This window comes from Cryptomeria japonica, chromosome 9 (assembly GCF_030272615.1).
Source record: "Cryptomeria japonica chromosome 9, Sugi_1.0, whole genome shotgun sequence".
NCBI lineage: Eukaryota > Viridiplantae > Streptophyta > Pinopsida > Cupressales > Cupressaceae > Cryptomeria > Cryptomeria japonica.
This window is the reverse complement of record NC_081413.1, coordinates 493,814,704-493,958,882: the sequence shown is the minus strand read 5'-3', so window position 1 is coordinate 493,958,882 and position 144,179 is coordinate 493,814,704. Positions and strand designations below refer to the sequence as shown.

At 36.4% G+C, this 144,179-nt stretch overlaps 2 protein-coding genes and 1 non-coding gene across 5 annotated transcripts; 2 read left to right on the top strand and 1 right to left on the bottom strand.

The window, feature by feature from the left end:
* Positions 1–41,967: 41,967 nt before the first annotated feature.
* LOC131079712 (U5 spliceosomal RNA) lies at positions 41,968–42,086 on the top strand. The gene has a single exon (XR_009114020.2). It is a non-coding gene; the product is annotated as a U5 spliceosomal RNA (small nuclear RNA).
* Positions 42,087–58,952: 16,866 nt separating this feature from the next.
* Positions 58,953–122,129, bottom strand: LOC131079680 (lipid phosphate phosphatase 2). 3 transcript variants are annotated; one of them, XM_059211188.1, is made up of 10 exons: positions 121,837–122,129; positions 121,217–121,269; positions 94,002–94,072; positions 93,836–93,929; positions 81,514–81,601; positions 80,974–81,083; positions 60,337–60,430; positions 59,853–60,041; positions 59,678–59,737; positions 58,953–59,558 (listed from the first exon to the last, which is right to left on the bottom strand). In XM_059211188.1, the coding sequence occupies exons 3-10, from the start codon at positions 94,061–94,063 to the stop codon at positions 59,431–59,433; spliced, it is 825 nt and encodes a 274-aa protein (XP_059067171.1). In that variant the 5' UTR covers positions 94,064–94,072; positions 121,217–121,269; positions 121,837–122,129; the 3' UTR covers positions 58,953–59,430. The 3 variants fall into 3 exon arrangements, with proteins under 3 accessions (XP_059067171.1, XP_057873678.2, XP_057873679.2); XM_058017695.2 differs by having other exon boundaries at positions 93,836–94,072; positions 121,837–122,125; XM_058017696.2 differs by having other exon boundaries at positions 93,836–94,072; positions 121,942–122,125.
* A 12,354-nt stretch (positions 122,130–134,483) lies between these two features.
* LOC131858462 (uncharacterized) lies at positions 134,484–135,425 on the top strand. The gene has a single exon (XM_059211702.1). It carries the CDS (start codon positions 134,484–134,486, stop codon positions 135,423–135,425), a length of 942 nt encoding a protein of 313 aa, XP_059067685.1.
* The last annotated feature ends 8,754 nt before the right edge of the window (positions 135,426–144,179 follow it).

The following is a 144,179-nucleotide window of genomic DNA, read 5'->3' as shown; positions in this document are numbered from 1 at the left end:
CCTCTTTTTTAATACCACATTGTTGCAATTGCAATATGTCAGACTTGACTTTGGTGAATAAATATTTGATGATGTCAAAATCTATAGGATTCAAGCTAATAAGCTCCTTATCCAACTAAAATCCCCTTAAAGTATCCTTCTTCCTAAATAAGAACTCTAGTTGAGTCCAAATTTGATTGAGTGTGGTGCAATTTTCAATATGAAAAAGAAGATTTGGAGATATAGAAAAGCCTTATCACACCTATTAAACCACTTTCTCTTTTCACCAACACATGCAAGCTCAAGTTATGTACCCATGGTCACTTTGTAGAACCCCTATTTCCTTATATTAATGTTCATATTTTTTTACAACTAGGGTAGTTGAATGGAATGAGAGGAGTAACATGATTTGGATAAATGATATATCAATCAAAAAAATATAGAAAAGAACTAATATAACAATATAGACCCTCTCTCCCAAACCGGTGGTGGACCTTGACATTGATGAAGATGCAATCGAGACTGGGATCGAGGAATCAACTCCTAGTGGAGTGACAAAGAGAACTAGGGCAAGCTTGAAGAAAGTTGTTGTGGTGTCTTCTAAGGAAATCCCTAATCTTAGGGATAATATTAAAGAATTCTATGGGATTAGTAGTAACTTGGCTAATACCCTAAAAAAAATAAAACAGTTCCTTTTATGTGCTTTGTCTGGTTTGGCTAGTTGTCGTTGGTTTTTTGGGGCCTTTTCGCAGGTTTTTTCTAGTAGCTATGCTAGTTTTTCTGATGTATGTTCCTTCTAGTTTCTTAATGCTATTCTCTCTTAAGGATCTTTTGTAAAGGGTTTCAGGGCCCCTTCAAAACCTATTTTTTCCTTAATCAAAAACAATATAGACCCTCTCAATGAAAAAAATTCCCCTTGTTCTCAAAAAAGTCACTTTGCATATTTCCCCATAAAGGAATTATAAAACATGATCTAAAATCTGATGAAAATAACAAGTGTGTGGTAAATATTCTAAAAAAAATAGGAGCAATATCTATGTAGAAGACTAAACTATCTTTTCAATGTTGCAAGAATCGCAAAAAAATAGTTTGAATGTGAAAGTTATGGCCCTCCAAACACAAACATATAGACTTGACTTCAAAGGTCTACAGAATTTATCAAGAGAAAAATCTACCAAATTACCTCCACCACTGGATTGGTCTTAGAACTACCTTTCCAAAAATATCTCATTTGTTAAAAAAAAGAGATCCTATGCCCAAGATATGCCTAATTTAGTAAAAAAAATCCAATTTGGCCTCAAGAGCAAGCAACGAGCTAAAAAAGAAGCCCCTGGTCCTATGACAAACCATGGAGTTGGTTGTATTTTCTATCAACTGAGACCTAACCCTTTTCAATGATATGATAGAGACAAATGAGACTGCAAGTTGGGGCAACATGGAGTGGGGCTAATTGGCAACATTTTGGAGGCTACAGGATGACGCAATGACATGCAGATAGTTGAGTAAAGGTAGCAATCGAGTGGTAGTGGCTTAGGCATGGAAAAGGGGAATATTTCCAAGAATGTTCCTTGACACAATCCTCGCATGTGTAGTACATCAGCACCTGAAAATGGGCATTGGAGTTTTTCAATTGGTCATTTCAAAAAATACTCCAATGACAAAAAAAAACTAAATTTGTCACTACACTTGTGCATTAATGGTGCTTACACATAGGAGATGACAACTATATGGTATACAAATTTGTATGGCTGTAAAAAATCATGCCCTCGAAAAACGTTGTCTCAAATTCAACACGGATTTTTGCCAAACGAAAGACTATCTTAAAGTTTTCAACCGTTGTGGATGTGATGGTATTGTTTGTTTGCCTAAGATGCCCTAATTTTTCACTCAACCCTAGTATTTATATTATATCTTATGCCCTCACAAAAGTGTCCAAAAATTCAATTGTTCAAATTTTGATGAAATGATAGTAGATCTTAGGTTTTGGAATGCTCTGAACATAATGGCAATGTCTATTTTAGCCCAAAGTACACCAAAAATTTTCTCAAGATTAGATCCATTGAAATTTGAATAAAAACATGCAAATATAAAGCTCTAATACCAAGTTGGAGTCATTGATTCAACCCCACAAGCCCAACAATCACCTCCAACCAAAACGTCTCTTATAAATGGAAATCAAACAAGATAGATTTTGCTCAACAATGTGAAGATTTTATTGATGCAAAAAAGATTATAAATTACAATGTAAGAATGAATCCTTATAGAAAAGATAATGCAACCTAGATCTAAACCTTAGAGGAAGAATAAACTAGCTAATGTCAAGTGTTCATATCATAAAGAATGAGACAACATAAGTTATTATTAGCTTAGTCTAATAAAAGAAATTGTACTTTTAAGTTTAGCTTTAAGTGAATAAAGTAATAAGGACCTAATTAGATAATTAAATAGATATCTTAATTACTCTAACAATAGACTATTTTGTACCATAGGGAAAAGTAGGCTTAACAGCTAGCATTGGGCCTCCAGGGTCCCAACTATAACTTGAGAGCATAGGTTGGAACAAAGAGAAACATAATGTAACCAAAAGTACAATTAGACTTTTGGTTCTATTGCACTTTCCATTCCATGTAGCAAGGTTATTAATTTTTTTTGGCTTATTTAAAAATATATAGCATCTCTTATTCACTTTTATAAAAAAAAATTATAAAATATAGAGCGAAAATGTGAATTGTGAAGTTCCCTGCCATCAAAAATGCTCTAATGCAGAGTGATGAGGAAGGAGAGTGGCGGGTAGTTCTGGGAAGAAAAGATAAGAGGCATTGTAACTCTCTAAGGCTCTCTTTGGCTACCAATGTTGCAAGCCTAAACAATAAGGGCGAACCTCTTTTGAGCGGTACCAAATATGCTAGTTTCCCATCATCTATCCCCAACTCATCTAGCATCGTCGATAGCTCTATGAGGAATGTTTGTGATTATAGAAAGATTATGAATGATAGATGGTTAAAATCAGTACATTATGGTTTTCTGCCACGATGGCCAAACCCTCATTGGCAGGCGCAAAGGCTACCACAGGGTAAACGCAGTAGCCCTAGGGTTTTCCCCAACCCTCACAGGAATTTTCCCTCTAATCAGGCACTTTAAAAAGATAAAATAGTTTCGCCTCTAGTAGTAGCCACTTTTGGCCAAGCTGTAATTCCTGATAAGCAACAGAATAAGAAAGGCATTAAATTACCTTTGGATCTCCTGCATGATTACTGTGACTTTTTTTATAATAAGGGTATTATTGCTTTCTAGAATAGGCAACATCATATCTTTGATGAAATGAAAGAATGGTGGAAAGATGAATTCTCTAATCAGGTAAGTATTACTAACCTAGGTTTTAACTGTTTTCTCATCACCTGTGCTAATTTGAATATTAAAAAAGAAATATTGCAGTGTGAAGTAAAATTGATAGAAGGATATGTCTTTCAATGTTTTGATTGGATGCCAAACTTTAATCCTAAAAATTTTCAACCTAAGAAAGTTGTGAAATGGATAAATATAGGTTCTTTACCAGTAGAATTCCATTTCCCTAAAATTATGGATTTTATAGGCTCACAATTAGGACTCTTTTTAGGAGTAGAAGGCTTGTAAGGATTTGGAAAAAGATATAAAGATCCTTATACATTTTGATTATGAAAACCCAAATTTGAACCCAATCGAGTTAATAACTGAGAAGGGTAGTTGGTGTATATCCCCCTCATTTTATGAGGGCTAAGTTAACACCTTTAATATCTTCCTCCGAAATCCGTAGGATTTTGAGCAGGCCTCTGATAACAATGCCTCTACTTCGAGCTCAGACAATAGGGGAAAATTGAATTTAAATTATGTAGAATGTCAGTCATCTCTAGGGCTCCCACAATGGTAGACAAGGCAGTCAAGAGTCGTACCAAGTCCCAGTAGAAGAGTAAGGGTCCAAGATGCCCCCAGACTGATAAAACTTCCTCTATGTGTCCAAATAGAATTCCCTCTTCACTGCTAGTTAAGACATCTCCAATAGTTGGTGAGAATTTCGGACATATAAATAGTGTGGCGGGGGTTTGTAGCATGAGAAAAAGTAACAATTCCTCTAAGAACAGGGATAAGAGGCAAGTGGTCTTTGAAAGCAAAGAAGAATTACAAAAACTATTGATAGGAGTAGAGGAATTCAAAGTCGATGTGTAGGAGCAACTAGATTTATTGGAACAACATATAGAGCTAGAACAGAAAGCAATAAATTGCCCAACTCTGGATGAGTTTGGAAATTTAGGTTTCGGGGCTGACTACCTCTTTGATCAATTCACTGCTTTGGAAGAGGATGTTGGAGAGGTAGAATTGGTAGGTGATCAACCTTTAGAGGATGATGATGGAGCATTAGGTGGTAGTAAGCTGGGGTTAGGCATTTTCTTGGGAGGCAAAACTAAACCAGATTGTGGTTCATCCTTGAAGAAGAGAGGTAGGAAATCTATAATTGAACTTAGAAATATGGGTGGAGAAGTTGTTGGGCAAGCAAAAATAACCTCAATTTTGAATGCAAGGAAGGGGAAGTACCTTCCCACCCGGCCATGAAGATCATAATGTGGAATGTTAGGGGCTTAAATGCCCCTAACAAGCAACACATTCTAAAGTGTTGCATCCTTGCCTCAAAAGCAGAATTAACCTTAGTCCAAGACACCAAGCTTAATCAATCTAAGATTGGAAATTTCCAAAGGAAATTAGGCTACCTAGAGTGCAATGTGATACCTGCGGAAGGAGCCTCAGGGGATCTGGGTGTCATCTGGCCCTCTGGGATCCTAGAAGGGTTATAATTAATAATATCTCTAGCAATAAGTTCTAGATGTGTCTCTCTATCAAACATCTTAGTTGCAACCTAAACTTTATCCTCTTCAATATTTATGGCCCTATACCTACACATGAGAAGATAATAGTTTGGAATGAAGTTGGTTGGTTGTTAACATCCCACCCGGGGTGGAATTACTTTTTAGGGTGGGACTTCAATGCTATTGCTGACCTCTCAGAAAAATTGGGGGGACTGAGAAGAGAACCCCAAGCTCTGGTAGATTTCAAGAATTGGATTAATTTTCATAATATGATAGACATCAATATTGATAATGGCTCCTTCACCTGGAATAATAGAAGGTAGGGTTTCAACAATATAGTGGAAAGGTTAGATAGGTTTCTCTTCAGAGGTAATATCCTAGAATTTCATTATCTTTTCAAGGCCTCCATCCTTACCATTTTAGGCTCAGACCATTTTCTGGTCCAATTAACCATTGAGGAGGACTTAAAACCTAAGAGATGCCCTTTTAAGTTTGAGAAAATGTGGATGAAGGATGAATATTTTTTGGAGAATGTAGAAAAATGGTGGAAAGAGGTGGATGTTTTGGGATTAAAGCTTTATTATTTTGTAACCAAAATTAAATATATTAAGAGAAAGCTTTTTCATTGGAACAAGGATAGGTTTGGTAATATCTTCACCTCTAAGGAGGACATAGAAACTGCCTTGGCCCTTCTGAATGATAAAGTCATTAAGGAAGGAATGGATCAAAATAGTTTCTTTATAGAAAAGGAGTTACTCCAGAAATATGAAGATGTTTTGACTAAGGAGGAAATCTGTTGGAGGAAAAAGTCCAGAGCTACTTGGATTTTTGAAGGAGATCAAAACACACAAAATTTTCATGCTACTACAAAGTCCAAAAATAGGATTAACAAAATAACCCATATTAGGGGTGTATCTGGGATTATCCTTAATGACCCAAGGGATATTGCTGCAAAAGTGGTGTCTTTCTTTCAAAGATTACTCAGTAAAGAGATGTTCTATGTTCTGACAGCTCAATCCAACCTTCTTAACAACATCCCCAAAATTATTAATGATAGTCAAAACCACCTTTTAAACCGGAAATTCACCAAATAGGAAATAGAAGAGGCCTTAATTCAGCTCCATCTGGATAAGGCCCCTGGCCCAGACGGATTTCCTGCATGCTTCTTTCAGGCTTGTTGGCACTTCATAGGTGATGAGTTGGTTGAAGCTTTAGATTCCTTAAAGAAATTAATAACACCTTCTTGGTTCTCATTCCCAAAATAGAGAATGTGGACAGTATGAGCAACCTTAGACCCATATCACTCTGCAACACTATCTATAAGGTCTTTTCAAAGGCACTAGCCAACTGACTCAAGCCTTTTCTCTCAAGTATCATATCAGAGGAGAAAACTAGTTTTGTTCTAGGTAGATCCATTGTTGATGGAGTCATCATAATACAGGAAGCTATCCACTTTGTCTAGCATAACCATCAAGCCTATATGCTCATGAAACTAGACATTAGGGAAGCATATGACATGGTAAATTGGAGATTCCTTTGTAAATTCTTAGAGGCCTTTGGTTTTAGTAGAGCTTGGATCGATTTAATGTTTGAGTGTATTTCAAGTCCCAAGGTCTCAATTTTAGTTAATGGAGCTCCTGAAGGTTTCTTTGAAATCTTGTGGGCTCTGAGACAAGGAGATCCATTATCTCCCTTCCTTTCCATCATCATGGCGGAAGCCCTAGGAAGGACAACACAAAAGGCTCAAGAGCTGGGGAATATTTTAGGGATAAAAGTCACCAGTAGTCTTCCTCCTGTCACCCATCAGTAATTTGCTAATGATACCTTATTGTTTGGGGAAAGCAGTCTCGTAGAAGCCAGAAATTTCAAGCTCATTTTAGATTGGTTCTCTAGAGCATATGGGAAAGTGGTCAATAAGGAGAAGTCAAACCTTCTTTTTTTAACACAGATGCTAAAGCAGAGAAAACCATTGCTAATATGTTATGTTTTCAGATAGGGTCTTTACCTTGTAAGTATTTAGGTCTTCCAGTGGATAAGGGGCAAAGATCTTCCAATCTCTGGGGACATATCTTATCCAATCTTGACCAAAAACTCTAAAATTGGAAAGGTAAGTGGTTGTCAGCAACAGGTAGAGTTATCATGTTACGATCTATACTCTTTGCCCTTCCCCAATATCAGATGACTTGTTTTCCTTTACAGATGGGTGTTAAAAAGAAGCTTGATCAAAAACTCAGAACCTTTTTTGGTAGGGGTTGGTAGATAAGAAGAAATTTGCATTAATAGCCTGGGAGAAGCTTTGTCATCACAAATATTACTTTAGTGGTGAATATTCACCAATGGCAAATTTTTCACGTTGGTGACCTGGGAAATGGTGAATATTTTGTACTGACTGGGGGTGGCCATGTCGCCAAAACATTATCAATTTCTGTCACAGTCATGATCTGATCGCCATATGTTTTATGCAATTAAATATTTCTATGCGATGATTTCGCCAATACAATATATGGTGGACAAACAGTAAATTTAATTTTTTCACCTACACTCTCTGAGGTTGCCTTAATAGATGACCTTAATTTACCTATAGGCATGTGAAGATTTGTTAGCCAAGGGGACCCAATTCTCCCGACATCTTGCTGACGCGTGTCTCCATTCACCCCAACTTTCGCCAACTATATTATATTCGCCAATTATTTGGACGACCTATAATCGTCTTGAAAATTACATAAGTCATATTTGGACGACCTATAATCACCTCAAAAATTACATGTCGTGTTATAGTTATGCGAGATTCGCCAAATATTTGTATACCATATAAAATTCCCATAGAATTCACCATATAAGGATTGCTATAAATACATCCAAAGATCAAATCTATCTCAACACAATCTGGTGGGTTCTAGGCTCTAAATTCTGATCAATAGTGAATTTTCAGACCAAGGAAAATCATTGTTGTTGACTACATTGGCGACTGCTAGTGACCTAAAGCCTAAAGGCGAGCAATCATTTTTTTGAAGTGGTATATTATACATTATAGTCTATTATTGCTTCTTCAACAAACTGATATTTTTTTGGTAGCCTGTATTTCATTGGAGATGTCGAACAGGAAGAGTGGTAGGAAACCTAAATGTGGGGAAGACCAAGAGAGGCCAACAAAAAGGAAAATGTTGTCTTCATACTTTGGCATTGGAAAAGATTGTGGTGAAAATCAGGAAGGTACATCATCACACATACAAGTACAAAATTCGCCACCTACACTGCATGTTGAAGATGGTGGCGAACCTGATATCTCAGATCAGGATGATCTTGAAGAAGATTATCTAGTAGATACCCAAGTTAGCCAGAATGATATAATCAACTTGGGTGATAATGCCATTGATGATAATGCACGGAAGGGGAAAAGAAAAGCCATATCAAAAAAGGGTAAACCACAATCAAAAAAGGATCGGGAGTGGGATATGTCAGTGAGGAATTTTCAAATTAATTAGGCATCAAAGTATCCATTCATTGAACCAGTGGAGAATCCAATTGAAGGCGAGCCTCCAATAGAATGCAGGTGTAAGATTTTCACTTGGACACATAACAAGGAAATTAGGTTGCAGCTAAAATTTGACACCATAGAAAAGCATATGGGTAAAGTTTATGAAAAACAAATGATAGACGAGGTTGAAAAATCAGTGATAAGATGGAAAACAAAGGAGGAATGTAAGCATGTGAGGAATGCCGAAGAGTATTATTTTTATGAGAAAATACAGACAAAGCCTGCTGAAGTTAAAGGTTCTATTGAAGCTATTTTTGGAAAAGCAATGTAAATAGAACAACTGGGAACAATTGTTCAGTTAAGCGTTGTTTTTTATATTTTGAGCAGAGGGCATGCTATGACAGATTTCCCATCAATTAGTGGTTTATTGCATTTTCTTTAGACGAAGTTATGGCAGTAGACAATACTTCATGGGTATCCATGCATGTTTATACTATAGAGAATCATACCCACCAACCTCATCCACTATCTATTGCTAAAATGAAGGAGAGTGCGACAACGGAACATTTATTTCAACTAGTAAAGAGAAGTTTAATTGAATATGGAGGTATGGATGACATGACGGTAGCCAAAAAATTGGTTTGTGTTGGAGCAGATGGAGCTTCAGTAATGCAAGGTTACAGGAACAATCTTTGTACAAAGATTGAAACTTCATTTGCACCGTACATTAATGCAATTCACTGCATGGCTCACTAAATGAATCTAGCTTTTGGAATTGTGAGCAAGTTTGCTTCAGTTAAAAAAATTAAAATTTTAATTAGAGAGCTCTACTCACACTTCTGTCGAAGTCCCAAGAGATTTATGGAATTTCAACACTTTGCTGATGGAATAACTGATGGGAACAAGCTTCTCAAGGATAATGATACCAGATGGATCTCTTTGGATGGTCCAGTGCATTGAGTGTTTTCAGAATATCCATCCTTGATTGGACTATTTCACACAACTCGCGACGAATCAGATCAACCAAAATTTCCTGAACTTCTTCACAGGTTAAGTAATTTAAAGACACTCTTAACTTTAGCAGCTCTTCTGCCCATGCTAGAGGAAATGAGGAATATTATGAAGGCTGCCCAAAAAAGAGCTCTTTATATTGCAGAATATGCTATGTTGCGTAAGATGACATGCATGACCCTCGACAATCTCTATCGAAATCAACCAATACTATCTGATGAAAAATTTGTTAAGTGGCAAACACTCATAGATTTGAACAATCCTAATAACTTTTTACAAATCGGTGTAGACAGGGAGGTATGTGCCAATGTATGGGGAGTTGAGATACCAATGCACTTCTATGCCATGGTCGACCCCGAGGAACCAAGAAAGCGCCCCAAGAAGCAACTAGCAAGAGTTACAAGGGAAGATTTCGACAAGATTGTTGAGACTGTAACTACAACTATGAAGAAAATTGCATATGATCTTTCCTCACAAATTAGAAGTAGATTCCCTCCCGACAACCTTCTCGAAGTGATGGGATGGTGTTAGGGATAAACTAGCCTAGTCTATGCTCTTGGATCCTTTCCTTGGATCACCTGGTGTTCTCTACACACCCTAGGGTCTCTAGGACTTCCTTTGCTTCAGGAATCCCCTAACCTTGCCCAATTCCACCCACCAATGAGTTGCAATGCTTCTCTTAAGGTCTCACCTACTCATGAGACTCAAAATCCCTTACTATGGCTAATAAGGGCTTGGCTTGTCCTACTGCTTCCTAGGTCCTAGCAAGGTTAGGATAGGTCTTAAACCATGTTTTACATCCATCCATGTGCCCCCAAGAAGTTACAACCTTCATCCTTCCTACCGATTTCACTATTTTGTGTTTTGCCTACAAAATAGGGCTACAAAGATTAGGACCAATTAGGCCTCCTACCTGGTCCTTTAGGGATCCCTCTCACAAACGATGCACAAACTACCCAAACTCCCAAAATTTACTACCATTAATTTGGCTAGGGCTCAATGATTTCTCTGGTTTTGGGCCTCCAAGTGGTTGTATAGTGCCTAGGGCAAATTTTGGGTTTTTTAAGGGTTTTGTGAGGGTTTTTATGGTCTGCCTGGGTCACAGTGGATGTTTTGTGTTTTATCCACCTTTTTTGGATTGGTGGAGGATCCTCACTCACACCAGGGGTGCTTCACACACTCCTCTACACCTCCTCCAAAGGGTGCACTCTCCTCTGACCAACCTTGCTCTTCAAGACCTCTGCAACTTGACCCTTCCTAGTCGGGCACTGTCCAGTCTCGCCTAGGATTGGATCTTTTGATGGCCTCCCTGCATTTGCAAGGGCTCTACTTGCATTGAACTATGGTACAAGGTCTTCACTCCCATTCCCTATGGTTTCATGGTGATTCCACAATGGGGAATGGAGTTATGATTCTATTTGCACAAACCAGTCCAAAACTGGACAGGGAGAAGGCAATTAACAAACTATTTACAAACACACACAACCTGCAAATAAAAACCTAATCTAATTGCTCACAATGAAAATATTTACACCATAGAAGACACTTCACATAGTTTTACATGCAAATCAATCCATTAACTTGCTCGGTTGCGTCATTCAAACTGACTGGTAACCAACAAACAGTCACAGTCAAGCTTTTCTTACTTGGGTCGTACAATGTCTAACATCCAACCCATTAACTTAGGGTTTGGAAGTACTTATACTACCCTCTCCTCAGTTAGTGTGCCAAAATTAGGGCTCTCCATGCTCAATAAGAGTCTTTGACCTTTTGGGTGGAAAAGTTGCTTGACAGCTTTTAAAAGTTGTCATGCAACTTTTGCATCTTTTGGGCAACTTTGCCATTGTTGCTTTTCATGACTCCTAGACCTATTTTGGGCTATCCTAAGGACATCAACATACCATTAATACCTATCACACATCCAAGGCACACTCAACCTCTCCTACACAAGAAATCACAACAAAAACACTAAGGACCTAAAACTAGGACCTAGACAAGAACAAATGAGCACATGGCTCTTATTACCGATACAATGGCTTCAAAAGAAGCATAACACCAACAAAAAAAAGAAGGAGGAAGATCTTGGAATGGTTCTCCTACACCACAAAGCCATGTCTATTGTATTTCCTCATTATTGGAGTCTCAACATTGCATCTGATTTTCAAAGTAAGCTATTGATTTTGATAAAACAATTTTGCATATCCAGAGAATTGAATGGAGTAACTATAAATGGAATATTAGACAAAACTCATCTTTGAGAGCAATCATCTCATTTTGCATACACTATGAGAGAACAATATGCCAAAATGGAGAACCCCCGCGAAGAGGGATCAATAACAAGGCTTTGGAAAACTATAGCTGAGAACCAAGCGTTGCATGATTCAATGCCAGAATATGTGAAGCTTTCTGATTTATGTCTTACCATGATATTGGGTCCGGTGGAAGATGAGAGAGTTTTTAGTGCTTTGGGGTTCCTTAAATCAAAGCTATGAAACAAACTAGACAAAAATTTGGAAAATTACGTGAGGCTCTATACATCTAGGTATGATGTCCACAATTTTCCTTACGATAGGGCACTGGAAATCTGGAGGTCCAAATGTGAAAGAAGAGGTTTGGCCAACACTTCAAACCAAAGTGCCAGTGGGACTATTGCCCCATGTACTGGACCTACTGGTAGCATTGAGATGCAGTTTGGCAAAGGTATGCAGACTCAGAGTGAAGAAACTCAAACCACAAACAAGAATCAAGAAAGCTCTGAATTTGATGAGGATGAATGGCAACTGTAAGAGATTGGTATTTATTAATCTTATTACTGTATCTCATCATTCATATTACAAAAGCATATTACTTTTTGCAATTAGAATTTAATATTGATTTGTAATTGTATTTTTCAACTTTCTATTTCCAGATTTAAAATAGCATAATAAAAAAAAACCATAATGTGTTTATTGATACAAAGATGTTTATTGTTTATTTATACATGTTTGAGTCTCAAATCTGTATGATACATTTTAGAACCATATGATACAATTCATCCAATAGTAATACACATGTTGAGAACTTAGATTTTCATTAATTCTTTAGCCATATGATACAATTCATTCAATAGTAATACACCAATCTGTGTGATTCTCCTTGCAAATTGCAAAAGTGAATACAAAGTTTCAGAACCCTTTGCAAATGACCCTAAATTCTCTTTTTATAGAAACAACAGAGCAACAAAAGCTCCTGTGTGATTCTCCAATGTCCATGCAAAAGTGAATACAAAGTTTCAGAACCCTTTGCAAATGACCCTGAATTCCCTTTTATAGAAACATTGGAGCAACAATAGCTTCGGGTCAAATTGCAAGTTTGCAACATGTGAAGACTAAACATCAAAATCACAAACTCAGCACAGATTTATATGGCCATCACAAGCCGTATTAGAAATTTAACATTTGCTACATGTTTGATGTCTCATGTTCAAAAAATAGAGTTCAAAATTAAATATTAATTCACGTCATGACAAATTAAACATAGATAATAAAGTGCCTAAAACCTACTAATCATAAATAGAGAAATGCATAAATGTTAAATCAAGGGAGAATTTGAGAATACAAATTTACTAGCTGAAGTTTTGCACTGTGCATCATAGATTCATAGGATGGATTAGCAAAATAGCAATAGTGAGTGCTGGTTTTTTCCTATTCATAAAATAGATTCATAGGCTGGATTAGAAAATAAGCAATAGTGAGTGCATCATAGATTCATAGGCTGGATTAGCAAAATAGCAAACAGAAAAAACATAAAACCTTGAAATTAAGAGTAAAAGAAGAAAATTGTGCAATACATACTATGATTCTTAAGATTTATGTGCCAGTTTTTGTAGGGTGCTCCACTCTTCGTCTGATGGAAGGTCAATATTCTGTAAACTAGGGAAAGTCTACTCTAACTTCGTCAACATTCCATATTTAGAAGATTTACTTGACATCGTTGTTTCATACAATACCAAATTTAGAGTTGTAAATGGTTGGATGAATTCCAGAAAGCTTTGGGGAGTTATGTCCTTTGGAAGCAAGTCTAAATCAGACTTCATTTTTATCTCCATGCTTTTTTTGTAAGCTTCTTCTCCAATGAATTTATTTGATGGGTCAATAGTATTAGGCAAACCAAGTTTAATCAAATTATTTTTCTTTTCTTGCAGCTTCAAGATCTTTTTTCCACAATTTTCCATAACTTTTGATGTTTCCCTTAGCATTTGGCATTTTGAATGATAGATGATGTCTTAACTGTGGCATCAATGCGGCTCTTAATTCCCTTGGATGCCAAGTAGTTGTCATTGGAACTGTAGACTACTTTTAGTATTTTTTTTTTCCATATCCTCTTTTGAATAAACATGTGTGCTCTTCTCAGATTTTCATATAAATTAGTCTCAGACTTTCGGTCAATTGAAACCATTCACACAACTTGTCACTCCTCTGCATTATTTGCCGCCAAATGTTTTCTTGTATATACTTCATTGTATTTTTCATATTATCCTTCAATCTATCCTCCAAAGTTTTTATTTTATCATTTGCATTATGCAGGTGTTCTTTCATTTGTGTACTTTTTTTTCTTTCTTCCTCTACTTCCTCTTGCAAATGTTTTTCTTTTTCCTTCCCATGATCCAATAGGTCCTGTAATTTTCTCATTTCAGTAGTATCAGACTCATAAGTTTTGTATAATTTTTGAAAACTGGCTCTTTCCTCATCAAATTTTTTACTGCTTTTAGCCAGTTTTTCTGTTAGGTCCTTCAATTCTGCATCCATCTTCTCCTACTCTGCAATTTCTACTGCAGAGCCCGAATTTTTTATCCTTTTCTGTAAATCATTGCACTTGCTATCTGCTACTTTCCTCCTTGATTTTTCGTTTTCCAGGTCTACCTGTAACTTTTCTATTTGTTTCTCCAATTTATTTTTTTCTCTCTCCACCTCTAGCAGTGAAGTGTAGACCACTTCATTAGTCCTTTTTGACACAATAATTTTGTCCACATTATGTACTTTCGAAAAATCCATTTGGAGGGTGCTAACTTGAAATTCAGAGGGATCTATCTGACTATGTGGTGGATTTTTATCTTTAGTTGGGGTCGGGGCCATAACAACCATGAACTCCATCATATCTTTCTGTGGGTCATATGTTGGAAATACCCTATTCCTTGCAGGTTGTTCGTTTAGAATTTCAGTCAGGGAAACCCTATGAAATGCTTTCTTTTTTTCTTTATTTTCTTTTGTTGTGTGTTCATATTTTTCATAGTAATCACGAAATTGAAAAATTGGGCTTGTTGAAGCAATTGAATGTTTGAAAGGTGATATAGGAATACCATAGGCTCCAGTTCCACTTATTCCTGTGGTTTTAACTAATGCTTGACTAGGATTACCAACAACAGTTCCTGATCCTATCCCACTCCCACTAACACTTTCATGTGTAGTTTTCATAATCTTTTGAGCTGTGTGATCTGAAATTGCAAATGATTGATTTGTAGTGTCAGTGACACTTGATATAGGATTCTCAATAGTATGAGATTGAGTATCTACCACTAGTGGCCTCTTGCTAGAGATTTTTTGTTGTTGCCCTTGTCCAACACCAAGACAACTAGTATCAGTAGTAGTCCCCACCAATCACAGTGGCACTTGACTGAACAATAATAGGAATACTATCCCAAGATTCCCCACCAGTGGTAGTGGCACTTGATTCACCACCAATGGGAATACCATGATGTGGTGGTGGTTGTGGATTTGAACATGAAACAAATGTAGGTGGACCCTGAGGGTAATGAGTAGTACCTATCAGTGATGAATCTGAAGAATCAAGTCCAATGACTGGTTTAATAGGACCTTTTGATTTTGAACCCGATGGAAGTTGTACCTAAAGTGGATACCAAATGCCCTCTCCTCTGGGACCTAGACCACCACCTTCAAAACCCATTTTTTTCCACAATGCTTGCCCCTTTGCTATATTTGTCTTTCATTGCCTCATTGACTGCACCTAATATTTTAGGGACTGTAGTAGTTGTTTGAGTGGGCTCAACCTCATACTGATCATCATCTTCACTCATGTCATGTGTTGTTGTGGGATGCTCCATATTCCACAATTTTCTAAACTCTCCATCCTCGTCGATGGTGTCAAATTCTGCACTTGTCTTTGGTTCACCGAGATTCCTCCTCATGGTCCAAAAATCATTTATTTTGGTTTGAGTCCAATAATTCTCTTTACATTCATGCAGAATTGATTTGGGAATAGTTTTGTTAGATGGATTAGCAGATTTTAGGTAGAAATTGTAGGAGCTCTTATTTTGGATGCCCTGGCCCTCCTCTATTGTCCTTTGTGTGTGCAAGGCCATAATTTGCGATGAAATTTCTTCTGTTGAAATGTTATTGTCAGCTGTAATTTTCTCCATCTCTTTTTTAACCTCATCCGAGGAGTCCATGTTTCTAAGCTTTTCTAGCAATGGTTTACTTTCATGTTGACATAACGCTAAAGAGTTCCCATTTTTCTTAAGCCTTGCTTGAACTACACCAATTGGATCATACTGCCAGAGACCCTCATCACCAAAGTTAAAAATTGTCAAAAAATCATGTGCTACATTGCATGCTTTTCTCTCAAATGTGAACCCTCCACATGAGAAAGGCAAGGAAGGAAATATGCTCTTCTTTTTCTGACCATGGAAGTGCCTATCTGTGCTCTCCAATTGTCGTACATACTCTAATGCAAATACCCTCTCTGTCACATGTATTGGAAGTCTGTATGGTTTTACTGCCAATCCGTAAAACCTTAACACAGTGAATTCTTCCATGAAGAACCAGTCAACCAATTCTATTTGACTTCCGAGTTGAATGCAATCTCTACAAGACATAGGCAACCTAGGCATTGGAGTGCTTGTAATTTCATTATACATTGGTGCCAAAAAGAAGTCTACAAAATGGTTGTAGTTCTTTTTGTTATCATGCATCCTTATCTTTGGTGTCCAATCATATATTGGACACTCTATCCTCTTCCCAGTCTTCTCATCAATCTTATAGCTCACAATTTGAAGCTTGTTGGTCTTGAATATTGCACGATACTTGGATAGAAGGAGATAGCACAAGTAGGATGAGAACCTAAATGTCTTACAGGAACCTTTTTTTATCATTAGTAATTGTTTTTGCATGGATTTTACAATGTGCTCAATAAAATTATATCTTACCGGCTGACCTACACAATGGATATTATTAATCATTTCAAGAAGGCTTGCACCCACTTCCCTATCATTTTCCAATCCCAGGAAAAAAGACAACAAGGAAATAGTATCCCCAACCCATGGAACAAAAATCTTAGAATCATAAGGAGGCTTATGATTATGATCCAACACAATACTAGTACCACTCTTTATTAAACCTTTGATAAATGAATCTTTGCGACTTGGATTGAGAATCTCATAATTCCCTGCCAGCTTTTCAAGGTCAATTTGGACGTTTGAGTTTTGGGCTTCAAATCCTAGGTTCAACAAACGAGCAAATTCTTCCTTGTTTATGGATAGAATTTCCTCTTTTGTATTTTTATTGACAATTTCTTTTTTATCTTCATCATAATTTTTGGCACAGACCATGACAAAATCAGGGCAAGGGAATACTTTAGGTAACACCATGCTTCCCAATCCAACATCCCACGATGCGATTTTATATGTTCTTTGTTGTAACATTGGGTTGAAAACAATAAATTTTGCCCTGCATGGATCTGTCACCTTACTAGACAATACATATATAATATCTATGATACATTTTTCACCATGGATAGCAGGGTCATAAATATCATGGTATTCATTATTGAAACCTGGTGTTTTAACCAATTCGGTTAAGTACATTTTTTTTTCTCTTGGCTTCTTGTTGAACTACTGCTTCCCGTTTTCCCCATCACTATTATAGTTAATAATTCAAAATAATGCTAGATAAAAACCTGAAAAATGCTAACCCTCAAATTGGACCACGAGATTACCAAAAGCAAAAAAGGCGGGATGTAGGTGTTCTAGATTTTACCCGGAATTTCTATTTCACTAGATTGGCGTAGACAGTCTCTATTGCAACTTGCATTCCTCAATCTAGTAGTTGTTTCTAAATCTCCCTCGATTTATAGGTTTGTCCATGAAATGAAATACAATTATGATTTACGAGTCTCTTATTTTGAAAACTCTAAAAAGTAGAAAAGTAATACCTAAAGGGCAAAATATCTAGAATCATGTTGTAATTTTATTAATTATTATTAATAACTATTCCATGTCGAAGGACAAAACATTCATTACTTCAGTATAAATTTTGAGGACATTAAATGTAAAATGTTCAATTCCGAGCAAAGTTCTCACAAATGTGTTCACTTCCCACATTCAGGCCGAAATCCACCCTAAATCGTTGATCTTAACTCATCCAATAGACGATGGCAATTGGCAAAATATCTAGAATCATGTTGTAATTTTATTAGTTTTTATTATTAACTATTTCATGCCAAAGGACAAAACATTCATTACTTCAGTATAAATTCTGAGGACATTAGACTTAATTATATTTAATTAAATTTAAAACGTTTCAATTCCGGGCAAAGTTCTCACAAATGTGTTCACTTCCCACATTTGGACCGAAATCCACCCTAAGCCATTGATCTTTGCTCATCCAATGAACGATTGTACCTGTTGTCAGATGTCGTGGGTCCCATGACTTCAGCCATTTTTCTGGAACGTCACCATACTCGTATCACTTTTCGGGTCTATTTTTTAAGTCTATTTAATCATTTAAACTTCCACCCGAAAAAGATCTTTATAGACTTAATTATATTTAATTAAATTTAAAATGTTAAATTCTGGGCGAAGTTCTCACAAATGTGTTCATTTCCCACATTTGGGCTGAAATCCACCCTAAGTCATTGATCTTTTCTCATCCAATGGACGATGGTACCTGTTGTCAGATGTTGTGGGTCCCATGACTTCTGCCATTTTTCTGGCACATCACCATACTTTGTCACTTTTTGGGTCTGTTTTTTAAGTCTATTTAATCATTTAAAAATTCCACCCGAAAAAGAGCTTTATAGACTTAATTATATTTATTTAAATTTTAAATTTTAAATTCTGAGCGAAGTTCTCACAAATGTGTTCACTTCCCACATTTGGGCCGAAATCCACCCTAAGTCATTGATCTTTGCTCATCTAACGGACGATGGTACCTGTTGTCAGATGTCGTGGGTCCCATGACTTCTGCCATTTTTCTGGCACGTCACCATACTTGTGTCACTTTTCGGGTTTGTTTTTTAAGTCTATTTAATCATTTTAAAATTCCTCCTGAAAAAGAGCTTTATAGACTTAAATTTTAATTATATTTAATTAAATTTAAAATGTTAAATTCTGGGCGAAGTTCTCACAAACGTGTTCACTTCCCACATTTGGGCCGAAATCCACCCTAAGTTGTTGATCTTTGATCATTCAATGGAGGATGGTACTTGTTGAGTGTTGTCAGATGTTGTCGGTCCCATAATAAGAGACATTTAAATTTTAAAGATGTGCAATAGTTTGAGATAACTATTAAATCTAATGTTAATATTATTTGTAAAATTATGAAATTGAAAAATAGTATAAAACATGAAACTTAGTTTCTAGAATAAAACAAATAACTAAATAAAAAATAAATTTTGAATTTTTGATATACAATTTGAAAGGTAAACGTTAAATATAAAAAAGAAAACATTCAATATTAAACCTAAAATATTAATTTAAAGTTTAACAAAATTCTTTACAAATATGTATACGATATATAATTTTTAAAAATAGCTTTAAAATATATATATATAAGTTCAACATAAATTTAGTGTATTAATTTAAAGTTTAACAAAATTCTTTAAAAATATGTTTACGATATATAATTTTAAAAAATAATTTAAAAATATATATAAAAGTTCAACATAAATTTAGTGTAATATAAATTTTAATTTAATAAATAAATAAAGACTAAATATATATATAAAAGTTCAATGTTCAACATAAATTTAGTTTAATATAGATTTTAATTTAATATAATTAAATTTAGTTTAATATAAGTAACTTGGAGTTTTAGTTCAAATCTTAACTATATATTTATAAAATTATAGTCAACCATAATCAATGTACAAATAATTAATGGAATGAACTGAATTTAGAGGAAGAAGCATTAAATATAGAGGAAGAAGGATTACATAAAAAAAATCACAGATTTATTTCCATTGTTTAATAAATAATTGAAATAACGTAGCTCATATACAAAAAGCATTTGAAAAACTTTAATTAATAAAAATGAAATAGAATTATAGAAAGAATTTTTAATATTTATATCCATAAGACTCTAAGAGGCAAACTGAAACAAACTGGAATTTGGAAAATTATCATTAATATTTATGCTTTGGAAATTTACAATTTTTACGTCTGAGACTTGAGTCCCTCAAAAATTTAAAAGCCAAAATGAGTGAGCCACTAACATTGAGCCTTCTTCCTCACTATCTTCATCTTCTGCAGAACCTGCCTGTTCCGGTTGAACTGGTACTGCAAAAACATTCATTTCACCAACTTCTGGTTTCACTGGTTCTGGTTCCAAAATCAGAATGTAAGGTTCATCTTCCTTCTTCTCCTCTCTGGTTTCTCCTGAAACTTCAGGACACTCATCCACTCGGACATCAACACTTTCAATTATTCTCTTTGTCCGGTTGTTGTAACATTTGTAGGCTTTTCTCTTGGTGGAGTAACCAAGAAATATGCCTTCATCACTCTTAGCATCAAACTTACCAACACAGTCACCTCTCTTGATAAAATATTTACTGCCAAAAACCTTAAAGTAACTGGCATTAGGTGATCTACCATACCAGTATTCATAAGGAGTTTTATCCTTACCTCTTTTAACCAATATCTGCTTCATAGTGTAGACAGTTGTGCTAACAGCTTCTCTCCAGAAAGTCTTCGCTACACCTCCTTGTATTAGCATCGTTCTAGCTGCTTCAACAATTGACCGATTGTTTCTCTCTACAATACCATTTTGCTGTGGTGTCCTAGGTGCAGAAAGTTGTCTCTTAATTCCATTGTCTTCACAATATTTAGTGAATTCCTCTGAAGCAAATTCACCACCTTGATCATTTCTTAAGCACTTTATCTTCTTACCACTTTCTTTTTCAGCTATGGCCCTGAATGCCTTAAACTTACTAAAGGCTTTTGTTTTGTCCTTCAAGAATGTGACCCACATCATTCTTGAGCAATCATCAGTGAAGATCATAAAATATCACCTTGAATACTTCTAGTCCTTATTGGTCCACGAAGGTCTATATGAACCAAATCTAACAAATGTTCTGCTGAGAAATATTTTCTCTTAAAAGTTGAGGATGCAATCTTCCCTAACTGACATTCCTTACATAGAAAATTCACCAGTTTTTCTAACTGAGGCAAACCTCTTACAGACTTGGACTTACTGACTTTGACAATGTTATCAAAGTTTACATGACAAAATCTCTGATGCCAAAGCCAACTATCATCTACTTTAGCAATTATTGACTTTAGGATTCAGGTGAAACAAGTTACCTTTTGTATGCTTGCCAGTTTCAATCTGTTCACCTTTGCTTCCATAGATTTTGCACATTCGGGTATGTGCAGGATCATGGTGTGCCAAAATAGGCCCTTGAGTGGCAATGAAATTTCAAAAAATCAAAGTTATGCAACTTGACATGAAAAATTGAATAATTTGTGAACATTATTTTTAAAATATGTAAGAAGAGAATATATAGAAAATTGAATGTAGTTTCTAAGCTACTAATTGTTTTTTGGAAGAAAAAAAATCCTATTTGATGAAAATTTCAAATTTCAATACAGTGGTACTAAAATTTAAGGAAAAAAATAAGAAGTAAACGTATGTCTGACCACCCTAATCACAATCAAAACATAATATTTTTTTATAATATTTATAATATAAGTATTAGACTCATGTTCGGATGTGACATATTATTTTTTTTAATTTTGTATAAAGTAAATAATTATTTATGATTTTTTTACTACAATTTTTCAGAAATTCAGAAACTCCTACGCCTGACCACCTTATCTTGGTCAAAACCTTATGAGATTTAATTTTTTTTTAATTTTTCCCTATAGTAGATGAAGCATAGGATGTGATGCATGTTTCGGATTCAAAAAATGTTATATCGTTTGAAAGTTATGAGTATTTTTCAATCAGTATATCAATCAAGACTATTGTCAGAATTCAATTAGAAAATAAACAATAATTATTTATTAAAGTCGAAATAAGACAAGCCTTATATTGTTGGAAAGTTGGGAACGTTCTTAAAAACCCCTTTTCATTTTATCAATTTTGGCTACAAAAAAAGTCGTCATCCATTAGTGTAAAGTTTGGAAAATCAAGGTGTTGGCATTATAACAGACAAGTTGAGATTGTTGGCATTTCAATAAGGATATTGAGAAGGTTGTTGATGATTATGGATATAACTGATTAAGGATGATTACTGTCTTAATATTATTATTTTGTCATTGATGTCAAGAAATTGATTTTCTAATTCAGTATGATGTTGCCATATCTTGAGAAGTATGATTTGATGAGTATAAAGATGTCAGTAAAAGACACAGAAAGAATATGATGAATAAGGGGAGAAATAAGTTATTCAATGGGCAACTAATACCGAGTTAGACAATGATGAGATCATGATGTTTAGATTGTTTTGATATCATACATATGTTATTGATTGTAAGGTTAATATTATACTATGTTACCGAGTAAGGAACCTAGTCGATAAACCCTAAGGTTATCGCTATCAGTTAATGAAGGTGAAATGTCTACTGAGTGAAGTTTAGTATTTACCGAGTTGCAACCGAGTAATAATAGAATGCATTGAATGAATAAAAGCATTATTTAATGAAGGAAGCTGATGAGCTGGCTATGATTAAATGATTGGTATGTCGTGAATGAAGTTTGTTAAAGAATCTATGGCAAAGGAAAATCGGCAAGAAGATCTATAGCTCATATTGAACCGCAATACCCTAGCACAAGTTCCAAGAAATGTATGCAAGTTCCAAGGTAGGGTAACATGTTTTCAAATCGGTGAATACATTGAACCTGGACAAAGTTTGAAGATCTGATGGCTATGATTGATCATGGGAAATGTGATCAAGGAGATTAAGCAGTTAGCTATTGTTTATAAATAAGGAACTATTGATAAACAATGTATGTGGGCAAGTGTATGCACAGGGATGCTACATTGTGATTATCGAGCACTGAAGCTTGAAGACCTATTTTGAATAACAGAGTATAGAGCCCAGCAGATGGACAAGATTAGTTCTATGTCTATATTGTATTGAGCAAATAAGAATCTGCTTTAGCATTTTAGATGTGAAGTTGCAGATAGATTTTTATTACTGTTATTTTGTGAAGCGACAGAAAATCTCTTAACCGGGTGGACTTAACAGTCTTATTTGTAAAACCCTCTAGCAAGGTGACATTCTGATTGAGTGTTTTGAAATCCTTTAACAAGGTCACTTCTAACAAGGTGAAGATCCTAACAGATATGAGGGAAATCCCTTAACCAAGTCACATCTAGCAATGTGTTTGTAATCTTTAACAAGATTTGCTTTTAACCGAGCATACTCTAGAAGAGTATATTTCTTAGTGGGTCCGAAATCCCACAGTGGTTTTTCCCTATTTGGGTTTCCACGTTAAATCTAGTGTTATGAGTGTTATGATGTTTATATGTTTCTGAGTTTACATGTTTAGCAGTTTTGGTTATATTACTGAAGTAAAGGTTACCGAGGTTGAATCTGATGTTTTTATGGAAGATTAAGTTTGTATGATTCACCCCCCCCCCCCCTCTCATCTTATTAGCTTGGCATCTGTACTTACATTAAGTATCAGAACTATCACAAGGAATACTGAAAAACACATTTTTTCAGTTGACTTTCCAGGCTTGTCACTTCCAAGCCAAATACCAAAGCATTCCCAAGCTGAAATTTGAAATTTGAAAATTTGACTACAAAAATTGGATATCTGATTTTAATCAATAAATTCTCTAGCTAGATTTACCCATAATTAATCTAATGTTTATTAATATATTAATATATTAATTTATAAATAAATTAGTATATGATATTAGGGAGAGGGAGAGGGAGGAGTGGGGAGAGAGAGAGAGAGAGAGAGAGGGAGGGAGGGGGGGAGGGATAGAGAGAGAGAGATGGGGAGGGGGAAGGGAGAGATGGGTAGGGGGAAGGGAGAGAGAGATAGAGAGATAGAGAGAGAGATAGAGATGGAGAGAATAGGAGAGAGAGAGAGAGAGAGTGATAAAGAGATTAGCGGAGAGGGAGAGAGAGAGTGATAAAGAGATTAGCGGAGAGGGAGAGAGGGAGAGAGAGAGAGAGAGAGAGATTAGGGGAGAGAGAGATAGATGGAGAGATTAGGGGAGAGGGATAGAGAGGGATTAGGGGAGAGAGAGAGATTAAGGGAGAGGGGGAGAGAGAGAGAGATTAAGACATCATAGGACCCAAAGCGACCCAATATGGTGTCATAACAGGTTGTATGGCATCTTAAGGGGTCATAAGGGTTCATGGGACACTATATGACCCCTAAGGACAACATACGACCCCTTATGACACCATATGGTGTCATTAGGGGTTATATGGTGTCCATAGGCATCATATGATATCCTAGGACACCATATGACCCCTTAAGACACCAAATTGTGTCGTTATGGGTCATATGTTGTCCTAAGGGGTCGTAAGACACCATATGACCCAAAGAGACCCAATATGGTGTCATTAGGGGTCATATGGTGTCCTAAGAGGTCATATGATGTCTTAAAGGGGTCATATGACACAATATGACCCACTAGGATACAATATGACCCATAACAACTAAATATGGTGTCTTAAGGGGTCATATGGTGTCCTAAGGGGTCATAGGACACCATATGACCCCTATGGACACCATAGGACCCCTTATGACACTATATGGTGTCGTAAGGGGTCATATGGTGTTCTAAGGGGTTGTAGGACATAATATGACCCCTTAGGACACAATATGACCCAAAGCGACCCAATATGGTGTCATAACAGGTCGTATGGTGTCCCAAGACACCATATGACCCCTATGGACACCATAGGACCCCTTAAGACACCAAATTGTGTCGTTAGGGGTCATATGGTGTCCCATGAACCCTTATGACCTCTTAGGACACCATATGACCCCTAATGACACCATATTGGGTCGCTTTGGGTCATATTGTGTCCTAAGGGGTCATATTGTGTCCTAAGACCCCTTAGGACACCATATGACCCCTAACAACATGATTTGGTGTCTTAAGGGGTCCTATGGTGTCGTTAGGGGTCATATGGTGTCTTGGGACACCATATGACCCCTAATGACACCATATTGGGTCACTTTGGGTCATATTGTGTCCTAAGGGGTCGTAAGACATAATATGGCCCCTTAGGACACAATATGACCCAAAGCAACCCAATATGGTGTCATTAGGGGTCATACGGTGTCCCAAGACACCATATGACCCCTATGGACACCATATGACCCCTGACGACACCATAGGACCCCTTAAGACACCAAATCATGTCATTGGGGGTCATATGGTGTCCTAAGGGGTCATAGGACACAATATGACCCAAAGCAACCCAATACGGTGTCATTATGGGTCATATGGTGTCCTAAGAGGTCATAAGGGTTCATGGGATATGACCCCTTAGGACACAATTTGGTGTCTTAAGGGGTTCTATGGATTCCCAAGACACCATATGACCCCTATGGACACCATATGACCCCTAACGACACCATCGGACCCCTTAAGACACCAAATCATGTCGTTAGGGGTCATATGGTGTCCTAAGGGGTCGTAGGACACAATATGACCCCTTAGGACACAATATGACCCAAAGTGACCCAATATGGTGTCATGACCCCTTAAGACACCAAATTGTGTCGTTAGGGGTCATATGGTGTCCCGTGAACCCTTATGACCTCTTAGGACACCATATGACCCTTAATGACACCATATTGGGTTGCTTTGGGTCATGTTGTGTCCTATGACCCCTTAGGACACCATATGACCCCTAACGACATGTTTTTGTGTCTTAAGGGGTCCTATGGTGTTGGTAGGGGTCATATAGTGTCCATAGGGGTCATATGGTATCTTGGGACACCATATGACCCCTAATGACACCATATTGGGTTGCTTTAGGTCATATTGTTTCCTAAGGGGTCGTAAGACACAATATGACCCCTTAGGACACAATATGACCCAAAGTGACCCAATATAGTGTCATTAGGGGTCATATGGTGTCCCAAGACACCATATGACCCCTATGGACACCATATGACCCCTAACGACACCATAGGACCCCTTAAGACACCAAATCGTGTCATTAGGGGTCATATGGTGTCCTAAGGGGTTGTAGGACATAATATGACCCCTTAGGGCACAATATGACCCAAAGTGACCCAATATGGTGTCATTAGGGGTCATATGGTGTCCTAAGAGGTCATAAGGGTTCATGGGACACCATATGACCCCTTAGGACACAATTTGGTGTCTTAAGGGGTCATACGGTATCCCAAGACACCATATGACCCCTATGGACACCATATGACCCCTATTGTATCCTACGACCCCTTAGGACACCATATAACCCCTAACAACATGATTTGGTGTCTTAAGGGTAACTATGGTGTCGTTAGGGGTTATATGGTGTCCATAGGGGTCATATGGTGTCTTGGGATAGCATATGACCCCTAATGACACCATATTGGGTTGCTTTGGGTCATATTGTGTCCTAAGGGGTCATATTCTCTCTCTCTCTCTCTCTCTCTCTCTCTCTCTCTCTCTCTCTCTCTCTCTCTCTCTCTCTCTCTCTCTCTCTCTCTCTCTCTCTCTCTCTCTCTAAAATATGACTAATAAAATCCGATATCGGATTTCTGCCATCGCCATTAATGTGGCAGTTCAGTAAATAAAAGGCAGCAACGAGAAAAATTTTGGGGACCACAAATTTATACATTAAAATCGGATATCCGTTTTTTGTACAAAAAAAAAAGAAAAAAAAGCCTTGTGGGCCATTTTTTGGATTCCAACGGCCCACAGTCATTTTCTGTCGAGGATCATGGGTTTTCAGATAGGTAGAGAGAATTTTTTGCTTTTGGGAGATTCTTAAAGTGAAAACTTACATTGTCAATCACATAGGAGCATATGTGTGGAGGGAAATGGGGAGTAGTAGTCGTCGGAAGTCTAAACACAAAATAAAACTTTCAAATGACCAAATTGAAGTGTATAGAGAAAAAGATAGAGAATATCATAGGAGGAGAAGACAAGGTCTGTTAAATATTGCTAATGTTACTTCAAGTGAAGAGGAAATTGAATTTGAAAATGTGCCACAAGTTATTGAAAATGAAAATGTAGATTTTGAAAGTGAAAATATTGAATATTTTGAATATGTTGAAAGTGATAATAAAATTGCTCAACATGTGGAAAATTTTGACATAGGAGGTGAAAATGTGGAAAACTTTAACATTGAAGGTGGAATTTCTCAACCAAGTGAACCATATGTAACACCTAATTACTTTAGAAATGAAGACCCTCTCATGGATGAAAGAAAAATTCCAAATCCAAGACCTTCAAGAACCCCAAAATGGTTATTTGAAATCGATGAGAACATTATTGTGAATCTTGAAGGCAAGAGATCAACAAGAACTATTCGGTTGTGGGCTACACAAATTTTCAACCAAAATTTTAGCAATAAGACATTGACCGAGCAATGCCAACTCTTTGTTCAATTGCTAAAGATGATAAAGATGAGACCATTGCTAAACAAATTGAAGATTCGTATGAACAAGAAGATGGAGAGAAATTCTATTATTGCAAAAAATCTATTTGACACTCTCAATTCTATTCGAAAGAATACCAAAGAAAGAGATAAGAGAGCTGCTCGAAGAGTGATTACAACCTCCTTAGTAAGCCATCAATTGAGGAAGTCTCGTCAAATGAGAAAAACTTGTGTTGATTTTAACATAAACCGTAAAACTTTAGATAGAGTACTTGCACGAAGACAAAGACTTGACAATCCACTTCAACAAGATACATGGGCATTTGGTGGGAGGCTTCCACATGTTGATAGCAATTTGACTGGCAATGTGAAGGAGGAGATTCAACAATTTTGGCACTCTAATTCTAGAGTGTCACCCAATGTAAAGGACGTTTTGAAATTAAGAATCAGCAACTGAGACCGCACACCACATCCCAAACATTTCTTGGAATCAAGCCAAACAATGTTGTACAAAAACTTTTGTGAATTACATCCAACTTTGCAAATATCACAAAGGGCCTTTGAATCTTTGAAACCATTTTATTGTGTTCCTCTTAAGATTTGCAATACTTGTTGTTGCAAGTACCATGTGGAGTTTTCTATGTACCATGAACTTTTATGTCATATTCGTTCTACGATGCATACTAATGAGATGTTGTAGGAGTGTGGTGCAATGCTATTTCTGAGATCATCAAGAGACTTGCAAGATCTATTTTTATGCCCTAGAGATGATGGCTGCTATTTCTATAGAAATGATTGCTTGAATGAGAAGTGCTCGGAATGTGGTGGGTTGTCAAAGTTTGTTTCATGTTTTCATAAGGGCAGTGAACACGAGTTTGGAAAGAATGGTGTTGAGAAAAAAAGATACGAGACAATGAAATATACTTTGAAGAGTTGAGGTGAAGGTTCTAGATGTGAATTAGTCTCAAGAGAAGTGAGTATTGCTGATTTTGTTTTGGATTTTAAGGAAAATATTTTCTACAAGTATGCAAGGCACACCCATAGGTCTCAGTGGCTGGATCAACAGTTCAGGATGTGTAAGAACTCTTTCCCGATTGGCACTATTGTATCGGTGGTTGATTTTGTAGAGAACTATACATTGCAACCACAGAATGAGGTACAGTTTCAGTACTACAATTCAGTCCAGATTGCTATTTTTGTTCACATTACATATATACATGCTCCTGATAGTACAGAAGAGGACAGGAAGATAATTAGGGAGTATCATTTTTATATGAGTGATGATAGATCACACTCCTCCGAGTATGTGCAACATTCTTTCAAGAATTTTTTTGAGTTCTTGCATGAGAAAGATATTGCAATTGACCGACATATAATATGGTCAGATAACTATACGGGTCAATTCAAGAATGCCCATATGTTTTATTGGTTGAGTAGAATTCATGTAGAGAGGCGTATACCTCATATTTGGTGTTTTTTTTAGGCAGGGCATGGGAAGGGAGAGCATGATGGAGCAGGTGCATGTTTGAAGAGAGCTCTAGTTAAGGAGCAATTGAGGATTTCAGGTGCAAATTTCTCTAATGCACGTTCTATTGTTGATTGGTGTAGTTCAGCATTGTCACATGGAGATACTCTTGATTCAGCAGTGAGCAGATTCTTTTGGTTGGTTGAGGAGGGAACAGTGGGAGATAGATTGGATTGTCAAACAATTAAAGATTCTTCAAAGATGCATTCATTTCTCAGCTCAGATGCAAGTACATGGACCATTTGGACACGAGCGTTGGCTTGTTTTTGTCAGAGTTGTGTTCGGTGTGATTGGCTTGTTTTTGTCAGAGTTGTGTTAGGTGGGATTGGTTGCCTTAATAAAACCCTGAGCGTTCGACCGAGGTGGGGGGCAAAATAGGACCATGCATAGGGTAATAATGAATTGTATCAAGTATTGTTCATTAAATGAATTGTATTATTCATTGAATGAATTGTATTGTATTGTTGATTAAATGAATTGTATTGTTCATAAACTGTATTGTTCATTAAATGAATTGTATTGTATTGTTCATTAAATGAATTATATTGTTCATTATACAAACAACACTTACGATGAAATGAAATGAATTGTATTGTTCATTAAATAACCATTATTAACCATTGTTTTTGTTTTTGTTTTTTTTTTGGTAACCCAGAGGTATCCCCACGTCTCATCCCAGCAACCAACCCCGCCTTACCTTGGACTTATGGGAGCCAAGTTGGGGTTAGAGGAGAGGCGAGACAAGGCGAGACTAGTCCTCTGGAGGCGGATGAGTCCGCCCGCAATCCCCAGTCGCTGGGATAACCTGGCAGGGAATCAAACCCAAGACCAATGGGGAGCAAACCCACGGCCCAAGCCAATTCACCTACCATGCAGGACTTATTATTATTAACCATTGTTAATTATTGGAATGAAGATTAAATATTTCCATGATAACACCACACACAGATGAGCAACAATTTATATGATTGAATATCAACTTTTGTATATATAAAAATGTCAAATGATTACAAATGTATGTCCATACACAAATATGGCATAAACGCCAACTCAAACAAAATGTATGTCTAAATACATGAATGTATGTCCATATACAAAATATACATGCCAACTAGACATTTAAGCATCCCAAAACTATCTATAACATCCTAAGCTGCTGATGGATCATCAAAATCGATCCTCTTCGACGCTCTTCTCGGCTCTGAAGGATCCTGCACAAGAAAAACAAACCACGATTAATATTAGTTATATTATATAATTCACATTCGAAAAGTTAAGATAAAAATGAACTATAATTGAACTATTCATGTTTACCTCATCTCCACGTTTTCTCTTTAGCTTTGCAGGACTCTTGATGTATGTCTTCGGTAGAGGAGGTATGTTTTGAATATTTTCATGCACAACCTACATATGTTCAGAAACATGACATTGATACAAGTTAGCATATAATTGTCACTAATAATAACAAATTATATCTACTAATCAAAAAATAAAATAAACACACATCTACTCAAGGAATCTCTTCTTCTTCTTCAAGTATACTGGGTGTAGTCATCAAGGATGTGAGGCCAATAATTCTCTGTATATATACACAAGTATATGAAACTATCAATCTATGTCTAAACATGTATAATCACTATAGGTTATTTAAACTATTCATTCAATCATATTTGCATTCAATTACCTTTCCCCTGTCTCCAACTACACTACCAGATCCTAAATCACACTGCCTCACACTCATGCTGCTTGTGCCCTACAAGAGTAAAATAAGATATACATGCAAGTTACTACATAATCTAATTAATACCAATATAAATGATGAGCATGTATGTACAATAAAATACAAACGACTAGGTGCAATAATATATGTATCGTCAAGCTATCGAGGCTAAATGAAATGGCCGACAAGGTGCCCTCCTGAATCTGTCTCAACTCCTCGGTCATCAACTGTTAAATAGACCATGTAAATAAAAATTAGTACTTAATATTATCTAGATTATAAATATTTTATTAAAATATAACATGCACTGTGAAAATACAATTTTTACCACTACGTCATCAATGTATGATGGCAGTGCCTCCTCGCCTCTAGCATGTGAGCACTCCCCAGGGTATCCTCCAGCCTGTGTAATAATATCTGGTGCATCATGCATCTCATGCACCTCATAATCTGCACTATCCACCGGAGGATCAACGGGTTATCCAACTAGACCCAATCATACGTACCCACACATGACACAACTATGGGGCACGCATATGTGTGGAGTCGAGGATGACGTGTCAATGCCACCGGATGCACCGCTACCATCAAGAGTAGGCTAAACTACTGACCCAGCCTGAGAAACCAAAAGGCTACTCAAAGAGTGAATAGCCGATATGGTCCATGAAGTCGCCTCACAAATGATATCAGGATGCTTCACTACAGGTGGGGGATCAACGGGAGGAGGGGGACATATGGGCCTTGGACTACTCTGACTGCCCCAGGTCTATTTTGGGACATACCTAAACCTACACCCTAGAAAGGTTGGATGTCAAAGTAGTTCACATGTTTGCGTAAAACAAACTCAGCATGCAATTTTTTTATGAAATAGAAGGGGATGTCAAGATTGTTGTTGGGTGGTTTGTCGAAAACCATCCACCAATGATCCCAAAAAAATTTCACAATCCCATCATTTGTGCACCATTTAATAGAAAGTTTTGTTTTTTGGCATCTACGGGTTGACCAGTGTAGGGATTGACAAACAATGAGGCGATATCATCTTTGGATATCTCGAGATCTTTGATATCCTTATACGACAAGCCATCTACATATTTTTCCCTCATAGAATCTCACCACAAAAGGGCGGCATTGTGGTCCTCAGTCATGGTTTCCATACTCTTTATGATCGATGTGAGAGGATCAAACATTGGGTTTAGACAAGGGATCCTACGAAATACTTCTGCAATCCCCCTCAATTCATTCAAATTTTGTGCAATCAAATCCTAAATTGAGGGGGGGTTTGGCAAATGAGGGTTTGGTTGTTTGATTAAGTAAAAGCAAGTATTTGAAAGGTACCCGAACCTTGTACAAACCAGGAAAACAGATCAGCTATAAAAAGTGCCTGGTCACTTCAAAAAGACAAAATGAACACATCAATAGGGATCAACTAACATAACATAACATTAAAAACCCAGAATAGATAGCAAAAGGAAAGCACATAGACAACAAAAAGACAGAACCTAGGACACCAACTGAAATCTAAATACTATTCATAATTTCCTTAGCGTGAATAACCATTTGTTTCATGTTGTTTGTTGAGGTCTTCAGATCCTCCAGCTCACGACCTTTGATGTTGCCCTTAATCTTTGTGTTGGCTCTGGTCCTCCTTTCATGACCCTTCTTGTCCAGCTGCTTTATCACCATCCTTCTCGACATTGTTCTCGAACCTGTTGATAAGGATGTTCATGTTGTCCACCAACGACTTGAGAATTTGGAAATTTTGGTCAACAATCTTCTTGACATTGTGTTCCAACCTGTCAATTCTGCTGCCAAAATCATTCATTTTGATTTCAATTTCCTTTCTATCTCCCATCTCATTGACCTTTTTTTCCGTAGCTATGATTTTTCCAACCATAGATTCAATAGCTTCCGCATTATGCAGAACAACAACCAATTCTTTAACATGTTCAGCCAAGGGCTTATCACCAACCATAACTCTAGCAATAGCCTGCGTATCTATTTTCAAACTATTGATATCCTTCACCATGGTCGCGATGGTCTCACAAAAGGCCTTAACAGTATCATTGTCACCACTGCCACTTATATCCCCTTTATCCTCCTTATGCAGACTTGTGGTATTCACGGCCTCAATGTTGTCCATAACCAGGTTGCCCTCCCCTTCTTTATCTTGACTCTCAACCTTCTTGTTTTCTTTAGCCTCCTCCTCAAAATCAATCAGAATATGGTTGATATCAGAATTAATACCCTTTTCAATATTCTTTCTCTGAACCTGTTTTCCAGTAGCTTTCCTTTCTTTTTTTTAACAATTTTTTTCTCAAAGGAGTTGGTTTCAGAATCTGACATACCTGATTCCACAATAATCCTTCTCTTCTTGGCCCTATTCCTCCCTTTTTTGCTAGTTTCTTTTGATTCTCCCTCGGTCTCCGATTCAAAGTTAAAACTGCTAGCTTCACTCTCCGTTGTCACATCTCTTGCATTTTTGCCCTTAATAGGCTTTTCAATGCACTTCCCCTTGAGCATTTTATAAACCAGGACCATAAGCCCCTGATGGAGGGCATGATCACCCTTAGGGTCCTTCTGGATCTCCTTTATAGTATGATCCATTGAGCATGCAAGGTAATTGGGAAGGCTAACCTTTTCCCCGTCACGGAAATTTTTGAGTAAAACAAAGTGATGCCTGTAGGCTCTGGTAAACCTACCATCTAAGGTAATGTATTCAATAGAAGCGAATAAGACAAACCTCCATGGCCTGCAAATTCTCTTTGGGGCATGGTAGGAGTTGTCGATTTTAATCATCTTTCTCCTCTCTTCATCCATAACAGGAAACTTGTCTGCTGCTTTATGAGGGTTTGGTTGTTGCAGTTGTGGTTGGTCAATGTTTTCATTGTTATCCCCCATTGTTAACCTAATTGAATGTAAACAATTAAATTTAGTTAACAAATTTAAATAATTAGGTATTTGATTTTTTTAAAAACCTAGTTTTCATGAAAAAAACCATATTTTCAATGAAAAATCAAATAAACATTAACAAAAAATACAAAAAATGAATGAAAATGATTGAAAACGATAAAATTCTTACCTTTCAATCCATTTTTTAACAATTTTTTGCCAAAACACCGGATATTGGGTGCACCGAATATCGAATTTTGATAAAACCGTGTAGCCTATGAGTTAAAAATGACTCACAGGCTGTCATTGTCGAAATATATTTGTCTCAGAAAATCGGATATCCGTTTTTTATACTTAATTTTTTTTAAATAACATATATAATATAATATATTATTATATTATATAATACGTATTGTATTATATTATAAAATATAATTATATATTATATATATTATAATATATAATATAATATTATATATTATATAATACGTATTATATAATATATAATATTATATTATATTATATATTATAATATATATAATATAATATAATATAATAATATATTATATAATACATATTATATAATATATTATTATATTATATAATACGTATTGTATTATATTGTAAAATATAATTATATATTATATAATATATAATATCATATAATAATATATTATATAATACATATTATATAATATATTATTATAATATAATATTATATAATATATATATATAATATAATATATTATTATATTATATAATATACTTATTAAATTAAAATTACAAATAAAAATCAGATATCCAATTTAATTGGATATCTGATTTGCATAGGTAATTACCAAGCCAATGTGTACCGACACCCAGGCCAAGCAAAAAGTCAACACGGATTTTCGCATTTTTAGGCGAGTGAAGAAGGCATTTTTTTCACATCGCCACTTTTTGGCCCCCCTTGATCCTGCACTAACCCATTCCATTCTTGAATTCCAATGGTAACCTCTGTCATTGAGTTGAGCAACACTCAACAGATTGTGCTTCAATCCTTCAACCCAGTAGACATCATCTACATTGCTCTTTCCATTAAGAGAAATGGTTCCCTTTCCTTTTACCATGCAGGGTGAGTCATTTCCAAATCTCACAACACCTCCATCAAATTCCTTCAAATTAAGAAATTTACTTCTGTCACCGGTTATGTGGTGTGAACAACCACTATCTATAATCCAATCATCAAAACTATCCATGCGAGAAACTAATGCCTTCTAATCAGATGTCTCATCTTTAATGGCAACAAAGACAATGTCTTCATTTGCATCTCCCTCAGATTCCTCATCATTGATTCCATCATCAAGTGCGATGAGGCAATTGCTTTTGCCTTTGCCTTTGTACTTCTTATACTTTTCCCATTTATGTTCATTGTCTCCATTTGGACAGTTAGCTGCAACATGTCCAATCTGGTTACATGAAAAACATTTCAAAGGTAATTTACCTTTGTACTTACTGGTACCTCTGGGTAACCGCTTGGCCAACAATGCTTCAATCTCAATTAGTCTGTCTTCATCATCAACTTCTCTGTTGGCTCTAGACTCCTAACGGTGACTGGCTTCTCTAGTTTTCCTCATAGGTGGATTAGAAACTGAATCCCTAAATGCAGACTTCGATTTCTAAGCACTTTTATCAAAACTATTTAATTCAAATGCAATAAGTTTACCAATGATGGAGTCAAGAGTTACTTTGTTTTATCAATAGACTTTAGTTCCTGAATGGCTGCAACTCAGATAGTGTAGACCGGTAGAAGGTTTCTCAACACCATATTAACCATTGTGGTATCCTCCACTTTACCACCAACACTTTTAATCTCACTGACTATCTCCTTGATCCTCTGACCATACTGTTGAATATTCTCACCTTCAGCCATCTACATGTCATCAAATTTACCTCTCAGACTCTCTTCTTTGGCAATCTTCACATGCTCATCACTGCTATAGATATCCTCAAGTTTCCTCCACACATCATAAGCAATCTCCAGACAATGGACATCAACATACTCTGAATCAGACAAAGAACTGATAATGGCCTCCAATGCTTGATTATTCTCTTGTTGCTCCTTCTTTTGATCATCAATCAGAATGCCACTAGGTAAGGTATATTTGGTAACAACTTGTTCCCAATATTGACTTCCTAGACTCTTGATATAGATCTTCATCCTATCACTCCATATTCTGTAGTTTTCCCTATTGAACGTCGGACCTTCATTCTTCATCATGTTCTCCTAGATCTTTACCTCAAGTTGTTAGGCTTAAACACTAGAGGACCTGAAATGCTCTGATACCAATTGATGATATGATGAATCAATAAGGATCTAGATAACTATTGAGAGGGGGGGGTGAATTAGTAGATAGAATAACATACAAAACTTTCACCAAACTCAAAACCCAACTCATAAATCAATCTCTGAACTACAAATTGTAACTGCATTGTTAAGTTAATTGGTTGACTAGCATATCAAAATAACAGATTTGAAACTCTCAAACCATTAAACCAAAACATCAAGCCACTTTACTAACAATAGTAAAAGCACATTTCATATTACTGTCGTTCATCATAACACATTTAAGTGGATTTATCAGTTAAGCAGATTAACCATATTAAAACATAAGCACAAAAACCATTCACCACTTGACACAATGATTTTTAACGTGGAAACCCAAATGGGAAAAACCACGATGGGGATGAATAACCACAAGTATTTTGAACTCTTCTGAAGTTGGCCCTGTTAGGAGCCAAGCCTTGTTAGAAGCTTTACAAAAATGTCCTATTAGGAACAGATCTTGTTAGGGACCACCCGGTTAAGGGATTGACTATAATGCCCTATTAAAAGAAATACTTTGTTAGGAGTAACCTCAATAGAGGATTTCAAATACAAGCTAATGGATCACCTGGTTAGAGGATTTAGAAAACACTAAGCCTATTAAAGCTTACTCGGTTAAGGGATTTAACTGTTGTAATTGTTAGAGAACAACAAGGTTTTATTGATATGGTAAATAACACTACTTTGCTTGATCAAATCATTTTCATGCTCCTATTTGCCTTCACACATACTGCAGATACTCCTTATGGTTTGGCAATCAATCACACTGACACTTAACCAAAATTACCAACACTACAACAAAACAACTCATCGACCTTATAGGCAAAACAATAGGTCGGTAACACATCATAAACCTAAGATCTCATAGAGATTACAAACAAATCGGTTCAAACATGACCGTTAGATTACATAGAAATCATTGCACATTGTACAAGACAACCTCAACCGCTCCTTGATCACCGCTTCATCGAATCCCGTAACTCATCACATGGTTTCCTCTTCATGCAATGCACTCGCTCATTCCCAAGATAAAACAGTTATCTCTACGTGCCAAAACAACTTTGAAACTCATCACATGCAACATGCATGTGTGGCATAATCATCTCTGATCACCATTTGATCATAGATCAATACAGCCGATTCACCAAGCTCCATCGGTTAAGGTTTGGCACATCGACAGGTAGGGTTGCCGATTGATCTCATTGCTTCTTATGTATTATCGGTTTCCTTCACTAGCTCAACTACTGGTTGCATTACAACTTCCACTACCGGTTGCAATTGACATCAATGACAACACAATAGTTCATCAATGCAATCATCATGCAAATGCCAACATTAATATCTTCAAAACTATCTATGATTTTGTGATGTAACTTTACCAAAATGCATATCTAGGTAACCAGAAGCTTCAGGAAGAATTTCACACCATTTCATGCTCAAACAAAAACTTACTATAAATAGTAACCTCATGTAAATGCAAAGTTGAGACACCATTTTTCCCAACAAAGTGGTGAGCTAAAATGTAAAGACCTCCTTATTATTAAAACATCAAAATACATAATTACAATAAATCTTTACAAATTTACAAATAATTAAGAAAAACATGTGTCATTTAATCCAATACTCTCAATATACAAAAGTAGCTTACATTATGTTCTATCTTGACACATTGTTTAATGCAATTTGACACAATATATGAATTATATGAGCCAAGAGATTTACAAAACATATGAAATTTACTTTAGTTACAAGAGACCATAAGGTCGATTTACAATGAATAAATAATACAAAGTTTAATATCATCCTGTCAGGAACTCCTAGCATCTATCTCCCATGCTTAATCCATGAGCGAGAACACTGTCGAAGCACTTTACTGCCCAACCGCGAAGCTTCCCCTAAGTTCTTCCTGACATGAAGAAGTCTAGCGACTCGAAACTAGCAGGGGATGGAATCTGGTGCAACATGAATACATCTAACTACGTATCACCTATGATTACGTAGTTCCAACAATAAATAAATTATTACTTTTACTATGATAGTTACCATTGTATATATTACAACATTTACACTAGTGCAAACACTAATAAAAGATCACCTTGAATGTATGACAGTGTGAGTAAAATAATTTCTCCTTTTAAGTAACTATATAAATGAAATATCTAAATAATAGATTAAAATGACCATCCAAGTGATTGACCGTGTGAAGGAAAAACTTGATAATATGACAAAAATCTAAAATGGCTAGAAGGGCTCCTTTCTCCTCATGAAACGATGGAGTATGAAAAACTAATATGCTGCTCCATTCTCCTCTAATAACTTGGTTTTTAGAAAATTTTGTAGCTGAGTAGAGTCGACTTACTTCATGCCCTCTCTAAGCTGCCATGGAATTGTAGATATACAAAGAAGTTGCATTATGCTAATATTTTTTCGAAGCATTGTGCCAACAGTTCATGTGCCTTGTCTGTTCTTACACATTTTGCACACATGTCTAGCAGGGTAGTTAAAGATACATCACCAAAATTCACCTATTACCTATCATGTGGTGGATGTCCATACCCCATTCCAAGTTCCCCATTTTTTCATAGGTCGAGACGAGCTGGCAAAGATTTTGGTGCTCGCTCTACACCTATAGATTAAAATTTCAATTGATTTTTATAAATTATTTTCAAAAGTCTACATTTTGTGCATATCCTACAACAGTATCATTCAATAGACCAAGGCATCCTGTTAAACTTTTCACAGGCTTTGTCTACACTTCCACATTTTTCTATCCATACCCTATTCGCAAGCGCCCATTTTGGCACAGGCTACATGCAAATCAAAATTGCCTAGTGGGAAACTTGTTTGTTGTAGTTGAAAATCTTACAGGTGGGGAAAAGCACTTTGAAAAGTTACTTTGTGCGGGATTAAAGCAAATGGAAATACATTAAAAACGACCCACATCTAATAATTTTCTGCAGCACGCATGAAGAAACAAGAACAAAGAGAGAAAATTTGGGGGGCCCACACTAAGCGTCAATGCTTAGTGTGTACTATTTAAGCCACGTCTTAGTGAAAACCCAATGTAATATAGCCTATTGGCTAATTATTTTCAAGAATATCTATCATATATGAAAGTTTAAATAAGCATCTAGAGAAGGATATATCTAAATATAATTTATATAAATTAATTATGCTGAGAGGCATCCCTACAGCGGTAGCGGGGGTGGAGATTGCCCATTCATGTACACACTAAAGATTATGTAGCTATTACAATCGCTTAATCTACATGCTTCAAAGTTGAAACTATTAGAATGAAGAATGTAACACATAGTAGTAGTGACATACGGTAATGGAAGATTAATTTGTTTGTTGTGAGTGTAAGTATTGATAATGGAACAATGGGGGAATTTTTAAAAGGAAAGAATAAATGGAATCCTCTTGACCGCTCCTCAAAAAAAATCCCATATACAAGCAATTCTCCATTCTCGGTTTGTGTTCATAGTGGAATACATTTAGGAAGCCTATCCCGAACCATCTCTTCTCATGGAGATGATCTCTACTGCAATATCATTTCTGGTTCCAGCAGCTTGAGCTTTGATATTGTATGAACAAAGCCCTTCTTTTGTACGGTTGACTTGTGATAGGAAAAGATTATTACTCGTGGCTCTGCTACAATGATTCATTTGAATATTTAAATAGCAGACAAGGTGAAACCTAGGTGCCAATGCTTAGAGGGTAAACCAATAGCCATTTTGTGTTGCTTTAGATCTAATGAAAGATTTGTTTTTGCATGCATTTTCTTGGAGGCTAGGAAGATGCAGGAGGCAATGACTCTATTTCGACAAGGCACCACCATGCAACTTCGTTAGGCACAGATGGGAGCAAAGTAGGCAGAGATTCATCCATGCTTGGATTGTGTTCTAGGAAAGGCCACGTTGGTAAATTTATTAGAAGATCAAATAAAGTATAACCAGGGTAGCTTGATAAAATTGTGGAAATTCTCAAATGCTTTTTCGTGTTCTAAAATAGTAGCTGAGAGAAGTTCCTAGATTCAAAGTTAGATTTGATGTACTTTTTATGATTTATTTTTTGGAAAAAGGGAGCACACAAGAGTGTCATTGTCATTAAACAGATATGATTTTATTGAAATACATGGGACCATAAGAATGTAATTGAACAGATATATTTACTAAAAATTTATTTAAACATTTAAAATTTTCTATATATTAGTATATGTTTTTCGAAGCGCAACCATGATGTTCTGTCGACAATTTGATTTGTGTTGTTTCAACATGGTATTTCATGGTTTAATTAAAAACATTGACATGATGCATTTTCATAACTATTTTTAACCACAAATGATCTTACTAGTTTTATTATGTAATATCCTTATGTTTCATTTTCTGATTACAGGCAACACATTAATCTGGGACATGCAACATTAGAAGTAAAATAGCTGCACTGATACAAAGAAATGGGTATGCTCGAAAAAAATTGTGCTCTTATTCCAATCCCCATTTAAAAAATTTGTGAATTTTTGAGGTGTGTGATCTCTAATTTTCATGTCATGTCCTTTAAAAACGATGATTCTCAAGTAGTTTTGAGTGATTTTATTTGTGGAAAGAAAAGTGTTAATAAAGCATACGAAAGGGGAAGGCTCAAGATTTGTTTCTAATATCATTATGGAGTGATTGTTTCTAATATCTCCTTGAGATTTTTGAAATTTCTAATATCTCGAGATTTTTTAAATTTCTAATATCATTTCTATTTTATTTAAGAAATGGTTGGTCACTTAATTCTTTAATTCTTATTCCAACCCAACATTAATCTTATTTATAACCTAATATTTAGGTACCATAACTCAAATCTAACCCTAATTGAACCCTAACAATAACCTAACCCTAAAATTAATCATAACCTTAATTAAGCCATATCTTGAACAACAACCTAAAATAAATTTCAAACACTGATAGAATTTGATGACGAGCAAAGGGTTGATGGACTACTAAAAGATGTATGACTGATTTGAATAGTTGCTATACTCACATAAGACCAAGAAAATGTCTACCCCAATGCTCTATTTTATAAAAGAATAGTTGTAGAACGTATTACACATAGGAGCTCAAAGATATTATAAGGTTCTCCATTTGAAATCTACATTTTTCCCTACAGATAAATGTCTCTTCCATATCACTTTGTTAAGTCTTATGAAACAAAAATGTGCCAATTATATATATGGCTCATGTCTTATTATATAAAATTTGAAAATTATAAGAAATTGAATTTTCATTAAAATCATTATATATGAACTATTGCAATCTTCTATAAATTTCACATGTATCAAACCCTTAGTTTATTTAGAGATATGTAACCTTGATTTTATTCATTTACATAGTTTTTGTTTAATTGAGGAAACACATAGATAATATTAATTTGACAAATACATACAAAATTGAGGCCTAAGCTATTCTGGCTCCAAAACAAACCTTTCGTAGAGTGTGATAGCGACATGTTAGTCAATCACAGCCGTTTATTACAAAATCGACGATGTACAATGCGCGACTAGTCAATCCGTACTATCGTTTTGAAACCAGAATAGACGAATCCCAAATTTGACTGTCACACTTCAACAAGTGTTGGTTGTCTTGCAATAATCTTCTCACTTTTATTTATTCTTTTATTTATGGAGTCAACTTTTTTTCTTTTATTTATGGAGTCAACGTTTTAACCATCGAAAAGATTAAAAAGGGAGGGCTCAGATCCACAGTATCAGCGTTCGTGAAGTCTGATTTACGGAGTCAACTTTAATCCTCCTGTTGTGTCTACCTTCCTCACTGCCCGTTCTTGATGATCATGCAAGCGATTCTGTATGTTGTTTGTCAATTTGTACAAAAGCACAAATGATGTGGGATCAAAGTAGTACAATCGTTCCATATTATTGGCTAAAATTAACTTATTCCTTTTACAAGATATCTCCCTTCTCCCCAAAATCTGAACTTTTGTTGAATATCCTCAAGTGGAACTGAATTTATGCTTCTCCCACTAACTGAAACACACCTTCAGAAGTTCAGTCTAACGCTATCCCCGCAGGAACTAAAAGATTGGTATTTTTCCAAACACAGACAAACTGGATGGATTCACCCGACGCATTCTGCAAGTAAAGAGAAGGAAAACGAAGACATTTGTGAGGAAATAGAATTGAATCGATAGGTTGAACACGCTCCTCCTTGTATTTGACTTGTTGTCAATCTCGCAGCTTTGAGAAATGCCATTTGCACTTTCTGACTTTTACTCCCACATTCGTTGGTTTGAGTATCACAAGTTGAATGGAGATGATATATAAAATCCATCGTGTTTAATGATAAATATCACGGAGCTGCGTGGCCAAGGCAAAGCGAACTATTCTTTCGCCTTTTACTAAAGAATACCGTGTCTTGGCCACTCAAAGCGGCATACGCCAATTTTTAGAGGCTTTCTCTACTACTTAGAGGAGGCCCATAACACCAAATGCAAAATAATTCAAGTTCTTTTATGAGATGTATTTCAACATTGTTGGAATTTGGAGGCCTTTCACGAAAATCAGATATGAGATAACATTGTTGTATTTCAAAATTAATTCAAGTTCTGTTATAGGTTAATAAAACTCTTATTGTTTTTCATTGATTCACTCTAATATGGTCTTCATTACAACCATAGGTTTACAATCGTGAAACAACCTTACTTTACTTTTAATGTGTATATCTTTAAGCTAAATAATACATATTAAATGTCTACAACCTCCTTGTTCTTCTTATTTCGAGTCATAGGTTAACAATCTTAGTTTGTTCCATTTCATAGTTATCCAAATTCTATGATAATTCAATCTTAGTTTGTTCCATTTCATAGTTATCCAAATTCTATGATAATTCAATTTTTCAAATCAGATATGAGATTTTTTAATCTCTTATTTATTGTAAAAAAACATGTCCAAGCATTAGTGTAAAACATTGGTTAACAAATAACATGTCCAAGCATTATTCTAAACAATAACATTATGCAAAGGGAAGTATACTTTTTTGTTCAAGCATCATTATCATCATACACAAACGTGAACATAGACAAAATATGCAAATACAAAACTAAAACAAAAAAAAAACAAAAAATTGATAGGAACACGAATAGAGACAAAAGATACACAAAAAGATCTAAAACTTGCAAAAAACCTTAATTTGCAAATACGTCGTACGAAGATACAAATACATAGGAAGAATAAACAAATGTGTAGAAAGACCCAACACTTGCAAAAAAAACAACCTACAAAAATGCGCCAATACACTGACAAATACGTGGCAAGAGGCTACAAATATGCAAAAATACTAGATAGATATGCTGAAACGGGGAAAAAATAGAAAAAATAGAAAATAAACTCTAAATGTAGAAAACAGAAATGTAAGATTAGAAACATTGAAAGAGGATGCAATAATGCATCGAGAACCCACAAAAATGTAGAAACACAAAACAATCTCAAATCCAACCCGCAACTTTTAAAAATGCTTCAAAAACTACACAAAAATGATTAGTGTGCAAGGAGTTTCAAAATGTTCATGTTGAATTTTGAATCTATTTGTAAATCCTATTAAGATCCAACCACTAACCCTAGATACACAAACTAATTCAATACAAAATCAGTGAAGAATTTATCAAACAAAGTATACCTTTTACATGTCCAATAGGCAAGTGTCTCCATTGTTCTCCTATCCTCCATGATGTTGTATTTGATGTTGGTTGCTCTTGGATTTGAGTTGAACTTGCACAAGAGCTCAAGGAAGAATGGATGTGGTTGTGATGATGTATGCTAGAATGACTTTGACAGAATGTAGTTATGCTCAGGCTATATGTTATGGAAAATGAGAGGAGGAAGCCTCTTTTATAGAGATCATCCTAAGAATGAAGGGTTTATATTAATAGGTGGAATTGTGAATGGCTAAGATCTCATAGATGGAAGAGAATCAATAGTATTGAAGGGTAGGTAAAGATGAAGGGAGGAGATTAAGAGGATAAATTGAAATTGACTTATTGACTTTGGGTATTCTTAAGTTTGGGCTCTATTGGATATTGACTTAGTAGAAACCAAGAATTCCAAAATAAGGCTCTAGGGGCTAAATTAATTTGGAAAATGTATAAGGAACCTCACAGGAGGTGGGTGAAAGTCATGTCATGTAAATATCTAGACTCTAAGGATCCTACTAGCATTTTTCAAAACCCTTAACCCACCTAAAGGCTCAAGAATCTAGAACTTCCTAGTCAGATGTAGGGATGTTCTTACCTTTGAATTGTCTTGGAATATAGGGAAAGGTGACCAAGCCTTATTTTGGGAAGACTCATGGGGTGGTTACCGGCCATCAATACATAAAATTCTGAATGACCAATATTTAAAAAATACTTTGGAGACAAAAGTTGGTAAATATGTGGCAGACTACATTGTCAGTCACCCAGAGGATCCAGTGCTTGGTTGGAGATGGAAATCTCCAGTCGAGTTGGGGTTACCAAAAGAGGGAGACAATAAACTAAAGCAAATTTTAGACCATTTAAAGATCACGCTCAGTAATAAAGATGATATTCTCATTTGGTCCATATCCACTATCGGAGAATATAAGGTCAAGGACAAGTATAATTTCCTATGTAATAGACTCTATCCTAACAAAATAGAGATACCTATTTCCTTGTGTTGGGATAAACTATGCTTTCCAAAGGAAGGTCTTTTCTTATGGGCAGCAATGCAGAAGAGAATTATGACTACGGATTGATTTAAGAAGTTAGGCTATGTTGGCCCTAGCAGATGTCCCCTATGCCTCAGTGCTGAAGAAACGATGGATCATCTATTACTCAGTTGCAATTTCACTACTATTTGTTGGTTGAGGTTAATCAACAAACTAAATTGGGTCACATCTCTCCCCAATCAGCTGGTAGAACTCTTGTTCGAATGGCCAACCTACCTTAGATCGAGTCTTTATGGTTTACTATGGATAATCTCTCCTTCGATCCTCTTATGGGAAATATGGAAGGAAAGGAATAGGAGAATATTTAAAGATAAGGTTATGCCACCTGATCAACTTTGGAACAAAGTTGAGGCATCTATTATCGAAGTAGCTAATTGCAAATTAAATAGTGGAAACTTCAATAATTTTCCTTTTACTCCAAGGGATGAAAAAATTAGGAAAAATTGGCTAGGTCTCATTATCCCCCTCTTTTATGGTTCTGGTGGTAACAAATATGCACAACTAAGGAAAATTTGCAAGTGATCTCTCCCGGCCAAAGGCTGGTTTAAACTCAACTTTGATGGGGCCTCGAGAGGCAACCCAGGCATTGTAGAGATAGGGGGTGTGATTCATTTGTGGGATGGATCGGTTGTAGCAAGGTTTTCAAAACCTGTAGGGATTTCCACAAATAATGAAGAAGACCTATAGTCACTTACCGAAGGTCTTCTACTCTGCAAAGACTTAGGTATCAAGAGGTTGGAAATTGAAGGGGACTCAACAATCACCATCAATGCTTTAAGAACAGGCAAGACTCTGAATTGGAAATTGAGCAAACTGGTTTTAAGAGCCTTGGAGCTATTAAAACATTTTAAGTATTTCACGGTTAATAACATCTACAAGGAAGGCAATCTGACAACAGATTCCTTGGCTAATCAAGGAGTTAGAACCATCAATGACTAATATATATACTTTATAGGTATAGTTGCTAGCTTTATATCGTGTTTATTGATTTATAATGGCTTTTATATTTGGATGTTTGTTCTTTCTTGCTCTTTATTTTATATATATATATATATATATATATATATATATATATATATATATATATATATATATATATATATATATATATATATATATATATATATATATATATATATATATATATATATATTGATACATTGCAGATAATGTATATATATAATGGCAAATTACAGATAATGGCAAATTTCCTAGAATGAACTATACATTTGAGAAATCGCTTTAATTACATCGAAGCTACTTGGAGTAGGGCATAGAAGACTTCGCCAAATCATAACCATAGCCTCCTAAGACTGATATGATCCAGCTACCTACACAAGAATATCTTCCCTCCAAACTATAGTTCACCACACACGGTTAGCAAGCCATACCATAATAAGTCAATATCCAATAGGGCCCAAACTTAAGAATACCTAAAGAACAAGTTGAAGATAAATCCAAAACAAACCAATGAGTGTCTAACAAGAAATAGCAAACCCTCCCACTCTACTAAGTCTGATTAATGATTTCCTAAGTATCTTAGCACTGGAAGCAAAACAAAGAGATCCTCGTTGACTTCATCATAGTCAAATTCTGCCATTAGAAGACTTGGAGAGATATGCCCAAAATAAAGTTGAACAAGTCTAAGATTATATAGACCTCCACAGACAAAATAGTTAGTCATGCAGAGTCAAGAGGAAAGGAGGAAAATGATGTGGTATCATTGATATACAGGAAAAGACTGCTGGAAATGAAAGGTCGAAGTCCAATTTCTTTAACAAGCCGTTTGAACAAGAGAAACCAAAAGTGCTAATCTGAAATAAAGGAAGAATAAACCATACTATGAAAAGGAAGGAGATACAGAATTAACGGGGGCAAAAGAAACTAGATTGGAAATGTGAAAACAAGGAAACAAAGATTATATATATATATATATATATATATATATATATATATATATATCGTGGTAACCGAAACTATAAAATTTAATATATATTTGTATCCATGAGAAGACAAGAATAAATAACTGAGCTAACAAACAGAAGACGAAGGCTAGAAAATAAAGCAAAGCAAATATTCCAAAGAAATTTCTAACCACCAATTCGTTAGGCAATATATCTTTGCTTGCCTTCTTTAGAGATTTATCTACAAGAACTAGGTCAGGTTAGCATAACAATATCACATATAACATCCATTAAAATATAAACATATCTTATCTTAATCACAGAGAAAAAAACATTATAATAGGTTCTAACTTCATAATGTTGTCAGCTCAATGACTAATAAAACAAGTCAAAGAATCTATTGTCAGATTGCCTCAACAATCACCATCAATGACTAATATATATACTTTATAGGTATAGTTGCTATCTTTCTATCGCGTTTATTGATTTATAATGGCTTTTAAATTTGGATGTTTGTTCTTTCTTGCTCTTTATATATATATATATATATATATATATATATATATATATATATATATATATATATATATATATATATATATATATATATATATATCCTTTAATCTGCACTAGTTTATTTTTTATTTTTTTTAATCCTTATATACTTTAGTATCAATTTGCCCTCTTTCTTTGTTACTTTAGTCCTTGCCAATGAATTTATGATATTAATTAACCCTCGTTATCTTAATGCAATTCGAGAAGCTCGATAGATATTCCATAGGTGAGGTCTTTTAGCACACTTTTATAAATGCTTAATTATACATATTTACCTCCATGGACTTTAATTAGTTGTGTTTGTTCTCGGTTATTATTTTGCGTGCACCTCTCTAACAGCCTCTCAATGATTGTCCCTAATACCGGGGTCGGTACAGCTTAGCTGGTAACGATTTGAGCTGACGGATCTTGGAGGAAGATATCTTCATTATTAATCTAAGCATATTCGCCCCGCACATCAATTCATTTGACACTCTATATTAAACTAGATGGGAAAGGACGATTACTCTGCAGGCTTTTCTTGTGAAGTGGTAGCATTTTTTATTGCGAATTTAGTTCACACAATTGTAGAAGCGGTGAATTTCTCTCAACTCGCTCTATTTAAGAGTAGGAAGGACTTTAGTTTTAGCGAAATGAGTATTCTTTGAGCCTTAACTAAGTCTTGGATAAGTGTCTGTCGTATAAATTGTAGTATGAATAAACCACTGAGGTTGAGAGGTTTGAAAAGACAAATGGCTTTCACTAGAGAAATTAAGGATGATAAGTTGAAAGGTATCCTTGCTTTTCCTCACGACTTGGTTATTAGGGTAGTTAGGAAAACCTTAGGGGAAGAATATATCATGAGTGAGTATAGGACTAGGTTTAACTCGGATATAGAAGCAATGTTTCTAGCGGTGGCCATGCAGTTTGAGCATGATAGAGAGGTGGTGAAAAAACTATGCTGCAATGTTTTTAAGGACCTTTTGGCAGAATTGGATAGGGTGGTAGTCAATGTGGCAGATGATCTTACCATGTTGAAGCCAAAGCATTATGATAGGTTTATGTGGAAGAATAAACCAGTGTCGAGATTTCCAATTTTTGAGGTGGAAGATGAGGATAATTTTGCAGTAAGGAGGTCGATCATGCAACGCAATCTCAACTTTCTGATGTGGCTTCTACATATTAAGCAGTCGGCTTGTAAGAAATGGTTTGCCAACTACTTAAAGGAGGAAGGAATTGAAGTTGTGTTAGGAGAGGAGATACCAAACACCTCCTTGTTAAGCCAGGGTGAACCCTCTGTTAATGTAGCAAGCGAGGAGGACAAGCCTCGGAAGAAGGGGATGATTGTTTCCCCAGATTTCTAGGGCTAGAGTTAGGTCTTTATAGTGGCTAGATACGAAAGTTTGTTGCATGTAGGAAACTAAGTTTAAACTAATGGACCAGACTCTCTTCATTTTTTGGACAGTATAGTTAATTAGGACAGACTTGTTTTATTAGTCATTGAGCTGACGACTATTGGCATTCTACACTCTAATGAGAATAGTTGATGTTGTCATTGATGGCAACCAACTAGCAACCAAATGGCAACAGGTTTCTACACATGCACCGACATCCAGATTACACTGAAAATGAAGTATATCGGCACTCAAGCCAACATGGGATAAAGTTTTGTTTATGTGAATTGTTTTGTAAATGTAATTAACTATTTGTAAGCCAACTTGGTATATTGTAAAGACTCATATATGTATGAGATCTCAAAGGTCATTTTGATATGGTAAAAATGGAGGAATGTAATGAATAGGAAATTATCGTATGAGGTGATATAGTGGATAGTGAAGGTTTTGGTTAATGATTGAGCTTAAACCAGTACTGAACCAGGCATTTGAAATGCTATTTTGAGTAGTACATTGGATTGTATTTAATTATCCATATTGTAGTCAATGAGAATCTTTTGAGCAATGCGCTCCAGGCAGTTGACCTTCCTGCATGGGAAGGCCCTTATTGTAAGTAGTATTTATTCATATTGGCCAGTGAGTAAATATTGTGGGTCACAAATCCCACCGAGGTTTTTCCCACATCGGGTTTCCTCGTTAAAATATCTTGTGTTATGATGTGCATTTATGTTGTCTCTGTTATTTCTATTTACTACACTATTTCTTGTTTACCGGTACATTGTTTTGGGTTGCAAAGTTATAAATAAGTTCAAATATTTATTTAACCGATTAGACATTGATTCCCCCCCCCCCCCCCCAGTGTCTTTGGGACTGTCATTGAATCTAACAATTGGTATCAGAGCTTGGTCCTATATTTGCAAAAGCCTAACAGCTTGAGGAAGATTCTGAAACCGGTGTCGATGGAGAATTTAAGAAAACAGTTGGAAGGAGCTCTTGAAGATTTTGATGCATAAAAATTGAAGAATATCAAACTTGAAGATGATCTGAGGACTGCTAAGGAATTCATTAAAGGACTTCAGGAGAACCTGGTTATAGCACAAAATAAGAGAAAAGAACTTCATGAGCAAATGCAGAAACATGACGATGAAAAAGAAACTCTTAGTGATATTGCAGACAAGTTGAGGCAAGAGAACACTAACATGAGAAATGAAATGCAAGACTTAACCATGAGGCTATGTAAGGATGTTGAAGACATAAAGAAGAATGAAGAAGACTTGACTACGAGAGTTAATGATGGAGGTAATGAAAATCTAAGACTTTGTCATGAAATTGATATGCTAAAGACAAATCTGATTCACATGCAACATGATAAAGATGAGCTTGTGAGACAAGTTGGAATTCTTGAAAATGAGTTGATCACTGCAAATGAACACAAAGACAAATTCAAGAAAAGTTCAGAAAGACTTGATGACATGTTGAAAAGACAAAAACATGATGGAGATACAATTGGACTTGGATTTGAACATGGAGAAAGTTTCGGGACTGCAAACAATCAAGATCACAGTAAACCGGTAAGACAACCTAATGCTTATAAATTTAATGGGAAATGTTTCAATTGCAACAAATTTGGTCATAGAGCAAATCACTGCAGATTTAGAAATAATCAAAATACAAACTTACCCACTGGTCAATGTTCCAAAAGCAATAAAGTTGGTCACAGTTCAGAAAATTGCAGAATGAATGTGAAATGCTATGTTTGTGGTAGATTTGGGCATTTATCTAATCAATGCAGAACACAAACTGGTCAAGGATATGGAAAAGCTATTTAGAGGAATAATGTAACTTGTTATGCATGTAACAAGATTGGGCATATTGCAAAATTTTGTAGAAGCAAGACTATACCGGCGAACAATAAAGGATCCAATGTGAAGGGAAAAGAAAAGGTAAATGAAATAAAGCAAGAATTTTCAAAACAATGGATTAAGAAGGGAGATCATAAAGTTGATGAATCTCTTTGCACCGGTAGAACAAAGTAACCCTCCATTGGTAGGAGATTCCTCATCTAACTAAGGAATAATCCTTAGGGGGTATTGCACCAAATTGAGAATCATGCATTCTACCCTCGGTTGATGGTAAGAAGACACATTTCTTCTTTACCGGCAGATATGTTAAGTTTTCACTTAACCGGCGAGCATTTAATGCGGTTTTTAAAGAACCTTTTTTGGCTATAAAGCACCGGAAAACCCTCATTTCGACTCACCAAGCATTCAAGCATTTAGAGAGTACGAAATTGAGCAAGGGCATTCTAAGGCGAAGCAACGAAGTGATTTTTCAAGCATTCAAATTTTGAGTAAGAGGTATTTATCTTTCAAAATGGCATATTCATCTTCTACACCTGAGTTTATTGCAAACCCTACTGTTGTAGAAAACGTTAAGCACCCTAGGCCCATATTTAAAATCATCCCTGAAATTGCCAAGCAAGATGATTCTATCGGAGCTTTTTTGAAAATTCCAAAGGGTGTCACTTTTGCTGAAGACCCTAGAATCTACATTCACTGCAACATAGAAAATCTAGGAACCAATGATTTGGAGAACATGTACAGTGGTGTCATTACTGATGAATAAGGTTTAATCAAACCGAAGCATAAGATAGTTGAAGACTTAGGATTCATTGAGATACTGAACATACCTGAATTTCCTAAGGAGGTAGTCCATCTAGTTCTGAGTAGAGTCCATGGAGAGTTCATGTGGCTTGACTCTGTTTTTAAAATCTCTAAGGAAGCAATCAAAGCAGTTACTGGTTTACCCTCAACCAGTAGTAGGCCCGACAAGACTAAGAACATACCTAACAAGGGAGTTATGGAGTTAACCAGAGCTACATCTGATAATAGATCTCTTAGGGTTCATGACATTACTGATCCTAATGTGAGATATGTGAGTATGGTACTTGGATATAGAGTAACTCATGCTAACAGATTGAATTCAGTTTCCAGCTTATGTATTCATAATGCATATGAGATGGTAAAGAACAATGCTAAGATTGATGTTTGTGAATGGCTTAAAGATGAATTAATAGACAACCTGAAAAAGATTAAGGGTGACAAGAAAGGGACATTTCATTTGGGCAACCTTCTTGTGTGTCTGATGCTTTACTTCACCAAAGAGATACCTGACACTGGTCATAAGGACTTTGGATATGACATCCCAATAGGAAAACAGGTTCTAGAAGCTTTCACCAGTATGGGCACTAACAGTGACAACATTATAACAGATTACTTCAAAAACTTTCAGACTAAAATGAGAGCTAGAGAAAGGTTACCCCAGAGCATAGTAGACAAGTATGACAAGCAAATCTGTTTTGTTATCAAACGAGATGAGACTTGGATGGAAGTAGTAAGCTCTAGAACTATTTGGGTTACTAAAATGGGTTATGAAGTTGACTTACACATTCTTGAAACATATGCTAAAACACTACTTGAAGCACCAAGGGAACCATCTGAAGAAATATTTGGTAATGCTGAAACTATTGCAAGTAATGTATCTATGCAAAAGGAAAGGAAGAAAAGAGACAAGTTTATCAAAGATGTGTCTAAGATGGCCAGTGTAATCAAGAAAAATGTCATTAATATCAGTGGTATATCAGCTAGTGAGGTTGAAGGACTGCAACCGGAAGCACATATTTCACCGATTGTTACTTCTTCTGATACTGACAGTGGGAAGGCAGTTGAGTTTAAAAGAGTGGAAAGGAAAAGGAAAACCCCACCGATACCTTCTCTTTCTCCTAAGAGAACCAAGACACTAAGGAAAAAGCAACAGGCGGTTAGGGAACCTAGGAAGAAACTTACACCAAAGAAGAAATAAACACCAGCTACCCCTACACTAGATGACCTATTGAATGAAGTAACACATGAAGGAAATTTGGTAAATGTAAATAAATGGTATCATTCTTTTAAAGATTCTGACAGAGAAACTATTGAAGAAAGCATTATTTTACATTTGGATATTTACAAGAAAGTTTTGATTGAGGTTGTGGATGTTTTGCCTAATGATCTTTATCTGAGACTTGAGGCTAAATGACTATCAATGATGGACCTGGATAAGAAATTGAAAGTTGAAGCACTTTTGGCAGTACATCCCGTAAATAGTAAAGAGGAAATTGATGAATTGATATTTGAGGCTAACCGGTCTGTATTTGTCAGTGGGCACCGACAAGTAAGCCTGATGGCTGGAAGGGTTAAGGAAATTGCAGATGAGACTACAGACAGCTGGGACACATTTTTTGTTGAGAAGGAAGAGAAAGAGGAAAGAAACAGACTGAAAGTGGACAAGACATTCAAGGTATATCAGAAAGATAAGGGAAAAGGTAAAGTTAGTGGTGTACCTGCTATAAAAGTAACAGATAACATCCCTCCACAGGACACCCCTCCATTAACTTCAGCATCACCGATACATACAGAAAATCAACCGGATAAGGCAACTATTGAAGTAACTCATGATGATACTAACCCGGAGTCTGAAATACTTTTCACCATGAATGTGGGTACACAGGATATAAACATTGTTGTGGATAAAGAGACTGCAGAGGTTAAGGCAAATGATGTTAAGGAAGGTAAGATCTCAGAGATACCGGCACACACTATTGACTCACAGAAGACTGAGATACCAGCTCAAGCAGAGCAACCGGAGACTGAGAAACCAATAGAGGATAAGATAACTAACACAAAGCAACCCGAATTAGAGAAACTGACAATTGAAGAGGCACTTATACAGACTGAAAAATCAAAAGCAGAGGTACAAACACAGACAAAGGAACTAGTAGAAAATGTAAGTAAAGTGGAAGCAACTGATGGAAATAAAGAGGAAATAGTGAAGGTAGCTGGACAAGTATCTGTTGAGAAGAAATCCATAGCATAACCAAGCACATCTACAAGTGAATTTAGACCTACTAACATAACAGAGGTTCTATTGGATTCTATCAAGAGGATAACAGATTGCAATGCCTTAGCATTTAAGGCTATTGATAACACATTACCTATCTTGAAAATGATTGCACCTACCTGTAAGACAGATCACATTAATGATTCTATAGGTAAATTGGACACATTGTCCAAATTCATTGCTGATAATGTCATAACTATAGATAAGGTGAATGAGGATACTATGAAGGAAAGAGTAGATAAACAGAAAGGATAATTCTTTGAGAAGACCATCAAAAACTGTAATGAGCATATGGATTCATTATTACCGGTACTCAACTCAACAATTTTGGAATATAAGGAACTATATAGAGAAGCATGTAAACCTCACTGTTTGATAGAGGATATAGATGAGGAAATCAAGAAGACAAAAAGAGATCGATGATATTGCAAACAATATGATAGGTTCTTCGGGACTTATCTTGGTTTTTTAGCAGGAAATGGCAATTTTTTAGGAGAAGTTAGAGAAACTTGAGAAAGAGAAAGCAAGGATAAGGTCAAAAGCTCGGGAACTCAAAAGTAAACTTGGTCCAAAATTGGACAGTCTCATTACTCAACGGGTTGAATTATCTAAGGCAACAGTTCAAGGAGAACGGTCACCAGAGAAACAAATGTAGTATCTAACCGGTATGATCCAGCAGACTAAGACCATTCTCTCCGACATCAACAAATTCATGCAGAGCCTAAATCTAGTTTTGGCAAACATTTTTCAAATTGTTACAGGCAATGAGGTAGCATTTTTGTATTCTTTGATTCTTTTTGACATCCTTTGTCATTGTGTCAAAAGGGGAGTAGTAGTATGGAGAAAAATAAGGAGTAGCATGGAGAAAATAAATGCACAGAGGAGATCACTTGCTCAGGGGGAGCACACTTCTTTTTTGGATAGTAGTTTTGGATTTTTCTAATGAGTGTTGCCATCAATGCCAAAGGGGAAGATTGTTGGCATTCTACACTCTAATGAGAATAGTTGATGTTGTCATTGATGGCAACCAACTGGCAACTAACTGGAAACCAACTGGCATCAGGTTTCTACACATGCACCGGCATCACAGATATCATACACCGGCAGGCATTGACACCGATAGGCACTTTCACCGACATCCAAATTACACCGGAAATGAAGTATACCGGCACTCAGGCTGACATGGGATAAAGTTTTCTTTATGTGAATTATTTTGTAAATGTAATTAACTATTTGTAAGCCGACTTGGTATATTGTATAGACTCTTTTATGTATGAGATCTCAAAGGTCATTTTGATATGGTAAAAATGGAAGAATGTAATGAATAGGAAATTATTGTATGAGGTGATATAGTGGACAATGAAGGTTTTGGTTAATGATTGAGCTTAAACCAGTACTGAACCAGGCATTTGAGATGCTATTTTGAGCAGTACATTGTATTGGAGTTAATTATCCATATTGTACTCAGTGAGACTCTTTTGAGCAGTGTGCTCCAGGTAGTTGGCCTTCCTACATGTGCAGGCCCCTATTGTAAGTAGTATTTGTTCATATTGGTCAGTGAGTAAATATTGTGGGTCACAAATCCCAACAAGGTTTTTCCCACACCGGGTTTCCTCGTTAAAATATCTTGTGTTATGGTGTGCATTTATGTTGTCTCTGTTATTTCTGTTTACTGCATTATTTCTCGTTTACCGGTACATTGTTTTGGGTTGCAAAGTTATAAATAAGTTCAAATTTGTATTTAACCGGTTAGACACGGATTCCCCCCCCCCCCAACTCTCATTGTCTTTGGGACTGTCATTGAATCTAACAACGACATTCTGAAGTTAGAACCTACTATAATGTTTTTTCTCTATGATTAAGATAAGATATGTTTATATTTTAATGGATGTTATATGCGATATTGTTATGCTAACCTGACCTGGTTCTTGCAGATAAATCTCTGAAGAAGGCAAGAAAAGATATATTGCCTAACGAAGTGGTGGTTAGAAATTTCTTTGGAATATTTGCTCTGCTTTCTTTTCTAGCCTTCATCTTCTGTTTGTTAGCTCAGTTATTTATTCTTGTCTTCTCATGGATACAAATATAAATATAAAATCTATGTTTCCTTGTTTTCACATTTTCAATCTAGTTTCTTTTGCCCCCGTTAATTTTGTAGCTCCTTCCTTTTCATGGCATAGTTTATCCTTCCTTTATTTCAGATTAGCACTTTTGGTTTCTCTCGTTCAAACGGCTTGTTAAAGAAATTGGACTTCGGCCTTTCATTTCCGGTAGTCTTTTCCTATATATCAATGATACTACGTCATTTTCCTCCTTTCCTCTTGACTCTGTGGAGGTCTATATAATCCTAGACTTGTTCAACTTTATTTTGGGTGTATCTCTCCAGGTCTTCTAATGGTAGAATTTGACTATGATGAAGTCAGCAAGGATCTCTTTGTTTTGCTTCCAGTGCTAAGATAGTTAGGAAATCATTAATCAAACTCAGTAGAGTGGGAGGGTTTGGTATTTCTTGTTAGACACTCGTTGGTTTGTTTTGGATTTATCTTCAACTTGTTCTTCAGGTATTCTTAAGTTTGGGCCCTATTGGATATTGACTTATTATGGTATGGCTTGCTAACCGTGTGTGGTGAACTATAGTTCGGAGGGCATATCTACTTGTGTAGGTAGTTGGATCATATCGGTCTTAGGAGGCCATGGTTCTAATTTGGCGAAGTCTTCTATGCCCTACTCCAAGTAGCTTCAATGTAATTAAAGTGATTTCTCAAATGTATAGTTCATTCTAGGCAATTTGCCATTATCTGTAATTTTTTGTTTGAATCGAGGAATAAATTTCCTTGGGCAAGACCAGAGGTTTTCTTAGCCCGGTTCTTTCCTATCGATGCCCACACTGAATCGGGTTGCGAATTTTGTAATTCTTTATTAATAAAATTATTCGGTCATTGGCCCATTATCTATCTAGCATCTCTTGACTTTTAAAATTTAGAGGTACTTCGAATTATAATTTAAACTTTTCATTTTACAATCCTTATTTTATTTTATTTTTTTGTGGTGTGTTAGGTCTCCTTGTTGGCAAGTATGGTTTGTGTCATTACTGTTTGTAGGGTCAGATTCAAAGCCCCTAATGATGAGTAAAAAGGTCCCATTTTTCACAAAAGGTGGCTAATGTGAAACCCACAATAAGAGATCAATGAAGATATGGAGGAAGGGTTGCACCATTATGAATGATGATTAGACGACTTAAAATGCATTGATTTAGTGATAAATATTTTTAATTTATGTTTTTTGTTGAATCGTTGATTTTGTTTATTTCTCAGGTGACACAATATTCATCAAATCTATTGATGCTTTGAGAAACACCAAAAATGTTGAATTTATTTATGAAGCTTTGGAGGCTATTTTGGTTGAAAAGGGTGAAGAGAATGTCATGCAAGTGGTTATAGATAATGCAACAAATTATGTTGTTGTAGGTAGACTATTGATGGATAGGCACCATCATTGTTTTGGACTCCATGTGTTGCTCATTGCCTCGACCTAATATTTGGGGATCTTGGCAACATTCCATGGATCAAAGAATATACAAAGAGAAAAAAATATTTGTAAATTCATATACAATCACACATGGGTCCTCAACCTAATGAAACAATTCATAGGACAAAAGGAGTTGGTTCATCCTGGAATAACTCGATTTGCAACCAATTTCATCACATTACAATTCTTGCTTTAGGCAAAGGGAGTTTTGAGGCACATGCTAGTTGGTGGGGAGTGAACTTCCTCATTGTATGCTAAGACCAATGCAAGGGTTGATGCGGCAAATTGGATTTTTGATGAGCAAAGATTTCACATACCAATTGTGAAGATGATATAGGTCAATCTAATTCTGGTTTATATTTTTATTCATATTTTTCTTGTATTTGCATATTTTTTTAGCACTTATGTGTTTTACAATAATTGCAATTTATAGAACCTTTAGTGGTTCTCCCAAGAGCTATATCGGACAACACATTCCCCCCACACATTGCACTTTGTTTTGGTTCCTGATGAAAGAAGGCATCAATAGGGCCACGGAGACCATTCAATCCATTTATGCTAGAGTTGAGGGTAAGTATTACTCCATTTGGGAAATAAATGGCAAACGATGGCACCTCCAACTTCACAAGCCCCTACACAAAGCTGCTTATTTCCTCAATTCAGCATCCTGATTCAAACTTGATTTCAAGGCAAATGAGGAGATTCTGAGTGGGCTCTACATAGTCATAGAACAAATGATGCCTAATTTTGATGTTGAAGCACAATGTCAAGAGATTGAGATCTTTAGACTTGTAAAAAAGATATTTTTGCTTGATATATGTGCAAGACAATTTAATATTACAGCCAAATAAAAATGTATTAAGAACATAATTTAAATTTAAAAATTAGAAAAGCAAATATTTTTGTATTATTACTATTATTAAATATTGAAACTTAAAGTTGGATAATGAGATTGATTCAATTTATTTTTCTCATCTTAGAGGAATTGGTGTGAAAGATTTGGTAATAAGGTACCAAATCTTCAGGAAATAGCAATTCAAGTATTGAGCCAACCATGTAGCGTTTCGGATTGTGAGCGTAATTGGAGAATGTTTGAACACACACTCCAAGAAGCACAATAGTCTATTAGTGTAGAGGTTGAATGATGTATCCTTTGTTCATTACAACATTCACCTTTGCCACAGAAAGATTTTGGGCACTGACTTATCCCCCATCACACTAGAGGACGTTGATCTAGAATATGATCGAATCACTAAAGTTGAGGATCCTATCTTTAATTATAAGGACCTCAATTGGGTTGGTCAAATGGATAGAGAGGTCGAGGCTGTAGAGAAGGATAAAGCATGAGCATACGCCTTGGATGTTGGTGTGGATGTGTCACTAAGATAGAGGCAAATGTCTTGGTTGCAAGATTAAACACACCGAAAACGTCATCAAGACCTATCATAGACACATGTAGGAGAGTTGAGTGATACAAGCTCCTTTGAGCCATACACTTCTAATTTTTTGTTTTGATATTTGTTTAGAACATTTTGATACCATAGATTTCATATTCCATGAGTTTTGTATACATTTGGCAATATTTATATGTGTAAATGTGTCATTTCTTTTAACTCAAATTTGTGTTTGTACTTATGTAATCGATATATACCTATGTGTATGATCAAAGTAGTTTCTATTTGATGATGTTTTTGTGTCTTTAAGGTTTATTTATTAAAGGATAACTCTTTGTCAACTCTATGCCGAGTTTGGGCACCGAAACCAAGTCCAAAATCTGAGTCCAAGTCTAAATCAGTTTGTCAAGTCTGAAGCGAATCCAAGTCTTGTAACACTACTTCAAGCCCATAAAAGTCAATGGAAAAACAACCCTCTTGTGAAAGACACCAATGTCTTATTTGATGGTCATTGTGATCATTGTTGTAGATTGAGAGCTTGGTGACTTGTTCAAACATCGAGCACTTTGATCATTGTTGCTAATAGACAGCTTGATCAGTTGTTTAAACATAAAGGTGAAATTGGATTAAGTCTCCCAAGCAATCAATATTTTTCTCAAATATTTTTCTCAAGTGTTCTGTATTCAATAGAAAGGACTGTTCACATGCATCGTCTCTCCTGTGTCAAACTGGACCCACATTTCAAGTATTCAACCAAGAAAAAATCTCCAAATAAAGATACCTACTTACAGATGAACTTCACAATTCAAATGGTAAATATATACACATAACCAGAAAGAAACCACTAGAAAAGATTTAACGCAGTTGCTTCCATATAGATGTATCAAAATGTTTACACAACAAAAATCTAAGAAACTTTATTTACAAAGCTATTTTATCTTCGAGTGACAATTTGCAGTGTACTACAGCATGAGAGTTTTCTGGAATCAATTGCTTGAATATTATTGTATCCAACATTTCCAGGCTCTTTGCAGGACATTGTTGTTTGCAGAGGTGAAGCCATGTGAACGTCCATTTGCCGCCACAGGAATTTATAAACTTCTACATGAGATGAATGTAAATGTATCACTAGGAAGATACAAGGGGTGAATGCCAAAACTGCAGGTATCAAAAAATCCAGCCCCGAGGTAACAATGTCTTTTCCTCCAAAGCAAATAAAAAATGATAATAGAGCACTATCTCAATCTGTTATAATATAATGTTACAGATGGCTTCAGGCATACATATTGCATATCGCCTGCTCAAAGGTAGAACAAACAGACAAAACTACTTATAAGTTGAGAGAAGACAGACATGGTATCTCATATATTCCTTCTCTCTCATGATTTAGTTTGATGGATGCTCAATCCTCCCCAGTTCCACATCTGTAACTGTTCCATTAACTGGGAGTGAACTTTGAGGAGGAGCATGTTGAATCTCCCCTGATGGAGGCTGAGGTGTATAAGGGTGCATACCTGCAGAAAGAACAGAATAACTTTGCTCAGAAGTTGAGATTTGTAAGTGAATAAAATGTTGCCAGTAAAACATAAAATAAACATTTGTGTGAGAAAAAAGGGTGAGGCATTTATCTCACAGTTTTCATCATAAAGTGGAGGGAAAAACTGTCTATAGCAGAATGTCGCCACTGATAAGCCTGTAGAAAAATTCACTTATTTGTCATCGTGAATTAGAATTACATGGAACATATTTTACACCTAGTATGAAAGAATCTGCGCCTGGTCCTTTTGTATATGAAACCTGAAACTCACCTAAAAATGCACCAGCAAAAACATCCTGCCAGTGGTGCTTATAGTCATTAACTCGTGAAAGACCAACATAAGTAGCCACAGCAAGAGGAACAAAAACAATTGTAATCTTGGCAATATGTCCTTTGCGGTCAAATATTCTGATCTTTCCAGCTAGATAGAGTGCAAAAAAACCCAACCCTGAAAAAGACCCTGCATAAACAAACAAAAAAGGGCATCTTAGGAAATCTAGCCACTAAGTGGATATCAACAGAAATGGACAAATCCACTCAAATTAGATGGAAGCCCATGATCTTTGTACACGTTTACATGCCTCTCGATTGCTCTAGAAAATATTATGATGCTTCATCATCAATTATCATTTTGTAACCAGTAATGGATAAACAAAATTACATGAACTCTCAAACTTAGAAAGCTTATATTCCTCCGCATATGAGGCAGACCTGTCACATAATATGAATATGCATGCTGGTAGAGAATTACATACAAGCAGTATGACCGCTTGGGAAACTTTTATGTCCCTCACTAATTGCTGGTCGATCCCCATGACATGCTACTTCTCCAGTTACATTTTTAAAGATCTGTATAGCGCCAAATACCCAATAATAAATTTACACAGAAAAGAAACTACGAAAAAAACTCAACTGAAGCACTATGCAGAGGATGAATATCTAAATAAAAGTGTTTAAAATTAGTTTGAATGAATAAAATAGTTACTATACACCCAGTAAGGGGAATAAGTGCTGATTAGGAACCAAAACCTTTTTGCTCAATGGAATTCTCATCCAAAATGATTCTGGAAATTAAATATTGATGGTACCTCTAAGGACAACACTTTGCCTGCAGGAGGGGGAGGAATCATTAAGAAAAAGAGGGAAGAACTGGGTGTAATCTATTTAGTTAATCAAGGAAAATGCAGTAGCAATATAACTTCACAAAGGACTTAAGTCAGCCATTAAATTGACATACTGAGTTTGATAGTTGAGGAAAATCTCAGTTTGGTTATTAATGGTATGAATAGGGTTCTATTCAAATTGGAGGCTGAGAGCCATCATTGAAGAAGAGACTTCTCTTTACTCAAAGATTGAGTAGAATTCAGTTCTACCAAACCATAAGGGATCGTAATACAGTTGCTGACTCTGTCAAAAAGGGAATAGGATTAAATAAAATAAGGGGAATAAAGCGGTTATAAGCCAAGTATACGAGGACATCAAGGACTTGTCACCAGTGAAAAGCTTTATTAGATAAAAGTTCATTCTTAGTTATATCATTCAAATTATTAAGGATATGAGCAATTATAGATTTTAATTTTTTAAAAAGGAAAGAGGGGGACAAAGAGACAAGATTACCTACTTCGTGAGCATTTAGAATTTTCATCTAATTACTTCGCATAACATCTAGAACATACCAAAGCTGTACTCTAGGAAGAAAAATGAGTTTTAAACAGGGCTACACAATGTTTCACAAGATATATTTCAATACACAGAAAATATGGACACAAAGCCAAACTTCATATATTTCATATAAAGTTTTGAATGCATGATATAATGGACCAAAAATAGCATGTGTACACAATAACAATCACCATTCAATAAACAGGAATCAGAGAACATAATTGAGCTTATTCATTATTGCAATGGCAGTGAAAGTTCAAGATTTCTTACAGAAGCTTGTGAACTACTTCATACTTAGTGATCTTTCAATTTATTTTGTGACTCTTCAACTTCCCTTGTAACTAATCGTATTCCTATGCAAAACAGTATGACTTCAACCTTTATGAGTATAGGCTGGATTGCAAGAAGAATAAGGTATTTTTCTGTATGGACAGCCCCTATCGATAAGCTATGACCCTTTGAACGGGCCCACCATTCCATGATTCTCCTGCCAGATAGATTTATAGGGGGCGAATCGGTCGACTATTTAATCATCTTGAGAAAGGCCAGCACCCAATGCCAGTACGGAACCAAATCCCCTATTCCTAGCTAGCGATCTGTGATCCCTTGAGCCTCCCTGCCTTTGGATCGCCAGGTGCATGCTCCCTATCCTCAATTCATATTCCTACTACAATTCTTTCTTACTTCTCCATCTCGATTACAGGCAGCAAAGGCACATTTGTCTTTTCGTTCTACATACATAGGAATTATACATTTGACCTTCCATTTTACATAGGAATCCGAATTAGACATTTTGAATTTACAAATATGAAAGATTTACATCAAAACTTTGAAAAACTCTTGCATAAAATATGTATACAGTAATTCTTGACAAAAATTCCCAATCACGGTTGTTCATAACTCTCTAGACATTAGAGAGGAGGCCGACCCCTGGTTTGGGAGGCCTGCCTCTCCTTTTACCACTGGCGGAGTTTTCTTTTTTGTGGCATCGAGGTGTTTATGGGATCACCTAGCCCGGAAGAGGGGAATGCAGATTCGGCTAGGGCACAACCTGCAACTGCTCGAGAAGGAGAGAGTGAGAAGGCAGGTAGAACTTTCAAGCAAGCTCTTGAAAATGGATTCAAGCCAACGGAAGGAGCCAAGTTTCTCAGGGTTTTGCCCAAAACCAGCAGCGGCCTCCTCAAAGGAGGAGGATGGAGGTAAGACTCCCTTGAACCAGGCTATCATTGTTAAGCCTAATTTCCAAATGTCGGTTGCTATAGAAGCAGAAAAGAATAGATTGAAAGAGTCTGCAGTGTTTCTTACTGCCCAAGACCCCTCCAAACTTCTGTCTAGAGCATTTCTTAACGAATGGTTGAATAATATTTGGGGCAAAATATTAGGGTTTTTGTTTTCCTACTTTCGAATGTTATAGAAAGGACTTTTTTTGGTTTTCTTTGTTAACCCTAACTCTCAAAAAAAAAGTTATTCGTAGACAATTTTGGAGAATTGGCTCCTGCAAATTTAGGGCTTTGTCGTGGTCTCCTAATGCGATTCAGAATGAAATTCTTGCTTTATCTTCCCCGTGATGGCTTACGGTGGGTAGTGTACCTCCTTACCTCTGGAATTTGATACCCCAAGCCCTCGAACCCATTGGTTACGTGATTAGAATGGATTCCATGGACTCGTTGCTACCACACACTGATGCTAGGGTTTTGGTTTCATTATCTCCTGGTCTAGATGTCCCTAATGAGATTAGATTTGATTTCGATGGTCATGAGGTTTCCCAAAACCGACTCCATTGATTTCGGCTTGGATTCTCCTCGCCCCAAGACTAGGCATAGGACCAAGAATGCTCAACAGTTGGCATTAGAGAAGATCAAAAAGATCCCTGAACAAAAGAAAGTAAGTACTTCTCTCGGCTCCAAAGCAGAAAGTAATGATAGAATGACACAGAGGGATGTTAACAAAATCCATACTGAGAAGATCATCCCTTCCCCTCCCATGGGCAAGGATGATGACATGAGGGATAGTGCCCAGCCTAATGGGAATACCATGGTGAACCTTGAGGGTGGGGTTGCGATTTTTTTGGAAACCACTGAGAATGACATGGAGTCAGATAGCTTGGATATCCTTAAGAAAGCCTATGATGAGGACAGGCTTAGCAATTATTCACTTGTTGTGATACCTGCCCCACCTACTTTAACACCCCCCCCCCCCCCCCCCAAATGGTCCATCCTATTAGTCACATCAAGGAGTCCTCTATCCCTCATGATGTCTTCCCTACAGATGGGAAAGGAAGAGAAGTTGGAGCTGTTGATGGTAGTGCACAGGTTAGTCTGGAAGATGGCGAAATGGTGGAGGGGGAAGACACCTCTAAGGATTCTCCCCCTAATGGTAATTCCAGCTTTGTCTTTAATGCACAAAAGGTTGCTGCCCCCCTTAAGAGGAGAAGGGGAAGGCCCCCTAATGCTCTCAACCTTATAAGGCCTGCAAAGAAACCTAGACTTCACACCCCCCAAGTGTTTCAAGAGCTTTAAGGCTCTCATGGAAACCAATTCTCAAAGTTGATCATGGAGTTAAAGTGTGCAAGCTGGAATGTCAGGGGACTTGAGACCCCAGACATAAAATATATAATCAAGAGATTCATACTCATGAATAAAGACATTGATATCTTATTCCTACAATAATTTAAGGCAGTTGGGTTCACACTTGATATTGACCTTAAATGCATTTGGAAAGATGCCACACCAGTTGTTACAAATCATCAGAAAGGTAGAGGGGGCGCAGCTATCTTGATTGGTCCCAAATGGAACAAATTTGTTACTGGATGGGGATGCTCTCCATGCAATAGGGCAGTATGGGTTACAGTTAAGTGGAATGACCAAGAGATTGGGCTTTGCACTGTGTATGCATCTAATGATCACCGAGAGAACTGATTTGTGGAAATGCCTATTTCAACTTAGAAATATCCCATGGATCATGGGAGGGGATTTCAACATGATAGAAGGGCCCCAAGACAAGGCTGGTGGTAATAAGTTTGAGTGGAAAGGCACTGAGAAATTCTTTTGGTATAAGATGATCAACAGGCATAAGCTAATGGACCCTCTAAAAGATAATAAAGAAGGACATAATGGTATATGGCATACTTGGTCTAACTATCAGAAAGGGGGAAGGAGAATTTATAGTAGACTTGATCGATTTTATGTGAACAATGAGTTCTTTGGATGCAAACCCAGTTCCAAGGGGATAAGTGTGGAAGTTATTCCCTACACACTATCCGATCATTACCCTATTATTGCCAATTTTTTCCCTATATCAGTGAAGGACGGGGCAAGGAAAAGGACAGATGGATTTGCCTTGAATATTAACCTATTAGAAGATGAAGACATCATGACAGCTATTGACATTATTAGATGGTATAATAAAGGCATTGTCCCTCATTGTAGTGCTATAGATAGATGGGTTCAATGTACCTCCAGCTGGAAAGCTCTGTTCCAAACAGTTGGCAAAGCTCTATTCCAAACAGTTGGCAAGAAGTGGGCCAAGGATAGGAGAAGACTTGAGGATGGGATGCAAGATAAACTCTGTGAGGCAGAAAAGAGTCTCCAAGGAGACCCTGCTAACATAGAAGCAACTGAAGCTGTAGCCCGAGCAAGGAATGTATTAAGAAGGGTCCAAAATCTTAAAATCCAGGGAGCCAAGACAAGAGCCAGAGTGCAGTGGATTTGTCACAGGGATAAAGGTTCTAAATAATTTTTTCAGTTTCTGAAGTACAAAGAGGCTAAAGAAAGGATTGAAGCCCTATGTGAAGAAGGGAACATTATCACCAACCAGGAAGAGATTCTAGAATCCTTTGCAGCTTATTATACTAAACTCTTCTCTTCTGAAGAGAAAGACTCTGGAATGGAGCTTGCCAAAAATAAAATCAGTAGTATTATCCCCAATAAACTCTCGGAGACCGATAGGGCCTTTTTAGACTCTCCCATTTCATTGGATAAAATCAAGAAGGCTATTCAGAGTACGAGTAAAGATAAGGCACCCAGGCCTGATGGGCTACCCATTGAATTTTATAAGAAAAACATAGATTGGATAGGTGAAGACCTGCTGCAAGTTTTTGGAGAAGCCATAGAGAGGAAATACTTGGGCAAGGAAATTAACTCAGGTCTGATCAAACTTATTCCTAAGGAGGAAGATAGGACTCAGACCAAAAACTAGAGGCCTATCACCTTGTTGAATGTTTCATACAAGATTTTTGCCAAGATTCTAGCATTGAGAGTGGCGGATGTTCTTCCTAGGGTCAAACTCTACATAGACAGGCTTTGTGAAAGAGAGATATATTTTGGAGAATCTAATTACTTGCTCGGAGGCAATGGACTGGGCAAGAGAATCCAAGCAACAAACATGTATGCTTTTGCTAGACTATGAGAAAGCTTATGATAGCGTAGAGTGGAAATTTATTTTGATGATGTTGCAATCCTTGGGCTTCCCACCCTTCTTCTGTCAAATGATTACTACATTGATGAATGGAGCCTATGCAGCTGTGGAGGTTAATGGTATTAGATCTGCCCCATTCTAGCTGACCAGATCTATTAGACAAGGGTGCCCCTTGGCCCCAGCTATCTTTGTGATTGCAGTTGATGCTCTGTTCTACCTACAAAGAGATGATTCCTTGTCACCAAATGTCTTAGGAGTAGCCCTTCCTAATGGGGAGCAACTCTCTAATGTGCAATTTGCGGATGATACAGCCATCATTATAGAGATGAGTGAGAATAATGTTAGCAATCTGATGAGTAAGATGAACCTTTTTTGCTTGGCTTTTGAAAGTATGGTGTCATTACCCAAATCCATTATTCTGGGCTGGAAGGAGGAACCACCCCCATGGTGCTCTAAGTTTGGCATGGGGAGGCCCTAGTCACATTGTGAGATACTTGGGTATACCCTTCTCAGTCAATCCTAATCTCAAGGAAATGTGGAAATGGATCAAAGGCAAAATCAATAAGAAATTGAGCAAATGGAATAAACAATACCTCTCTTTAGCAGGAAGGTTCCAGGTGCATCAGAAAATTCTATCTTCCTACGCCATCTACTATGCTTCTTCATGGTTATTCACTTAGGCTCAATTCAATATGGTTCAGAAACAGATCAGAGACTTCCTCTGGTCTGATGGAAAGGGAGGCAAAAGGAGACATGGAGTGAACTGGAAGTGGTGCAGTATGAATAGAGACCTTGGTGGGCTTGGGCTGAAAGATCTAAGGCTGTAAGGTATCTCACTGGCTGTTAAGTGGGTAGCCAAAGCTATGGAAGGGAATGAACCATGGAAGATCTTGATTAGGAATAATATTGCCTGGGCTACTCCCAGGAAAGCTCCCTATTGGAAAGGGTTACATCTTAATGACCTTTTGATAGGAAGATTGAACTTGCAAGTCACAAGATCTAATGTCTTTAAATCCATTTGGAAAGCTTGGAGTTTTGTCTCTCATCTTATTGAGGGGGATAGTCTTATAGATGAGGAAAATAGACTTTGTGGAGAAAGAAGCATATGGTGGAATCTCTACCATAAGGAGAAGCCTTTAGCTCTCTTACAGGGATGTTCAGCAAAATTGTGGGCAAACAAAGGAATTAGAACCTTGGAGGACATCATTGTGAAGGACTGTCTCATTAATTGGGATGCCCTGGCATCTAAATATAATCTCCCCCAATCACATTGGAGGACCTACACCCTAGTCAGAGAAACCTGTTCCTTCCTTAATCTCCCCAAACCCTGCTCCAGGCTTGATAACAGAACCTCCCTCTTGAGGTGGCCACACTCTTCCCCTCTTCCTTCTGTTAAATCAAAGGCCATCTATCGGCTGCTTACAGATTATCATCATGAGATTATTCAGCACATCAACCGCTCTTGGAACCTAGCCTTGGACCCCTCCACCTGGTCTTCACTCTTTAAGTCCCTCTGGCATATCCCCGTTGAGCCCAAGGTCAACTGCTTCCTGTGGCGGTCCCTTCTATGTAGGTTGCCCATCAAGAAACCTAATAGCGAACTTAACCTTTGTAAGATCCACAGATGTAGTGAAACCATTCCTCATATTCTTTTTGATTGCTTCTTTGTCAAGGAAGTTTGGAGGATTTTTGGGTTGGAAGTAAACTGTAACACTGATTATGTTAATATGCTTACTGGCAAATGTGGTGGGCATAGTAAGTACTCTTCATTCTTTTGGTCTATTTTATCTGCTTACATGTTATGGTACATTTGGAAAGCTCCTAACAATGATATCTTTGATGGTAGAGGTAGGAGTCTTACTGAGTCTCTTCGGAGACTCATTTATCATAACATTTCTATGCAGGTCAACCTTACCCTTCAGATCGATGAAGAAAAGTTCCAGGAACTCCTCACTGAAGGTCCTGCTAGAATGCTGAGGAAAGAAATTGCCCATGGATTCACAGACAGACCATTGAAGGAGGAAGATGACTTCAACATCACATTGAAACAGCTAATGGACCAGACCCGGAAGATGAAAGGGAAAGGGAAAGAGAAATTGGGAGAACCCGCACCAGCTGCAGACAGAAGGACAGAACCGACAGTGAACAGGCAGTCTGAGCACGTACCTCCTATTGCTGTTATCCCACTAGCCACTGTTTTAGACCTGGTGGAAGATGATGAAGATGATCCGGATCTGGCACCCTGGCCTCCACCTATCCCACCTGCTGATGCATTGCACGACCCAGATGCCAGCTTTGAATTTGAAGAAAAGATTCTAAAATGGATTGACAGTCCATTGGGATGGATTGCATGGGTAGATTTTGATAGGTGATGAGGGGTTAAGGGGTAGTTAGATGCTGAAGTGTTGTATGTATCTCCATATTTTGATGTTGTAACTATTTGAGATTCACTATGTGAAACTGAACTGTGGTCTGGACAGTTAACGGATCTGCTACTGTAATCCTCCTTCTATGATGTACTTAAATTATAATTACTATAAAAAATAAAATAAAAATTCCCAATCCCAGTTGTTTGCTACTTCTTTCCACTTTCATGCCAGGTTTGCAATGTTCCTCAAGGATCTGTCCAAAAGATCTTCAAAAGGTTTCACGGACAGGAAATGTCCTAAGCACAGGGGGGGAACGTTCTCATCCTGCTTTTTTGAAATAATGGGGTTTAATATGGAGACATCCCTTGAGATATTCCCCACAAAAGGGACCCCGACAGGGACATCAAGACATCCAGGCTGGCATCAATTTAATGACAGAAAAAATTAAAAAATGATTTTTTTAAATAAAAAATTATGCTAAAACATTGTGGGGGGCCTATTCAAAATTTAGATCCTATTATTATTTTGTCCTAGCCCATTACCACTTTTGTGTTTTCATTTGCATTTCGGAATTTTAGTTTTACATGCACGAGGAGAGTTCATTAAACTGAAAATTGAAGAGAGGTAAAGGAAAACGAATAAGAAAGGAAGAGGAAAAAGATATGGAACATGTTCTTCGTTTTGTTTTGTTTTTCCTTCATTTTTTATTTGTTTTCATCATTCAAATGTCAAATACTTGGCCACGGCTGCTCATTTGTCATGTTTTGTTTTCAAACCTTCAAAGTTGTTATTACAAACAAACCTTCAAACATTACAAACTTGCAAATTTTAACTTGTTCAAACTTGAACTTCATTTTTAAAAATTTGTTCAAACCTTCAAAGCTGTTTTTTACCTTATTTAATTTGGTGTTCAAAATCTACTGTTCTTTTTAGTTAAGATGCAAAGATAAAGTTGATTTTCAATTTATTCTTTTGTTGCATCTCTTTATAGGGTCAAGATGAGTTCATTCAGTGGTAATGACAATCTTGATTGGGATGATGAATTTGCAAAAACTATGGAGGTTTCAGTTGAGGCCAGCAAAACCCCAACCACAAGCAATTTAGTTGGAAGTGCATTGCAAACAAGCTGTCCTTCAAAGTTGTTGACGCCATCTGCTGAAGGCTCATTTATTAAGAAAACCCCTTTGCACTAGTTTGCAATGTTGCTTAACACTAACAAGGCAGTTAGTTAATTCAACTGGGAGTCAACATTGGAAACACAATGTTTGACTAGAGGATTGGAAGGGCAACATTACAAAAGGGTTGGCACACTTTTGATATATCTCTTGTAAAGGGTTGGCCCTTGTGCCAAATTCACATTTGACATGAGGTTTGAGATTATCAAATTATTTCAAGGAGACATTGCTGCACCAATAGTTTCTACTTTCTTGTACATGGGGAGGGAGACCACCTACTATTTTAGAACTTGAGGTGTGGGGTGGAATCAAGGAGAGAAAGGAGTGCCATAGTTTCATCATCAATGAACCCACTTACAAATATGTTCAATGTGCAGGCTAAGGATGATGCAAATGAGGTCATTGTCAAATTCTTTTTTGGTAATGGCATTCCTTTCCATTTTGCTTGATCTTTTTATTACAAGGAGGATATGGCCAAGATATACAAAGCTAGTAGTGGTTATGTGGGCCCTCGCGAGACTAAATCAAGGACAGGACTCCTAGAAAAAAGTTATTCCAAGGTTAACAGGCATTGGTGGAGAAGAAGAAAGCCAAATGGACAATACATGGTTTTAGCATAATCATGAATGGATAGATGGACTTTGGACATCACCCACTCATTAATAGTTTAGATTCATGTACTAATGGATTTTACTTCTTGAGGGTAATTGATTGCTTGGGAAAACACATAAGCCATCAAGGAGGTCGATCCTCAAAATGTGCAATAGAAATAATTCAATATACATATATACACACCTATTGGACCCCTGTGTGCATATTATGAACAATGCACACAAAGACATTAGAAATATAGAGTGGTCAAACAAGTGGTATTGGATGCAAGGGAGGGGCAGATGTTCCTTTACAGCCACCACACCTCATTGGATTTGTTTTAAAAATTTGTGAGGAAGGATTTCCTCAGACAAATTGAGACCTGATTTGCTTCCTAATTTGTTTTACTATAAGTATAGAGGATGTTTGAGTTCCACATGCCCTCGCAACTTATGATTATGACATAGGAATGGAATAGGTGGGAGGAGTCAAAAACAGAGCAAGGAAAGAGGGTGAAAGAGACTATGGTTAATGTTACTTTTGGTTGAATGTCAGATACATCACATCTTTCGTATCCCATGTTTTCATTGTGTTGGTATTTTAAATTGTTTGTGCCAAACACATACAGTGGAACCATTCTTCAAATTATAAGGGCAAGCTCCCTAAGATCTAACTAAACCTAAAACTGGAAAAATTACAAGTATGCACATTTTACAAGTTTTCATGGGGGGTTTTGCATGAAATGTAAATACATATTTTTTATGGTTTTGCCCCGGATGCAAGTGGTGGACTATCACAAGCCAAGACTTGCAGTCAGATTTTCAATTATAAGGATGATAAACTAATTCAAGCACAAACAGAGACAACTTCCTATTGGTTAAAACTTAAAACCAAGACTTGTGTTTGATTGCAACACAGATTTGAAAGAAAACACAAGCGAATGCTTATGGAAAAACATAGATGGAAGCTTACTACTTGCTAAAACAAAAGCTAACATATTTACATCAATAGGCAATAATTAAACAAATGAACATCACATGATTACTGAAAATAAATTGTTAAGTAACATATCAAGCCACTACTTAATGAATTACAAAGATCAATTCAAAGTTTGACAAAGTTAATTCAATTTACTTTGTGAAAGCACAAAATACAGGAAAACAATAGCTTCTGAAACATTAGTCTAGCGTCAACTCTTATTACCAATCGTGTGCTCTAGGAAGTTGTTTATGATTTCATTCGAGCCAACATTAAAGAGAAAATAATAATAAAAGTCTCAATAAAACTCCCACTTTAAAGCAACCCTATCTCTATCTATTACAAAGAGGAAACAAAACAGTCAAATAGCCTAAAACAAGCTTATCCATGCTTTAAACTTGCTTTCTCCTTAATATAGGCTTCATGTGTCAAGGAATGGCTATGATTCACTACTTTTTGCTCTAAAACCTCCAAGTAAAGTTGCTGACTAGAGCATGACAGGGAAAATATACTAGTGGCTAGGCCACCCCAAAAGAATGACAAGGCTTCCATTTCAACTTAGACACCGATTTCCTTTGGCTGTGCCATCACAGAAACACGATTTGATGATGTGAAAGGCCTAGGAGTTAATTGAAATGCAACTTCACTTCATGTTTTAAACTATTTTTTACTAGGTGCGGTTTCACAATGTACTTGCCAAGGTTTATGTCTCGATTTTATTGTGGTTTTATTGTTAACTTAGACCAGTGAGATAGAATGAGCTGTGCAGTAACACTTATGTATCAAGTTATCATGAGATTTTACCGAAAGCATAAGCAAACCATATAGAGCATGTCCAAGCGTCTTGTTTGTATTTCAAGACTTTATATGGTATGAGGTGGCTTGCAAATCAGCTTAAAGAGGTTTATGAATTGTGCGCCGTGATATCAAGCTTCGTGCCAAGAGATAGTGTTGTTTGAGGCATCATTGGTCCTAGGGTGGTTCATGTTTAGAGCCGCATTGAGTTTAGAGTGATATAACTTACCACGTAAGAGAAGAAGACAATTTACACATTTCAAAGATGTGAGTCCAACTCCAAGGTGAACTTATCAAAGAAATCATTGCTCCCATGATCTTTATCCTCAGTGCATGGAGGATTGTACTATGTTTTTGATCGGCACAGACTTACTACCTCAACCTTCACTATAAAAAGGTAGCAGAGTCATAGAGAAAGGCAGTTGAGTTTGGTAGGACCGAAGGTTCAAAACATCATAGAAGATATCAAATAGCAGACCAGCTCATTGTGTAGTGTTTTGAGAGGTTGCATTCTTCTTTAGTGCATGTCTTGTACTGTTATCTAAGGTTGAAGCCTATATCTGCCCTAGAGGCAGAAACTATTGATGTGATTCAGATTGTGGAATATAAATATATTGATTTCAATTCAATGTCATATTGTGGTTATGATATTTGATTTTGTTATGCATGTTTAAGGTGTGTTTTACATTAGGCTGCATGGTTGGATAGTCTTACATTAGACCCTTCATCCGTGACTGCATCAAAATTGATGATGATTTTGACTTTTGAGCTTGTTTCTCAACAAAAACCAGCTATGGATTTCTTTCTTTGGCATTCCCATTTTGTTATTTCTAGACTCTAATTGGGATTTGCAGCTCATTTGTACACTGAAATTTCAAAATGGATTTTCCACAATAATGATATTCAAATGATAACATTTATGATTTGACAATTGACATTGTTTAATTGTTATCACTTATCAATTATCAATTGTGTAGTGTGTTCTGAATTCTGTACTTATTATTTAATTTGTATATTTTCAATTATGTAGATTATGGCCATTATATATATCATATATAGCTGTCCCTGTGCCCTCCCCAAGATTTAGGAATTTTTCTGTGAACCCTGAAACCCCATCCTCCTGTATTGGAAACTTAGAAAGACACTGCTAGTTTGTCCTCTTGGCAAATTGTCTAAGGTCAGTTTGAGATTTGGCTATCTTTCCCAGTTTAGTATTCTCCAATTTTGAGTGTCAAATCACCCTTCCTCCATGTAAGGTTTTGAAACTGATGATCAACAAGGCCCCCTTATTCTGTTTAAGGGACATATAAGACTCAGATTTTATAGGATTTTATGAAGAAACCTTGGAATAGTCAAAGAAAAAGCAGCAGAGGCTGGAATCTGGCCAGTGCTGCAAAGGAAATTTTGAATCTCAAAACCTCTGCTTCAGGAGAAAAGGGAACTTCCAGGATAGCTAGGTTGAAAATTTATCTCTTTCTTCTAATTACAGGACCCTCACACATTTGAAATAAAAAGAAGAATCTGGATGCTGCTAAAAAGACCATTGTAGTCAGCAGTAAGGAGGATTCTAATAGTGAGGAAGGAAATCCTCTTGCACAATTTGCATGATATTAATAGTCCTAGTCATAGATGGACTACTTCAAAAACTCGTGAGTTTTTTTGCTTGGCGAGTATTTACGACTTTAACTCGCATGAGAAACTCGCTGAGTTCTTGGCGAGTTTTTCACAAAAACTCGGCTGCATTAAAAAAAAAGGCCCAACTCATTCTCTTCATCAGAATATATAAATGAAATATAACATTTATACTCTAAGTTATATTTCATGTATATATTGACAGGATGTTTGAGAGTGGTTTCAGATCTCTAGGAGTTATAATGCAAATTCTAGATTTTAGAAGATCTTTCAAATTTTCAGACAATCAAATTTCAGTAATTAGGACACTCCTATTAGCATTTTCTCGCTCTCTCTATCTCCCTCACTTTATCTGTCCCAAATTTTAGACCTATCTATCTCCCTATCACTCTTCCTCTATCCCCCTCTCCATCCCACTCTCCATCCCACTCTCTACTCTCTCCCCTCTCCCCCAAGATCTAGACCTATCTCTCTACCCTTGTCTTTCTCACCCTCAGACCCCCGCGAGGGGTGCTACCCTCAACCTAATTTTATTTTGCAGATGCTTGGAGGCAAAGTTGGGGTGGAAATATCCCAAATCTCAAAGATTTTGCCCTTAGAATCTTATGTCAGCCTTGTAGTTCATCCAGTTGTGAGTGCAATTGGATCTTGTTTAAGACCATCCACACGAAGAAGAGGAACAAGTTAGCCCAAAAACGCCTCAATGACCTTGTCTTTGTGCAATATAATCTTCGGTTGTGCATAAGGTAGAGGAAGCACCAACTGGTCTAATTGATTTGGATGATATAGATCCTTATAGTGATTGGACAGCATAGGAGCAACCTCATTGTTTACAGAGGATGACATCAATGATTTGGAGAGGCAAGCTACGGAGGAGGAAGGGGGTGGATTTGGTTTCACACTAGATGACATTGAGGATGAGGAGGATGAGTCATTGCCAGTGCCAGATGCAGCTAGAGGCAAAGCTACATCCAGGATGGAGGACAAGCCACAGTTTGAGCCAGCCATATCGAGCGAGGAGGCACAGTCATGCGGCACGCCCACAACAAACTTCTAGGACTAGACCCTCTAGTTCTACCTCTCCCCTAGTTTTTACTAGAGCTGGGAAGAGAAAGATGTAATTGTATTGATGTATTTACTTTTAGTTCTACAAAAACTATTTACTATTTTGCTTCTAGCCATCAACATTTCTCATTAGGATGCGATTTTGTACCCACTTTGCATTTAAATATATCTAGACTTAGCTTGTTTCTTGTGTGTTCTCATTTATTGACTCATTAGGTGCATCTTCTCATTGAATTTTGCTATTTCTAATTAAATTTAAGGAATTTTTTAAGTTCCCGAGTTTTTTTCCGAGTATTGGCCAAGTTTTTTTGGGGCCTTGGTAGGTTTTTGGTTTTGGCGAGTAGTTCAACTATGGTCCTAGTATCCTTTCCTATATCAAGGAAGCAAATTTTTTGGAATTAAAACTAAAGGCCGAATCTTAAAGAAGATATGAATCCCTTGAAGGTAAAGCTAACAAGGCCATACCTGATCCTAGTACAACTTGGCCACATCCAGACAAACGCAAAGGGTAAAATCATATATATAAGATAAGTTTCTAATGATTTTCACAGCAAGGTTTGATCCCAATTTGAAACAGTTATGTTGCATCTGTATGTTCTCATCCATGCACAGTCTAAGATAATGCATCAGATGGCCATTTGAGCATGGTATTTAATCCCCTAATTCCTCTACCACCAAAGATCAGATTCCTATGTTGTTGTCTTTTGTGAGGATCAAAGCCAACAAGATGAAGAATGCCAAACAGTCATTTGAGTGTGGACCTTAATACCTCAACCTCCCTACACTAAAGATTAGATTCCTATGTTAATGTCTTCTATGAGGGTCAAGGCCAACAAGAGGAATAACAATGGGAAATTTTCTCTTTGTGATTTCTTTCCACCAAATTCTTCTCATTTTCTTCAGTTAGAGTTTAGAGAAATATAGTCTGATTCCTGCTTTGTATGGGTTAATTGAGGCTACAATACTAGATTTTAGCAGCCATTGCATTGTCTTCTGTAATGTCCCCTACCGGAAGGCTACTTTTTCCCAATAATTATTAAACATTATTATGTCTTAAATTAGGTTGTTGAGATTGGAAAACATCTAATTCCTCATAATACAATTAATACTAATTATTTTAACGGTTTGCCCTCAATTCTTCCCTAACCGTGTGTTGATGTGTTTTTAGGCACAATCAAACACTGAATAAAATACCCAAAAGTATCTTATCCTCACTTGAGCAAAGTCCTCCCAAATGCTAAACTATGTGATCAAATGGAAGACTCCAAGGTTCCTAATGTCGGGTCACGACTTGTGGATAAGCACAGTTGGTCGGTGTGATTGTTGTTACTCCAAGGGGACTTACGTTGAACTTTGAATGCTTGAATTGTTGGAACTTAGATTCTAACTACTTTCTAAGAGAATAAAAAAGAGCAAAAGACATAGGGTTTGAGAAGTCTAAGAACATAGGAACGATGGACAATCTTTGGTGAAACTCGACTAAGCCTTGCTTTGACATGCAAAGCAACAACTCCACAAAGCTTAGTGCAATCTTCTAAGGAAATTAGATGATTTTCAGATCATTATCAATCATAGACACCATTAATTGAATGCATATCAATGATTCAATAACAATTGAACTTGAGCTCATTCAAGTATTCCAATTGACCACACAAGGCGAATTCGCAATCAACAAACTGCTAGTGGTATGGATTAATAGTTTCACCATGAATCATGCACAATTCCTTTCATTCATCTAGTTATTCATTTTCTAACATGAAGATCCAACAAGAAACCATGCGCTTGTAAAGAAACAACACATTCCACCATAACTACAATGAAAAGGAAGTTTATTTACAACTTTGACAACAATTCCTGCCTTCTCCTACTCTAGTTGCTATCTACTATTCGCTATTAACTATTTCTAAACTATTCGCTATTCACTATTAACATCTACAAATGAGAAAACTGAGCCTTATATAAAGAGCTCATTGCAATTCAAAGGCTCAGATCGATTTGAGATCAATGGTCGAGATTACAAGATGAAAACCCTAATTAGGAGTTGTTACAACAAACTCTTCTTAGCCAATGAAATAATTACAACATTTGGACACATGTAGAATCCTCCGATTGGTGGAATGATGACTAGGATGACACCTCCATTTGCACTTGTAGACTTGATAGATCAACACAAAGTGTTTGAACAATATCTCTTGATGCTCAACATTATTCGCTTGCTCAATATCTCTTGAAGCATCATCATGATTAAGTCAATCCTCCATCTTTGCTTGCTTATCTTACCTTGAGATAGTTGTATGATCTCTCCTTTACACTTCAAGTTTTTGAACTCTTCATGTCATCACGATGCAATGAGAGTTCTTGAATACCTCAAAATCCTTCTTGTGAAGTCACCTTCCTTGATACCCTTGTGCTTGTCGATGAAATACTTCCTCTTGAAGACATCTATTTCCATGTTTAACTTTGAATTTGTGAGGGTTGTTGATACACTTTATAGCATAGACTTTCATGTGGTAAGATTCTGATCTTCCTTGTATCTTCAACCTTGACTTGATGTAGAAATTTCCTCCTTGGAGTACTGTGTTGATCTTCCTACAATCTGGCCCCTTTGATCTCCTCCTTTACCACCTGCAAAACAAACAAATAGGTATCAAACACACAAGACGTATACTTAATTCCATCCATCTTTTATTCCTTATAGCTCTGATTTTGTCTGATTTGTGTTTGCTACAGCTCTGATAACATATGGAAAGTTCACTTAGCTCTGCCCAGGCTGCCATGCTGAAGATGAATTCGCTGCCATTATGATTAAATTTGCTGCTCTTAGATTAAATTCACTGCTGCTCTGCTATTTAGAAGAATAATTCACTTTGAATTTGTGATTAAATGACTGATTTTGACTTGGCCTTTATAGGCTTTCGAAGGAATGGACGTGTCCTTTTGGTTATAGGCCAACTTCTAAAGGCTTCAATAAAATTAATATCATTTCCCTAAGTGGCCGACTTGTTTGGCATTCAACACATTTTCTTTCTAATTTCAAACTTTGGCGCCAAAATACTCCCTTCAATTGTTGTTGGGCATGGTTATTCGTGCATTTTAATGTACAATAGAAGTAGGTTTGCTCCTTTCCATTAGCAAAGGAAGTGAATTCGCTCCTTTCCATTGGCAAAGGAAGTGAATTCAGATTCAAACTTTCAGCATCATTCCATCAATTTGCCCCTTTTCATCAATTCATGTCTTGAGGTTTCGCTCTCCATGTGTCGAAGTTCATCAATTTATCTTCAAAGAACGCCTTGGAAGCCATCTCGCTTCTTTCCATTGGCAAAGGAAGCAAATATTCTGCAATGAGGGAGCAAGGGAAATGACTTAAACTTCAAACTTTCCAGCATCATTCCATCATGTCTTCATCAATTTGTTCCCTCATTTGTTCAAGTTCACCAAATCACGTTCAAGCATGCAATGGAAGTTGTGTTGTTCCTTTCCATTGGCAAAGGAAGTCACTTCACTCCCTTCCATTGGCAAAGGAAGCAAGTTCGCTCCCAAGAAGGAGCAATGGAAGTTTGCACATACTTAGCCAAATTTTCAGGTTGCTAGTTGAAAATTAATTTCATTGCTTGACCAAGGCTCCATATTGCAATTCAAGGCATCTTGGACCCCCGAGGTGGCAAGGGAAGGAAGTTCACTCCTCCAAGGGAGCAAAGGAAGTCACATCCCTCCTTTGAGGGAGCAAAGGAAATTTTCACATACTTAGTCAAATTTAGCATTTCATCCCTAGCCTTGCAAGCAAAACATGAGTCATTCGTTACAAAAGCCTTGATAACTGACTGACTTCACTTCATCCTAAAGAGACAAACCTGACTTGATTTCCTCCTGGACACCAAAGAAACTACCTCCTCAACGCAAAGGCTAATGGCAATAGACTCTTTCACTACCAAAAGTTAAGCTAAGACAACTAACCTAGAAAGCAAAAAAGTGGGGGTCCCCATTTGCAATGGGGCGATGTGTGAAAACATCACAACACCGTGACAAAGAATGGTGGAATTACTGTGCTAGGGCCCTTGGAAACAGTTTACAATTAGGCTCCCTCAAGGTTTTAGGAACACCTATTCATGCCCATCCCAGGACTCTCCCTCAAGGCTTCAGAAATATATGTCCTTACCCCATCTTGGGACTTACCCATCTTGTGATAGAATTACTCCACTTCTCCCTACACAAGCCAACCTATCCTTACGAAGGCATTAGCGAAAGAGCAAGGGCTAGACTATGAGTATACTAACTTCTTGTGTATTATGAATATATATGAAATAAAGTACGACTGTCATTCATATTGCAGTCTATATTAATATTACTATTAAATTTTGCATAAGAACATTGTCAAGCTCCATGTATTAAGCATACATATTAAGCACATCCCCATGCATACCACCAAGAACAAAGATGTTACTGCCTGTAACTTAATAACAGTTCTGATCTGATCTGATTGATGGTGATTCATTGGATGCTTTGATTCTTTTCCTTTATATCTCTCAATGTGAGGGAGAGGTCACACCTCTTCATCATGTATGCCATTTGGCAAGAGACACACCATTTTACCATTAGCACCCTTTGAGAAAGTGCAACTCTTCATTATTTCTGCCCTTTGAAAGGGACACAACCTTTCACAGTGAGATCTGCACTTATTATTTAAATCAGATTTGCACTTCTGATTCCCAAATTATCCCCCCTTCAAATGAGTTCTCTTCTCCCTTTTATACCTCATATTTGGGGGAGTCCCAACTTATCATTTCATGCCTTTGACCATTCATTAACTTTAATCAAATTTTAATTATAATTAACTATATTCTTTTATAATGTAATTTAATTTAATTATTATTCTTTTGTATTTTAATTTTAGTATTACTATTTATTATTAAATTATATTTCAAAGTGGGGACATTACAGTCCGCCCCACCCAAGATTGCTTGTCCTCAAGCAATGATAATGGAGTGTTCAAACTGACTTCCAATATGAAATGGCCTTGGAAACACACATGGAATAAACATGATGGAAACATATTAGGCATGAATCAAACACAGAGCATACACAGAGATATATAGAAACATGGAGCATACAAGCAAATACATGTATTGTTGGATTCCTTCTTATTGACTAGAATGATTCATTGATTAATGTTTACCCTGCAAGATGGCAGGATCAAAGCTCTGATACCAATTGTAATGTCCCCAACCGGAAGGCTACTTGTTTCCCAATAATTATTAAACATTATTATGTCTTAAATTGAGTTATTGAGATTGGAAAACATCTAACTCCTCATAATACAATTAATACTAATTATTTTAAGGGTTTGCCCTCAATTCTTCCCTAACCCTGACGAAAGATGGTGGAATTACTGTGCTAGGGCCCTTGGAAACAGTCTACAAGTAGGCTCCCTCAAGGTTTCAGGAACACCCGTTCATGCCCATCTCTGGACTCTCCCTCAAGGCTTCAAAAATATATGTCCTTACCCCATCTTGGGACTTATCCATCTTTTGACAGAATTACTCCGCCTCTCCCTATAGGCTCCCTCAAGGTTTCAGGAACACCTGTTCATGCCCGTCTCTGGACTCTCCCTCAAGGCTTCAAAAATATATGTCCTTACCCCATCTTGGGCTTATCCATCTTTTGACAGAATTACTACGCCTCTCCCTATGCAAACCAACCTATCCTTGTGAAGGAATTAGTGAAAGATCAAGGGCTAGACTATGAGTATACTAACTTCTTGTGTATTTTGAATATATATGAAATTAAGTATGACTGTCATACATATTGCAGTCTATATTAATATTACTATTAAATTCTGCATAACAACATTGCCAAGCTTCATATATTAAGCACACATATTAAGCACATCCCCATGCATACCACCAAGAACAAGGATGTCACTACCTGTAACTTAATAACAGTTCTGATATGATCTGATTGATGGTGATTCACTGGATGCTTTGATTCCTTTCCTTTATATCCCTCAATGTGAGGGAGAGGTCTCACCTCTTCATCATGTATGCCCTTTGGCAAGAGACACGCCATTTTGCCATTAGCACCCTTTGAGAAAGTACAACTCGTCATTATTTCTGCCCTTTGAAAGGGACACAACCTTTCACAATCAGATCTGCACTTCTTATTTAAATCAGATTTGCACTTCTGATTCCCAAATTATCCCCCCTTCAAATGAGTTCTCTTCTCCCTTTTATACCTCATATTTGGGGGAGTCACAACTTATCATTTCATGCCTTTGACCATTCATTAACTTTAATCAAATTTTAATTATAATTAATTATATTCTTTCATATTGTAATTTAATTTAATTATTATTCTTTTGTATTTTAATTTTGCTATTATTATTATTTATTAAATTATATTTCAAAGAGTGGACATTACATCTTCAGTCTCCAAGAGTTCAACCTGACAAAGATATCTGCCAGTTCTTTGTGGCTTATATTATTATATCTTCAATATTTATGGTTTCAGAAAATGGATGAAGAGGGTTCAGATTTTATGAAGTTATGTGTATTGACATCTTGAATCTTTCAAGCTATAATCTAAAGCTCTATTGTAAATCAGATATATTTTCATAGTGAGGACCTGGTAAATATATGTCCCCTGTTTGTCTCTTGAAAAATGAACAAGTAATCATTAAAAACAAAAGAGAATCAATCAAACTAGCAATGCTCACCGCATGTCCATCTGGAAAACAACGCCAAAAAAAATCTGGACGGGGTCGACCAACAACATCTTTTACACCATCTGTTATTATTGCTGATAGTAACACAGAAAAAAGTAGACCTGCAGACATGAAATTATTCAAGTTCAACTACAGTGATTAAATTTCTTTACAATGAGTAATTTGCAAAGCATTTTACAGTTTACAATCCACAAACTGTAGTCCCAAAAATGTAAAAAATCTCTGTTTTCTTCGGAGGCCACTCTTAACATTGCAAGTTTACTCATTGCCTTTATATTTCCTGGAGTAGATGTTCCACTCTAAACATCTGGAAGCAATTTTTTGGGGTGCAAACAATTCATTTGATATATAGTCAAAAGATTCGCCCAAAAAAATGTACTTACGATTCCCACAAAAATTTGTAGTAACTGAAAGTTGCATATATATATATCTTAAAGGAAAACAACTCTACTACTTCATCAATTTGATTCCCTTAAATATCATGTAATGGAAATTGAATACAGTTTGTAATGAAGACAATAATGATTTTACCAAGAACTGCATGATGCATATCGTGCATGTTCTTCTTTTTCAAATATATTGAGATAATAAAAATCAGTGGAAAGATAATTGAAATCACCTGCAAAATCAAAGTTCAGAAATTCATCAGAAAACTATCCTTGACACTGATCATGTAGATAAAACATCTAAGATAAATGATTTTGGATTTTAAATTTAAAAACTAAGATAAACCTTGGCAAGGTACCACTTAAATTCACACACTGCCCAATACAAATTTTTTTCTTATTTTGAGACTGCTCTATACATATATTTATACAAAAACCATAAATATTATTTAGTGAATAAAAATACTTTCAGTACTCGACCTACCCAGTTATGTGAAATCAGTGCCAATTTACTTAGTAAGCAAGAAATTTAGTTAAACTTGAACTATATATTCAATATCCATGATGCAGGAGCACCCTTGGTGGCAAAACAACAATCTTGAATCACCAAATAAATTGATGAGCCACATGCACATGCATTAGCAGAGTCTGTAGAAATGACTAAGTTGTTCCATGGCAGTGATTATTGCTGTAGTAAGTAAATTTTGTACCAGCCTTCCAGTTGCTGCATTAAGTCATCTGCAACCATTATCCAGTTGCCGTGGGAATCACCTGCAACAATTCTACAACTAATATAAATAATCATTTGCCACAATTACATGGTTGCTATGAAAATACTGTTGCAAAAGTTACATGGTTGCTGTGGAAAGACATAATTGCACACCTGCTAAAGAAAGTCAGTTCCAGTAGTTATACGACTACCACAGAAAGTCATTCGCAACAGTTGCACAACTGCTAGAGAAAGTCAGTTGCAACAGTTATATAGCGGCTGCAGAAAGTCTTTTGCAACAGTTATAGAACTGCTACAGAAAGACATTCACAATGGTCGCACAACTGCCACAGAAAAATCAATCACCACAATTTGTGGTGATCTCAATGAGGAACTATTCAAAGGCAGACAACATAGATTTTAGAACTCAAACTCTATCAAGAGGGGAGCACCATAAAAGTGTCATGGATAGGGTGATGATGATGTAGAAAAGATGAAACCAAAAAGACTTGCAATCTTGCTACTCGATCATTGCTTGAATGAAGAGTTTTGTAGAAATTACACTCCAAAAATGGAACAAGACAAGAAGTCAGTGGGATGCAAAGGGCTGACTTGGAAGGAAAAGAGCCCAGATACCAAATGCTGAATGCCCGATCAGGAAATGGAAATTCGGAATCATTTGGTGTGTTCATTGATAGGGAAAACAAAGTAAGGTAATCAGAATGGAGCTGCTGTAGCTTATTGCAAACACAAATTTCTGGGGCTGCTTCTTGTACATTCTGCACTTGTGGAAGTGTTTATTATTTTATTAACAATGCATTACATAATTGAGGCAACAAGCATTGTATTATTACTAGTTACCTAGTTGCACAGTTAAAATTGCAACAAATAATGTTCTGTTCTGAAACACCAATCTAGGTTGTTTTTGTTCATTTTCCTTGTAGCATGCAAATTTGCAGCAATACAACCATGTTTTGTATCACATTTTGTGTGATGTTCTGATCACCAACAATAAACATGTGCCTATTACAATTTTTAGTTTTACAACAGCAATAAAATCAAAGTTTAGTGCTGTTACCCAATGTTCTTTGCACTAAATAATGTGTTCATTAAGTGATTCATTGATTAGGCTGAAAGCACAAGGCAGCCATTAGTTTGACCCCCTCTCCTTGTTTGTGTCATATGGTATCAAATCTGGTCTGAATCCAGTTTGTGGGTGTGTACTCAATGTGTAGGATTGTAATCAGAGGGATTACAACAGTGAGTTTTGTTTTCCTAAATGTCCCAAAAGAGTAACTGGAATAAGTAAAGTAGGAGTTGCCAATGCGACAATAAGACTGAACAAAATAATGGACTTGCAACAAAGGTGTTCAAGCAAGATTGGATGTTGTTGAAGAAGAGAGAAGGGGATTTGTACCAAGAGATGATGTGAGTGATGTGGAAGAAGCATGAGAGAAGGATAAGGAACGAGAGCAAGCTAACATACTGTAGTTGGATGCAGGTGAAGACAAGCTCATTATAGCTATTGCGAGGATTGGAAGAAAAACAATTATGGAAATTCATATATTTTCAGGTGCTTTGAACCCTGAGGAGTAAATTGATTGCCTCACTTAGATGGAAGAATATTTCAAGTTTGATAAGCAACTGATCCAAGAAGAGTAGAACCGGCTTAGATAAAATTGAAAGATCATGCAACCTTCTATTGGAAAAAGATACAAATTGAGAGAAATAGAAGGCATAAAGAAAAGATTACCTGTTGAGATGTGATGATTGCAAAAATGAAGGGCAAATTTCTCCCTGCAAATTATTGACCGGACTTGTTGATGAATCTCCAGAACTTGAGGCAAAGAGAGCTTAGTGTGAAAAACTATGGATGAGTTCTACAAGATAACCATACAGTCCAGACATCATAAGGTAGACCAAAAACAGGTTGCAAGATACATAAATGGGCTGAGAAAGAACATATAAGATGAGTTGAGTATGGTCTGGTTGCACATGGTGGAAGTGACATTAATTTACATTGGAAGCCAAAGAGAAGTTGTCAAGAAGGCAACAAAAAATAGCAAGAGATAGAGGCTGATTTTCCAAAGGACAAGGTCAATCAAATGCTAGAAGAGAACAGCCATGTGGGAGAAGCAAGCATTTCTCATGAAGCCAATCACCCACAAGGAGGCAGATCATGCGAACATCCATAGAAGAAATGAAACCAACACACATGCTCACATAGAGGAAGAATCCACTGCATTACTCAAGCACATTGAAGAGCTCGAGCAAGAAGAGGCTCTCATGACAAAAAAAAAAGTGCTATGAAACCCACAAAAGAGGAAAACAAACCAGTGCAAAGAAAGTATATTTTCCAAACTATTTGCAAATCTAGAGGTAAGTGCTAAGAAGTCATTATTGATATTGATAGCATGGATAACTTGGTGGCTAAAGAAATGGTGGATAAGCTTGGACTTAAAAAGGTGATGCACCCAAATCTGTATGAAGTGTCATGGTTGCTAAAGGGGCATCAATTTTGATAAATGAACAATGTTAAGTCAAATTTCAGGTTGGGCCATATATTGATGAAATTTGGTGTAATATCATGTCCATGGATGTAAGTTATATGCTATTAGGTAGACCTTGGCAATTTGATCAAAACGCCATTCATTATGGTAGGGCATACTACACACTTGAAAAAAATGGAAAGAAGTACACCTTAAGCCCATGGAAGGACAAAGATGATGAAGTAAACAACACCCCTAACATGTTAATTATTTTTTTAAAGCAATTTTTCAAAGTGGTAAAGAAAGAAAAGGCATGCTTGGCTTGCATTCCCACACTTATGCAAAATTGGACAGCAGATAAGGAAAGTGAAATGCAATGTGAATGAAAGATTTGTTGAATGGCCATGTGGAATCATTTCCAAAGATCTATTGGAATGTAATGTCCCCTTTTCTAGGTGACATGAGATGAGCAGGGGTTGACCTACCATTCGAGTTCCCGTAGGTCAATGACATGGTTAGGGGACTCATTCTGAGGGTCATGGAGCCGTTTTGGACCTTCAGACGACAGTTCCTACATTTTAGGGAGGTCTCCTATTTTTTAGGGAGAACTGGCAGTTGACTGAATGACCATCTGGGGGACCAAGGAGTAGAGCAGGATCCTTTTGAGTAGTTACAGGTGTTTGGAGAGAGGTTCCTACTTTTTAGGGCGATTCCCTACTTTTTAGGAGGTTGTGACAGTTTCCATATTTGCGGTTCCACGGGACCATACCATGGTTTCAGTTTCGGGAAGATCGGGTGTGTTTCCTAGTTTCTAGGAGCATCCCTAGATTTTAGGGATGAGACTAACAGTTGGCCCATCTTGTCCGGCATTAGTCACAGACAGGTGACAAAGTCAGATTCATGTTTGGTTGGTTATTTTGGGCTATTATTGGATCTATGGAAATATTTTAATATATTTAAATATTTCCCAAGTTAGCGATTAAATAAATTAAAATAAGGCTATGTATATAGCCATTTCGGAGTAATAAGGGGTTTTTGGCTTCATCTGGTTTGATATGCCTATGTGTTATAGCTCGTTGGAAAGGTCTAGAACTTTGCTACATGATTCTCACCTCCCAGAGTCTTTTTGGATGCTTGAAGCTATTTATTCGCAATAAAGTGATATTTTTCTATAGTTTGACGCCATAATTGGGAAAGTGTCACTTTAATTATAAAGCGCAAGCTTTATTATTCTTTAGGGTTCGACTTGCAAAGGGAAAGGAGTTATAAGGAGATGAAAACCTAATTGATAGCATCTTTGATCATTTTGAAACTTGCGAATTTGGGAATTGCTCTGGAAGAGTGATTTTGGTCTGGGACGCAAACCCCAGGTCTGAGCTTGCTGGGACGTAGCCCTCAGCAGGAGTTGACAGTGAATTTATCCAGGATTGCATAGAGATTGTCAGAGGTAGAAAACACATCTTCTTGTCCTGAAGATTCAACGTGCATATTGGGGGTTTCAACAGGGCGGCTGGTCTATTTCAGCTGGCACGTGATTTGCAACAGCTTCCACGCCTCCTTTGCAACCACGCCTTGTTTGTATGTTGGCTTGAAGGGTTGTATTCAGCTTATTTGGTCTTCCTTGTTCGTTGCCAGTAATATTCCTCCATCTGGCATCAATCCAGATTGAGAACAGCTCCAAATAAATGTATGGATTCTTGTTGAATACAAAACTAGGTTATTTGCCTGGTATGATTTACAGTATTTTCAGATTGCTCAAGTGTTCTTACATATGAACATTGTTTATTGTTTTTTGTTGCTATTTATCAATTACTTTACTTATAACATCAAAACCCAAAAAGAAACAATCCCTTTCTGCAACTTCTGTCTATTCTATAAGATCACCGAAAAATTACAAAAATATAGTATGTTTAATTAAGAATTTACAGCAGCAACAACAAAAGGATCCATTTGGGATCTTTCATGGAAGGATTACCACCAATGAGGAGAATCAGTCATCACATGGATTTAATCCCCATGGCTAATTTTCTAAACAAAGTAGCATATAAGTTGACACCCACAGAGAATGAAGAGGTGAACTAGCAAGTTCAAGAGTTGTTGGAGAAGGGGTTGAAAGAGAAAACTTGAACCATGAGCAGTTCTAGCAATGTTTGTGCCAAAGCAAGATGGAGAATGATATATTTGCACAAATTTTAAAGTATTTAACAAAGTAACAAACAAAATAGGTTTCCCCTGCCTCAAATGGATGACTTGACAGACTATTAGAGTGGTGCAAAATAATTCACAAAGATTGATTGAAGAGTGGGTATCACTAAATCAGAATTCTGGATGGTGGTGATGGAAGATAGCCTTCGAAACAAAGGGAGGAATGTACAAATGTCTAGCTATGTCATTTAGTTTGACAAACATGCCAAGTACATTCATGAGAACCATGAAAAAAGTATTTAAACCATATCTTGATATGTTATTCATTCTTTATTTGGATGATATTATGATATTTAGTAAGATATGAAGAGAATTTAATGCATTGCAGACAAGTATTGCAAACTCTAATAGGAAAGAAGCTGCTGATATAGAAACAATTTTATGAAGATTGAGTTAGTGTATTAGGTTTTGTGGTCTCCAAATACAAATTATTAAGTTTGGATCTAGAAAAAGAAAAAATCATTTTGGAGTGGCCAACACCAAAATTTATGTCTGATACAAGGAAGTTTCATACATTAGCTAGTTTTTACCAGAAGTTCATTACTAACTTTAGTAGAATTTGTGCACTAATAACTAAAACCATGAGGGTGATGGAAACAAATTCAAAAGGACAATAACAGTTATGAAGGGTTTTAAACTTTTGAAGAAAAAGATAATAACAAACAATGTTAGCACTACTGGATTTCAACAAGGTGTTCCACGTTGATTGTGATGCTAGAAAGATAGCAATAGGAGTTGTTTTGAGTCAAGAGAGCAAATCTATGGCATACTTCAGCAAGAAGTTGAATGATGTAAAAAGAAAATTCTCAATGTATTGAAAAGAAGCAAAGGTGCAAATACGTTTCCTACATTAATCTATGAATGAAGATATGTGCAAAAATTAACTTAGTCATACACTTACAAAGAAATAAACAGAATCAATATACATAACATAGTGATTTACATGTGGAAAAACTTATCAAGAGAAAAACTTCCCTCCAAAGAAATTCAATGTACTATTTAGTAATCAAAGGTACAATACACTTGCAGAGTCAAGCTTTATAGGACAATCACCAAGAGATCTAGAGTAACTCTAGCAACATAATAGTAGCTAAAAAATTATTGTGAAATCCCCCATCTCAAGCACCCAAAACCATGAGCTAAAACCACCCAAAATGTGGTGTGCAAGTCCCTGGTTAAGAATCCAACACCCAAATCTCAAAATGGATTCACAAACTAAAAATAGCAAATTCATTCCACCTGCATACTCCACTCACCAACTTGGGTGCTCCATTTTGGCTCCATTATCTCTATTCAAAGATGCCTTATGACATGTCATAAAATGCATCATAAGTTGGTCAAGAAATGTAACTCCCTCTTACAGCTCTCTTATGTGTCATAGAGGTTCTTACATTTTGAAACGAGAGGCCCAACTTCTAGAGGTCATAACTTTTAATCCAAGAAGCTGATTGAGCCCCCCTTTTCAAATTATACAGCTTGAAGAGATCTACATCCTCATCAGCTAGGAACTGATGACAACCCATCCAAAAAAAATCAAGGAAAAAAACCCCTAAAACCCAACAATTAAGTTTTTTTGCTTTGTAGCCCAAAAATTATATTTTTGTATTCTTACCATTAGGGTGCAAGGTTGAGATACATTTCCTAACATTATCCTGCCTGTCAAACATCTTATAAGAGCAAAGAGATTACTAACACTATCAACTAATTGCTAGGAGCCAAGAGGCCCATAGACTCATAGCACCACATAAACTTCTTTGTGCTCATTGGCTTTGTAAATGCATCTACAAACTGTCAACTTTCTCCAATGTCACCCTCCCATTCTCTACCATGTCACAAACAAAATGGTACTACACATCAACATTCTTTGTCCACATACAAATGTCACGTTTCTTGCGAAACACATGGCACTCTAATTCTCATATAGAACTCTAATACCTTCCTAACTCAACCCCAATTTTGAATACAATCTCTTAAACTAGATAGCTTCTTTATACACATGAGTAGCTACTATGTACTTAGCTCTATAGTGTGCAAAGTGCTAACAACATGTCACTTGCTCATCCAACTAATAGTACCATCAAATAAAGTGAAATGTAACCGCTAATGGATTTCCTACTATTAATATCACTTGCCCAATTTGAATCCACAAATATCCTCTACATGTCAATCCCCACAGAATCACCAATATAACAAAAGGAGTACTAGAATGTAGCCCACAAATATCTAGAGACCCTCTAAACTACATCCTAATGAACTCATCCAAGATTAGCCCTGAAATAGCTAAGAACTCCCATTGCTTGGGCAATATCTGGTCTAGTACAGACCATAGCATTCATCATGCTCCCAACAACACTAGCATAAGGTACTTGAGCGTGATCTCCATCTCACTAGGTGAAGTCAAACACTACTCAACAAATAATTTAGCTCCCACCAAGATAGGAACACAATGATTTACAAATCATGTTGAATCTCTCCAACACAAGTTCACATACTTGCTCTTGCCTAGCCAAAAAATTTTGTTCGCTCTATATCTTTTGATCTCTGTGCCCAAATATAGCCAAAAAATTTTATTCGCTCTATATCTTTTGATCTCAGTGCCCAAACTATATTTGGCAGCCCCTAAATCAATCTCAAAATGTGCTAAAAAATAAGACTGTCAAAAATCACCTCCTTACTATCATCGAAAAACAACATATCATTAATGAAGAATGCAATAACAAGGAATCGATCTCCATCCATCTTATAATAGATGTAATGATCTGATTTGGATCTCAAGAATTTCAGCACAAAGAAATCAAACCTCTTGTTATGGGACTTTTTCCCCAAGAGAGAATATAGTTTTGAAATATCCCTTTAGAATTGAAAGGGAGATAAAAATAAAGGATATTATAATTCTTTGATTTAAAGAAAGATTAACAAAGAAAGTTTATGAAAAACTCTCTTAAAAGAGAGGAATAGTAATAATTATTAAAGGATAATTAAAGGTGACCTTTTTGAAAGGGTGTGATGGTTTGGAAACCACTCCTTAAAAGGTTATGTAAGTCATTTGAGACTTGGAAGGGGGATGGCGATCACTTGTGGAAGAAGAAGGTGGTGTTGACTTGGTGGGCTATGGGCATTTGGAGAAGGGGCACACAACATGTGTCCAACTCAGGGTACAACGTACATCCGGGAGTGTCTTGGCCAGGGCTATGTTTTTCATGTTGTGAGGCATGTGGGGTTCTATGTCAAAACCGTGGATTTTGTATTTTTCATACCGTGAAGCATGTGGGATTCTATGTAAGAACTAGCTTCCTCTATGCATGCTATATCCATAAAGTACCCAAGGCCACTGAAATCTTCTTAGAGTGAGAATGATTGTTCCAAGTGCTCAAGCTTAAGAGAAGTATTGGAAACCTTGATACTATAAGATATTGAAAGGGTTTTATATAGGATTTGATGATAATGCGGTTGAATTGTGTGGCTATGTTATTCAATTTATTGTGTTAACAATTGACTTTATAATTCTTGTCAAATTATTACATGTCATAGTTACTTTGGCTATTTGCATCTAATTTAATCTTATCACATCTTATAATTTATCTTAACATTAATATTTAATTGATCAATTCCACTACAATTACTTAATAAGTCTTGGAGGAAAGTGACGTTACATTTGGTATCGGAGCCTAATGAGTAACCCTTCCTATCTTTGAAATTTTTTTCTAAGCTTTTAAATGCTCTTTGTGTAATTCTAGAATTTGCATTTGCGCTAACTTGTAATTCATTAGATTTGATGTTTTAAGATGTAACTTATAACCTTTTTCCATATGCTACTTTTGTTTCTACCTTTATTCATTAGCACAATTTTGACATTCTTAAAAATCCTAGACCATATATGGGTGTTCATATCCATATTTAAAATCTTATCCAAGGTTAACATTGCTTTGAGCAACTCTCTATTTATACCTAGGTTCATCCTGAAGCACAATGTCTATAGTCAATGAATAGGCTTTCTCTATATGCTTTCCAATAAGATATTGATCTACATAAATTAATTGTGTGCCATACTTTAGGGTTAGATACATGTTTAAAACCATAGAAATGTTTCATTCTATATCATAGGTTCATTTGTTTTAAATCTTAGTGGTTATTTTTTAATGGTAATAAAGTGGCAAGTAATTTTGGTTATGCCAAATGATTGGGAAAAAGAGTGGAGTCTTCGAGGAGAGCTCTGCAACTCGACAATTGTTCATACCCTCATGGCTTGCAGAGGTGGCCTCTCCTTGTACCAACCTGTCTCCCTTAGTGTGCATGCTCATTTTCCTTCTATCTTCTGCTGCTGGTTTTGTGATTTTGGTTGTTTTGTGTCCTCATTTTTTTTTATTGTATGCATGTGACGTGTATGCTCTAGTAGGTGATAGATTGCTCGCATAAGTGCTCTGCCCACCCATGTGAGCATATGGACAACCAAACCCAAGTTGGTGGGAAGAGGGATGAGGATATCAAGAATGGTACAAGAAGTAATAGAGATGAAGTGGTGCAAAAAAGTATAACGTTCAAGGAAGCCTTTCAAGCGGAGGATCCTGAAGAAACCCCAACAAATGCAAAGTTCGTTGTGGAATTCGAAAGAGACGATGTAGGGGCCAAAGAAGCCCAAGGACAAGCCAACGACATCCAAACCAAAGGAGGTAAGAGTCCACTCCTTCCCCGGGTGTTGAGGGTAAAAACTGATGAAGAAATGAGAAATGCAATAAAGAAAGAAGAGAATAGGCTTAAGCATGTTGCCATTTTGTTCACTTGCTTGGATATAAATACTCTCCTAGACAGGAATTTTTTTGATAACTGGTTAAATACAGTATGGGGGAAGAAACTAGGAATCTATATTGCTTTTTGTACAATGATTCATAAAGGATTATTTGTCATTTTTCTAGAAAATCGTAGAATGTAGGAAAGAACCCTAGAAAGGAATATTGGAATGTGGGTAAATCATTATTTAAAGCTATTCCATGGCCTTTGAATGTTTCACAAAAGGAAATCCTATTTTGTTCCACCCCAAGATGGATTATTGTAAAAAATGTTCCTGAAATGATGTGGAAATTTCTTCCCCAATTACTCAAAGCCATTGGTAAGACTTTGTGGGTGGAGGAAACTAGGTCTACCCTTCCTTATCTTGATGCAAGAATCCTAATATCCTTTGATGAGGGGGCTCAAATACTAGAAATTTTTGAATTCCCCATTGATGACAAACCCCATAGATGCGAGATTGAAGCACTGGGGGGTCTCAACTCTTCTTTTTTATGCAAATCATATGGCCATCACAGAAGAGAATGTCCTAAAATCCCTAGTAACATGAAAAACAATGGTTCAAATAACCCTAATGCTATGTTCAATAATGTGGATGCCCCGTCTCCACCTAAGAGTGCTTCTCACAATAATGCCTCTAATGACTCACATAACAGGGATAATGATTATTTAAAAGGTGGCTCTCCTGACAAAAATGCAAAGGGCCAAGGTATTCCTATGAGAGCACCCCCAGATGGAAACAAGGGAAATTTGAGCTTTTAGAAAAAAGGCTTAGGCAATGAAGGATGGGAAAAGCACTAGTAACAATGATAACAACAAACAGAATAATAAAAAATGAGCTGCCTTGAAAGAAAAGTGCCAAAGAACTTGTTCTTGAAAACCTAAAAGATTTGAATAAGGCTAGACAAAGAATTAAAGAGTCTTTCCCATACTTTTCAAAAGTTGTGAGTACACTGGATGATGATGTGGTAGCACTCAGGACAGATGTTGATAAAGTTAATAAGATGAATGAAGTTAGTGATGTCAATAACAAAAAGAAGCCTCAGTCGGAGGAAATAAAAACTCCTGTCATCAATAAGGATCCTAAGCCTTCTGATTTGGTAAATAAAAATATTGAGGCAACCCATGATACTACTTTGCCCCCAGACCTAACAGACTCCACATATCCTGTGGAGACAGAAGATGGGCTGACAGACAGTTATGAGAAAGATATGATGATTGACTTAGAATGTCCCAGCCCACTTGCCCTCATGCTAGATAATGGCGATGGAGGGAAAGGGAAAAGAAGCATATTTGGGAAGGGTAGAAGAAAAAGGAAAGATATAAGCAGAACAAATAGTGCTGTTAAAGAAGGCAAGAAAGGGAAAGGGCAGGACCTTCGTGAATGTTTCAATAATTTGTGCAAAAATAAGAAAGAGGACCATACCATAAATTGTGATCCATGAGTAGGTGCATCAATTAGAATATAAGGGGCTTGGAATCCCCTGATTGAAAATATGTTGTCAAATCATTGTGTAACCAGAATAAGCAGATGGACTTTCTTCTGCTCGAAGAGGTGAAAGTTGTCGGATTTCAGTTAACCAATATCTTGTATTCATTCACTCCCTCTAACTGTTGGCACAAGCAGGGCACGAACATGGCTAAAGTTCAGCATGTTAACCTAGAATTACATAGAATCAAACAAATGAAACAAAACGTGTGTAAAACCCTATTTTGTCTAAAAAATCACTTGATCAAGTTAAAATCAGTCAAAGATGATTAGAAATCGACATACCTCCAATTACACATGATTTGGGCATTCAAATCACGATTAGTCAGACAAAAAGCTGCAACAAATCATTGCCCACGAGTTCATAAAATCATGATGTGTATGATCACGATTTATGCAGTACACTGCTCATACCAGGGGCAAACCTGGACCAGTACCAGACCCACTCATGTGCAGGGAGCAAAACTGAGGAACCCAATAACACAGTAAATAGCATACTAATGTTCCATGGAATTTTAATAAAATGGAAATTTTATTTAAATCCAAAGGCCATGAACAATTCACTACAGGTTGAAAAATTATGTTGTGCTTGGTGCATAAAGGCCACTATTTCCGATCAGAAGGCATACCTGAATTTGAATGAGGCCCTAGCAGATTATACAATCCTGTGTTCTCTATGAACAGTTTAATTCTCATGCAACAGTTCCCTTTTATTACAAATTAATCAATCAATTTCAAAATATTAGAAGCATAAAAACAATCAAAAGTCACAAGCATGAGTGGAACTTACTGGCACAGCCCAAAAAGGAACAGTATTTTTTTTCATTGGGTATCGCAAGTCATCTAGCATGTACTCTCCAACAAAACGATTAAATGGATCCATCCTTGCAAGCACACGATCCACTATCAGAAGTACAAAAAGAACAACCCAGTCACGATAATGTCGTATTACCAACCTTGCAGCCGTGTGATTTGTTCTTCCTGTCTCACTGTGACCTGCATTTATTGATTCTCTCATAGCTACTACCTGTAACGAAGATTTGCAACAGCTGTTATTAAACATAACGCTATCTAACAGCAAACAGTGCTAGAAAACTGAAAACTGTGCTAGAATATAGTTTTCAAAAAAAAAATTCTGTCGGCAAAGCCTCAACATAGTAAGACAATAAAATATCAACTATGTTACCCCAAGTTTCCGGGACGGGGACGACAGGGGACGGGGGGACGGGGGTACGTGTTTCTGGGATGGTGATTTTGCCAATTTTGGGGACGGCTAGGGAATGGCAAAGGGGACAGCTATATAAAAATAGGGAAAATGAAAATATATAGGGAAATTTAAAATATTCATATGAAAACATGGATAAAACATATACATATACATATACATTATAGAACCTTAACATATAAGAACTAGCAGACTTCTTATGGCAAATTTGTGTTAAATTGAGAGTCAAAGTCAAACTGCGTATAGAATTCATCGTCAAAATTCACTGTCTATATGCAGAATTTATGGGGATGTTCCCTAGGAGTCCCCTGTCCCCGGGATGTCTCTGGGATGGGGACACCTGAAAAAAATACCGGGGACGCGTCCCCAGGTAACATAGAATATCAACGGTAAGGTACGAGTTTGTTTAGTGGCATATGATTGAGCATATTCAATGAATTTGACAAGTAATAGAAATGAGCATTTTGTCAAACACCTGAGAACTTTTTTGTTATGGAACCCATGACATAAAAAATTTAAAACTATTGTCAAGAGCTCATAATTAAGTCACGGAACACAAAATTGAAACGGCACAAAGATCACCAGCCTAGCAAAAGTACTTATAAACAGTCAGTTACGTTTTAAATGCATGGAATACCAATGTCAGGATAGCATAACTACAATATATTCCTGGGATAATTGATAAATATTTTTTCACAAATAATGAACGACTTATCAAACCAGTAATGACTCATTCAGGTCAATGCATTTTCAGTGATACAATTTTTAAGCTGTTCTTCCAGGTACTACTGCATCACCAAAACTAAAGAAAATGATGAAATGAAACAAGCACCTTTACAACATAAGCTATCAAAAGTTATCATAAACAGATCCATGTGATTTATGCTTGGATATATTGTGATATCACTACATGAAGGGAAAATATACACCCCACTAGAGAGAAAATTCTGCACATGATAGTATGGAAGCAACTATAGACATCAAGCCACTGAAAAATTAATTAAAAAAGCATTTATCAACTCAAAAAACCAAGCCCATTTTAACAAAGGCAATGGTAGAAAGTGGAACTGGAAGGAATACCAATGTGAGGACAGTGCCAATACAATATATTCCTGAGGTAACCAATACACATTCCTTAGGAAATAATGCATGAATTATCACACCAGTAATGACTTATTTGGGTGAAAGTATTTTCAGTGATAAAATTTATGGGTTGATCTTGCAGGTATTACTGCATTGTTGCAATAAATGAAAACGGTGACAAGAAACCAGCACCATTACAACACAAGGTAGCGAAAATTACCATAAACAAATCCATGCTAGTTATGCTTGGATATATTGTGATACCACTATGTGAAGGTAAAGAATAAACCCCATAAGAGAGAAACTTCTGCATATGATGACTCTTTATTGCCAAACAATAACAATGCCTATTGTTATATAAATGGAATATAACAGTATATACCAGATAATTTAGATGAAAACAATGAATATTTTATTTCAGGGTAGTGCTTGTACAATCCAAATGTAGATCGGAGAGGATCATGTATATAATCAAACTGTCTTTCCTAGCTATGAGAAACCTAATAAAATTACCCATGTAGGAACCCCTATCGGTTTGCACCCAATTTTTTTCCACTTTGTCCCAATCAGCATTTGGTCAAACACTTCACGTGCACATTAATAAGGGATTTTTGTTATAACTTACTGATTTTTGCAAGAACTTACATAAAACACTATAAATCCCTCACTGATATTTAACATATTTAGTTAGAAGATTGAATCGTAGGATAGAGTGTATAAATGAGTCCAAATGTAACCTGAAAACGTTAACGACACTATACTTACTGTAACATCTCTATTTTGCAAGCAAGACATGTATGCCTGTAATGAAGGAGATACAATGCGTATTCTGAATTAGTTGTGTGAATTTGTTATATTATAGGGAGTACTTTGCCAAGGGGCCCACTTGAGGTAAAGCTACTCTTAGTTTAGTTTAGTTTGATTAGTTTCATTTCATAGATCTCACTTAGATAGATATTTTGAGTTCAAATTAGTTAATGTTTCTATCATTCACTGTTTTTCTGTAGCAGTTATTGTTAGAATCCAAGAACACTGAGAGGGGGGGGTGAATCGGTGTTCTACCGGAATAATCAATTTTAAGCTTATTAAAACATGCATTCACCAACCGGTATACTGATACATATAGAATTGTTTTAACCTTATTAAAACATGCATTCACCAACCGGTATACCGGTACATATAGAATTGAAAGAAGTAAAGCAACCAATAAGCCAATCACACAAATGAAAACCATAACACAGAGAATTATACGTGGAAAACCCCAAAGAGGAAAAACCACGGTGGGATTTGTGACCCACAATACCAATCCACTGGCCATATGAAAAGATATTACAAAATATGGGGGCCTGCACTTGCAGGAAGACTTACAGCCTAGAACACACTGCTCAATCACAAAAAGAGTCTCACTGACTACATACAAATCTAGACTACAATCCGGAGAAATGATTGAACTGCAATGATAGCATCTTCTATGCCTGAATACAGTTCCAGTTAAGCTTTGTCTGTTCCGATCTGTAACCCTAAACCCTTACAGGAATAACCTCTTACATAATCAACATTCCTCACGTTACAAATATCACTCTCATAACTCTTCACACTCTTTTTCACTACAAAATGATCTAATCAACTGACCTATATACCCTTATAAACTTTCATGCCTTATGTCGACTTACAAAGATAATTACAAAATGAATATACAAGTCGGCTCAATAACATAAATATCGAAATCAAATACCAATGCCGGATCTCCCAAATGATGTCGACCTCCAATACCGATAACCTGAATGTGAACCATGTCGGCCTGCAATGCTAGTAACCAAAGAATTCCTTCCAACCGGTGAAGATACTTGTCGGTGTCGGTGCTGGTGTTGGTGCTGATGAAGTGTCTGCCAGTACACTACTAAACCAAAATATGAAGCCAGAACATGTTGCCATCAATGACAACATATTGAAACCAACCAATTGAGTGTCAATTGCCAACAATCTCCCCCTTTGGCATTGATGGCAACATTCGTGTGAAAAATGATCATGGTTTCCATCTGCCGGTTTCATCCTAAGACTGCTCCCCCTGAGCTGAATATCCATCTATGATAAATACTCCGTACCTCCATATCTCCTGAATACTTTTCACTTATACCTCCCCCTTTGACATCAATGCCAACCAAAAATACCAAAAACCGGGACGATGAATGAAAGACTGTACAAAGAATGTCCCAAAATACCTTACCAGAGCTGAATATATTTGACATTTTCCGGATAGGCCTTCTCCAAAAGTTGTAGATAGGTATCCCAACCAGATTTGAAAGTGCCGGAAATAGATACAAATCCATTAAGCATATGGGCATATGACTCTTTCTCATTAAGCTCTACTGGTGTGGGCCTATCAACCATATCAATACACTCCTTCTTATGTACACTTAATGAATCCAACTGGGGACTCACCAATCCTCTAAGACCTCTGGCTCTCCTTATAAATTTATCTTTATCCCTCTCAAGAGCTAAAACTTGGGCTTCCAAAACCAAAATCTGACCATCAATAGATGTAGTCAAGGAATTTGAACCTGTGTTACAGCATACTCTATAAATATTAATCCTTAATCCCTTTGTTTGTCTCTGCAGTAAGTAAACCCGTGTTACAGCATACTCTATAAATATTAGTACACTGCCTCAAAGTATTATCAATCAACTTCAGCTTGTCATTAATCTCCTTCTTCTCTGACTCAATCATCTGATCAAATGTAGCTCTCTTAGCCTGTGTAAACCTCTCCAATGCCTGTCAGTTTGATATCTGTTGTAAAGATTGAAAATCCTTAGAAATGTACTCTGTGATTATTTTAAGCTTGCCGGATGGGCTCGCTCCCTTGTCAAATTTGCACTCCGGGACAAATCTATGCAAAACAGGAATAGACTGATCAATAACTCCTTTATTCATAGATCCTTCCTTCATCAACTTTTGTGCAACCATCATCATGAGCTCAGTATAACTCATCTCTGTTATGCTTTCATGTTCAACCTGTGAGGTGTCAATTGACAACAATGATGCACTCACTACCGGTTCCCTGCTAGATTCGTCTTTCTTCTCCTCTAATGGTTTAACTTTTATAACTTCCTCTCTTGCACCGGTGGCTTCACCACTTGGTGCAGTATCAGTAACTGTCGGTTCCTCCTTATGAACTGTAACCTCAACCTGTACATTCTGATCCGGAGGACTATTGTCCTCAACATTTGTAACCTGTACATTCTCTGAATCTGCCGGTATATCTACATTTGCTAGTAACACCTCTGTGTTCTGTACATTAGATTCTACCGGGGGCTCTATATCCAATATCTTAATATCCTTCAAAATTGAACCCATTATACCTTTACCTTTCCCTTCAATCGGGATGTCTGTAGTATCAGTTTTGGCTTTCGGTGAAGTATAAAAACCAGGGTTTGCTGCAAAAATTTGAATCCATGCCTTGTGGGTCTAAGTGACTATCTCATTAATCCTACCTAACATAAGACTTACTATCATGTGCTTGTTGTAAAAACTCGTTCTGTCTACAACCTCAAGAGTCTTGTCCAACTCCTCTGGAGTAATAGATGCACAAATAGATAACAACTCTTGAATCTTTATATGCTTGTCTTCCTCCATAGCTAATAATCTTCTAGCATCTAATTTGTCATATAACTGTGTCGGTATTTGATTTTCAATTTCTAATAAGACTTTCTTATAAATATCCAAATACAACAAAACTGCTTCCTCAACCTCTCTCTGTTCATCATCATCCAAATGCTCATAATAAAATTGTACATTCTTCAACATACCATCCTTAGTTATTTCATCAACTAATTCTGCACAAGTCTTGGGTGGAATAATAGTTATATTACCGGTGACAAGTGTCAGATCAATGTCATCCATCTTTTTTCTTCTTCCAGTATCGGATGGGGCAGAAGGTGTTTCTTTTGGATCTCTCTTTTGTGCCGATACCTTGATTGTAACCTTCCTAACTGGTTGCTTCTTTGCTTCCACCTTAGTCTCTTCACTTTTCTTCCTCAATACCCTCTTGAATGCTAAGGGTGTGTCATCATCAGATCCAGATTCTGATGGAATAGGCTCAATAAATATTTCAAGTTCTTTTCTCTTCCTTTTTTCCGAAACAACATCAATTAATGCTTTGATGTCCTGAGATACCTGTTCCACAAACTTGCTTGCCTTTCCCTGCTGCTTCTCCCTCTTCTTTCGGTTAAACTCAGTTTCAACCTCTTGCTTCTTCTGCTTAGCAGTACCAAAGGTTTTCTCAACTTCATCAATAGGTGCATCAATTAGCAACTTTGCATAAGCATCTAGAATCTGTGCATCAACTTCATAACCCATTTCTTCAATCCAAATCTTCTGGGGCCTGACTACCTCCATCAAAGTTTCATCTTTCTTAACCATGAAGCATATCTTGGTTGAGTACTTCTCAACAATGTGCTTTGGAACCCTCTCCCTATTATTCATAGCCTTCTGGAATGCCTTAAAGTAACCCCACACTTTATCATCTCGCTGACTACCCAATGTAGTAATAGATTGTTTCAGTTGCCTTCCTACCGAGATATCAAACGCCCATTGTCTCTTCCCAAAACCGGGAGTTTCATTAATGAAAAATAACATCAAACAAACAATAAGATTAGCATACCGGAATGTTCCCTTCTCTCCTTTGATTTTCCCTAGGTTAATTAACAGTTCATCCAACATCCATCCATAGAGATCTGATTTCTCATTCTCCCTCATCATCTTATGTGTTGCATAAATGCAAGAGCTAGAAACAGAATTCAAACAGTTTGACTGAGTTACCTTGTATCCAATGACCATGTTTCCGAATCTGATATCTCTGTCGGTGATAGTACTAACCCTCATTGATCGCTTGTCCGATGTTGCGCTGGTGATTTTGTTGACATGATCATTAGAAACCTTCTTCTTTGGACGTTGTCCAACCTGCGGTAAATCGGTGATTGCCCTAATGGCCTCCTTCGAGATCTTATATGGTCTGTCCAACCAGATAAATTCTCCATGCACTTTGCTCAAAACATATCTGACAATCTCATCTTCAAATTCAGGAATATCCAGAGTGTCGGTAAACCCTAGATCCTCAATATGCTGGTACTCAGGCTTAATCTTTCCGGAATCTCCCATTAACTCGCTCATGTACATGCTCTTAATATCACTGGCTCCCAAATCCTCAATGTGACAGTGAATGTAAGCTCTGACATCTTCAACATATACAACTCCTTCCGAGACACGGGAAAAAGTGCCAACCGAATCATCCAAAATATGCAGATATCGCTTGAAAATAGGCCTAGGGCAGTCCTTGACCTCAACAACAATAGGATTTACAATAAAAGTAGGTACAGATGATGATCCCGCTTCCATGATAAAAGATAAATACCTATGAAATAGTTGTCAGTGAAAATCCTAAAGAACTCTTCTGATCACTGGTGAAATTGCTCAAGAAGATATCGATCGCACTGAATCGCCTTAGACTTGCTCTGAATTGCTCTAAATCGCTCTGAATGCAAAGTGATCAGAAATGAAGTGAATTCAACCTTTTAACCTCCAAGAAACCCTAATCCGTCATTGATATGAATGACTGCCGGTGAAAGATACCGGATCTCGATCAAACATTTCCATGCCAGATAAGCATCTCCAATATCTAGAACATCTTCCAAAACCTCTTCCCGAGGCATATGCACTATCTTCATGAATTTTGCCTACCCCTAAGGCATCTGCCTCAGTTACCGGATGAGCTTCCTGCCGGTGCAGGAGCAACCTCCTCTACCAGTTGAGTAACCGGAGCATTCCCATCTGCTGATTGATCTTCTATCTTCTTGACCCATTTCTTGATATGATCTTGCCGGATTTCATCAACCTTCTCTTTCCCTTTAACATTTGATCCATCATTGCCAACCGGTGGATTTATGCTTCTACAGAACTTAGCTATGTGTCCAACCTCATTGCATACATAGCTGTAACATTGTTCTTTTGAATTGCTTTGCTAAAACCGGTATAATTGCTTGACCTACACTGATTAGCCATATGTCCAAATTTTCCACATGCATAACACTTAACATTCATTCTACAATCTTTTGTCTTATGACCATACTTATTGCATTTAGAACATCGACCGAGAGCAAAATCAGGGTTCTGATTTGCTCTATTTCTACATTGCCTAGCCATGTGACCAAATTTATTACAAACAAAGCATCTACCATTAAATTTATGAGCATTAAACTGCCTTGCCGGTGCCTTATGGTTTTGATCTTCATTTGCAGTATCGGAACTCTGATCTTGTTCAAATCCAAGTCCACTGGAATCTCTATTCTGTCTTTGATTCTTCAATAACTCATCAAGTTGTGTTGAACTAACCTTGAATGTTTTTTTATACTCACTTTCAATAGTCAGATCATCTCTCAGAATTATCATTTGCCTTTCAAGTTCTTGTTCATTACTCTGAGATTGCACTAAATCAGTTCTCAACATATCATTTTCATGAACCAACCTACCACATTCCTCAAATTTGTTTTTCAGAGATATAGCAAGATTTTCTTCCTTTTTCTTCCGGTCTTCAATCTCCTTAGACATCCTCATAGTTAAAGCTTGCATTTCATTCCTCGTGACCATATTCTCCTGACTCAGCTTCTGACATCTTTCATTAAGGGCATCCTTCTCATCTTTATCCTGATTTTGCAAAAGTTCCTTCCTCCTAGCTTGAACAGATGACAGCCTCTCCTGTAGGAAAAGAATGAATTCCTGAGCAGAATTCAATTCATCTTGTAACTTCAAGTTCTTCATCCTTCCAGCATCATAATCTTCAAGTGCTACCTCAAGTTGCTTCTCCAAACTCATATCCATGGATTCCAGATTCAAGATCTCCCTCAAACTCTTAAACTTCCTCCGAGGCACAAAGCTTTGATACCAATTGTTGGAATCCAAGAACACTGAGAGGGGGGGGAATCAGTGTTCTACCGGAATAATCAATTTTAACCTTATTAAAACATGCATTCACCAACCGATATACCGGTACATATAGAATTGAAAGAAGTAAAGCAACCAATAAGCCAATCACACAAATGAATACCATAACACAGAGAATTATACATTGAAAACCTCAAAGAGGAAAAACCACGATGGGATTTGTGACCCACAATATCAATCCACTGGCCATATGAAAAGATATTACAAAATATGGGGGCCTGCACTTGCAGGAAAGCTTCCAACCTAGAGCACACTGCTCAATCAAAAAAAGTGTCTCACTAACTACATACAAATCCAGACTACAATCCGGAGAAATGATTGAACTGCAATGATGGCATCTTCTATGCCTGAATGCAGTTCCGGTTAAGCTTTGTTTGTTCCAGTCTGAAACCCTAAACCCTTACCAGAATAACCTCTTACATAATCAACATTCCTCACATTACAAATATCACTCTCATATCTCTCCACACTCTTTTTCACTACAAAATGATCTAATCAACTGACCTATGTACCCTTACAAACTTTCATGCATGATGTCGGCTTACAAAGATAATTACAAAATGAATATACAAGTTGGCTCAATAACATAAATACATAAATATCAAAATCAAATGTCGATGCCGGATCTCCCAAATGATGTCGGCCTCCAATACTGATAACTTGAATGTGAACCATGTCGGCCTGCAATGCCAGTAACCAAAGAATTCCTTCCAACCAGTGAAGATACTTGCCGGTGCCGGTGCCGGTGAAGTGTCTACCGGTACACTACTAAACCAAAATATGAAGCCAGAACATTTTGCCATCAATGACAACATATTGAAACCAACCGAGTGTCAATTGCCAACAGTTATTATCCGAATCTGATTAGATAGTGTAAATTCTTAGATGTTTACTCAAATTAGAATTGCTTTATTATAATGTTTTGTTTTCACTATACCTATTCTTTCTTTGACATTTATTTATTGATTATAATTGTTTTCAGTAGTTGTTTTCCTACACTCTTGTTTACAACAGTTTTTGCAGTTAACATAGGATAGCAGCCTAAGATAAGTTCATGGTGCACATACAATGTTGTCCCATTTCAAGTTGTACTACACCTACTTTGACAAGTAAATGCAACCTCTAAACCATGAAGGATTGCTCAGTATGGACAGATATCTATGAGTTGTGAAGACCTATAACCAGTACTGAATCTCAATTGGAATTAAAAGGCTCGACAACTAGGTTGACCTAACTACTTATATAAGACTACATAAATGATCATATAACTTAACCAAGAGTTATGCTAGCCACAAGTCAGCTAGACATATCCCAATACAATCAATGGGTTAAGGGTGTAGCTAGTGGCAACATTCATTATCCATAGCATGCTTCTACATGAAGTCTCTTTTTTTATAAATGGTTCCTAGTACACAACCTTCTTTGTTTGGACTCAACTAAAAACCATATTTCATTATTTCCCTCTACATCAATCATATCAATGCTCACCTTCTACTTTGAATATCTATCATCATCATGGTCACTAGATCCAAAAATCTACACAATAATCCCATACTATCCTAACTTCTTAGGCTTACAAATTGGCCCCATTCACTACAGTCTATCCCTCTACATCAATCATATCGATGCTCACCTTCTACTTTGAATATCTATCATCATAATGGTCACTAGATCCACTAAATCTACATAGTAATCTCATACTATCCTAACTTCTTAGGCAATCCCTTACAAATTGACCCCATTCACTATAGTCTATCCCTCTACATCAATCATATTGATGCTCACCTTCTACTTTGAATATCTATCATCATCATGGTCACTAGATCCAAAAAATCTACACAATAATCCCAGACTATCCTAACTTCTTAGGCAATCCCTTACAAATTGGCCCCATTCACTACAGACTCATCATTGTACAATAGGTTAAACTTTAGAGTCATATTGGATTTGGCTCCTACCTTCCCCACTATTGCTATTGAATCCATTATTGCTTCTGGTATTTGATAGTGATACAAAGGTGGGGGTAACATCAATCAACATACAAGTTATACTTAAATGAATTCAAGGTGCATTCCAATTACACCACTTGGATACATTGCTTCTTTGGTCTATTTCACACATGTCATCTAAACTTCAGCAAGGAAATATAATATTGGCCTGATCATGACCTCTCACTATGGAGTTTGATGGTACACAAGTCATCATTACATCAAACAACTCAATAATGTATTATTTTATTAAACCCTCATGACAACATTTACTATGAAAAGACACACAAAAACATCCATATCTTTCCCAAATGATCAAATAACCCAAATCCCTTTGTAGGAGCCTTGTACAGCAATGTAAAGAAGACTCTCACCAAGCTTGAGCCTTTTGGGATAATGCAATACAAAGATATAGTTTTCTTAATGCTTGCTAGAAACCCTAGTTTTATCACAGACCTGCTCTCACCAAAAATGTCATAACTCATTCAAAACTTACTGAAATTGGATCAGATCAAAAGGAAATGAATCTAGACTCATTTCTCCACCTTTTCTCATTGGTTTCACACCATTATTGTATCATAGCAATATGTACCATATGTTTCTTTCAGACTGTTACGGGAAAAATCAGTCATTCAAGACAACCTGCACCAAATTGCTTATAACTTTTGAAAGACTCAATGAAATTGTACCAAACCACTTTTAGATTAAACTAGAATCATTTATTAAACTTTTCCAATTGGTTTTAGGGCTGTACTATACCATCAATGTCCATACCACATATTTTTGCAGACTGTTATCTTCGCCAGCCTTCACCAAAATCGCCATATTTTTGACAACTTATGAGCAACTTTTACAATTTTTATCCAAATGACTCAAAACTTGACATAATAATCCAAAATGATCATGAATGCTCATAAAACCTTACAAACATTAAACAACACAAAAAAAATAAAAATATATATATATATATATAAACTTTCCCTCTTGTAGGCATATTACGTCCTGAGAGTGCTCCTACACCAGATAGCCACCAAGAGATGCATGCTATTTGTTTTGCAGCTTTGGTGATGTTTTGGGTTGAGTAGAATGGTTGCATTGCATTAAGAGTACTTGTGTGCTCTTGCTTTTCAAATTGAATGAGCATTCCTAAGCGAATGGCCTATCATCTGACAAATACCACAAAACAACTTATTAGGGAAGTTTATTTTGGTGCGACCCTCAATTATTATATTATACAATCCATGCACCATAAATCTTTAGGCTCCTTGCTGAATTCTCTTTATGCTTTTATTCCCTTCATCAAATAGAGCATATCCCTTTGTAATTATTGCATTGATCCAAGTCCATTATTGTTGCTGCATCTGAATCACTATCTTCATCAATTCTTCTTTTCCACCATGAGGGCATCAAGTCCTCTCTTTACTTTTTATTTCCATAGGTCTATTATATGCCTATATGCATGATGAAGGTGTTACCATTTTCAGTTTCTACCATAATGAAGAAATAAGGCCTTCAATGAACCATCTTTTTTTCAATTCATTGGCTAGTCCTTTCTACAATTTGACCGATTTTCTTGAACTTCTAATTTAAGATTTCACATTATCGTGTTTCCCTTACAGAGGGTGCTAATTTTTTGCAACAATTTAACAATCATCTCAAAGCAATCTAAATTCTACTTCAAAAGCCCTTCATAATTTATCCTTCATATATCAACTTGTTGGCTCAATTTGTATACCAACCAATTGCTACACCTTTGAGGGTGGTTGGAAATGATTGCAACTAATAATTTTTATCGTTCTATCAATTTTCTACACTAATAGTTTCACAAATCTTGTAGTATCTCGTTGGATCCTTAAATCCATCTCTAGTGAAGTTAGGTAGATTTTGCCTATATATACTTGAGCTTGCTAGTAGAGTCACCATGAATTGACCTTGATGCAAATTCAATGGCTAGAACCTTCCCCTTAAGAAGTTCTAATTGATACATTTTGATGCTCTTTGAACACTCTCAGACGCATGAGAATCCTCAACTCTTTTACAATTTCATGAGAATCCTCGACTCTTTTACAATTTCAATATTCCACAAACTCATACCACTTACAAGTTCTCTTTTCTTAAGTCCAAATATTCACCTTGATGTTTTTGGCTCAATTTCTTCTTCTATCAACAACTCTTCAACACCATGAAGATTGCTTTAGTATGCTTCCCTCTCTTCATCTATTAAGAAGTCCTCAAACTTTGTCTCAAGTCAAATTCTTTCCTTGTATAGAGGAGGCTCAATCAATTCCTTCAACCACTACTTCTGAAAGAGAAAGATATCTAGTGATCTTGACCCACTCTTCCTTTGTATGTTGTAGGTCACTGTTCATAGTTGAATGTTATGGCATCTAGACTTGTGACTATAGCTCTAAATTCGACTTCATCTTTCACTTCAAACCTACATTACTTGAGGACATGTCCCTGGGCCTGAAAAATCCATCCCCATCCTAGGGATATAGGGACAACACATAGACGTCCCCTAGGAATCCCCGATTCACAGGAAAACCCAAGAAACGTCCCAGGAAAAGGGAAATGGCTCGAGCCACCACTAAGGATGTCCAGTTGTTTGGGGACAGCAGAGGACATCTAGGATGTCCCCCAAACGGCAAGGGATGTCTAGGACGTCCCCCAACCATCCTAGAGACAGATGGAGGTCCCTGACGACGGCCCAGTTTTTTTAGAAAAATACACTTAAAACATTAAAAAAAACATTTTTTATTTTTTGGGTGGGCCCCTACCTCCCAGCTCGCCCTAAAGGGAAATAGAGCTCTCATTTTCACTCATTTCATCATGTGTGTGAAGAAAAAAGAGGAGCAGAAGCGAGGTTTGAAGGGAGAAGTTTTGTTTTGAGCAGGGATAGAAGGAGCCACCTGGAAAAGAGTTTCAATCTAGGAGTGGGGTTGCAAATCCTTCAAAGAGGTGAGTTTTTTCCTTTCATTTTTTTTTCAATTGTTTTTCAAAGTTTGAAGCAATGAAATGTCTAATTTTGTTTTATTTTTCAGTTTAAAGTTGCATTGAATCTCAAAAAACATGAGAAGCAATAAGAGTGATAGTAGTAGTGAGAATGAAGTGGAGGTAGATGGTGGAAATACAAGTGCAAGTGTTGAGGGTGGTAGTGGACAGCAACCAAACCTATTCAAGTGCCCTTCAAAAACCATGGAAAAATATGTAAAGGGCCCTTTCAACAAGAAAAAACTTCTTCTCCAATATGTTACACCTAAGGATCAAAAGCAAAAATATTCAAGGAGGAGTAGGGTGTGGAATTGTCATGTTTGCTTGACAGATTTTAGAGGTAGCTACACAAGGGTCCTTGTCTCATTTTTGGGTGTTACACGCCATGGTGTTAAAGTTTGTCCATCACTAAAAGAAGATGAGAAGATAGAGTGCCATAGATTGCACATGGAGGCTTAAATGGGGGCTCAAGGTGTGGCAATGTTGGCACCTTCATTTGCAAGTGCACAATCATCTTTGCCTACGTCATCCACAATTAGTAGTAGTCAAGTTGGCACAAGAGGAAAGAGGAAGATGAATGGTGGTGACAAGGGAGGGTCAATTGAAGCTATGTTTAATGTGCAAGCAAAAGAAACTACAAGCTTCCATTGCCAAATTCTTTTTTGCTCATTGCCAAATTTGTCTCCATGCACTAAATGCACCAGTCAAAAGCTTATTTGTCTTTATCTAATAAGTAATCTCAATATATAAACTATTATATCAGAGAGCATTACAAAAAAAATTGTTGTTTGATAAGCTTTTCTTTGAGTGGTTCCTTGTGTTACCCTTTTTTGTCAATGTGTTTTAGAATGACTGCATGGCTTCAAAAACATTTGTCTTGTGGTGCATCATCCTAAACATAAAATTGTTTTAATTTTTGAAATGTATGATTTCTATGTCAAATGGACTTATGATCAAGAAACATGCATGTTGTAAGGGTTCTTCTCAAAACATTTATGAGAGCACGAAACATCTAGATCTCCTCACCATCACAAGGGAAACTTCAAACGTGCAAACTGAAAGAAATTGATGCAGGAGCATCCACATCACCAAAAATATTTGTTATTTACATTTTCAATTTCCTGCTTCTTTTTGGTGTGCTTTGTTGATTGTAGCTTGTGTTAACTTGCTTCTCAGAAGAGCTGCAGGAAGATTGCGGTGTTCATTATATGTCTTAGACTTGTAGCTATGCTAACTGATGTTTATAAGTTGCTTACAAGCTCATACGTACTGTTACAGGATGAATTCATGTATTTAAAAGCTACTTGTTGACGTGTTTTTTATGACCGCGTCTAACACAGAATAAAGTTGCCTAACGGTCACTTCACTCTCTCTTGATCAAAGTACGATTGCATGCTAAGATTGCAAGAAGTTCAAACAATCGACTCCAAGGTTCCTTTATGCTACGGACGTGACTCAGTCGGCTGATGTGTTTGCTGGTAATCCAAGGGGCCTTACATTTGCATCATTCTTTCACTTCTTTGTTGTGGCTGGAACTCCATCATCAGATATGGCAATTCTGCGATGTTGCTGCTTCGAACGGACTAAAATGAACTGAAAGTAAAGGGGAAAGGGTTTAGAAGGATCTAAATTTACTCCTAAGAGCAGCGATAACAATGAATAGTGCTTTGGTGGACAAATTCCAAATAAACCAAGCTCTGCTTCGCCAAGATCAACTACAACTCCACAAGAACCGGTGCAATCTTCTAGGGATGCTAGAGGATTTTCAAATCGAGAAAGTACATTAGAATACCCAAAAACGGTGCAATCCAAACAACCATCTACAATCGAACTTAGGACAAATTTAGGGGGTTTAGGCTAACTTTACACTGCAACTTACAATCAGCAAGATGCAAAAAGTATGAACCATGGAAATTCATCAAACACCATTACATTCTCCATTGAAATCAAAGCACTACACTATCTAATCTAAGTGAGGAAGGTGAAACCATGCAAGCTTTAAAAAAATAACTTAAGTGGACACCATCAGAGAACAATGTTTCACTGTTATTATCTCAAAACTTATCGCAACAATTTCATACAAAGCTCCCTCCTTTACAAATGAGGGGGGTCACCCCTTTATATAGGCCTCAGGCCATGATTACATGAAAAACCCTAATTAGGGTTTGCCCAAAAGATTCTCAACACATGATGCAACAAGGTGGGAATCTCCAATTAATAACCCATCATGCCCATATACAATTAATTCTATCCCATTACAATTAATTACATTCAAAAAGTGCCCACTATGCAATGAATGTACCCTCATGCAAAAATCGCCCATGATGCCATAAATGCACCATCATCTTTTGAATGTGACGGCTGCATGCAGAAGGAATCTATCATAATGCCATAAATGTGACGGCTGCATGCAGCGAGATGCCTCATTAATTCAACGTCCGTTGACTCGGCTGCCACTTGGCGAGAAAACCTTGTAGAGAGAAAACTTCAGGAGAGAAGAATTTGATCCATGAAGATTTTTTCTTGAAGTTTCTCGAACTCTCCTTGCTCTGGAGGAGATTTTCAACAATTCTCCACCATCTCTTATTTTTTAGGAATTTCCACAATTTTAGGGTTTTGGTCCAGGAGAGAGAATTCTCTCACGTATCCATATCTTCAAAAATTTCTAAATTTGGAGGTCATTTGAGCCCTGAAAATGGATTTTTCAAATTCTTCCCTAGGGGGGGAAATTTCTTGTTTAGTTCATCCCTGATTCCTTCCTTGCCTTAGAAATTTTATCTTCAATTCATCCTTGGGTGTGATTTCTTGTTGTGGAGGAATTCTCCTTTGGAAAGGAATTTGTTCCTTACCCCAAGGAAGGAAATTCTTCATGCCTTAGCCAATTTTCATGATTTCCAAGAACTATGTCCTGAAGGGAGAAATTTCAAACACTTAGTCAATTTTTACCTTTCCTGGAATTTTGTCCTGAAGGAAGGAATTTCCGACACAACCAATTTTTTCATTTTCTTGGAATTTCTTCTTCTTGGGCACAATTTTGACTTGGTGGAGGATTCAATGAAATTTGTGAATCCTCCATGCCTCCTTCATTTTGGCGCCCATCCTTCATCTTGGACAAAATTTTGACTTGGTGGAGGATTCAGTGAATTTGTGAATCCTCCATGCCTCCTTCTATCTGGCGCTCCTACTCTCACTTGGGCGCTAAAATGCCTTGGTCAAGGACTCTTGCAATTTGCCTGTTTCTCCATGCATTCTTCATTCTAGCGCCCTCCACAAGGCTAGGGCAGAAATTCCTCCTGAGGAAGTGTTGTGACGTTTTCACACATCGCCCCATTGCAAATGGGGACCCCTGCTTTTTTGCTTTCTAGGTTTTGTTTTCTAGGTCTTTTAGGATTTTGTCTGTTAGCCTTTAGCTTTCGAGTGTCGCCAAGGGGATCACCTGGATAGCAGGTTCTGTTGGAGTGAGGTCAAGTTGATAAGTGATGAAGGCTGAAAGCCCTGATCCTGAAATTTGACTAAGTCTGGAAACTGAAAAACCTCCAAAAACTAGATTTTGCAATATAACTCCTGGAGGTCTAAAACCACTCTCAAACATCCTGAAAGTATATATGGAATATAACTTAAAGTACATACTTAAATGTTATATTCCATAAAATTATCCTGACGGAGAGTTCAAAAGTCAAATTTCGCTCCTGACCCTTCCTGAGGGTCGAAAGCGAATTTCGCTCCTGACCCTCTTAGGAGGTCCAAAGCGAATCTCGCTCCTGACCCTTGTTGAGGGTCCAGAGCGAAATTCATTATAAACTTCATTTGCCACCTTGATTGAACTTGAAACCTTTTTCCTGGCCTTCAAAACGATCTTACCTTGCCTTGTGAAGTGATTTGAAACTTGAAGATTGAGCAGTTTAGCCTAGATTGTGAAATTCGCTCCTGACCCTTGCTGTGGGTCCATAGCGAAAATTTTATTTGAGCCTATTTGTCACTAATTTTGGCTAAATTTTTATGTGCAGGGTCTCCTGGAAGGAAGGTCGAACATCATTCAAAGGTTTGGACGCTTGCAAATTGATGAATTTTGGGAAATAAAGGCAAAATCGCTCCTGACCCTTGCTGAGGGCCCAGGGCGAAAAACCTAATGTTGGACATTTTTCTCCAAGTTTGAACGAATCTAAGCCTTGACACAAGCTTGAAATGATGTTTAATTTGCCTTGAAGTGAAAAAGGATTGTTGAAAGTGAGGATTTTGAAGGCAATTATAAAAATTGATCCTGACCCTCTCTGAGGGTCCAAGGCGAAAAAAACTTGAAAAGGGATTTTCTTGCTTATTTTGGAGGCATTAACACAATCTAGCTAGTTGAGAAGGTGTCTTGATAAGGAAATGAGGATTTGTAGTCAAAAATGAAAAAATCGCTCCTGACCCTTGCTGAGGGTCCAGGGCGAAAAACCTCAAAATCACACCTTTTCTCCAAAATTTGATGGAGCTAAGTTTGCAAGTCAGTGAGAAGGCCTAGTTGGAATGTCTGGAAAAGATTTAGAACGTTGAAAAATGCTAATTTTGAGCAAAATTGGGAAAATCGCTCCTGACCCTTGCTGAGGGTCCAGGGCGAAATTCCTCCAAAAGACATTTTTGCCTTCAAGATTTTTGATGAATTTACTCAATTGTGCAAGGAAATTGATCTTGGAAATAACGATGAGGGTTCAACAATCAAATTTAGGTGGATTATAAGCCTAAAATGGAAAATCGCTCCTGACCCTCTCTGAGGGTCCAAGGCGAAATCCTCATGAAATCTCATTAAGCCTTGTTTTCAAAAAATTAATATTCTCCAAATTGCATTAGGCCGCTAAAATTGCTAATTTGAAGGCATGTGGAAAATTAAGATTAAATTGACATTAAATTTTGGCATTTAATAAATTAATTTTAAGCCTTAAAAAATCGAACTTCTATCTTGGAGGCATTTAAAATTAATTTTTATTAAATTAAAATTAAATATAGAGCGCACAAGGCCTTATTTTCACTTATTTTGCCAAGTCGGCCCCCCTTTTTTGGAAATTTATTTATTTTTAACCTCTTTTTTTGCCAAGTCGGCCTAGAGGGAGCAAAGGGGTGAGCGCTCTATATATTGGAGGTGTTTTTTCACAATTTAAATCATTCAATCATTGCCTTAAGAGCGAATTTGGAGAGCTAATTGGAGGTGCGAAATCTGGTTTGCTTGGAGCGAATTTATTTCAAGTGTTGGAGACTAGAGGGAAGTGGAGTTGATTCTTTTGAAGGCTAAAGGAGGCACATTTTATCCAAGAGAGAACTTTGATCTACATTTTGCCTAGCGAAATTCATCTATTTTTGCATCATTTCTTAGAGTTTAATACTCAAGAGGAGGTATGGCGAAACTATCCTAGCATCCTTGTTCAAGGTTTGACTTTTTGACATTTTTTTTAAAGAAAAGTCTAAGTATTGCATGGTTAATTAGGAAATGATAACTCTAGATTTATCATGATGTTTCCTAATTAAAATCTTAAATCTTCCTTTTAAGTCTAATTTCTACACTTCAAGATATAATACTAATTTTGGAATGTTGTGTAAGTATCAAGATGGCGACTCCAAAGCCTGGAGGATCTACTAGTCGCCCGGCTCTCACCAAAGAAGATCAAGCAAGGACAAGGGAGACCTCCTCCAGTTTAGCATCGACAAGACGGCCTTCTTCGGTCAAGCATCATCATGACTACCTCTTCCAATCCAGCGTTCCAAGGCGAGGTACATCAATCACCCTGCACATCAAAGACAAAAGAAGTCAGAGCAAGGGTTCGTTGAAGGAGCAGATAGTTCCAAAGGAGTTAATTAAAGCTAGCTTCTCAGCAACATCAAATTAGCATCAACCAAGTGTCAGACAAGTTGGCATCCTAGTCATCACTTCTGCAGTCGGTGTGGTCCATCTCAGCATGTCCAAATTCAATGTACCTAACTCATGGGAGGTGGCACAAACTTCAATGTACCTACCCCAGCTATCCATTGGTTGAATTTTCCAGAGAAGACATGTGTCCAATTAATACAATTATTTCATTGGTCGAGGATTAAATGTTATGTAATGGTTGTAACAAACCCTAATTAGGGTTTTCATTGTTGAATCTTGGCCATTGATCTCAAATTGATCTCAGCCATCGAATTGTATTAAGGGCACTATATAAGCCTCGGCTCTTCATTTGTAAAGGCAGTTAGAGAGAAGACAGATAATCAGTAGTTAGAAGGTGATTAGCTAGTTGATAGAATAGCGATTAGAGTAGAGTAGAGAGAGAAGGCAAAGATTGTTGCCAAGATGTTGTTGTAAAAGACTTGTAAAACTTCATTGAAGAAATGGTGAAATTTATGGGTCGATTCGACAATTTGCATGGTCTCTATACTTCTCATATTTGATTTCATGTTATTAGATGAGTGGAAGAAATGTGTTTGATTGATGGTGAAATTCGTATATCCATACTACTAGCAGTTTGTTGATTGCAGACTTGCCTTGTGTAGTCAACTGGAATCATTCAGCTCAAGCTTAACTTCAATTGTCGCTTCTTCATTGATATGCATCAGCCTGATGGTGTCTATGCCTAAATGATGATTTGAACATCATAAAGCTTTCCTTCGAAGATCGCACTAACCTTGTGGAGATGGTCCTAGGATGTCAAAACAAGACTTAGTTAGAATTTCATCAAAGATCATTCATTGCTCCTACATTCTTAGTATTAGGATTAGATCCTTTCCTTGCCCTCATCTTTTTTTTTTTTTTCTTTTTTCAAATCAAAGTTAGTAAGACTTGTGATTCCAGCAAATCAGACGTTCAGTCATCAAGTGTAAGTCCCCTTGTGATTCCAGCAAATCACATCATACCATAGAGAGCTTATCCACACGTAGAGATCCTACAACGAAGAACCTTGAAGTCACCCTGATTGATCCTTTTCACAATATCTTCAGCATTCAAAGGCTTTATTCAAGAGAGGATAAGGTACCCTTGGGTATTTTATTCTGTGTTTGATAGTGTACAAAATACACGTCAACAGGAAGGAATTCATTGTTTGTGAATTGTCCATGTCTTCTTTTCAACATCCCTATTTTTTAGGGATCCTCCTACAATTTAGGAACCAGGTTTCATTGGATGGAGAATTCTACCACGATTCCGAATCTATAAAATTTTCCACACTTCGTCGAGATTCGGTGTCTAAAAATAGCAAATTCCAAAATTTGCCTGAGGGGAATTTTGCTTTTTATTCCTCCTTGACTCCTTGGATTCTATGCCTTAGGCGAAATTTCAACTTTTAGCTTGGGCGGAATTTTCTCTATGTGGAGATTCATAAAATTTATCCATCTGTCCTTGCCTTCCTCATTTTGGCGCCCAACTGCATACTTGGGCGCAATTTTCACTCTACCATGGATTCATGGAATTTTCCATCTGTCCTTGCCTTCCTCATTTTGGCGCCCAACTGCATCCTTGGGCGGAATTTTCACTCTGCCATGGATTCATGGAATTTGTCCATCTGTGCTTGCCTTCCTCATTTTGGCGCCCAACTGCATACTTGGGCGGAATTTTCACTCTGCCATGGATTCATGGACTTTTCCATCTGTCCTTGCCTTCCTCATTTTGGCGCCCAACTACATACTTGGGCGCAATTTTCACTCTGCCATGGATTCATGGAATTTTCCATCTGTCCTTGCCTTCCTCATTTTGGCGCCCAACTGCATACTTGGGCGCAATTTTCACTCTGCCATGGATTCATGGAATTTTCCATCTGTCATTGCCTTCCTCATTTTGGCGCCCAAATGCATACTTGGGCGCAATTTTCACTCTGCCATGGATTCATGGAATTTTTCCCGCTTTGCAGTTTTGGAATGACTTCCTAAACCTTGGTGAATTTTTGAGCTTTCCATTTTAGGCATAGGCTTCCAACACTTGATCAATTTCTGGCTTTCTCTGTCTGCTGTCTGACTTTCCGGAATTAGAAATGTCTGCGAACGTCTGATCCTTGTCGCCTTGTCTGACTGACCCTGCCAGTACTGACTTTCCAAAAATAGAAACCTTCAAAGTGTCAGCGTTAGACCCCTAGCAGGGTGCAGGAATGACTTACTATAAATAGAAACTTACTAAAAATAGAAATTACTAAAAATAGTAAGTTTGATTTTTGTCAAAATGACAACATTCTAGGACCCGGAAAAATCCCTAAAAAATAGGGACTTTCTAAAATAGAAAGTTGCTCCGTTTGAGCTCAAATTTTACTAGGAGGTTCCTTGAAGGGTCCTGATTCTAGTTGTATGTTCAGTTTCTTCAAAACCCTAACAGAAACCCCTAAAATCTAGGACAAAAGGCATAAACCCAAAAACAAGACAAAACAGGCCCTAGACTTAGCCGAATTTGCTCAAACGAAAGGCAGACTTGACCAATATGACCCCCAAACACTTGCAAAGTAGAGAGACTGATGAGACTGCTGCAAAAAGACCCCAAAAACAAAGCCAAAAGACCGGAAAGGCCTAAAAAGTAGGGGGTCCCCATTTGCAATGGGGCGATGTGTGAAAACGTCACAACACTACTTATAGATTGTTTTATTTGAACTACTTTCCAAACTTCTACAGGAGGATTGCATATTATTCTGCTATAGAAGAACTGCATTTAAGTCTTTATCTCTTGGTGTTTGGCTGCAATAGGAAATTTATTAAAGAGCTACTTTTGGTATTAATGTTGAGATATATATCTATTGTGCTGATAGTCGATTATGATTGCTTCAGGTTATAAGTAATTGTTATTAAAATAATATATTTTAACACTTTCTTTTGGCAGTTGTCATCCTCCCAAACAGAGGGCTTTTAGTTTTTCTGAAAACTTTTCTGACACAAGCCAGATGACTTGAAATCCCGATTCATCCTTGTGACTATTATTGCTCAAACAGTATGATTCTGAGCTGCAATACTTTCTATATTTTGTGGTAAAATTATTACACGTGGCAACAAATTTAAGGAATATGATCTTTGATCGTTCTATTTGGGCAATTGATCTATCAAGGCTTTTCTCATTGGCTGAGCCGTGGCCATTATCATTCTTTTTCTACTACTCTGATTAGTGTCGTGTCATGCCCTGTCAGAATTACATCCTTCACTGTCATGACCCTGGCTATAACATATCCATCATCTTAAAATAAATTGGCTTACTCCATAAGACTTCACAATTTTCTGATGAGACCAACACTAACAGGGAAGGAAGAAAGCAGTATTTAAAGTCAATAACACAATATGACAGCAACAGTTGAACAAAGGCGATACAAACAAGGTTTTGTTTATATATAGCAAATGCAGCACATCGGTTTTGTTAGAAAAGACTTCACAAACCATAATTAATAAACAAGCAGTTTAATGGTTAATTTCAAGTAGTGTGACTTGGATCAAAGTACGATTAATTCAAGGATGTGATCAGTTAATATTCTGATCGACTCATACAATAAGCAGCACTAAAGACAATGAACAAAAAAACGGTGGGACTCCATTAAGCATCGCTGGTAACAGCTGGTGTATATGTTAATGATAAACAAGGAACATAAAGAAATGATTCTATTGAAGATCATATATGAGAAGAAATTGATCAATTTGAGAAGACAATGCAGTGCTGTTGTCTAAATAATTAACTGATAGGAGCAGCAATGGAAAAGAATCATTTTCAGCAATTGCCAAGACTCGTACAAAAGAAGCGATTTAGAAACAATTAGACAAAAGAATCGATCATCTTAAGCAAGCCCATTCAAGGAGAAGGTGCGAGCTCAAGGAGAAAGTAACAAATTCCTAAAGGGTGCGATTTATTGTATGCAAAAATTATAATAATTTTCAAAGGACGCAAGTAAAGATAATTAAAGAGGTGCGATTTATGATGATTAAGAGAAAGATGCAATTTGTTATTAAAGAGATGTGACTGGTGTTTGAAATGTCTCTATTTGTGAAAAGACATGCCTGCCTTTGTAAAGGTATATATATGGAGATTATAAATGGAGTTTTGGGGGTGTGGTATGGTATGGTAATAAGAAGAGAAAAAAAAGAGACATATACCAGATAGAACAGTAGACAATAGAAAGAGAATCAAATAAAGAAAAGAGACATATTTGCAGAGATATCATCAGACTAGGTAAATTACCAAGTGCTATGTATGATGCTACATAATCTTGCTTATATTTAGTCATCCTATATTAGTGCTTAGTAATTAATGCTATCATCCCTACTATAATTACTATATATATAAATAATTAATTATGATAGAGTTTCCTTTAAAAGCTTCAGCCAATCTGCCGTCCCATTATGGATGGGAGATATGGTGCATATAAGGAATGCAAGTAGCATAAGGGTCCATTCAAGTTGGGCAACCCTGAGTGGAGCTGAGAGGCTGAATGGCGGTTGTCATTCTGTGCTCCTGGGCTTGATGGACAGGCTCAAGGCGCCTTATATGATCTCCCATGGTGCTTCATAATGTGGATAGGTTATTGGGGAAAGCTTTAAGGGAATCCCACATGTACGTTATGTAATTTACAATAACAATTAAGGTAATGTCCCTAATCCTAGTAGGAATGATCAATTTTATATCTAACATGATTGAGGGGTCTCAATCAGGAACTAATTGGTAAATGATATCTCTATTTCATTCCTTACTTTACTTGGGATTGTGATTTTAGGGCAAAAACTAGGGCATTGCAAAAGGGGACATTACATGTGGCTCCGTTTCTTCTTGACTAGGATCAACTCCTAATCTTGGTAGCAGTTACAACCCTCCAAGAACATAATAATCCTTTTGAATGTTCTTCTTCGCACCCATATGACCTTGTTTAACAATGTGGCAGTATTTTATTGGCACTTTACCTTTTCTCTCGGTTGCATTGATTTATTGGTGCATTATTTGTCTATGCGGCCATCTTTTGGGGTTGTTCATTCTCTTGTTGCTGTTCAAAATAGTAAAATCATTTTGGGACTTTGCATTATTTGGCAGTTACTTCCTTGGTCATTTGTTCACCTGCTTGGCTGGAGTTAGGAGTGGATGTGTTTCTTGGCAGGCAGCTTCTTTTTGCACACGGGGCCATGTGAAGCATTTGGCCTTGGTAGTTCATTCTCCCTTGGTCGAGACTGTTCATTTCTGGGTGTGTTTATTATCTAAACCAAGGAACATCTGTCATTTAACATTCCATCGGTTGATGTAAAAGAGACTCCCACTAGTTAGAAGGGGAATTATTCAAGAGACTCCCTCCTTCCGCACATTTTGGGAGATTTTTCTCTGTCCAACAGAGAATCCAGAGAGGAAACTGAGAGACAGTGACCTCTAGGGAAGAGTATAAACCCCTGAATGTGAGGAGGGGACTATAATGAATAATGAAATAATAGCTGTCTGAAGCCTTGTGTGAGAGAGTGAGGTAGCAGGCTATAGAAAATAAGATAGCTTCTGTGATGCAGGAGCATCCGATGGTGTAGGGCAATCCTGTATCTCCCAAAATTATTGTTATTTTTATTTTCTATTATGGTTAGGTGCTTAACAATAAATGCGAGCATATATAGGTCTCCCTGTACCAAGGAAAGTGCCCAAGGGGACATAAGGGGTGCAAATTATTTAATGATTGTGGCATATGTTCAATGGCAATTGTAATTTACAAGAAAGGACACATGTTTCTATCATTATAATGCTGAAATCATAAAAACACCCTTCTTGGCATGGGAACAAGGAAGGGGAAGAGTCGTGCACTCATATTTATTGAACAGTTACATAAAAAATCAGAAAAAACATCTTTTTAGGCACCCACTTTGGAAAATTGAAGACACCTTTTAGGAGCCTCTTGGGGAAGTTGAAAGGTCATCTATTGGCTATGTGTTGCTTTTCTCAATAGCCATGTGTTGTTCATCAAGAGGGCGAGTGGGATTTCCAAGAGGCATGAGAACGCTATAAAAGGGAGTCTTGGGCTAGTTGTTCAATCATCCGGAGTTGTGTAGAACATTGAGAGTTGATCCAAAGTTGAGTGGATCATCTAAAGTAGTGTGGATCATTCAAAGTGGAGTGATCATTCGAAGTTGAGAAGAATTCTCCTTCATTTGAGAGTTGCTTTGTAGTTATGCTTGCAAGATGTGTAAGCCCATGAGGCTAAGCATTGTAATTTCTGAATAATTGAGTTTCAAAGTTTCTAAGTAATACGAAAATCAGTTGTTTCTATTATTGCAATTTCTATGCAATTTTCTTTGTTATGCTATGCATGAATCTTGGGTGGAGTAACCCTCATATAGTGTAAAAGAACATGTGTTTTGGGTGTGTTAGGGGATTCCCCTACATCATTCTGTAGCATAGTTTTATTTTGTATGTGAGCTATACAAGCTCCAGGAAATTAATAAAGGTATTATGTTTTTACATTTAAGCTTCCGTGTTGCGCATTGTGTGTTGTGAGTGTGTAGGCTGCAGGGATTGGCTGCCCTTAAGTGGGATTCCCACTGCTGACTTCGTCAGTAACAAATATAATAATTTAAAGATGTGCACTGGAGGATAATAGGTTGACAGTTTTTTCTGCAGTGAACAGCAGATAGAAAACTACACAATCAACAGAGACTCAAGAGTGTATGGCGCTAAACAAATAATCGCTGAAATGAAATGTTGCACAAAATATCCTGTTTGAGATGATATATATGTGTTGATGTATGGTGCTGAAAGCAATCACATTGAAGTTTAGTTCAAATTGACAATGAACTTAACATTTCTCTTGGTATTTCAATCAATGGTTCTGTGTGAATTCAAATAGCAGCCAACTGTTGATAGAAAGGCCTATGCCTGGCATGAAATCATATGGTTAGAATGCTGGACAATTGTCCAAACCTCAAAATTGTGAAATCCCTTATAGGGCACTAAAATACCATTTTTCATTAATGCAGATTTCTGAGAAAGGTGGAAACTCACGAATTTTCCAAGGGAAGATGAGAAGCATTTTGAAGAAGTTTTGAAGGTTGGTCCTAATCAAAATATTTTCATTTGAAGAGGAGGTTTTATATATGGCACTCCACAATCCACAGAACTGGGAGTCAAGACATCTACAGAAGAAGATTCGATCTACAGAACTGAAGAGAACATTGTGGGAAAACCTCTGGAGGGGGAGGTCATTTGTAAATAAAATTTAATAATATGATGAAGATAAGAAGCCTCCAGTTTCAAAAAATAAGTTTTCCGAGGGCGATCTAAATTGTTGAGAATTTGTTCAAGTTAATATCTACGCTTGCTATGACTAACCGTTAGAGTTGCCATCATTTCAATCTGCTTTGGACTTTGCTCTCTGTCAATGATGAAATCAGTTCAGCAAACTCTAGTTGGATGAAGAGAAACAAACTATCTGCTTCATTTGCAGTCCTTTAGTCTGATAGGAGCAGAATAAAGCTATACAAAGTTCAAACCAAACAAAGAGGAAAACTACAAGAAATCCTGGGCTACGATAACCAACGGTACAATTAAAAGGCAACAAATACGCCTCCATTCTGTCCTCAAGCCAGGCTACAAAATCCAAGAACACTACGCGCTTATATGTATTATATTATTGGGGAAATGCAAACAGAGTGAAAACTTGATGTCCCTCACGCTTCTCTTCCTCTGTTCTAAAACCTAATTAAAACTGCCCCTTCTCAAACAGACTGCTAGGACAAGCACGCAGGAAATCAAATTTCCTCTAATGAGCTATAAAATATCAACTAATCTGATAAAAAGTTATATTTGAATCCAGCATTGACGAAAAGCAGTGTTTTCTGGTTCAAACCTTTCAAAATTAACAACCAAAAAATCTCTTAGAAATAGCTATAATTGGAGGGAAAATATATAAATCTTCTTGCAGAAACGCCAAATTTAGTACTCAACAAGGAAAACGGTAAAAAAGGTACCTAATTTAGTGTCCGACTTGAAATCTGATCGTTTTTTGCACTCAGTCCAAAACCTGCACCAGGTAAAAACAATGCTAGACATCAGATCATCTATTGACATAAACAAAGCGAGGCTGGATAATGACGGGTTTTTGTTTATATTTTTTTAATGGTGATAATAAAATTAAAAACAAACAAAATGAGCTTTCATATAATTGAAAACTAACAAAGTGAGCTTTCATTAAATTGAAAACACATAAAGTGGGCACCGACAGAATTTAATACAGAATTTACTCCGCGATAAAATTTAAAGCAAACAAATTCAGCACTCATAAATCTGAAACGCACAAGGCAGGCATCGGTAAATTTAAAAATATATGTACATAAAATTTACAAGAAAAAAAGCGGCCATCGACAAAATTGAAAACAAATAATCGATAAAAAAAAATTTTAAAAATTGAGCACTGATAAAGTTCAAGAAAGCAAAATTGGGCACTGATAAAGTTTAAACAAACAAATTGGGCGCTGATAAAATTTAAAACAAACAAATTGGACACTAATAAAATTTAAACTGACAAAATCAGCATTGATAAAATTGATATGAACCTAAGCGAGCATCTACAAAAGCAAAATATCCTTACTGTCTTAAGGGCTCCCATCAGAATTCCTGTAGGTTTCTTCCAATTTTTGAAAAAGAATGTTTTGAAATAAATATTTCCGCTTAGAGCATAGATTCGAACTCTTGCCTTGCGTTGGTATGTTGAGGCGTCAAGTGGGTCTTCGTCCGGCTGACACCCCGGTTATCTATAGATTTTATTCCATTATTTATTCTCGAATTGCAGATTAAGAAATACTACTGAATTTTTTTTATAACGCACGTCTCCTCTGATTCCCTCACTATAATAATTGTGTTGCTGGCGATAGATTTTGTCCGATTATTTTTTCAATTATTAAGCCGATTAGTGGGGGCATTTATGCCCGGAAGATTGTCAGTGTCCCGGAGCTTTATTTTTTCGGAAACGGAAAATTGGTTTTACGGTCAGTACATGTGGGGAGTTGTTTAATGCGTGAGAACATTGAATGTCATTTATACGCATTAATGGCTACGTTTCGTCCTTCTTTTGGGTTTCGCAGTGCGCTGTAATATTCATTTGTTTGTTTTCATTTGCTCAATCAAAAGAGTTTACAGTTTTTTATGAAGAGTGAAATATCAATCTTATGTTTACAGTTTTTCAACTTTAACAATATATGTTTTTCCACATTTAAAACCTACTTAGCTTTTTACAACACTCTTAGGTGCAGATTTTTATCCATGAATTTCATTTTATTTAAACTGTTTAACTTTCTCTAATATGAATATGGACGGATAGCGGGTCAAGGAACATTGAGTGTTGGTAATAATAGAAGCCTTGGTTGATATTGTGCAAGGCATGGGTTTGCAATAATACTGTAACAGAGGTATGGTAAAACTCCATTGGTGATGATAACTATGGGCATCAATCTTTTTCCAGCATCTTGGGAGTAATGGAATAGAGTATGGACAGCCATCCAAAGCCTTTTAAAGATGGTTTCTCTTTTTTTGGTCAAATAATCTCTAGAAATTACATCTATCAATTAAGAAAACGTTATAAGGAACTTATTTCTTTGATAGAAGAACCTACATCTTTCCTGATACAACACAAATTAGGGATCCAGCCCTTCTACTGCACAAGTCAAATATGGTCTAGGTTTTATATTCTAGCATGCAAATGTACCCACTATCCGTCTATATTCAGATTAGAGCAAGTTAAATAGTTTATAATTTTCAAAGTTGTAAGAATAAGTTAAAATAAAAATCTGTAGATAAGAGTGTTGTAAGTAATCTCTAGAAATTGCATCTATCAATTAAGAAAACGTTATAAGGAACTTATTTCTTTGATAGAGGAACCTACCTCTTTCCTGGTACAACACAAATTAAGGATCCAGCGCTTCTATTGCACAAGTCTTTCCAAATCCCACAATCAAACCACACCAACCTCATTTTTTGTTTCTTCTTTTTCTTTTTTTTAAATTGTTGCTATAAATTCTATGAAAAAGATCCGACAAAAAAGTCCCCCAGAAATATACAGTCCCCCCCCCCCATATATACAGTCTTAGACCCTCATTTTGTAGATGGAGATGCATTATTTGTCTTAAAGTAACTAGCAGCAGTAGCAATTGTTTAGTGTCAAAAAATTTTGGCATTTGATGATTTTAGCATTTGATCAAGTGTCTTTATATTTTTTGCTCTATGGGAAAAAAAATCTTTGTTATTTTTTTCAATATTCTCTGTTAGTTTTTGTATTTAGTCGACATGGCAAAACAAATAGAATGATTAAAGTTTTGACAAAGAAGGGCACTTTATGGATTTTTAAAAGTGAATTGGATTTGTTGCCACGGTTAAGATTCTTAATAGTGTTTCTCAAAATAGATTGATCAACAAATAGTAACTAGCATGAAGTGCCTGAAGTGTAGATTGTAACTACCACGTAGTAGGAATTGTTTGGTGTCAGAAATTATTGGCATTTGATGATTTTGGTTTGTTGAGTTTGATCACAACATATTTATTTCTCATATTAACTTTACTTTTAAACCTGTTCCCATTTACATGTTGGAAAATTGCAGTTTGTAATTTTATAGACATTCCCACTTGAATTCCCTGAAACACAGCTTTCGTTAGTTCATTGGCAATGTGAAATTCTATATGCTGAATAAGAGTGCTATGAAATTCTATATGCTTAATAAGAGTACTATGAAATTCTATATGTTGAATAAGAGTGCTTTATATCGGTGGATAAATAAGGTAATGAATTTTGAATCTCTTTTTCCTAGCATCCATATTATATCTACTAATAAAACCAGTCTCTAGATTCCAAGACTATGTATGTCTATATGTATGTATTTATTTTTTAAATTGAATATCGTCAGAAAGAAAGAGTATGCAGTGGCATGCATACAAGTCAGTGGTCATTCAATGAGTTGTGTTACCATTAATGTGTGTGTTAGGTTGCTGCCCTAATTGACATTTACATTGTTGTTTACCTTTGTCAAAAATCCCTGCTATTTTATATGTTAGAAGTTTTATGCTCTAGACAATATCAAATTTTCACAAACTTGTTCATTTTGAATTTACTTTTTGTGTTTTTTAGTTCTGCCTTGCACAAACTATAGTATTGAGTTGTAGCTTTGGTTGTCCCGGCGACCAAGATATACATGGCCTTGTATTGGTAATCTCCTTTTATTAATTTCCCTTGTCTATTTCAACTTGTTTATAGAGACTATATGACTGTCTGTCATTTTCTACTCGAAAGCATTGGCCTACAACAATGTGATTAGATGTATCAAGAAAAGTGGGTGCTTCAATCAATTTTAAAATCTAATTATGTATTTGCATATATAAATAGATTGCCATACTTGTTGCCCACATAATTCTTATACAGATAGTAGCATAAATACATGTATCCATGATGTTTGCATGCATACCAAAAAAACATCTTAGAGCAAAGGCATAGCCATATATGTATTTACACTGACACATAGATACATTTGTGGATATGTCTTTTTTGCTCCTCCCCTCTTTCAGGCTATGCATGTACACATGCAGATTCGTTTATTTATGCATGCTAATCTATGCATACCTATGTATTTCCATAGTTTTGTGAATCTATATATCCATTTTCATACATACATATCTATGTATATGTATATATAAACATACATATTTGTGTTTCTACATACAGTTGCATATGGATTTCTATGTCTGTGCATGCAGATATATAGCTTTATGCTTATGCATGTAGCCATATATACATACATGCTTCAACATCTATATATCCATGTGCATACATACATATCTATCTATATGTATATGAATATATATACATACATATTTATGTTTCTACATACACATGCATATGGATTTCTATGTCCGTGCATTCAGATATATAGCTTTATACATATGTAAATATACCTATATCTACCAGCTTTAGTGGAGGCATTTATCCTCGGAAAATTGTTATCGTCCCAAAGTTTTTTTTTGGGGATGAGGAACACCTGAATTTGTTAGCGGTGACCTTATGGGAATGCGACTTACAAGGTTCATGAGTAATAGATACATTGTACTTAATGCAATGGATGCATGGCAAAATGTGCTGCCACAAAATTCCTTGCATTCGCGAACTCCTGCTAGGTTTGGCTACACCTTCGAATACTTACAAAAGTGAATTTCCATGCTCTAATTAATTTACCCTAGCTTTTCATGGTCATTTTAATTTTCTCTCTATGGCCTCCTCCTGCAAGAAAGCCATCATTCGGATTCACCGATTTGTTGAATTGCATCGAGTTGTACGTGGTACATTCTATGTGAATTCCCAACAAAATAAATTTGACATTGTTCTTGAGTTGGCTTGGACATTGATGGGTTGTGCGTTGAACCTTGATACGATTTGCCCTGCTTACACTTCAGCTTCGCTTGTTGCTTTGTTCATCTTTCACGGGTAGAATGTATTCCTTTGGGATTGTGGATTTCAAATTGATTTTTAAATGTAAGATAGAATCTTGACAGCTTCACACCGATTAGAATACGTCAAAGGTGTGAGTCATTTTTCAAAAGATTATTGAAGAATCAACTTTCCTCATAGTTTTTTGTCTCTTGCCTGCAGCTATCTTTACCCTTTTTCCAATTATGACCCCTTTTCTTGGGCCTCGTAGGCAAGCTTTAAAATTGAAGACCTGGCTCAACTGAAAGTTTTGTATTTACTGTCAACCTTGTTTGGGTTGACTAGGCGGAGTTAAAAACTAAGAAGCAACTTAGTTAATAGATTTCTATATTCCACCTCTTTTTGGGTCAACTAGGCAAACTTTAACATTTAAAAACCAGCTTGGTTGATAATTTTGTGTTTGTTACCTCTTTTTTCGACTATCTATAATTTTGTATTTTGTTGCCTTGGAAAAATAGGGAACAAATCATTGGATTTGTTGGGTTTTCAAAGTGTGCATGTATAATTTGCATATATATTAATCTCAATATTTATGAATGTTTGTTTTTTATGTTGCACTTTCTTTTGGAGGTTTTATTTGAATGTGCTATTCAACCTTTCTTTATGCTGCTTATTTTCCTATAGGCATTTTTTGCTCTCATAAAAGATCACTTTCTCCAATTGTGAAGAGCATTAAGCAGTATGCCATCTTCTAATAGCTCTCATGGTCCATCACAACAGCCTCCCCCAGATACTTCGGTAAGATAATCCATTCTATGTTGTCGCAAATTTAAAGATATGAGCATTCTTTTCGATGTTTCAGCAACACAAAAAACATCACTTGTATACATGTTTCGTTGCATCCACATAGTTGTCATCATTCCCATGTTTCATAGTCTACGCATATATATTCTATCCATCCATTGACAAAAAAAAAAACTCACAAACACATTAACTTATAGAAATATAGAGTGACACATCCTTTTATTCAAAATTGCTCCACCACCTTGTAATACGACTGACATTCTATTATCTTGTTGCATGAATAGATATATAGAATGGCACCAAATAGGATATATATATATATATATATATCACCAAACATACTTTTCTTTTATCGTGTCTACATTGCTGCTATGAAACTTCCCTCCTCTATAAATTCAACCTTGTTGTCCTCTCCTTGGAGGGACTTAACGATCACCTTGAGCTTACCCCATATGCAATCTGATCTATGAATGTTGGAGATGATATCCCTTCGCCATTGCTGCAGCTTTTGTCGTTTGAAAAAATGGTTGGTGATCCAAATGACAATGACATATACAAAATGGTCTTTTCAGATGGCATGTATATGCAGGTAGCCATTTTGCCACCCAAGTATGTTGACTTATTGCATGCAGATATGTTGAAGATAGGCTCTATTCTTTTATTGACAAACTATGCTTGTCGATATGTTTAGAACACAAGGTAGCTTCTATAATGTGTTTTCCCTCATTTATGTGAACCTCTTTCTATGTTGTTTATAAACATATTTCCTGCAATTGAGCATACCTCCTTCTCGCTTTTACAGGACCATTATTATATTCACTCTTGATTTGAAAAAAACAGATTGTCATTTGCTTGGAAAAACTTGATACCTCTTTAAAGAACAGGAAGAGCAAATGTTGGGCCAAGAAACCCCACCCTCCACTAAACGTGCTCTTAAATTCGGTGCAGATTTGCCTTCCCCACAAAATGCTCCCTCTGAAAATATCAGCCCTATTAAAATCTTGAACCCTTACCAAAACAATTGGACCATAAAAGGCAGTGTAACAAATAAGAGGAAGATGCATCAATATAACACGCCAAAGCGCAATGGCCAGGTTTTTAGTTTCAATATTATAAACGAAGAGGGTTGTGAAATTAGAATCACTTCCTTTGATGAAATAGCAGAATTGCACTATCACTGAGTTGAAAAATGAGTTTCATATGTTCTTTCCAAAGGTACTGTAAAAGATGCAAACACAATATACAATAAGCTTAATAGCCACCTTGAGATTATCTTGACTGAAACTTCAGTTTTGAAGCGATCTGCCCTTGATGTTGTTGAGACTGAAAAAAAAACACGTTTCACCCCTATTAATGAAGTTCTCACCACTACCAACAATACTTTGGTTGATGTTATTGGTGTTGTTATCAATGTCAGAGAGATTTTTGTAATTCGTAGAAAGGATGGCTCTACTGTAAACAAGAGAATAGCAAAAATAAATGATATGTCAACTTTGACAATAGATGTTAACCTTTGGGGCCCACCATCAGGAAACAACTAGGCAGTGACTTGAAGAATATGCATGCATCTAGAACATTTGTCATCCTTGTTGTTCAAAATGCAAGGGTTGGTTATTTCAATGGAAAAGTCATTAATATTTCAACGTCTACAACTTTTGAAATTAACCCTTCTATTCCTGAAGCAGACCCACTTTGTTTAAGAGGCATTGTGCAATAATGCCTTGATCCACACTCTTCGGTTGTCCATAGCAAAAATAACCAGTATCAAAGAATGTCAATTGCATCCATCCTACAACGTCTTAGCATTGTGCTAGAAACCATTGAGACTACTATTACAGTTGTCTTGCGCTTCATAAAGGAAGACCAATTTTACTATACAACTTGCCCATTACAGTTCAACGGTAAAGAATGTAAAAAGAAATGTAGTAAATTAGCTGAGAATTTGTGGCTCTGCCCTAGGTGTCAAACACAATTCCCTGAATGTAATTACAAATACCTCATGCAAATGAAACTACAAGATCATACAGGCAGTGTTTGGGCTAATGCATTTGATGAGGTTGGCACAGAACTCTTGTCTCTATCTACAAAGGAACTATACATGTTGCAATATGACTTGACAACAAAAAAAATACCTCACAGCATACTTAATAAAGCTATGTTCAACCACTATAGCTTTACAACTTTGGTGTCTACTGACACATACAACTCTGAGCACAGAATAAAAGTCACAATCAACAAAGTGTAGAGGCTCGATTTTGAAGCTGAGTCCACCTATCTACTTGTAGAGATTGCCAAAATGGGTGCAACCGTATGACTCTATAATGTAGGGGAAAAAAATAGGATTTCTTTTTGTCTGCGTACACTATGTGAAGCTCATATTTTTTGCATTTACAAACAATTTGACAATATTTTGTTTTGCCACACTTGCTTGCAGTTATTTCAAACATTGAACCGCTACATATAACCACATATTACTATTCTGTTGTTTTGCATTTTGAAATGGCTTGCTCAATCCTTTAACTCATATGTTTTTCTGCCAATGAAGGCTGCCAATTGTTGTGTCTCCTTTTATTCAAAAAGCACTACAAACATATGATGCCTTTATATTTCAGCATTTCTATACATAAACACATCTCCACAATTTTAATCGCAATGTGCATGTCTATGGATTTTCTTTTCTATTCAAACTGCAATTTTATGTACGCTTTGTTACCACCTCTTCCACATTTACATAACAGAATTAAAGTTCAAACCATGACTATGCTAACTACTTCGAATTAAACTTTATACATTTGCATTAATCTGTTTGCATATACACAAACACACACACATATATATGGATGTGCATCTGAGTATATATGCATGTGTGCATACACACACACACACACATATATTGGACTGCATGTGTGTGTGTGTGTGTGTGTGTGTGTGTGTGTGTGTGTAGGTATATATGCATCTGTGTGTATGCATTTGCATAGAGATGCTCCTCTCTCTATGTATTTCCATATCCACACATGTAGCTATATATTATTTTTTGTTACATATATATCCATATGTTGTGATCCCCTTCATGTTCAGCCGACGGAGGAGGGTGGAGAACCATTGGAAGGGAATTGGAGTTCTACCGACTAAACCGTTTTCACTGCCTTTCATGCATATAGGAGTGCATGTTTCTGCCATCATACACTTTTGTTATATACTACCTTGCACACATACTTCACAAGACTTCTGCATTGTAAAGCTTTGTTAGATTGTACGTTGCCACCATCATTGTTACAACTTCTAAATGGAAGATACCATAATAGGATTAACTACCATTTGTCAAGTTTGCCCATTGTTTAAAATGCTTCCTACCATTATTGTTTTTCCTTTATCTTTGGTTTGCTTGGTTGGACATAACCAGTAAGTATTATTTTCATACAGCTTTTATCTCACAATGCATTTTTTTACTGTAATAAGCATTCCACTAAAAGGTTCTTACATGGATTTTAGACACCCAAACTCAGCCTTCCAATTATAGCCCCTGTTCAAGCACTATAGCTTTACAACTTTGGTGTCTGCTGACACATACAACTCTAAGCACAGAATAAAAGTAACAATCAACAAGGTGCAGAAGCCCGATTTTGAAGCTGAGTCCACCTATTTGCTTACAAAGATTGCCAGAATAGGTGCAACCGCATGACTCTATAATGTAGGGGAAAAAAACATAGGATTTCTCTTTGTCTAAGTACACTATATGAAGCTCATATTTCCCCATTTACAAACAATTTCACAATATTTTGTTCCTCCACACTTGCTCGCAGTTATTTCAAACATGGAACTGCTACATATAGCCACATATTACTATTGTGTTGTTTTGCATTTTGAGATGGCTTGCTCAATCCTTTAACTGATATGTTTTTCTGCCAATGAAGGTTGTCAATTGTTGTGTCTGCTTTTATTCACAACCTCTTTTTCTATGCATTCTTTATATGTGTATACATATATGTGTATGGATGTATCTGTGTGTATATATATAAAACCCCACAATTTTAAAGTACCCACCCTGCAATCTCTTCCCTTTCTCCTTGCAAAAAAAAAACCATTTGCCAGTTTTCTTTGAAGATGATTGAAAAAAAAACATCTAATCTCATTTTCCAAGAACTAACTTTTACTTCTCTTCATATACATGTGTGTTCTAGTTTGTTGTCATACCTAAATAAACATTGTTCTCTCCAATTATGGTTCATTCATATCCCTTGTTTAAAATTTGATTCAAAAAGCACTACAAACATATGATGGCTTTATATTTCAACATTTATATACATAAACACATCTCCACAGTTTTAATCGCAATGTACATGTCTATAGATTTTCTTCTCTATTCAAACTGCAATTCTATGTATGCTTTGTTACCACCTTTTCCAAATTTACATAACAGAATTAAAGTTTAAATCATGACAATACTAACTTCTTTGAATTAATCTTTATACGTTTGCATTGATCTGTTTGCATACACACAAACACACATATATATATGGATGTAGATCTGAGTGTATATATATATATATATATATATATATATATATATATATATATATATATATATATATATATATATATATATATATATATATATATATATATATATATATATATATATATATATATATATATATATATATATACGCCTTTCTCTACATAAATGTCTGCATATACACATATGTAAGTATATGCTACTCTGATCTACATATATGTATTTCTTTATCTATTTATGTATATATGTATGTAGGTATATATGCATGTGTGTGTATGCATTTGCATAGAGATGTTCCTCTGTCTATGTATTTCCATATCCACAGATGTGGCTATATATTGTTTTTTGCTACATATATTCTATATACACAGATATGTTGCAATCCCCTTCATGTTTAGTCGACGAAGGAGGGTGGAGAACCATTGGAAGGGAACTAGGGTTCTACTGGCTGAACCATCTTCATTGCCTTTCATCCATATAAGACTGCATATTTCTGCCATCATACACTTTTATTTTATACTACCATGCAAGCATAGTTCAAAGGACTTCTGCATTGTAAAGCTTTGTTAGATTGTGCGTTGCCACCATCATTCTTACAACTTCTAAATGGAAGGCATTGTAATAGGATTAACTACCATTTGTCTGATTTCCCCATTTTCTAAAATGCTTCCCGCCATTATTGTTTCTCCTTTATCTTCGGTTTGCTTGGTTGGACATAACGGTAACTATTGTTTTCATACAGCTTTCATCTCACAATGCATTTTTTTACTCTAATAAGCATTCCACTAAAAGATTCTTACATGGATTTTAGACACCCAAACTCAGCCTTCCAATTATAACCCAACAAGTTTAGCTTTGCACTGATTGTTCATGCCCATTTACATTTTGGTTGCGTTCTTTCATTTGCAGTCTGAAATTCCATCTATGTTATTTCACATTGGGCTACAATTTAAACCAACTTGTCAACTACAACTTTATTGCATTGTGATTGAATCTTGCCAAATAAAAAATGGCAATGGTTGCAAATTACTCAGTTATAAGTTTGTTATATTGTAAGCACTTGTTGGAAAATTAACTTCCCTATGAAATAGTCAATTACTAATTTGATGTAGACATGGGATTTTCGGGAAAAAAACGGAAATTAAAAACACGGTTGCCCACATCTGTGCTTGCTACCATCTCTTTTCAAATGATTAGTTCTAAGAAATCCTCAAGCCCTCCCATAGGTTCTTCCTGTTCTTTATGAGCCCTACACATTTTATAGTTGTTATTTACGTTTGCTTAAGGAATCAACATCTGTGTTAAGTGTTTTGGCAAAAAAAAAATTATTTCCTTGTTATTTATCTTTGTTTATATATATCTTAGATTAGTTACTTTCTTCAAACATTTGGTGGTCTATATCTTGGTTTCCCACCATTATGTAATTCTTTCAGTTTTTTTTAAAAACCCCGAATCCACTTTTCACAAAGGCATTGATTAAAATGTCTCATGTCCATATTGATAACTCTACTATGTGTATTGTGCAAAATCCTATGTTAAATTGTTGTTGTTGCTTAATAATGGTTGTTCCTCTAACCTGCCCATCAAATGGCATGAGATTGGCATTCTAAACTGCATGTATTCTGCCTTCTTGAAATAAATCATTGTAAACACACACACACACACACACACACACACACACACACACACACACATATCTCTTTGTACACACACACACACACACAAAGATATATATGTGTGTGTGTGTGTGTACATATATGTTTTAACATACTTATCTACCTGTATATGCACATATGTAAGTATATACTGTCCTAAACTATATATATGTGACTATTTATATATATATATATGCAGGTATATATGCATATGTGTATGTGCATATACATATGTATGCTCGTCTATCTATGTATTTACATATGCACACATGTAACTATATACTATTTTACACTGCATATATATGTATATACATAACAAGGTATGTCCATATGTCCTTCCACTTATCTAAACAACCCCATTTATATCTGCCCTCCCATAAATGCACTGCACCATTTACGTGTGCCCTTGTATCCCATTTATATTCATATAAGTATACAACCACACTCGTACACACCCTTCCATAAACACTCTTCACCGGACTGCACCCCTTCTCATTAGGCTATCCATACAATAGAATTGCACTCTGTGTGTGTGTGTGTGTGTGTGTGTGTGTGTGTGTGTGTGTGTGTGTGTGTGTGTGTGTGTGTGTGCATATACATATATGTTTTAACATACTTATCTATCTGCATATGCACATATGTAAGTATATACTATCCTAAACTATATATATGTGACTATATATATATATATATATATATATATATGCAGGTATATATGCATATGTGTATGTGCATATACATATGTATGCTCGTCTATCTATGTATTTACATATGCACACATGTAACTATATACTATTTTACACTGCATATATATGTATATACATAACAAGGTATGTCCATATGTCCTTCCACTTATCTAAACAACCCCATTTATATCTGCCCTCCCATAAATGCACTGCACCATTTATGTGTGCCCTTGTATCCCGTTTATATTCATATAAGTATACAACCACACTCGTACACACCCTTCCATAAACACTCTTCACCGGACTGCACCCCTTCTCATTAGGCTATCCATACAATAGAATTGCCTTCATCTTCAATCGGCGGAGGAGGGTGGAGAACCATTGGAAGGGAGTTGGGGTTCTACTGATTGAAGACTCTACACTACATTTTGGATTCTTGCACCACAAATATGCTCCCAACCATATGTGTCGCACACTCAATAGCCCTCCACCTGTTCTTTCCCCTTTATAGCTTCTCATTCTAACACACCACCATTCTTGTATTTCTCTCAGATCTCCAAAGAGCCTGCTCCACAAATATCAGATTTGAAAAAAGCTAGAAAGAAAGAACAAAATAGGATCTACTATGCAAAACATAGAGAAGAAATTTCTATAAAGTGGCGATACAAACGCCTTAATCAAAACATGGATTCCAATTATTTGCAGCCATTGCCAAATCTAGTTGCAACCCACTCTTCAGGTATTCCCATACCTCACATATTGCTAGCCTCATCTAAAACACATCCTTCAGCTATGCTCCAGCCACATTCAATTGTGCTCACCCAGTTGGCCACACAATATGAACAACCCTACAAGCAACCTTTACCAATTGATCAACAAACAAATGCAACGTCTATTGCTATAGTGACACCAATCTCAAAACATTTCAGATCTTCTACATTTACACATGCATTGGCTTATTTTCAGACAAGAATAGATGGCTTGTCGCATCTACACATATGTACAATCTACAAAGAAAAGTATGTTGGTATGCATGTCAAATTAACTCGACTTGATGTCATTTGCGCAAGATGCTATAACGAGAAGGGTGTTCACCGATTCTCTATTACAAACAATATGGACCTTGGTGAACAACCCATGGTTTTAAAATGACTCTCACAAGTAGAAGAGATGCTTATAGCAAGGATTGCTCCTATTTTGCAAGTTAGCCATGCCAGGGGTGGTCAGTACAAATATATAGTGCACACCATTAATTTCCCAGAAGACATTTCAGAAATAGCAACTACTTTGCCACGCAAATTACAACATTTGGAGATTGTGATTATTCGAAGGATAAATCTCAAAGGAAAACAATATGATTGTTATTTAAATAAGTTCCATGTTATGGATGCATTGAATTACAAAATTCAACATGACCAGTACTACAGTGATGTTATCATTGACGTTGTAGCTGCTGATTTATTGCCACAAACATCTACCGATATATCTAAATTTTTACATACCCTTCCAAATTCCTTTGATCTGCAGCCTCCTTCACCAACACAAGAGCAACTCTCTAATGATGATGAAGTTGAATTACAGACCACATCATCAGTCATCCCAAAGCTGCCATGTTCAACCCCTGAACTAGATGCCATTAAAAAGATATTGCACCTAGATAAGGATGATCAAAATGTTGCAGCTTGGCCTGAAATAAGTTGCTCACCCATTAATGAATACAACACTGAAGGCTTGTTTGCTATGGCTTTCCCAACATTGTTCCCAAGCGGATCTACATTGCCACTCCAACCAAGGACAAAACATGTTCACTTGCACGAATATGCTTTGTACTTGATAAGATATCATGACCAAAGATTTGGACAACATGTTAGGTTCAAATATTATCTTTACAATCTAATAATAAGACACCGTTCCCAACAGTCAGCTTCAGTTTTCCTACGGACCAACTTAGAAGACTCCATCTCGACTATGTTACAAGCTTTACGTGAACAGTTGCAGTCTACACCATCCGATCAATTGCCAAACCAATTAATGCATTTTGCAGCTTCATTACGAGGCACAAGAGCTTATTGGAAAAGATCCTGCAAGGATCTCACTACAATGGTACACTAATTGGGAGCACCTACATTGTTCTTCACATTGAGTGCAGCTGATACCAAATGGCCAGAGCTACATAAATTGTTTCCAGCTAACTCCTCTTCAAAATTCCAATCCACAAAGAAAATTTTTATACAAAACATTGTCCACAATCCACACGTTACAACGTTGTTCTTACAATTTAGATTCACAATATTCCATGAGGAGATTATTGACAAAGTTTTGAAATCAAAAGACCATTGGTATAGGTATGAATGACAACATCGTGGCTCCGCACATATACATGGCTTTTTGTGGTTGCCAAATGCACCTGATATGACAATTTAGACTGGTCTAACTATGATGTTGTGCAATCAGCTAAGTCCTTTTTTGATAGGTATGTTACAACATGGAATCCTCGCAACCAAGTTGCCCGAGCCAATAGACTTCACACTGCTTCACTATTTGATCCATGCATGGCTGATACAAACCAAATTCTATCTGCTGACCCTCTCTCTGATTATGAGGAACTCGTCAATGTTGTTCAACAACATACAAAATGCTCTGCTCACACTTGCTTAAAAAAAAGGCTCAGCCCTCCATTGTCGTTATAGAGCCCCTTGGCCCAAGAAGGATTTTTCAACACTGATTGTTGATACTGACCGCAAGCCATGTTATGAACCAACAAGAAATTATAATCGTTTAAATATTCACAGCCCAATCATGCTGGCAATATGGCATGCAAATGTTGATTGCTAGCCTGTTTGTTCCAAAATGGCTGTTTTGCAATATATCTCCAAATATGCTTAAAAAACAGAACAAAATTCAGAAGGATATGTTGACATGCTAAATAAAATAGTTGCTACAACTAATACGCAAGATACCATCTTGCTAGCATACCAAAAATTCATGATGGGGATAGTTGCTGATTGAGACATCAACGCATAAGAAACTTGCCATATGTTGCAAAAACTGCCATTGATCAGTTGTAGCCGACATTTTGTCTCCCTTAATGTTAGTAGGAAGGCCCTCCATCGTATTGCTGATCAAAATGACAATGCCAAACTTTGCAAATCTTATATTTTTGCTTATATGGAAAGACCTATTGAATTGGAAAAAATCTCGTTGATACAATCAACACAACAATTTTCATACAACAGCCAACGTAAGAAGCATAAATGGCAAAAACTCCAAAAACAAGCAATTGTCAATGTTTACCCACAATTTAAAACCTCTCCAAATGAGGTTGATGACAACTTTGAAGCCTATTGTTGGAGTGAGCTGCTCTTGTACAAACCCTTTCGTCATATTCCAACATATATAGGTACATCATCAGACCAAATCATTACAAATTGGAAGCTATTGTACATGCATGGTTACACACGTTGGCATATTTGTGGAATAGAACAAGAATGCACAATAGAGAATGATGCAGACTCTAACGGTGATTCTTTCTTGCATTCACACAATGAAGATCAGTATGAATGGGAGTACCTTTCACAAATGGGCGCTTCTAACAAAATCAACATAAATGATCTCCAAATGTTGGGTAGATGCGATTACGATATTAACTTCGATTGGAGTGAACCTCATCCCACTGATCCACTTCATCTTACTGTTGTTGCCTTCATTTCCACAAATAAAATAAATTGCTAGCCTACCCTTCTCCAACTAGCTTCTTCTACCACTGCTACATTCCCCTTGGCAGCAAAACAAAAACTTGTACTTGACCTCATTCTTGCCCATTATGCATCTCATCAACCCATACCTCCTCTCTGTATGATTATACAAGGCACTGCAGGCACTGGCAAATCATATTTGATACAATGCATTAGAAACAAACTTAACCTTTCCACAAATCTAGAGCACAATCATTTGCTTTTACTTGCCCCAACTGACGTTTCTGCATATAATATCCAAGCAACAACAATCCATGTTGCCCTGCGCATCCCCCTTAGAGATATGCAACCTTTGACAGGACAATATTTTATGTTCTTCCAAGAACAATACAAACAGTTACAATATATACTAATTGATGAGATGAGCTTTTTGGGTCCTAAATTGCTTTTGAGAATTGACAGCAGATTGTGTCAAGCATTCCCTCACCGACAACACAAACCATTTGGAGGTATCTCAATCATCCTTGTAGGAGACCTCGACCAACTACCTCCAGTGATGGACAAGCCTTTGTATGCATCACATTCTACAACCCTTGTATTATGGGGCTCCTTCCAAACTGTGGTTACCTTAGATACAAGTTTCTGATAGCAAGATGCATCATTTATCCAACAACAATTTCGTGCAATCTTGCAGAACATTAGAAATGCCAATCTGCTCCAAATAGATTGGGAAGCTCTTATGTCTCGATCCTCTACTAAACTACTTGTTGATCATAACAAGCACTTTGACAGTTCAATTCATTTATTTGCAACAAATGCATCAACCAAACACCACAATACTAAAATGTTAAAACAATTGCACTTGCCTGTTGCACGATGTCTCGCCCAAGTTCCAAGGAAAATGAACATTGCATATGATAATGATGAGCAACTCCCTTCAGAAATACTCCTCTCCATGAATGAACAAGTAATGTTAATTGCTAATCTATGGATACAAGTTGGTTTGGTCAATGGATCATTAGGACAAATCAAATCCATTGTCTATGATACAGATTCTAAACCTCCTGACTTACCAAAGTACCTGGTCATTGAGTTCAAAAATTATACTGGACCTCATTGGGACAATGCAAATCCAAAGTTTGTCCTTATACCACCTATTACTCAAGGTAGTCGCACTCAACTCCCTCTTGCAATGGCTTGGGCTCTTACTATTCACAAATCCCAAGGCCTCACTTTGGACAAAGCAACAATCGATATTAGAAAGGTTGAAAAACAAGGGCTGACCTTCACTGCACTGTCACGAGTGAAATCTCTTCATGATCTAAGAATAGACCTGCCTTTCACTTTTGAAAGGTACTCAAAATTACAAAGCAATGCTTATACAACTATCAGAAAGAAAGAAGAAAACAAATTGGCTGCTCTCTCCAATCAAATTTCTACATCACCCCCCAACCAACAACTCTAATCAACAACAACATCAGGTATGTCACTCCACACTTTCGCTTGCACTCCACCCTTTTCCTTTTAAATTTTTGCACTCTCTTCATTTTTAGTATGCATTTGATAAATAAAGTCACTTCTTTTCTTGCAGGGCCCATTTTACCTACTGTTCCACTACTTGTTGTTCATACATACACCCTCATTAAAGACTTTTCTTCCTCCACCTACAATTTCTACACACAACAACGTTCAACCTTTGCCTCACATTATCAGGTATGCCAACAATTTTGTATGTTGTCTTCTCTTTGCATTCTCATTTCACATTTAACGATTCCACCACCCACTTCCGCCATTGCACCCCTAAAAAAGGTATATCTATCTACTTCTATCAAGCTGTCCATTCTGGTTTAATGATTTTTAGTTTACTGTTCTTTTCACCTGTAAGATATAATTTAATACAAAGTGTCCATCATTACATTTTCCTACACTAAGTAACTGAGTTACACCATGCTTACATTGGAGATGCTTCATATACATAGTGCAACTCAAGCACAACAGGTAACCGGATTCAAACCTATAACATCACTAATCTTCTTGTATTCGCTTATATGTTCACTACCTAAGCATTGTTATCAATTCAGGCTCTCTTTTACCTCCTCAATTTCAAAAACTACACTCTTTGTTTACAATCAATGTTTTTCTAATAATGTAGCATTTCTACCTCAGTAATTTTTTACTCTTTTGCAATATTAAACTTGTCTTTGATGCAATTATGTTGTTGCTTCACTTTCGTAGGCTATATTATTTGATGTCTTTTCTACTTCTAAATGCTCCTTCAAACATTTCATGTGTTTACTACTCTTTCACTCACCCCCCTGTGACAATTCATCCCCCAATTCCACTCTCTACAATGTCTCGCCGATGATCTCTAACTGATTTGCTTGTTATTAGGGAGACAAGCTACGTAGCTCTTCTCTCCTATGCTATACACACTATTGCAGCGCTTACCTTTTGAACAAAATACAAACAGTAAAAAGGTAGACGATGCTCATTTTTTACTCTTTCCTGTTTTGTTTACATCATTTTTCATTACTTTTCTCTTCGTTTTATTCATTTTCTTCAACATAGATGTTTCATTAACCAAACCACTTTATAATAGCTTTCACCTTCTTTGTCATCTTCCTTTATACTATTACCAAGACATGCTTAGGTATTTAGAGATTTTCAAAGTTTCTCTCCTAAACTCTCAAATCAAATTTAAAGAATTGTTCTCTCACCCTCCACAGAGCAAAACTTAACAGTTATCATAACAAATTAGTAATTACCATTTTGCTGCTAGCTCTTGTAAGTATAGCTCATACTATATTTTATTTCCATCTTTTTCAGAAACACTTTTACATAAATTAATACTAACTTTGCATACCTCTTTCACATTAAGCTTGGTTGTCATTGAATACATCTTCCGTTGTTTGCTATTTCCTTCTCTGCTATGCTCATTCTACTAAGATAAGCTTATAAAACAGCGATCCAGCTCTACCAGGTATGTTTAACTCACTCTCCACTCTTTACTGTTCTTTGCATCTGTTTTAACAACATTTGATTCTTTGCTTCACAATTTTACATACTCATTTCTACCTTGAATTCACTTTTTTAAAAATGGCCATATCTAGGACTCATAACTTTACAAAAGCTCGTTATTTATGTCCTTTGTCTTGCACAAATAACTGTCAACAAAAAAAAAGGTACTTATGCTTTCTTTTGCTTCCATTTAAAAAGTGACCAGTTATATTTATCTCTATCCTCTTAATTCTAATTATTTCTACAACTTATCAAATTGTTTTATTCTAATGCCACCCTTTGCAATGCAGGACCAACTCTTTTAGTTTAATAGAAAAAGTTCATCATTGCATTTTTCCTGCAGTTGGGTAACTGAGTTTTGGTTGGAGCAAAATTAGGTACATAGAATTTTGAACTTTTTATGTTCTAAAGATCTTCTATCAATTACTATAATCTCTGCAAATAGTAAACGTATATTCCTTACTGTTTAATTCACATCCAGCCATGTTCTGTATAAGCTTATAGAATGACTTGCAGATGTTATTTGAGCTGCTCTGTTTGCTATTACAGAGAGACGCTAAACAAACAGATTGGAGTTGCTCCGTATATACATTACAACTAAAAGACCCAACAGGTAACATTACATTTAAGTATATTTACTTCTCATTTTGGATTATCTCTTCCACACTACTATAAATTTTTTAGCATTTATTAGAGTTTCTAAGTTATGTTCTTGCTTTCGATTTCCAGAATTTCATAGATGACTCTTACATCACTTCGGCTCTCTAATTCCACAATCATTTCCTCTACAAAATAGAGTCGTTTCACCCAAGGTAAGCAACATTAAACTAAGCCTCTCCTCTACAAGTTAAAATATTCAATTTTTCTCAATCTATCATCTACACTTTTTATATATAATTTATTGCACACTTTTACTCACTTCGTTTCGTTACTTCCCCCTTGCAGGATTCATTCTTCACAACTATTTCACTGTCTATAAGCCTTTTAAGGTTTCCTATACACTTTCTTGTTAATGATTACACATCAGATAGTTCACTCTTAATAAGAGTTTCCAGATATATTTGACAACTTCTTGTAACAGATTTATACAATATAATTAAAACCATCACCTACAATAGTGTTCACAAATTATGTTCACAAATTATGTTCACAAATTATGTTCACATATAATGTTCGATTTCTTATCTGCTGCTACATTCAGTTGCAAAATTATTAGAGTTCTTCGTGCATTCCACTCTCTACAGTCATCCCACACATTCAGGCTCGCCTATCGACGAACCGTTGCAGGCACTACTCCTGCAATTGCTAATTAAAGTCTATGGACACATAAATTAAGAAACATTGTCAGTATTTTTTTGTAAGGTACGCCGCCGGGAATTTCAACAGAGCAATAATTGTGTCCTTTGCAAACTTTTGAGTAGGATAGGAGTTTTTAACAAGGACTTTGACAATCTTCGACAATTGACTCAATTTTTCATTTTGATTATTCTCCTTCAAAGAGATCTGTAACGAGGACAATTGACCCAATGATAAATATCCTCGTTATTTTCCTTCGAAGTATTTACATAGAGTTAAATGACAAATAGATACTCTTTATGTAATAGTTTAATTAATTTAGATGTAGAGAAAAATTTAAACAAGAGATGCAATGTCAATAATTTAAACAAGAGATGCAATGTCAATAGTGTGGTTAATTGAGAGTTGAAAACATAAAAGCCTCAACCCTACTAAAGATGAAGAAATGATATAAGAGTGAGGTAAGGATCAACATAAATCATAAATTTAGCTAATAATCAAATGAAGCCAAAAGGTCAAATCAGTGGTAGATAGGGTGGGTGGAACTAAGGTCACTTTATGAGTTATAAACCCTAGAAAGGTATATGTATATGAAATGAAAGAGGAAATAAAATTCTAATCAAATCTTGGAGAGAAAGGTAAAGAAGAAAGAAATAAATATAAAGCCTTAATGTAGAATAAATGAAACCTAGGGCCTTATGTGGTGACATATAAAAATAGATATAGGAAGTGATATATAGCAATAGATAGAGAGAGGGGTAGATAGAAACATAAAAATAGATGTAGGAAGTGATAAATAGAGAGAGGTGAAGAGAGGGAGAGATAGAGAGATAGAGAGATGGAAGAAGAAATATGGAGAGAGGAAGATAGAGGCAATGATGAGGATATAGGGTGAGAGAAAGGAGGAGAGAAATAGATAGAGTGATAGAGATAGAGGGAGAGATAAAGATAGAGAGATGTGGAGAGAAGTAGAGATAGAAAAATAGGGATGGAGAGAGGGAGAGAGAAATGGGGAGAGAGATAGGAGAGATAGAGGTATATGACAAAAGACAGAGTGAGAGAGGGAGATATGTGGAGAGCTAGAGAGAGGGGAGAGAGAAAGAGAAAGAGAAGAGGGGGGGAGGATGGGGAGACATAGAAGAAGGGGACAGAGATAGATCAATCTATAAAGAGGGAGAGGAAACTTGAGAGATGGAGATATATAGAGAGAAATGTAGAGATATGATATGTAGACAGAGAGGGAGAGATAGAGATAATGAGATATATATAATTAGATAAAAAGAAAGGGAGAGGGAGGGGGAGAGAGAGGGGGGAATATAAAAGGGAAATAAGAAATTAATTTATTCTTATATTTAAAATTTTATATTTATCATATGAATTAAAATTATATGTATAAGTTTCATATAATTTATTTTGTAGATATTGATGAGATCCAATGGAAACATTGATATGAAACTTTGCTACTACCAATAGAGCATTTCTTCTATCACATAAATTTGGGTGCAAATATATTTTTCTTCATGTGCATCATCACTTGCTTTTTGTCAATACGTGAGTTTATAATTACCCTAAAATTATTAATTATAATTGCCTAACCTAATGGAAAATTATTTAATTAAAACAATTGAAATAATTATTAATTAAGATTACAATCATAATATAATTGATTTAAATATTTATAGATATTTTATAATTATTTTGAATTTAAAAATAATAATTAATAAATTATAAAAATATTTTATATATATTGAAACCCTTGAATTAAATAATTACAAAATAAAACAATCTCTATAATATCAATTCTAATTCTAATTCTAACTATATTTTAATTCTATTTTACAAAATTAGGTCTTGCTTAAATTAATTAAACATATTCTACTTTATTTAAAAATTATATAATTATAATTATAATTTAATCTACATAGTTAATTTTTTTTATTTTGCTCAGTCTTCCACACCCAGCCACACCCAGACAACACCTTATCTCTCGTGTGAGGCATCTGGACTCCTTTATCTCTTCGAAAGATCTCATCTCTCCCATGGCGCGAACTTCTTATCTCTCCATTGACGCACACACCTTATCACTCCGGCATACTTTGTTCTCACTGGGCTTGGACATGCGAGCACCAACCACCAATTCCTCCACGCATGCCATACACACCTGCACCTATGCTTGGTGCGAAGAGGCATTAACACCTCTGAAGGCGACAAGAGCCCTACATGAACCATCATCAACATCATTACCTCAATCTGTGTGGAGTGGAAATGATGGACCAATGCAAGAGGTATTAACACCTCCACGCTAGCAGTCATGGTCAAACGCTCATGTCGACAGCCTGCAGCCAGTCCATGACATCACCTTCGTGCACCATAGTTGGGTGGGGTTCAAATGGAGCAAGGAGGCTCAAGTGAGCTCAAAACCCCGACCTCCCACAGAGGAGGCTCGCAACATACCATTGTGTTGCAGGGTCATTCTACATAATTAAAATTCTAGGTTTAAATCTTTTTTTTTATAATTATATTTATATATTATTAATTATAACTCATCATTAAATTTATTAAAAATATATAATTAAACTTAATCTTAAATTCAATTCTTAAATATAATATTATTTTAATTAAAAATAATTACAATAACAAACACAATTGTAATATATTTTATTTTAAAAAATTATTAATATTTAATTAATTAATTCTAATTATATAAAAAAATCGAATATAAAATAAAAATTTAAAAATTAAACCTTAATTATAATATAATTCTATTAAAGTTATCATATTTCCACAATCTGTAATATTAGTCTATGTTAAATTTCTTGAAAAAACACAATCTTATCCAGAAATTCAACATAGACTA

Coding starts and splice junctions, on each gene's coding strand:
- LOC131079680 (XM_058017695.2), bottom strand. CDS start 94,063: ATGAGAGAATCAATAAATGCAGGTCACAGTGAGACAGGAAGAACAAAT. Junction 81,084..81,513: donor TATGCATCATGCAGTTCTTG/GTAAAATCATTA, acceptor TCATGTCTGCAG/GTCTACTTTTTTCTGTGTTA. Junction 59,738..59,852: donor TTTTGCTGGTGCATTTTTAG/GTGAGTTTCAGG, acceptor ATTTTTCTACAG/GCTTATCAGTGGCGACATTC.
- LOC131858462 (XM_059211702.1), top strand. CDS start 134,484: ATGCTTATAGCAAGGATTGCTCCTATTTTGCAAGTTAGCCATGCCAGG.